This window comes from Chionomys nivalis, chromosome 14 (genome assembly GCF_950005125.1).
Source record: "Chionomys nivalis chromosome 14, mChiNiv1.1, whole genome shotgun sequence".
Classification (NCBI taxonomy): Eukaryota; Metazoa; Chordata; class Mammalia; order Rodentia; family Cricetidae; genus Chionomys; species Chionomys nivalis.
In genome coordinates this window covers 24,632,378-24,747,821 of record NC_080099.1, presented here as the reverse complement: position 1 = coordinate 24,747,821, position 115,444 = coordinate 24,632,378, and the positions used below count along the sequence as shown (strand labels likewise).

Genomic DNA, 115,444 nt, shown 5'->3' with positions numbered 1-115,444 from the left:
GAAAACCCATCAGACTGGCCTACAAGCAAGTCTGTGGCATGCTTTCTTGACTGACGTTGATGTGGAAGGGCCTAGCCTGCTGTCAGTGGTCCTGGGCATATACATAGACTGAGCAAGCAATGGACTATAAGGGGGGTGCTGACATAAACCCTTCCCCCCCCCCCGAGTTGCTTTTGGTCACGGTGTTTATCAAAGTGTAAGAGACTAAACTAGAAGACAACCCTAAGACTTCTGCAAGAAGCTGTGTCCTCCAGGAGCTTGGGCCACTTGGTTAACTGGCTTCCTGAGTGGATGCCTCAGTCAAGAGTAGAGGGCCCTCATAGACCTGCATCACCGAGCTTTTGGTATTGTACAACTACAAACATCCGGAAAAGGTTTTTTAGTTTTGGTTTTTTGTTTTGTTTTTCCTATTTCAAGGAATCTTAGAGTTCCGGAACAGCAGGAGGTGAGGCTGAGCCGAGCTGCTCAGCACAACCTCAGCCTTGCTCGAGCAGAGCACAGCTGTCCTAGCCCCTTCCTGTTCAGTGACTAGGAAGGCCTGTGTCTTCCGGGCACAGGGGTCGCACAGGCACCACACCGCCTGGGTCTGCTCCCAGCACCACAGGACATCGTTCTGGACAGCGGCGTCTCATGATCCACGCTACACTTGCTGCTGACCAACCCGTGAGGTTCCTACAGGTTGGAGTTTGGTGCACCCACCTGGAGCTTGGGCTCCCTTCTCCTCCCAGACAGAACACCTGGCCTCTGTCAAGGTGAGGAGGAGGGTGTTCTCTGGCATACACCTGGGAGCTTGACTCTGTCCCAAAGCTTTCTGAGCCGCAGGGAGTTCCCTGAAAACACGCTGCTTGATCCTACACCCAGAAGTTCTAGGTGAGTGGGTTTGGACAAGGCACCCGGAATGCCCACTTCCCAAGATGATTCTGGGACTGGGCCTAGCCTCCTGCCTTGCAGATATCAGGACAGAGCTTCTGTGCTGGGAAGACTCTGGTCCTCACTAGGGTATTTTCAAGGCTGGCGCGGGGGGGGGGGGGGGGGGACTTGACAATCATTCATTTTACCTAAGGTTTTTTTTGGATAATGAGGAACCTATGGAACCTTCTGTCTGAGCCTGGGTCCCTAGAAGAGTTTGCTCCGAATGCCTTGTCCATACCTGCTGGAGGTCAGTCTCTAGAGCCAGGGCCTAGGAATCTGCATCCCAGGCCCATTTTCTAGGTGAGGCCACTAAGTCCAACTCATTTCACACCCTAAAAGACAAGGGAACTACCAATCAAAAAAGTGGCATGTCCCCAGTCAAGAAAGAAATGAATGACAGAAACATCTCTAGCCTCTGAGGGTCCTTTGGGGACAGTGGCCACACCTAGCACTCTGGAACGAGGGGACATGGTCTGCCTTGACCAAATCAGGATCAAACTGAGCAAATACGGGCCATGATGAAAACCTCCCCAGCTCCACTTTCCCCTGCAGGCAAAGGTGAGACACAAAAACAGGACCAATATGTACAAACAGAATCCCATTTTATTAGCAGTTAGTTCAAGATTGGACATTAATGGAGGAAAGTTCCCACATTTAACACAACCCAAAACGGCTGGTTCAAGAGCCCTCTTCAGGTGAGCTGGGTAGCATGCCCTCTGCGACCCCTTCCCACCCCTGCAGGGAAGGAACCCTCTGCCTGCTTCCCAAACGTGCCCCCCACCCCACTCAGTTGGCCCTCTTCTCTCCCCAGGAAATAACATGAATTTCATGCATGAATTACAAAAAGAGCCCTCTTGCCCATAAGAAAAGCTAGCTCAGTCATAGAAAACCCTTTCCTCTGATAGCCTCCTCCAGGCCAGGGAGAGAAGAGGGAGAAATGAACTTCTTAGGCAGAAACACTGTGGGGAGAGTCCCCTGACCTTCCTGTTGGACCTCAGCAGAGTGGACACACATGGTCATTGCCCGGCCTGCTCAGAGCTGGCAAGGGCATCAAGCCCAGAGCCAGACAACCTCAACCCAGCACTGCATGGAAGGCCTGGGGTGAGGGGTAAGGAACAAATGGCTAACCTCATTTTATACAGAGTACAGCTGATTCTAGCATGGGCATGTGGAGATCCCTGCTGTAGCCTCCATCTCACTGTATGGAAGGAAAGTTGAGGCCTGGGGAGGAAGACTGTCACATGACCGCCCGCTGTACCCAGTGCTCTTCTCACAGGGCACCTAGAGGAGACCTTTCTCCATCTAGCCCTTCCTGTCATAGCCTGAGGTCTTATTTCTGCTCCAGTGCACATGGACCATCTAGAAATTGAAGATCCCTGAACCACAGAACAGAAGCAGGGACACCAAAACAAAGGCAGAGAAGGAAAGAGACGAAGAAACAAGGATGCTGTGTTTGGCATGGGGCAGCCTAGCTCCGTCAAGCTGTATACACTCATTCTGACAACCCAGTGCCCAGCCTGGCCTCCCTGGGGCAGATCCACAGGCCGCCCCACCCCGCAGTGCCCTCAGACCGCCCCCAATGTGATGCTGCCTCATCAGAGAGCCCTTTCCCCTCCTCCAAGCTGTCTGGACCTTCCTGCAGATGGTGGTGGGAGGAGGCACACCTTGGCAGAAGAGAAATGCCACATTAGCACAAACAGAAAAACTACCCTTGAAAACATGTGGGCTAAGGGACGAGGGGGAAACAAGCGATCTGGAATGTGGGGCTTCTATGTGACAATAGACCCTCCGGCCTTAAGAAAATAAAACCTTTTGAGGGCTGGGAGTGATGGCCCACACCTTTAATCCCAGCACTTGGGAAGCAGAGGCAGGTAGGTGGATCTCTGAGTTCGAAACCAGGCTGGTTCATATAGTAATTTCCAGGACAGCCAGAGCTACATGGTGAGACCCTGTCTCAATAAAGCAAACAAAATACCATTTTGGACTGGGCCTGGTAAGTGCACACATTTAATCTCAGCTCTTGAGAGTCAAGTGGATCTCTATGAGTTCCAGGGCTAGCCTGTTCTACACAGCAAATTCCAGGCTAGCCAAGACTACATAATGAGACCTTGTCTCAAACAAAAATCAAACATAAAAAAAAAATCAGATGAGTAGAGGGAAACCTTTTTAGAATTCGAAGAAACTTTTTAATAAAATACAATGTTCTTGCCCTGACTGGATCCAATCTAAAACCAGGTATAATTGCTGGGGGGTGGGGTAGGGGACCTTTGGGCACAGACTAGACAGCAGTTGTTAGGATGGGACTACTATCTCGGCTGTGGCACTGGCTGATCTGGCAGAAGGCCCTTACCTCTTAGGGCTACAACAGGGACGAACAGTCTCTACAACTCACTTTGAAAATACATAGATGTACAGAGAAAGAAAACAAACTGGCAAATGCTAACCTCCTTCAGTCCAGATGAAGGGTGGCTGACACTCAGAACCCAACACTGGGTAAGACGGTTCTGAACTGGCTCTTCTCCTGACATGTCTGTGGGCTCCAGGGTAAGACAGGCCAGTTTCCCTCCACTGAAGTCAGCAGACTCAGAAGCGCCCACTGCTCACACATCAGGGTTTGGAAAGGTCCATTTTAACATCATGCTCTCAGAGGTGCCTGCCCCATAGAAAGCGCTAGAACCTGGAATGGCTGAGGCAGTTGTAGGTGATCTGCACCCATAAGGCAAAGGCTGCTGGCAGAGACTGGAGAGGGGGTGGGGGAATGGCCTGAACAATTGAATTTCCTCAAACATTTTTTTTTTTTTTGATTTTTCCAAATGCCTCCAGTCATTCTAGTTGAGTCCTACGACAAACTTATCTACTTTCCAAGACCCAGTATCTGCAAGCTGGGGCAGAGTCTCGGTCCAGTAGCAAGAAGGGACATAGTAGCAGCAATAATCTACAGACTTAGACAGATGGCAGTCTCCAGGGTCTTAGAAGGGAACAGACCATAGAGAGCATCTCCTCTGTCTGCCAGTCTCCAACCTGCCTGTTTTCACCTGAAGCCAGAGGCGGAGGCTAATAGAGCTGTACGTTATACGAGGGCCACTCCAACCACCCTACCTCAGCTCTCACAGGGTCTCAAACAGAGAGTAACCTTCAGGACACAAGAGCCACCCTCACTGGGGGTGGAGAGCCGGGCTAGCGGCACACACTTTGACCGACTCCGAGTCCGGTTCCAGCTGGCTGGCAGGGTATCTGAGCATGCCCAATCCTGTCCTCAGGTACTGTGTATTGAAGGGACCCACGGGCCCCCAGACCCCAAGGAGAAACGTGATGTACCATGCTTTGCATACCAAAACCACGCAAGCAGATCCCCCTGAGCGTGCAACACTCTCCACAGCAGTGGAGAGCTCAAGGACAGACTAGTTCAGAATGCAGACAGCCCTGTCACCAGGATGAATGGACTCTGGAGGCAAGAGAACACGACAGGAAAGCAGTGTGCAGGTCTTGGAAGGGGAAGGCTCAAAGGCACCTGGCTGGGAAAGAGTGGTTTGTCCCCATGTCCTGGAATGACCACAGTTGTGACTGAGGGAAATACAGGGCCCTGGAACACAGGTGGGCCTGGAGGCAGCGTGGTACTGGAAGAGCACTGGGCTCAGAATCGGGGGCCTGCATTTAGTTCTTGCTACTGCTTCCAACAGCTCTGTGACATTGACCAAGGCCACCTCCCATTCCTGTACCCACTTTGTGCCCATCTCGGAACCCCTTCAAGTCCAGGATGCCCGAATGTCCCGGACGCCTGGTAGACACTGAATTGGCAATTGGGGGTGGGGGGACAAGGAAAGGGAACCCAACCTCAGTGACTTCACATTGTTAAAGGGGGACAGACGCAGAACCCAAACAGAAAACAGTCAGAGACCCTGTGTCTGCAGGGTCTAGAGACAATTCTGTGGGTCTTTGTGGGCACCCCCTCCAAGGCAGCCCCCAACCTAGCACCATGTGGGGGGGAGAGCAGCTCAGGGCCTTAGGTCTCCCACCCCAGCCCAGCTCTTCCCGGTGGCCCAAACACCCCAGGGCCACTAGGCTTGTAAACCCAGACTTCCTGGAGAGAGCTGGTCTTCCTTTCCATCCTACCACCTCTATTCCCTCTGTGGGAGAGGGAAGAAGGACCCTGCTGGTCATCTTCCTGAGGCCTAGACTCTTAGAGAAACATTTGCCTTCCCTTCCAACTCATTCTCTAGCATTAAGATATGACACCCTTTGAGACTAGGGCTTGCCACCATTGTGTATGACTTAATTAAAAACAAACCCAACCAAAAAAAATATAATATATATATACACATTATATATATATATATATATATATAAAACACAGTGCGACCCCAGCACCCAGGGTATAAACTCTGGCACCAAGAAAAAAAACACAAAATATTAAAATACTTTAGCTTCTTAGTATTTGGGAGGTTAGGGGGGGTCTCTGGGGACCCTCGGCCACAGATTGCTGGGCAAAGCAGTGGATAGCAGTCTTGCTAACTCTGCCATGTCTGCTGGGCCGAGGCAGTGACTGTAAAACGATGTATATACACGGACACGAACACTGGCAGACTCCTGACTCGCCTCAGCCTTTACCACAGGAAACACCACAGTCACACCCAGGTGAACAGGGCAGGGCTCAGGCCCATGTCTCTAGGCTCAGTGGCATGGCAGTGGCCCAGGGCCTGTAAGAGACCAAGAGCACTAGGTGGACACTACACGGACCAGAGAGTCTCTCCCCTAAAGGGAAGAAGAGATGCGGTAATATTAACTCAAATATAGATGTCATATGATGGCCACCCTCACATCCAATCCAATGAGTGCATCTGGGCGCCCAGCTAAACCCTGGCAGAGACTGGCTCAAAACCCTCAAGGGCATGCCCAGTCTTTCTCCCTAGTTGGGCGGAAGGCCCAGCTGCATTATTCTCCCTTACTGCCTGGAGGACAGGGAAATATGGCAGCTAATACTGAGGGGACAACCTGCTAGAGCAGGGGGCGGTGTGACCAAGGAAAGGGCAGGGATGGCAGAACACAGTGAGGGACAGGAGAGAGTCTCCAGGACCCCTCCTACCAGGAAATGACCTTCCACCAATAGGAAGTGGTCTCTCCAGGCAGGGCAGCTGCAAATGGAATGGACCTCTGGTACCAGAGAGATCCATAGGCCACACATTCAGCAGTAGATGCTTGGAGACGCTGCAGACCTGCCTGGGCTTCTGGCCCCAGTGGGCTTTAGCAGGGTATTGCTCGTCGCTTTTGGTTGGCCGGGCCCAGCGCCCTTCTCGGCAGGTCAGTCTGGCTCAGTGTGAGGCAGGACATCCCTGCTAACACAAGCGTTCTGTCTGGCTGTGGTGGCCGAGGCTACCTGGTATTCTGGAGGTCCTCACGCAGCCAGGTGGGCAATGTCTGGCCCATCTTATACAGCAGCTTAGAGAGCTCGATGTTGTGGTCCCGGTAGTAATCCTTTAGGAAGGCTCGGGACTGCGATGGAAGGAAGCTCAGGTCAGGAGCGATGGCCAGCACAAGCACAACACCCCCATAACACCACACTCTCTCCCATCCCAGTCCTCTACTAAAAAGCCCCCAGGGAAAGCGCTCACGTAGGAGGAGCACCAAAACATGGTACCCAAGGTCAAACCCTCGAGAGAGGAGAGCATTCATCAAAACTAAAGGCAAAAAGGAAGAAAACAAAACAAGATGCAAGCTGTGACCTGCCCTGAATGTGCTTTCATACAGTGTTCTCCCTTCCACAGGTCCAAATCCTGGGCCCCTCCCCCGTGACCACATCCCTGTGTCGGCACCCCTGCCTTGAACTCTGCTTCCTACTGTGTGGAGGTCATGCACAGTATCTGCTTTATCCATGGAACCCACAGTGCTACCCTTGCTAAAAGGTAATAAACACTCGACTAAAGTGATGCTGACCTCCAGGGCCCTACACCTATGTCCTTCTCTAGAGCAGACTACTGTGCAAGAGGTCCTAAGGTCACTGCCACAGTCAAGAGTAAAGGTTTAAAGGCCTCCCCAAGGGACCCCTCCCACTCAGCCCACTGTCATGGTACTATATCCCCCACTTACATCCAAGTCCATCTCTGGGTATTTCCGTCCCTTGCTTTTGCCCAGACACTTGGTTTTTCCTCCTTCAAGCAGTTGGCACCAAAATCCTTTCTTTGGGTCAAACCTGAAGAGGGTGGAAGCCCATGGGTGAGTGGTCTGGCCTCCCTCCTCAAGGCCATGTCCATGTCCTAGTGTGCAGGAAGTCGCCTTCACTGGCACAGTGTGACTATGCAGGCTGACACCTGCCACCTGTAGCTCAAGTGTTGCCTGGGACATACTGCCTTTCTCCCAGAAAAGGCACCTCCATGTTCTAAGTCACTCTGATCCAGGTTAAGCAGCTCCAGTTCCTCCCATAATTCCTCTGGACTCTTTCTGGTCGCAAAGAATTCTGAGAGACATTTTCTGAGCAACCCCTAATAGTGTAGAATAGGGTTTTCTGATTATTTTTGTGTTGAACTCAAGATTTCTTTAACCCCCACATTTCAAGATGGTAGTAGTCACACAGAAAACACATGCTACAGTCCAAGCGTGGAGCCTAGAGCACCACGCATACTTTCTCATTCAATCCCTCAATCTTGGGAGGCAGGAGTTAACCTCCTTATCCTCATCCCCAGTACAACAAGTGGAGGCTCCAGAACCCAGAGGACTTGTCAAAAGTCACAGAACTCAGAGATGAAAGAAACAAGTCAAGATGGTCCTATTTGGTCCTAACCTCTATCAGTGACGAAGCAGCTTACTCTCAGGAGTGTTGTAGCCTCCAGTACCCTTGACAGCAGAGGGAATACTCCCAAGAAAGCAGCCAATTAGGGTAAGTTTATTCCTCCTACTCTTGGGACTGAACATGCCACCTGGATGTGACACAGCACATGTGACTCAAGCCCCTGGAACCCAGGCTGATGCTTACTGTGGGAGCTACCTCACTGAGACAAAAGAGTCAAGACTGCACTGAAGAAATTCATACAAGCTGAGCTGAGCAGAGGAGATCCATCACTCCCTTTTCCTAAGGCCACAGCGTTACTGATATAACTTAAGCCATCTTAACATTTGCTTTTCTGCTAAGAGTCACCATCAGGGAAGGGCTGCATGTTCTCTTACTAACTTAAAGCAACTCTAGGTCTCTCCCAGTCATTCAAGTCTTTCTTTCCGTGGCCCAGGGTCTGGGCCAGAGAAATTGGCTCATGGCAACATTTTCCTCAAAGCAACACTTACGCCAAGGTTTTGTGGTAGTCAACGGTGCTGGTCACCCCAAGGAATTTCTGCACCGTGTCCATCACTTTGGCAGGTTCTGTTCTCAGCAGTTTGCCATCCAAGACCAGGATCTGGAGACAAGGAAAGGGGAAAAGGCTATCTGGACTTGCTTTCATCTCAGTAGCAAACTGTCCATGCCCATTGCAGCAGGAATGACCTGGCTACAAGCACAGGGTCCTGAACATCCCGAGTTTACCCTACTCATGACATCTCTACCAAAGGTATCCCTGCTCAATCCCTGCTCACTGCCAGCTCTCCATCTCGCTCTTTCCCAGAGTTTAAGCTATTAGCACAGCTGTAATCCCTGCTCCTCACATCCCTACAGAATACCTATTGTAGCCTCCTGCAAAGCCTCCAGCCCACACTGTTCTTCTGCTCCAGTCTTCAAGATAACCTGTGATCTAACCCTGCCAACCCTCCACTCAGGCTTCCCTTCCACCACCACACCATGGCTCCTCCTCCTTCCTAGTCCCCCAAAGGGCTTTCCAGGTCTCCTTAAACTAAGGCCACTCCTTTTCCCAAGAGGCAAGGTAGATAGCTACCTGGTTGGCATGGAAGGCGCTGAGCCAGCGTTCAATATGCGTGGCATACCAGCCAGGGACCAGGCAACGGTTCTGGAGGGCACGCAGCTTTGCAGATGCATCAGGGCCAGCTGTGATCACCTCATGAAAGGTGTACTTTAGGGCCACTGGGTCATCGTGGGCTCGCTGGTGCTGCAGGCAAGGGAAGAAAATGAGTGCACCACAGGCGGAACAGAAGCAAGCTGGTGGCCTAGGCTGATGTCCTGCTTCTGTCTCACTGCTTTAGATTAAAGAGTCATCAACCCCAGAGTCCCAGGTTCCACATCTCTGCAAGGTAGGAAATATAATACACCAACTTCCCAAATGCTCTTAATTGGCATAGTCTCTGAGATTCCTGCCACGCCAGGGACCTGCTAACGAACAAGTATCAACATCAATGTGGCTTTCTTTACTCTGATTCCCATTTCTTGAGACACAGTCTCATATAATCCAGGCTGGTCTAAAATTTACTGCGTATAGCATAGGATGGCCTTGTGACCCTGAACTTCTGATTCTCCTACATTCTGAGCACTAAGATCACAGACACGTGTCACCATATCTAGTTTTGTGCAGTGCAGAGCTCAAACCCAGAGTGTTGTACATACTAGGCAAGCATTCTACCAACTGAGCTAAATCCCTGGCCCTCATTTTTCCTTTTTACAACAATTTACTAAAATCCAAACAACAAGAAAACCCTTGACATATCCTTTATAAAATGGAAAACCAGAATCAGTTGCAACATACAGAAAATGGCTATTGATAAGATAAAATGCAACCATATTCTCAAATGCCAGATAGAAGAAAATACCTTCTCCAAGCCCTGCATTCAAAGCCACCATCCTTGCTGAAACAGAGTGTCACCTACTAGAAAGGACATGAGTCTCTTCCACCAAAAGCAACATTGCCCTTGATAGACACTGGATGGACTGACAGAAATCATAGAAGAAAGAAATGTCAGGTAAAGCCATCAGCAGATCTCAGAAGTCAGAGGCCAGGGCCTTGCCCGTGTTAACTGACCCTGATCATCATTGAGGATCATGCACAGTCCAAGGCAGGAGAGGCAGGGAAGTGACGTATATAAATGTACAGGACAACCTCTGCTCCTCCTCACTTTCTGAAGACAGCCCAGTTCCCTTCCTCTCCTCCCAGTACCTTCTGATATCCTAAAATGAAGCAGCCTCTTTCTCCTTAAAGCACTTACTTCCCAGACCATCGACAGGAGAAAGAATAAGGCCTTAGGTGTATAAGACCTGTATTCAAAACGCAACATGTGATGGTGAACTTAGTTGTCAATATGACATAATCTTTTTTTTTTTTTTTTTTTTTGATTTTCGAGACAGGGTTTCTCCGTAGGTTTTGGTTCCTGTCCTGGAACTAGCTCTTGTAGACCAGGCTGGCCTCGAACTCACAGAGATCTGCCTGCCTCTGCCTCCCGAGTGCTGGGATTAAAGGCGTGCGCCACCACCGCCCAGCTAACATGACATAATCTGAAATCAACTAACAGGCAAGAGGCAAAGAATACCCATGAGGGACTGTCTTGATCAAGTAATCTGAAGTGGAAAGACCCACCCTAAATGAGAGCAGCACTCCCAGTGGCAGCCTTGATAAAAAGAGGAAGAACAAAGTTTGCCTTTTGCATATCTGTTTTCTCTCTCATTGGCAAGTTCATCTACCCTGCTGCTGCTGCTGCTACCATTGTTGCTACATTTCCTCTGGCTTCCAAATGTGAACTGAAGACTAGCAGCTCTCTAGGAATCCTACAGGACTTCAGGGACAGACTGGGAATTCTCAGCCGCTCCAGTGCGTCAGTCACTATTAGACTACTCGGACTCTATCATGTACCAATCCAGTAAACCCTTTATACACATATTCATTCCACAGGTTCTGTTCCTTTAAAGAATTCCATTACACATGGAAGCTGAGTAAAGAAGCCCTGCGCGCTCGCTCGCTCTCTCTCTCTCTCTCTCTCTCTCTCTCTCTCTCTCTCTCACACACACACACACACACACACACACACTCTTGTCAGCTTTCTAGAAAACTGCTGTACAGTTGCAGGGAGGCTGCAAAGTTGTTCTGTCATGCCCACCAGGGCGCATAAGCAGCCTTCTAGCCATCCACGCTGTGCTGAAGCAGATGTACCCACAGAGGAAAGAAATGCTGCCTGCTTCACTCTGGGCTTCCTAAAGACAAAGGCCCTGGAAATGCCAAGACAAGGTATGAACCAGCATCCTAAAGAACAAGAGAAGGAGGGCTCCTTTCTCACGACCACAGGCTCAAGATGAGAGTTCTAAGGAACCAGGAGAAAAGAAAAGCACTGAGGCCCCAGGAAGCAGCCACTACAGCATGAGGTAAGGAGGTTCAGAAGGCGGCAAAGAGTCACTGAAAGTGGCTAGGCAGGAAGAAGCCTCCCCAGCCAGGACAGTGTGCACTTCCCAGGTGACCAGAGGCTGAGGCCCAGCTGCCCCACAGCATGAAGATCAAACCCAGTCTGATGGTTTGATGCAGGTAGCCAGAAACGTAGCCTCAGGCACCAAGGCCACTCAGACATAGTGCCTGCAGTGTGGCATACTCCCAAAAAGGAGCAGGAGGACAGGAGAGGAAACCCCTCCTAGCCCCATGCCAGGGTGAGAAACATTCCCAGGAGCCAGTGGAATACATGCAGAAGTCCAGCCAGGAACAGAAAACTCAGGAAGCCCTGGAGCACACACCTGCAACGGCAACAGGGAGGTCTCTGTCTACAGCTCATACAGCACATGTTGCCTCACAGGTGGGAGCTACCTTCTTAGATCACTCTAGGAGGGTTTTATCCCACCCGAGTCCCTGCTCCCAACTACCCCTCACAGGTAGGAAACCATAGCAAGCATAACCAGATGGCTGCTTTGGGGATCTAGGCTGTCTCTAAGTCCACTCAGCCTCTGCTTTGTATGGCTATCAGAGCCTAAGTAAAGCCTGGAGTGGGCAGGGAGATGGAAGACAACATTCGACATCAATTCTGCCTGTCACCACCACCAGGCCAGACACATCACACAGGCAAGACTATTCTCACCATCACACACCAGGCTATGTGCCCACCAAGTGGTGCTTGTTCAGTGCTGGTTGAGTAAATGTCATATAGATCCAACACCCTTCCTGGGGCCACAGCCCCAGCCCACTCACCTGGTACCAGGAGTAAGCTCGGTCGGCTGGATTGATGAGGATGGTGAGGATCTTGGCCTTGGGCAACAGGGTAGCTGCCCGCCGTGGTGCCACTTCTGAATCAAAGTAGTTGGCACTTTTCTCAAAGTAGAAGTCAGAGGTGGTGTTGGAGGGAATAGGGAAGAACTCCATGTACCTGTAGGAAGTCCAGAGACAGGGCTTAAGGCCAAATCTCGTAAGCCAGGGACCCCAGGAATGCAGTTACAGGGTGGGGATCCCTGAGGTGGAATTTCCTCAAAAACGAAGCAAAGCGCACTGCTCCAAGCAGCAAGGACTTGCCTCTGATAGGGGTTTTGGGAGGAACTGCCACTTGGCAGTGTCCTATTCCAAATTCATTTTTTTCTGGTGGGCATCTTAGAATCAAAGACCTGGAGACTCAGCCGGGCGGTGGTGGCGCACGCCTTTAATCCCAGCACTCGGGAGGCAGAGGCAGGCAGATCTCTGTGAGTTCAAGGCCAGCCTGGTCTACAAGAGCTAGCTCCAGGACAGGCACCAAAAACTACAGAGAAACCCTGTCTCGAAAAATCAAAAAAAAAAAAAAAAAAAAAAAAAAAGACCTGGAGACTCTTAAAAGGGTGTGTGGAAGCCGGGCGGTGGTGGCGCACGCCTTTAATTCTAGCACTCGGGAGGCAGAGGCAGGCAGATCTCTGTGAGTTCGAGGCCAGCCTGGTCTACAGGAGCTAGTTCTAGGACAGGCTCCAAAGCTACAGAGAAACCCTGTCTCAGAGAAATCCTGTCTCGAAAAAAAAAAAAAAAAAAAAAAAAAAACAACTGTGGTGTGGGTTGTGGGGCCTGGGGAGGGGACCATGCAGCTCCACAGATAACCTGCCGGCCCTGACTTCTTTGGGGACAAACTAGGATCAGAGTGACTCACATCCAGGAAGAACAAGTCCAAGGAGATGGATGTCCTCCGTCACCTCTGGGCCTGGGGTAGTGTTCTGCCGTCACCTTTTGCTACTCCTCCTCCTCTCTCTAAACTGCTGCTGTGGGTGAACACAGCTTCCCATCTAACACCTCCCACCCAAACAGAACAGACTCTCTTGGAGATACTGAAAAGGAAATGAAGTACATCCTAATTGAAAGTACACATTTCTTCAATGGTCCCAAGGACCTTTAAACAGAATCTCCTAGGACCTATCAGACCTTCGGCCCCACATGTAAAACCAGTCTTGGGAATGGGGCCAAGAAGTCAGCCTCTCTTGTTTTAGGCCCGACTTTCTCCACCTATAATACCTGACCTCAGAAAACTTGTTTCCTAAGCTTGTAGTGTCCAGCAATCAACCCCTTAACCTTCTTGGCAGAAGCATCCCCACAGTTGCCCACTGGATGCTGTGTGCATGCGAGTGTGCAGTGGCTCACTCACATTTCCTTCTAAAACTCCAAACACACTGGCTTGCACTAAGACATCTGGCCACAAGGGGCTTTAGGTAAGAGTTAGGAATATAGACTGAAAGGTGGATAAACATGGACAGATGATATATGGCAAATGAAAGAAAACAATGTGAAAAAGATATCAAAAGACAAACACAGAGTCCCATAATTTCTGCACCCAGGGAACCCACTAATCAATAACGCATAATGGCAGAATATGCTCACATAGGCTTATAACAGGCAGGAAAGTTACAAATGGAAAGACTGGAGGGTGACAGCAGCCACCTTTACGGTGCCCTCTTGGGAAAGTTCTGGTGGGAAGTGTCAATCTACTGCCCCCAGAGAGCTCCTAGAAACCCATGGGAACCCCTCTCCTTGCAGATGGCCACAGGCATAGGAAAAGCCAGTCAGAATACCCAACTGTCACTGGCAGACAAGTCACATGGGTGCAACCCTTCCTCCTTGAGAATTCTGTTTCTAGGCAGTCAGGGAGGGGCTGGATGCCCACTCAAGCTAGCTCTGACCCTGGGCAAAGGGCTTCCTCATCCAGTGTCCTGTTTGTCACAACACTGGCAACATGACTCAACGGTCACTGAGCCATGTCCCTGTTTACAGGAACTTCAGCTGCGTGTGAGCAAGCACCAGCTGCTTCCTGCTGTGGCCACAATGGCCACTCCAGCTGGCTCCATGATGGCCTTCCTGTCCTGCTGGAGACAGAGGCCACTTACCAGTCGATGCCTTTGTGATAGTTGTGGCCATTAAAAAACTGGATCTCCTCAAAGGTCTCGGAGCTGGGATAGTTGCTGCTGAGGTCCGGGTGCATGCCCAGGAACAGGTAGAGGGCCGTGGTGCCTAGGAGAGGGGACAGCTGAGACCTCAGCCCAGCCCCCAACAAGACAAGAGTGCACCCTGGGCCTGTCTTCCCCTGTCTCCAGGAGGGCTGGGAAAATCCCTTCCCTTCTGGAGTCTTAGTTCCCTCATAAGTATGATAAAAGCTGCACTAAATGTAGACCTTAAACATAAGGTCTAATTATGACTATCGGGTCCTGGAGCCCTCCCGGGTACCATGCATCTATCACAGGATTCTTCACCGCTAAACAAGGACTCGCCCTCAGAGGCTTTCTTGCCACTGCACTCCAGCCTGGTTACTTGCTGTCTCCTCAGAGCCTCAGAACTAGGCGCTTCCTGCTTGTCTTTTCTAGCTCAGGGAACAGCCCAGGGATGCTCTCCTCACTTCTTTTTATTGCTGGTTTTTGTTCACTTGCTTTGCTTTTTGACAGGGTCCTGATATGTAAAGCAGGCAACTTCAAACTCAAGATCTTCCTGCCTCCGCTTTCAGAATGCCAGGATTTACGGGCATGTGGCACGATGCCTAGCTGGTATCGAACTCTCCAGAAGCCAGGAGGTCCAGGCCCACTAACTAGCCCCTCTTGCTGGTGTCTATCCACCATGGTCCCTTATTTGAGAGGACCTTTTGTTCATTCTTGGGGTGCTTTCTGTGTAACAGCACACCCAGAGAGAAACTCTGAAGCTTGGTGACTGTGAAGCCTCAGGGCTGCAGATCAGGTCTCAAGACCTGGAACTATCACTTCCCAACCATGCTACAGAAAGTCAGTGAACTGCTCTTGTCTATAAAAAGAACACCTACCTGTCCTTAAAGAACCGAGTGGAAGGCAAATGCTTAGCCTCCAACAGACATGACTAATGGATCACAGTCCTCTACACTGATCCAGTTTTACCTAGCACTGCTCAAATTTGCAAAGTAGATGAACAAGACATCCTTCCTGTCTTGTCTCAGAGACTCCTAGGGTGTTGGGGTGTTCTCTGAGGCTGTGGTTCGAACTCCCCTGCTCTCCGCTCCCACAAAGACAGACAACTCATATTTGTCCCCATGTTGCTCCCATTTCTGGTAAAAGGAGATAGAATACTCAAGACTGAGACTCGATCAAGATGGTCCCCAGAATTCTATGGCTGAACTAACAGGCACAGGGGAAGCTGGGTCAAGGGTCAAGAGACCTGCCTGTTTTCTGGGGGCCAATGATGAGAAGCTTTGGAAAGCGATCACATGTCTTCTCCTTAGACCAGATGTCTTTGTGGCGTTTGTCCTCACAGGGATCCTAAAACAGCAATGGAAAGGATATGAGGGAGGCCTAAGGACCATGAAGGAACTCCCTCCATATGTGGCTATGTCTTTGTTTATTTGTTTGTTTGAAACCAGGGTCTCACCATGTAACCCTGGCTGGCCTGAAAGTCACTATGTAAACTAGGCTGGCCTTGAACTCACAGAGATCTTCCTGACTCTGTCTCCCAAGTGCTGAGCTAAAGGCAGGCGCCACCACTGTCCAGCAGGTACGTGTCTCCTAACCACCCTGTGCTCTTGCTGCATCCTGACCCCCCAGCACCACTCTGTGACAGATTGGGACCATTTCTGGTTAATGTTATAATCCCATCAAGCCTGGCAAATGGCCAGCTATGTGGTCATCACTAACAGGAACTCACAGCACTTGCTGACTTTAACTGCACAGGCTATGCCTGAATCCAGGGTTCAGCAAACTTGCCCTGCGGGACAGGATAAACCTCTTGGGAAATGTTTAGTAAACACAGTAAGCTTACAGAACTCTTGGGTCTCTGCTGCAGTGATAGGAAAGTGGCACAGACAGACACACAAGAAGCGTGACTGGGTGCCAATGAAGCTTTCTTTACAAAGACACACCACAGCCAGAGCTGGCCCGGGAGTAAGTGTGTGAATCCCTGGCCTGAGTCTAGCTTCTGCCTCCAATTTTTAGTAGTCCCAAGGACGGCCCTAAACCTTCCCTCCACCCATTTACTAGTAGCTGAGAGCCTGCTGCAATTGAAGGAGATGGCATGAATGGCCACTAGGTACGGCAGACACTCTCTATATACTTTGTCTACACTAGTCTTACCCCAAGTTTTTTGTTTTTGTGTTTTTTTTTAAATGTGCATTAGTGTTTTGCCAGCATATGTGTCTGTGTGAGGGTGCCAAGTGCCCTGAAACTGGAGTCACAGACAGTTGTGAGCTGCCATGTGGGCACTGGGAATTGAACCTGGGTCCTCTAGAAGAGTAGCCAGTGCTCTTAACTGCTGAGCCATCTCTCCAGCCCTTACCCACAGTTCCTAAAGGCTCTTTTCCAAGGCTGTGCATGAGTACGCATGCAGAGTTTATGGGAAGGGGTAGGAGCATATACAGTGTGTACACATACTGCACCTATGTGTGCCCAGGAGTGTGCCCACACTGCTGAGGGGAGTGAAGTATGAAGGCTGCGCCTTGGGCCTATGCCTGAGAACAGTGCCGCAAGGCACCTGGCCACTCTGCCCACCTGCCATAGTGGGTCCTTCTCCTCAGAGAAGATCTGGAAGTACTTCTGGGCCAGCTGCACAGGAGGCAGCGTCTGCAGCCTCAGGTTGGTCCAAGAGTGCAGAAAGCGCACCAGGTGCTTGAAGGTGTACAGCCCAAGGCGGTCGTTTCCATAGTTGGACAAGTGCGTCATGAAGATGCTGATCTGTTTAGGGGAAGGAAGAGGGCGGTGAGGCTGGGCCAGCTTCTGAGCCACCCAAAGTCCCCCCTGACCTTTTTTTTTTTTTGGTTTTTCGAGACAGGGTTTCTCTGTGGTTTTGGAGCCTGTCCTGGAACTAGCTCTGTAGACCAGGCTGGTCTCGAACTCACAGAGATCCACCTGCCTCTGCCTCCCAAGTGCTGGGATTAAAGGCGTGCGCCACCACCGCCCGGCTCCCCCCTGACCTTGAGCTGTGTTCAGCCAAGGAAAACCCAGGTCTAAATGACAGGTTGAGGGAAGGAAGCTAGCCTGGGCAGGAGTTATTTGCACTGTTTTATAAATCAGGATGGGGAGTTTACATTGAATATCAAGAACATGCAGTTCACAAGTCTGGGAATAAAACACATTTTATAATGTTAGAATAGTTGTTTCCACTTACAAATAAGAAAAAAAAAAAGGCCCAGAAAGGTCCAACTGAAACAGGTGTGGTGTGCACATGTATGTGTCTGCGCGTGTATACACACACAAAGAATAGAAAGAGAACACAAAGTGCTAACATTTCTATATAGAAGTGCAGAATTACAAAAAGAGAAAATACCTATGCTTTTGTCTGGGCCACACAATGGAAGAGACCAGCACCACAACTGGACAGTGGACCTCCCAGATTCCGGCCCATGTATGCGTTTTTCCCCAGCTCAGGAAGCCTCTAGAGTACAGAAAGGCTGTCAGCAGCCCCCCATACCAGCCCTGGGCTGAAGAGCACTCACAGGATTGAGGAGCACAGTGAGGAAGAGTTCGCCCCCATTGATGATCTTGTCCAGCTCACTGGAGCCCCCAGGGTATTCGTTGTAGAAGATGGTGTGTGTGAAGAGACCACAGGTCTGCCGAGGGAGGACCTAGGAGGGAGTGGTAGATGGGCCATGGTATCTCCAGTCATGGTCCGGAAAATAAGGCTGCTTCCTCAGGACAAGGGCTGGGGCTTCCTTGGAAAGATGCTCCCCTAAGAGGCCACACAGCCCTGACTCCTGGGAGTCCTTTCCAAGGGCTCTGCAGCCTGCAATGTTCCCAGGTGAACCATTATCTTTGCCTTCTACTTCACTGCTATTTTCTACAAAATAAGCAGATCCAAAAGTAGCATAGAAACATGTACCATCTGCAGCGAGAGTCTTTGACCCTCTAACACAGCACTGCGGGAGCTCAGAGCCTCAGCTAGTCTACTAGTCTACTGATGTAACTACATGTTGTCTGTCTTCCTTCTGGAAACCAGGCCCTGAGAACAGGGAATAAACATATCTATGTCTCATAACTACCTCATGCCCAGAGTTAACATGAATCCTAGGGCTAGCCTGGATTATGAGACCCTGTCTCAAAATAAATAAAGGAAGGAAGGATGGAGGACCTGCACGTGATTCCCAGCACCCAAGTCAGGTACCTCACAACCACCTCTAATTCCAGAGCCAGGAAGATCTGATACCTCTGCAGGTACCTGCACTCTTGGGCGTACATGCACAAGCACACACACACACACACACACACACACACACACACAACGAAAATGCACTTTAAAAAAGAAACAAGGAAAGCAAGCTTTCCTGATCCTATCACAGAAGCTAAGGACAGCAATCTGCCCTCCCTATGATGGAATCTCTGAGGCAGGACAGCAGCAGAAACCAGTCCCAAACCCCCAAGTCAGCCAACTGCATAGTGTGCAGCCCCATAATGACAATGCCCACCATGACCCTCCCAGCCACTTGCCATGATGCCATTGTGGATGAAGCCACGGCGGTAGCGGGCAGGCTTCAGATGGGGGTATTCCTCTGTGCTGGTCACACGGATGTTCCACACCTGCTTCCAGGCCTCGTACAGCTGCACATGCACAGGGTACACACCGGAGTGGTGGGGTGCCACTGCATACCCCATGTCTGTGGGAATGCCGTGCTCCTGGGGAGAGGATGACCCAGGCGGGATAAGAATGGGGGTCTTTCCCTTTGGACCTTGTTTCTCTTTTTTTAGAACACAAGACAAAAACCAAAGGCTAAAATGGCAGGGCATGTGGTCTCAGCCCATAGATGCAGATGGGGAAACTGAGGCCTGGAGCAGAAAGGAAGGGTCTCAGATTCTCAAAGCGAGTAACTAGAAAAAATGAGCCTAGAACTTGAGTGTTCTGAAACTATCCTTTTTTGGGGGGTGGGAGTTGAAAACGGGACAGGGTTTTTCTGTCAAACAGTCCTGGCTGTCCTGGAATCATTCTATAAACCAGGCTGGCTTCAAACTCACTGAGAACCGCCTGCCTCTGTCTCGCAAGTGCTGGAATTAAAGGTGTGCGCCACCACCACTCGGCTCGAACTCTCATTCAGTACAAACGCCTGGCACCTAGCTCAGAGCACTCATGTTCCACTGTCTCCTGTTTGGCTGGTGTGTCCAAGCTGATCTTTTGTGTAGATCTCTCTTAAGTAACTCCGCCAGCTCTCCAGAGGTTCCACCCTGGGCCCAGGAAATAAACAGGCCTCAGCATGTGTCCTTAGGTGACAGCCTGAGCCGCAGTTTCTCTGATTTGGGGTTTTGGTTTTGGCTATTTTGAGACAGGGTCTCATGTAGCCCAGACTGGCCACAACTGACCCTCCTACCTCTGCCTCCCAAAGGCTGGAATCCAGGCATGTACCACCAGGCCCGGTGAGCTTTGGTTTCCTGTCTATAAAGAGGGCCTGCCCTCTTGAGGTATCCAGGAGACACTGCTATCAGGGCAGCTCACCCAGGCTCTGGCACAGAAACACACCTATCAAACTGAACTGCACAGCACTGAGAGGCAAGTGAAGCCCAGCCCAGCCCCTAATCCCCCCAGCTGTCCCCTAGGGAATCTTACTCACGACAGCGAACTTCTTGTTCAGGGCCATCTGCTCAGCCAGCACAGACTGGTTGTGGAATAGGTGGGGCTGCATGTGGCTCCACATGTGGGGGAACCACCAGAACTCTTTCACGTAGGACAGCAGAAGATCATCCCCGGCATCCTCGGCGTCGGTACCTACGGCAGGGGCATAGTGTTCAGCACAGCTGGCTTACCATTCAGCCCTCCAACCTGGCCCCTGACCACAGATGGGACATTCATTCAACCAAGGGTCATGTAGGAGCGGTGTGGAAGAGTCAACCGAGCTTTGGCAGAGGAGACACAAGTCTAGTCTGGACTGCCCTTGCCACACTATCTCCTCTGTGGGCTCTTGGTGTTTGAAGTCAACAACCCCAAGTATTTCTTCTGCCTTTCATATGCCTGCTCTTGTCCTGTTCCAAGGATCTAAACTGGGTCATATGTCCTTTTGCCTACTAGCCTGCAGAAGTTCTGGGTGGATGCAGAACATTTAAACCTCTGTGTCAGAAGTACGACTACAGCCACCACAGTCTGCGAAGGGCTAAGAACAGATATGCAGACCATCAGTAGTACTCTCAGGAACCTTTGGGCCATCTTGCACACTCTCGACCGCAATCTATTACTGACTATGGTGGCCCTGCCTACAACTCCAGAAGCCATCCTCACTGAGGACTGTAGACCTGGTTGCCGTTCATTTGCCCAGCATGTGAAGAACCTGGAAGAACCACAACCTCATCCCTGCAACTGCAAACAAAACACGTGATATTGGTGATCATGCTGGGGAGAGACAATCATTTGTGCTTTCACTTTCTATGCTACGTATTTCTGGAACATTCTTAAAACTCAATCCATTTCTGGCTACTATAATAGCTTGGCAGAGCCATGTCAGCAGTGAAATGGCCATGCTTGACAACCTGAGTTTAGTCCCCAGGATCCACAGAGTGGAAGGAGAAAATCAATTCCCAACTTGTCCTCTGACCTCCATACGTTATGGCATAGGAAGACAAACGTATGCATACACAGGTATATATACAGAAAATAAAAATGTAATAAAAGCTTTTTTGTTTGTTTTTGTTTTGTTTGGTTTTCAAGGCAGGGTTTCTCTGGCTGTCCTGGAACTTACTTTGTAGATCAGGCTGGCCTCAACCTCACAGAGATCTGCCTGCCTCTGCCTACCAAGTGCTGGGATTAAGGCATGAGCTGCCACTATCTGGCTAAGCATTTTTTTTTAATTTAACTAATATCTTTTATAAGTGGAAATCATTTTAAAAGGTAAGGGTGATGAGGAAACAGGAGGAAGAAGATACATAGCCCAGAACTGCACAGGCTGTCAGGCGTACGGAAACCTTGTTGCTGCTATTACTGTCCCCAGATGCCCTCTGCTGGGGCATCCCTTGTGGACCATGGACTCTGGAGTCACTCCTCACTCCTACACAGTATATCTGGTGCCCTTTTAACAGCAATCCAGGGGGCAGTTGTGTGGAGAGCAGGGATAAACCACCACATACATACCTGTGTGGAAGAATTTCCCTGAGTAGCCCAGGTTGAAGGTGAAGTTTGGGATGTGTGTACGAAGTTCATTCTGTGTATCAAACAGGGCCTAGGACAGGCAGAGGAGAGGCAGCAGTGAGGGGAGGTCAGGTCAGACTCCTCCCACTGAGCATCCAATTGGTAGCCTGTTAGAACAGGACCAGCTACAAAACTCACAGGACCCAACACAGGGCTGTCAGTAAAGCTCTGTGATGGAGCCTTTGCCTCACATCTGAGGACTGGGTTCCATCTCCAGCACAGACCCCAAGATGCATGTGCTGAGCCCTTGCTCCAATGCTAGGAACATCAAGCAGATGACAGCAGGCCTCAGTTACACAGGGACTACCTCAGCATAATCTCTGTGGAGCAACCCAGGTTGCTCACCTAAGAAGCCGTCCCCCTGCCATCTACGCTGGACTCTGGCTTGAAACGCCTTGAGCTCCAGCTTGGATCAGCAATGCAAGCCTGAGAAGCTTTTGAATTTCTTAGGCCTTAACTGCAAAAAGGACCAGAAGATCTCTGCCCTCATGGGGCTCTTCAGACAAGTGAGAATCGGTCTGTGAAACTGCAGGGCTTGTGGTGGAAAAGTGATGGAGAGAGAGCTATAGTCACGGCTGCAGCCACTGACACCGTGAGCACCAATATCTCCTCAGAAGAATGCAAGACTAGATCAAAGGATCCTGGCCCTTCCAAGGACATCCTCTGTGTTCTGTGTGCAGTGATCCTGTGTGACCACATCTAGCACCTATGGGAGTCCACGGAAGGGCTGACCTCTGGGCCAGGACTGTGCTGCTCACACAGCTTTGAGTAAACAAACCTCCAAGAGCTCACTTTCAGGCAGGACTATTACCTCGGGCGCCTAACCAAGTCTAACCACTGCCTAACAGACACATGATCCAGCCATGTGGCCGCAGGCAAGCTGTCCCATCTCTCTGAGTCACAGTGGCCTCGTCCATAAAAGGGGACTCATACCTCTTCACCAGCTGCTGTGACATCCAATGAGGATCACACACAAACGGCTGAACACCGAGCCTGGCACTCACCAAACCCCAGCTACGCAAACTCTGCTGGGACTACAGAAACTGCACTGTACGGCCAGAAGGACACAAGCTAATGAGGTGACAGTCGTGGTTCTGAAGGAAAGTCAGTGGGTAGCTATGTTCAGTACTAAAGCGGAACTGGCCCTTCAGACTCAGAAAGATGTTAAAGGGGAAGGAGGCCTCACAAAGGAGCACTTGTGTCTTCCCTGAGCTGGGAATGTAGAAGACATTTGTTCTCTACAGGCATGGCTCTTTGCTGCTGCACTACCTCTTCCTCAGAAATGGGGAAACCGAGTCAGGCCTGGAAACATGTTTATAAGCCTGGCATTCAGGAAGAAAAGGATGGAGGATCAAGAGTTCAAGGCTAACCTGGGCTACATGAGACTGGATCCAAAAGAAAAAAGGGGGGTGCTAAAAGCTAGGCAGAGTATTCAGGAGGCTAAAGATAATAAAGTCTAGACTAGCCTGGGCTATAGTAATCAACCCTGGATCAATGGCTCACAGGGTACACGGTGAGCCTATAGCTAGAGGCCTCACTCTGGACCACAGTCTGTCAGACATTCCCCTACTAATGCAGTGAGGACCTAAACTACAACGGATAGATGCTTGGGCCACTGGAAAGAGTGTGCCAAGCAAGCAACAGGGCCATCTGCTTTGCTGGGGTTGGTTCAGCACTGCATGAAGACGTTGGCAGGACGGCTCAACTGGAGTGAGCTTAAATTCTTCAACAGAACACCTGAGAAAAGTATCAGGAGCAGCACTGTGCATAAAAGCAGATCAACACTGCCTAGGTCTGCTGTGGCAAGCAAGGGAGGGAGGAGCCTGGCCATGTGGATATACCCCTCCCAGGCCTCAGCCAGGTGCCACTGTGTAAGCCTAGTGTAGCAAACAGCCTGAGCCCCTCCCGGCACTCCCCCTTATTTTAGACCCAATGATGGTATGAGACTTCCCCAAGTCACCTAGTCAGAGTCACTATTTGCCATGCTCCTGTTTGCAGAGTTCATTTCTGAGCAGGACGAGGCCACAACCTCAGAGGAACCCTCCTTCTAGACCTTCGGCCAGCCCTGCCTGAGGTTTCAGAAAGACAATGCCAATAGGTCTGTGCTGCCCACGGAGAGTGCCTGCCACACTCTCTAAAGCCTCCTTCAGCATCAAAGAGGTCTGTGTCTGGTGCTAATGCATCTCTAGCCCTGTTAATCTCCAGAGAGGACGCCCAGTCGGCAGGCAGAAGCTCTGGGCACTTAATCCTGTTTGCCTCCGCCTGCTTTACTGCTATGCTGGCCCTCTGTGCAGCAGCCACACCAATGCCCTTCCTCTACATCTGTCTCCTCCGCAGGGTCTCCAGGGAGACTGATGGCTAAAGGACAACTGCAGCTTTTGTAAAAAATAATTTCTTTATTTATATTTTATGTGCATTGGTGTTTTGCCTTCATGTATATCTGTGCGAGGCTGTCAGATCTCGGGAGCCACAGACAGTTCTGAGCTGCCATGTAGGAGCTGGGAATTTAACATGGGTCCTCTGGAAGAGCAGTCAGTGCCCTTAACCACTGAGCCATTGCTCCAGCCTAGACAACTGCATCTAAAAGACTGTCCTCTGGCAGACTTCTTTCTTGACAGTTCACATGTATAGATAGCTACCCTGTATAGATAGCTACCCTGTGTTTGCAAGGAGTGCCCACAAACAATATGGTAAATGGTTTCAGAATTTAACATAAGCCCCCACTATCCACATACAGCTGCTGGAACATGCTGTACATGTGACTTTTTATTCTGAAGAATCTTGTGGGAACTCTGATAATGACAAACATTTTAGAAGAGTTAAAATCACATCTGGGATAAAAGGCAGATAACAACCCTAGCCAGATCTTTCTGTTTCTGCCTGTGTCCCTTCCTCCTGAACTCCAGCATACACATGCAAAACATCTCCGTACAGTAAGGCAGCAAATGGTTGAAGTTGGATCAATGGGTCTGCAAACAGCACAGTAGTCACAGATGGGGGTGTGGCCCGATGAGGCATTCCAAGAGTCTCCTTACCTTCACATCCTCCACCTTCATGCGTGTGCCCTCCTTGCCCACAAAAATATCATCGATATCCACCAGGATGTATCGGTCCAAAGGCAGTGAGAGGCGCTTCCCTGTGAGGAAGGCCACAGCATCCACGAAGACAAGCTTATGTAGCCAAAAGTTAAGGTTGTTGCCAAACAGCACACGTTGGATGCCGTCATGGAGGCCCAGGTCCTGAACCACAGTCGCGTGCAAAGCGGCATGCAAGCCAGCATCTGCGCCCAGGTGTGGGATGGACTCGGAGGAGCGCGTCTTGGCCAGCAGTACTGGTTCATAGGTGGAGTGGTTGGACTGGAACACAGTCCAATCCTCACCCGGCAGCACGCCCTTCTCCACCTCGCTGGGCCGTGTCACATAGAGCAGCGGGGACTTGGGGTTGATGCTGCAGTCCTTTAGGCCCAAGTTCGAATGCAGGAAAAGAGGGAAGCCTTTGAGTTGTGCACTTAGCAGGCTGTTCTCATTGGCCTAGAGCAGGAAAGGGTAGGAGAACAGCTGTCAGGCATAGTAGAGAACAGTAATGGCAACAATATTTACAACTTCACAAGAGCTACCATATCCCTCACTGAATACACACACAGACACAGACAAACATGTGTACACACAGACACAGACAAACCCATGCTCACAGACATACATACAGATACACATACAGTCAGACAGATACACAGACAGAAATACAGAGACAGACACACACACAGACGGACACAGGTACATGCACACACAAAGACACAGAGATAGACAGATAGACAGACAGACACACACACACAGAGGCTCCCTTCCACACAGAATGGCTGCTCTCTTGCCCTCTAGCCACCACTGAGAGTGATGTGATCTTTACCTCCTCCTCCCGGGACTTGATGCTGCCCCCATTCCCTGTATTCCATCTCCTCTTCCCTGGCCTCACTGGTGACTCCTTCATGCTCTTCCTCACCCTTCCGGGCATCTGACGCCAGATATATACAGTACATTTGTTCTTGTTCCTATACTGGTTCTATCATCTCTAGGACTCATAAACTCCTGCTCATCCTTCAAAACCAAACACATATACCTGCTTCCTGCAATGGCCTCCCTGGGACCATGATAAAGTCTCAGCTGCTGCACTGGGTTCAGAGCATCCCCCTCCCAGCTACGTCTATTTGAAAACAAGGCTTTAGTTCTTACTTTGGATCCCTGACACCCAGGTGGGACACACATTCATTTGCTGAGTAACTATTTTTAAGAATGAAAGAGGAACAGAGAGCTGGCCGTACCTAGCACCTGATAGCTGTGGGTTCCCGGGTTAATTTATCAGTCTGCAGCTACTTACTGTACCAGACGTTATAATAAGTATTTAATGAGATATAGTGAGAAAAGACAGGAAACTGTGTCAAGTGAGAAAAGCAGATGTGACCCTCCCCCTTGAGTCAAGCAGGGAGGAGAGACAGCCATCAAAGCCATGTAAGAATAAAACACGGTATACCTACAGGGGAACAGTCACAGCTGGGGACCAGCACATGCTGGGCGGTCAGCAGGCTCAGGAGGCTCCTGGAGAAAGGGCCTTTGGAGCTTGTTACAGAACGACTGAGCGACTAGAAGGCAGAAATCAAGTCCTAAGAATAGCCAGTGGAAAGGCCCTGAGGCAGGAGAAAGTACACTGTGACCATGGAGCCAGAAAAAGGACAAGAGGCAGCAAGGTCCCTGGAGTTGTCAGACTCTACCCAAGGATTCTGAATGCTGGAGAAGGAAGGAGGGTCACCCACAGGCCACCTGTGGGGCTAGCCTAGAGAGCACCACGCCTGAGCACATGCTGAACAGAGAGTGGATGGGAGGTGATAGTCTGAGCCTTGAGCCAGGTGCAGAGCTGAGCCTGCCCAGAGGAAGCTCTTTACTAATCTTAACAGTCAGGCCTTTCTCATTCCCACAAAGCTCTGCAGGGGCCTGGCTCTGTAAACTGTGATAAGGAACCACTTTAGATCTCTAAATGCAGGAAGTGCCTGCCAAGTCCACATCCTGAGCCAGCCTCAGTGCTGAAGTGCAAGAGACTGCGACCCATCCTCAGACACACCCTCCTGAGGCTCCCAGCTCCCCATCACAACGCTAGGCATTGGCCGAGAGTATGACCTATGAAGGGACCAAAGACAGACACATCAGGCCTTGTCTACCACTGCTGGGGCCTGGGAACTCACCACAGGCACTGGAGTTCGGGGATCCCATTTCCAAGTCTGGCCCCGAGCTTGCTGTGAGGTGCTGGTGGCTTGCTTACACACAGCACCACTGAAGAAGTCAGCCATGATAGCTACCACAGGCAGCCATGAAAGGATCCAGCCAGGGAAAGGAACAGAGGGTCTAGGGCCAGAGGTGCTAGCCCTGTCACAGGGTCCTTCCTACTCCTCAGCACTGAGACAGGGGTGACCCTGACATAAGGAGAGCCTGAGCAACGCGTGGGATATGGAGGCCTAGCACAGACTTCCTTCTGAACTGGCGAGACACACTGAGAAACACTGTATCCTCCTGGGTCTCTAGTCAGTCTGCTCCTATGCGGTCTTCTGAGGTCATCCACTTAGAAGCAGTAAGCTGGGCTGTCAAATTTTGGCTGGGCGGCATACTAACTATGTCACTCTGGTAAAGCCACTTAATTTTGAGTCACATTATCTGAGAACAAAGTGCCTACTCCATGGGACAGAGCACACAAAGCAACATGCTGGGCACTGAAAGGTCAGGTGGCCTTCGCTGGTCCTCAGGGTGCATTCAGATGCAGGCCATCTACTCCGCAAGGCAGATGCGTGACTTTGTAGGAATGGCACAGGTGAGGACCTGACCCCATCTCAAGGACTTCTCCAGGGCACAGTGTCAGAGCCACAGACCAAGGGCAACCACTACGTTTGCTGAACTGGAGTGGACACACCACCCCAGCAGCCACTGATGGAGTGACCGCTGGCCTAGTCTTCAGGGCTTCTCTCAACTGTCTGACTTCCAGCAGGGTCTAGAGGCAGGACCTGGAACTCGTCTCACTAGCTGAGCACCCTGGCCATGGTCACACAGAGTCTGGACTTTTAAGCTCATGGTTTCACCCCACCTTGACAATCTGGCCTGAAAGAGACGGAACTTGAGCCCTGGCACAGGCCCTAGAGTCTAACAGTAAGGAAGCCAGCCTTAGCAGAAGAGTAGTGGTGTGCCTCGACCACCAGGAGGTGTGCGTTCTAACCCACAGCCACAAGCCTCTGCTCAAAAGCCAGGAGTCTTGACTTATGCAACAGGGCAGGGAGAGCTGCCTTTGCCACTGACCCCAGAGAGACTGTGCGCATGTCCCGGCTCTTCAATGGGCCTCATGTTTTTACCATACACAAGGAGCTGGGGATTACACAGGGTTTGAGTTCTGTTATTTTAACTGTGCTCAATGTCCACGCCCCAGGCCTAAAGAAGCCCAGTACACAACACAGGGCTTCTGGCACAGACCTCCACTAAGAATATTCAGCGCCGAGACTCATCAAACCTTAGAAAGACCAAGCCTATGGCTTCGGTTATTTGGACTTGAATCCTGGACAATTTCTTTTTGTTGTTGTTTTGTTTGTTTTCTCAAGAAAGGGTTTCTCTGTGTGGCCCTGGCTGTTCTTGAACTTGCTTTGTGATCAGGCTGACCTTGAACTCAGAGATTCACCTGTCTCTGCCTCCCAAGTGCTGGCATTAAAGGCGTGGGCCACCACCACCTGGCATTGAATACATTTCTTAACCTCTTTCTGCCTCAGTTTCCCCTCTCTTAAATCACCATACCCTCTGCCTGCCATGGAAAATGGCTTATTAGCGAGAAGTAAGTTAATTTGTGTAAAGCAGGCAGGCTGGCAGCACAGGGCACTGAAGGAGCTCTTAATAAACGTCAGCCGTTCTGATGATTCTCAGGCCTGGGGCTCTGAACCAACCTTAATGAAGTTCATGGCAGGAGAGGGGAGAGAGTATAGGAGGAAAGAAAAAAAGCACAGAGACAATGGAGCCAGCCTAACTTTCTGCTTCTGTGAAGCCATAAACCAGGCCAGTGTTCCCCAGAGGGTGCTCTGTGAAAGAGATCAAGCTGGCTGAGAAACATCGCACTGGGCAGCCCCGCTGCAGGATTTCTAAGGCCTTTGGTGTTTTGACTCACTACCCCTTTTCAGTGCAGAGCCTCCTGCTGTATTAGTGCATGAAAGAACATGCTGTGGGAAGCCTGAGCTAAAGCAGGCCCTCCCAGCACTGAACAAAGGAACAATGTGCAGAGAGGGTTGGAACATGGGCACCTTCTGCCCGATTCTATCCATTGCTCTAGGTACAAACACCATGCAATAGCCCTATGCCCTTCCCAGCCCCTTCAGACCGCTTCAGAGGGGACAACTTTCCTGGCTGAGCACAGAAGCCATTGGCCCCCATAGCCACTCCTGCGTCCCGTTCTCTGCTCCTCCTCATTGCCCATATCACCTCTGCCAGGGCCTCTGTGCTTCAGTCAGCTGCCTACTCCATTGCTACTATGCTAAATGTCAGCTCTGGGAGAGCAGGGCCCTGCCCGTTCCCACTACTCTATGTACTAGTCCTCAGCACAGGGCCCAGGACACTGGAAGCATCCAGTAAACAACGTCCCCTCAAAGCCCCCAAGTCCCCAGCTGGTACCTGCACTCATCTTTCATGACCATACACCATTGTTCCTGCCCCTCCTCAAGGGCAGACCTTTCATGACAAGCTTTAAGCAATAACCCAGTCCCAATCCCAGGGGTGGTCCTGGGAACTCCACAAAATCCAGAGCAGCTCCCCTCCTGCAAACTGGGATTTCCTTCTCCTTTCTCCTAGTGCAAAATGGCTCCGGTTTGAGAGAAATACAAACTTCACCCCCCCACACACTATTGATCTCCAGGAGGAAGGCTGTAGATAGGGAGCCAACCTGCCTCAGGTGGGAGACCACCCTCTTATGTCTGCACCTCAGGTGGGAGACCACCCTCTTATGTCTGCACCTCAGGTGGGAGACCACCCTCTTATGTCTGCACCTCAGGTGGGAGACCACCCTCTTATGTCTGCACCTCAGGTGGGAGACCACCCTCTTATGTCTGCACCTGCTCATCCTGAGACGACTGCCATGCAGGGTTCAGTATCCCTAGCAGACTATGCCTTTCCTGCCTTGCACCCAGCCCCAAGTCTCCTTCAGACAAGCACCTACTGTGCACTGAGTCCCATGTGCAGCAGACAATGCCTCCAAATGTCTTATTGAGCATTCATCAGCAGGAAGCAGGAACCCCTTTAACCTTGATGACAAGCCCAGGCGCTTAGTACTACCACTGCACTCGTTTACAGTGTGAACTGGGAGGTGCTTGGCTAACACGTATAGAGACAGTGCTGGGCACTGCTCAGAAACCTGCTCCCTGAATACCTTGAAGAAGCCAATGATGCCCACGCCATAGGCCACACAGTATTTGTCCAGCAGCTCCCGGTTCCAGGCATCCAGGTTGACATACTTGAGGATGTTCTCATAGATGATGAGGGCAAAGCGGCCACGGCCCTTGTCAGTGAGTGTGGGCATGTCCCCCTTTCCTGGAGCAATCTCTGTTCGGTACTTGAAGCGGCTAGATTCCAGGATTGCCACCACCTCCTGGCCCAGCTGTGAATAGAGGCTTTCCACAAATACCAGCACCAGTGGGTCTGTCCGGGAAGGGGCAACCGCCTGCACAGGCTTGATCGGCAGAAGACGGCTGGGAGCCACAGGTGGTGGGTCCCCACAGTCGGACTCAGAGGCGTCTGCTGAGGGCTCAAGACCCCGGTTCCAACCATACAAGTAGTAGGCAGAGACAAAGACACTGAACAGGCAGAAGACAAACAGCAGAAAAAGGACAGCCTGTGGGGACATGTGCCGACACAGTCTCCGGAGGCACGCCAGAGCAGGCATCCTGGCCCCCAAGATCTCAACCAGCAGAGGCCCAGCCTGGCCTGGCCCCCTCAAGGCCTCACACAGGAGGCCCAAGAGTTGTCCACTGACTGAGAAATTCGGAGACTTAGGAAGTAAGACGTTCAAAGGGCAGTGGAGAGAAGGATCCGGGCCCCTGGCCCTTTCTCCCAGCCAGGGGCACAGTCAACAGGCTGGTCTTGCTCCTTCCTTCCTCTACACCCCTTTATGTCACCATGGCAAACCCCAGCGTGGTCCTGTGCAGAGCAAAAGTGCCCCAGGGCGTCAGGGCCTCCTGGGAGTGGTCAACAGCAGGTCAGAAGACAATGGGCCAGCCAGGGGGTGCAGCATGCCGCTTGCTCTCTTGAGTTGGACCCACAGGGTGAAGGCTGGGGAGCTGAGGAGAGAAGGAGAGAATCAGAGTAGGGCTTTCACAGCTGACCACAGAACCTGAGTCCTGTCAAGGTGGGCTCATGTTTAGGAACTGCCACCCAACCTGACACTCTCACCTCTGTGAGCCTCAGTCTCCCCATGTGGGTGGGAAATGAAAGCCAACAATGGAGAGAAACCACTAGGAGTGCACTTACTGAAGCATCCACCCATGGCAGCTGTAAGTGCTCATCATTATTAGCCAAGGAAACTCCACAAGCAGGGCTGGAGCGACGGCTCAGAGTAACCTCAGTACTCAGATTGAAAGTACTGTTCTTGCAGAGGATTGGATTCAGTTCCCACCACCTACATGGAGGCTCACCAAGATCTGCAGCTCCAGTTCCACGGAACTCAACGTCTTCCATAGGTACCAGGCATGTTCATGGCACACATACATACATGCAGGCAAAACACTCATACACGAAATACAAATGCAGTATCTTAAAGAAAAAATCCAGACGCAAAATGTGACACTGAACAGCTGCCGAGGTCTGGGAGGAAGAGTGTCCCATCAGGACCAAACAGCACAGCCTCCTGTCCACTCGCTCCTGCCTTTCCTTCCCTCTGCTAGCCTTTCCTGGGTGACCCTAACAACCCCAGTCCCTAACAGAAGCAGCCAGAGCAGGGATCCAAGCCAGCTGTGTACAAAAGCGTACGGGATGTCACTGCTGTTGAAACATCAGGAACTCACCCTGTGAGGTTCCTCCACGCTGGGCTGAGGTGAGGACTGAAGGAACAAGAGTACCTAAGGACACACTGTGGCCTGACACAAGGACACTAAGAAACAGAGGTGGTGCCGGGCGATGGTGGCACACGCCTTTAATCCCAGCACTCGGGAGGCAGAGGCAGGCAGATCTCTGTGAGTTCGAGACCAGCCTGGTCTACAGAGCTAGTTCCAGGACAGGCTCCAAAGCCACAGAGAAACCCTGTCTCGAAAAACCAAAAAAAAAAAAAAAAAAAAGGAAACAGAGGTAGTAAGCATTTCCCAGATGCAATCATGAATCTCTTCTTCAGGTACATGTCTGGCAACCTTGGACACCAGGTGACCAAATGCCTGCCTGAGGACCAATGGGACAGGACTTCCTCTACAATGGCTTTCTCCACCCAGACAGCCACAACTCTAGACTCTAGCTCTTTCCCAAGCCTGTGCCCCACTAGGGGGCCCAAGTCAGAACACCCATCTCTCTCTGGAAAGAGTACAGAGACCACACAAGCAGCGCAAAGGCTCCATTCCCATGTTTCCACAGCAACCCTAGACACCACCCTCCAGCTCCTGTTAGAGGAGTGAAAACCACCAAACCTAGAAGCACCTTCCCACAGTGCACCATGCAGACTAGAAAGTGCTCACATGGGCCAGCAATCACGGAAGTGAGACAGACTGGGCTGAGGCACCAGATAGGGAACTGGGAGTCTGGGGTTTGGCTTAGGGGTAAAGGTCGCTAATCTCCTTCTAGGCCCAAGACTCTCTGACGTGCTAAGCATGGGGACCATATGATAGACAGCAAGAGCTGTACTTCTAGGAATTCATCCTGATGGAATCACTACAGAAGCACAGAAAGATTTACCCATGGGAGAAGCAAGACAGGTTGGGCAGTGGGGGAAGGAAAGGGAGGGACAAATAAAGTAAAAGGCCTGGAGAGGTGGCTCAGTGGCTAAAGCACCGGCTGTTCTGCCAGAGGATCAGTGTTCTATTTCCAGCATCCACGCAGCAGTTCACAACCACCTGTAACTTCATTTCAGGAATCTAAGGCCCTCTTCTGGCCTCTCTGTGGGCACCAGGTACACACGTGGTACAAAGACATACATACAGGCAAAATACTCATACGCAAAATAAATAAAATAAATTTAAAAATTAAAAAAAATCATGTATAATTTTTTAAAGAATAAAATATAATGATACAAATATAAGAAAATGCCATAATGAAGTCCATCATTTTGTATGCACACTTAAAAATCCTATGGAGAGGGGCTGGAGAGATGGCCAGAGGTTAGGAGCAATGACTGCTCTTCCAGAGGTCCTGAGTTCAATTCCCAGCAACCACATGGTGTGCACGCAGAACACTGTACACATAACAAATAAACAAATCGTAAAAGAAAAAAATCCTATGGAGGAACTGGGGAAATGGCTCAGTGGATTGAAGTGCTTGATAAACGAGCCTGATCCCAGGACTCCTACAGTGAGAGAGGAGGCTGAGATAGCAGGAACCCCAAGAAGCGTGTACCCGCTAGCCTGGAGTAAGCAGCAAAGCCTCAGCCGCAACCAGACACCTTGCCTCAAGCAAGGAAAGGAAGATGGAAGATGAGAGCCAACTCCAGAAAGCTGCCCTCTGACCTCCACATACATGCCTTGGCAAGCACAAGCCTGCTTTCACACACACGATCATCCAAACACACCGTCAGACAAACACAGAATGAATTTGTTTGTTTGTTTTGTTTTTTCAAGACAGGGTTTCTCTGTGTAACCCTGGATACCCTGTAACTTGCTATGTAAACCAGGCTGCCCTCAAACACACAGAGATCAGTTTGCCTCTACCTCCCAAGTGCGGGGATTAAAGGTGTGAGCCACCACTGCCCAGCTAAATAAATACTTTTTTAAAAAAAAAGTATTTCTCACCAGGCGGTGGTGGTGCACACCTTTAATTCCAGCACCCAGGAGGCAGAGGCAGGCAGATGAGCTTGAGGCTAGTCTGGTCTACAAAGTGAATTCCAGGACTATCAAGGCTACCCAGAGAAACCCTGTCTCAAAAAACAAAACAAAACAAAAAATTTCTCTATAGGAATCCAAATCCCTGTGCTGCTTGTAATGGCAAATGCCCAACATGGAGGTATTGTCTAGAAATCATAATGCAAGTCAGGCATGGTGTCACATGCAGTCTTAGCACCCAAGAGGATGTAGCAGGATGACCACTCCAAGTTTGGGACCAGCCTCCTGTATGTAGAGTTCAAGCCAGCCAGGGCTACACAGCTAGTCCCTGTCTCAAAAACAAGCAAACAACAATTCCTAATGTGATGATGGGATCCTAGATAAACATAGCACATAAAGGATACTGACAGACATCTGTCACAGTGTGCATGTGTGTGCGCATGCATGTAGAAGCCAGTGGCCTCAGGTATCATTTTTCAGATACTGTCTACCTTTTTTCTGTGATAAAGACCTCTTACTGGACTGGAACCCAAGTCTATGCTGCCTGGCCAGTGAACCCTAGGGATGTGCCTGTGTGCCTCCGCAGTGCTGAGATTACAAGCACACCCTTTCTCTTGCTATATCATTAGGTGGGAACTCAGATACTCAGGCATGCAAGGCATATACTGGCTGAGCCCCTTGCCACATGTACTATTGAAACTATCTGTATAAATTTATTTTTGCTAAATAATTTTATATACAGGATAGAAACTGGTACTAAACGTACATACACACACATACCATGTTAACATGGTATCACTGGTGATTTTAATGTTCTGCTTTGTTGTCATGAAATGAGGAGTTGGTCCCATCTGTGCTATGATGCACCCTGACCCTGAGCATATATACACCTTGTCCCTCTCTGGGCTTCCTGCCTATTAGAGGGGGCTTGGGGACCCTTCTATCTCTGACATTCTGCACTGTGTGCAGCTGGGAAAGAGGCTGCCTATTCAAAGCAGACATCTGTGATGGCAGGGAGTAAGCAAGTGTGGCTGGTGGAAAGGAACATGGTATCTGGAAGAAGTTAGCAGCATTTAATCTCTACAAACAGACTGGGAGGACAGAGGAAGGCTTCTGGGGCTAGAGGTACTTGAGCAGGACAGAGCAAGGACTAGCGAAGAATGGAAGAAAGATGGTTTGTGCAGCAGCCTAGAGATAAGGAAACGTGTGATGCCTTCCAGGACTCCCTGCAGGTCCAGAGAGCAAAGCACAAAAGAGCAGGTGTAATGGCAGAGCCAGGAAGGCCAGAGCGACCAGCATCTCACTCACCAGTGATAGGAGCTGTCTACAGCCACAGTCATGGCTAGGCCTGACCTCACACCATGCCACAGGAACACCAAGCTGGGGGGTGGTCCCTGCCCACACCATCCATCCATCCGGCCCTACAGAAGGGGAGGTGCAGAGCTCAAGTGTGTGTCACTGGCCGCTGTCTGCCCTTCTCCTTGTTAGTAATGCAGTTCATGGTCTCAGGCATCTGGGGGTCAAGAATCTGACATCATTTTTCAGATATTAAAGGACTGCACACTTTAAACCAGGGCTCTGGACAGACTCATCAGCTGTAACACTGAACTACTCTAGTGGGGGTCATCAATAATGGGGAGACTGCGTACAGCAGGGAACATTACTTTTCTTTCAGTTTACTGTGAAAGCAAACATGTTCTTCAAATAAAGGAGAGATGGTTCAGTAGTGAAAACCTCTTACAGGAGACCTCAATTCAGTTCCCCCCACCCATATTAGGTAGTTCACAACATCCTGTAACTCCAGTTCCTGCGAATCCAACACTCTCTTCTAGCCCCCATTGGCACTCCCATACATGAAATATAAAATAAAAATAATTTTTAACTTTGAAATATACATACATGTACATATATTGTAACTGTAATAATTCCAGAACTCAGACCAGGAACCCAAGTCCAAGCAAGGACCCAGAGTCCTACATTAAGGAACTTTCTGATTACTCACGCAGGCTGTAGCCAGGTGGCATCATGTCAAATCAAGGTCCATCACCTAGGAGCTGTGTAATCTTTCACAATTAATTACTCGGGGCCTCAGTTATGTCATCCATAAGCCAAGGCACTTACACACTACTTCTCGGGTTGGGGAAAATGAAGTGAGCTCTGACGCAAGCTGGGCTGACTGCACTGAGCTGTCCGCTGCTGCTAGTGCTCGCTCTTGTTGCCTCTTGACCACACTCACAATGATCCCTCACAACATGGACAACAGCTTAGTTCACACAGACTGCAGAGCTCATCTCTCTGGCAGCCCTGGAATCTGGCCGGGGCAAGCCCTGATTTCACAGAGGGAAAACAAGTGTAGAAGTGGGGTGCCTGTTTCACGCAGTAAGAGGCCTGCCTAGCCCAATGCCACCTCCTCATCTTCCTCCTCCTCCAAGAATTCCCATCTTTAAAGTGTGTGGCTTTTCCCACGAGGCGAGGGATATAGGCCTTGGCAAAGTCCAGGCCAGACAGAGCAAATTAACCAGCTCCCTTTACCCAAAACACTGACTTCCCAGCTTCCAGGTAAGGGGCCTCTGCACAGACTACCCATCACCCACCTGTAGTTACTGAAAGCCCTTCTCGCCCTCTGCATTATAGAACACCAGTGGCCCATGGGACAAAGAACTGGGAACATCTACTCTCTCTAGAATCGCCAAGGCTTCAGGACAGTTGAGACAATCCGGGCTCTTTCCCATAAACCACAGTCTTGCCCTGCCAGTCACCATATTAGTCAGGTAGCTCATGATGTTCCCATCCCCAGATATGCCTCCCCTAATCTCTTGAGACACTTAATCATTCTCCACATGCCAATTCCAATGTCACAGTCTCTCTGAAGTCATTTCCAACCATCCCATTCTCACCCCAGGCCTATCCCTGAGCATCCCCACCCCTTGCTGGAGGGTGGGAAATACAACTCTGGAACCAGAGGGTGGATGTGTGTTCTCAAAATGTTTTTCTTTTGTTTAGGAGATTTCCTCCAAAGGTCAGAACCTTTGTAACTTCTCTTTCAAAAGGGTACACCCAGGACTGGGGGGACGGCTCAGTGGGCAAAGCACTTATCACATAAACATGAGGACTGGGGTTTAGATCCTCAGCACGTACACAAATGTCAGGTGAGCATGGCCATCCATCTGTAATCCCAGTGCTCAAGAGGCACTGGTGGAGCCCCCAGAAGTCTTTCTAGTTTGACCCAAATTAGAGAGTTGGGATCAGGTGAGAGACTCTGCCTCAGTATGGAAGGTAGAAAGTTAATTAGGAGAAGGAGAGGGAGAGAGAGAGCATGCTCTAGTAACAATCAGGTGCATATCCCTACATCTGACATCCACAAGACCCTGTCCACCTGGCTGGCTTCTCCCCAAGCCCTGGGAGTCACACAAAGGTGAGAACCACATATTAGTCATTAGGAAGGTTCCCACTTTTCCTCAGATCCTGACGTCTCCAGATAAGATAAATAGCTCCCAGGCAAGGTTCTTTAAACCACTAAATGTTGATTCAAAATTGCTTCTTCCTAACTTTGAGTTAGTCTTTCATTCCTTCAAGAAGCCCAGAGGTCCCTCTAATAAAATTATAGCAACAATTAATCATAATCATTACCATGACTGGTACTGACACTACACGTGAAGCGTTTGCTATAAGCCTCACACTGTGGTTTTTGTTTTTAGCTGGGGTGAGGGGGTGGGAGGTGGGGGGGGAGTTGGTTGAGGGTTTTTTTTTGTTTTGGTTTTGCTTTTTGGAGACAGAGTTTCTCTGTGTAACAGTCCTAACTGTCCTGAAGCTATCTCTGTAGACCAGGCTGGTCTCGAACTCACAGAGATCCACCTGCCTCTGCCTCCCAAATGCTGGGATTAAAGGCATGAGTCACCACTGCCCAGCTAGACCCTGTACTTTTCACATTTTATACCTTATCTCATGTAATCCTTACATTATGTCAATATCCCCATTTACAGTTGAGAAAAATTAGGCTTAGAGACGTCATTTTCCAAAAACCACACAGCTAGTCCATTGCACAGCTGAAATGTGAATCCAGACCCCATGAAAAGGAGTGCTCCGGAGCCACAGGAAACCCTTAGCTGTGCAGCTTGAGAAGGACCACATTCACAGAATCCTCCAGTCCTTACCCTGACTTCCTCTGCACGCTCCCAGTCCCAGCCTTAGCTTTCCCTGCCAAGGTGCTGGAGATAATGAATGAGATGCTCTGGTTGTCATAGAGACACCATGGCAACCCAGCACTTTTGGGAAATACCACAGTAACTGTGGCCACTGCTCTAGAGTCAAAAGTCATTCCCTAACCTACATCCCTACCTCAAAGTGCTGCTCCTCCACAACCCTCGCTGAGACCCATAGGAAATGGAAGATTTCCTATAGAGCAGGCTGTTCAGAGCATGACAACAGGAGAGGGGGTAAGCAACTTGGCTCAGGTGAAAAGGTGGGTTCCAGGATTGAGACTGAGAGACCCCAGAATAGACAAGGATTAAGTGAGCTATAAGTTTGAGGGTGAAGTGTGTTGTCATGTGCCAGCAGGCCCTGGAAAGCACTATGTGCTATTTTCCTTTATCCAAACACCATCAGTAACAGAAGCCAACAAAGTGACTGCTAGCCACAGTCAAAGTTCAGGCTGACAACAGTTTGAAGCTTGGCTTCATTACTTACCAGCCTGTGACCTTTATACAAATCTCCCAACTTCTCTGAACCTCAGTTTTTCTTCCTCTGCTGGGGAAAAGAAAGTGGAGTCACGTGATATTCCTTTCTATGATATGCATGGCTCGGTGCAGTGGCTTTGGCTTATACTTGTAATTTCAGCACACAAGAGGCTGAGGCAGGATTGCTGAGAGTTTGAGGCTAGACTGAGCCACAGAGAGATTTTTTTGTTTTGTTTTTTCAGGGTTTCTCTGTGTAGTTCTGGCTGTCCTGGAATTCATTATGTAGGCCAGGCTGGCCTCAAACTCATAGAGATCTGCCTGCCTTTGCCTCTCAAGTGTACCATTAATATGTGTGTGTGTGTGTGTGTGTACAAGTGTGTGTGTGTGTACAGGTGTGTGTGTGTGTGTACAGGTGTGTGCTGTGCATAGTCTATGAGAATGTGAAGATGTCAATACTCACAATCAAGGTATGGAATGGACAGGAGCACTGGCTACCCTCCTGTATGACTACTATGGCTTCTCCACTATTTCCTTGAGACAGTCACTCATTGAACCTGAAATTTTCCATTTTTTAGCTGGGCTGACAGCCGGTAGGCCCCAGCAATCCTCGTGTTTCCACCCCCACTCTCCAACACATGTAGCTATGCCTGGTTACTGGCCGTGCTACCTTCCGGCATGGGTGCTGGGGCTCCAAATTCAGCACTCTCACCCGCTAAGCCCTCTCTCCACCCCAGACCCCATATTAAAGATAAAGAGGGGAAAAAAGGGGGGAAAAAATTCTCACAAGCAAGATTATGAACCATAATCACAGTTAACATGGCCGGGCGGTGGTGGTGCACGCCTTTAATCCCAGCACTCGGGAGGCAGAGGCAGGCAGATCTTTGTGAGTTCGAGGCCAGTTCCAGGACAGGCTCCGTAGCTACAGAGAAACCCTGTCTCGAAAAAAACCAAAAAAAAAAAAAAAAAAATCACAGTTAACAAAACACATGCTTTAACTTTCCTGGGAACTTTGCAAAGGATTTTTTTTTATCTTTTTACCTGTTTTTAAACTTAGCCTGTAAACCTATACATTTCAAAATGCATCTTACAGGCTGGAGAAATGACTCAACAATTAAGAGTGCTGGCTACTCTTCTAGAGGACAGGGGTTCAGTTCCCAACACCCATCTGGCAGCTCACACCTGTCTGTAACTTCAGTTCCAGAGCCTCTGATGCTCTCGCTGGACTCCACAGACACCAGGCACACACTCAGTTCACCAACATTAGTACAGGCAGAACACCCATTCACATAAATTTAAAAACTAGTAATAGAAATATAAAAAAATTAATTATTTTTAAAAATAACTCCAATTAGCTTTTTTTTTTAAAAAAAAGCCAGACACAATGGCATATACCTCCAATCCTAGCTAGCACTTAGGAGGCAGAAGCAGGTGGATCTCTGTAAATTCTAGGCTAGACTGATCTATTAAACATATTAAGCTAGCAAGGGCAACACACTGATACTTCATCTCAAAACTAAACAAAACAAAACAGGATCTAGAAGACGGGACAAAAGGATGAAGTCAGAAAAAGCAGGGAAAGAGGCTTCAGGAAGCCGTTTGACATCACCCTGGGAGCTGAAGCATGCAGGTGACGTGTCGGTTCCCTCAGTCTGTCTGTCACACAGGACGAGGTGCCAGGCACAGCACCAGACACTGATGAGGCAGTGATGACCCAGAGTTTCAGGGAAGGTCTCTGAGAGCTTCAGATCACGGTTTTAAGTCTCTGGTGTGTCACTTCAGGGTGGGTGAGAGAAGGTCCACACAGTCCAGTACATACTGTATTTCCCATCTGAGCCATTCGAAAACTGGGGCACCACCTTCCAATACACACACCGAGCTCCTGTGTGCCAACACATAGGCACACTCACACTCACAGGCACACTCACACACATAGGCACACTCACAGGCACACTCACACACACAGGCACACTCACACACAAAGGCACACTCACAGGCACACTCACACAGGCACACACACAGGCACACTCACACGCACAGGCACACTCACAGGCACACTCACAGGCAACTCACACACACAGGCACACTCACACACACAGGCACACTCACACACACAGGCACACTCTCACACACAGGCACACTCACACACACAGGCACACTCACACTCATAGGCATGCTGAAAGACACCATGTGGGAATCCAGGCCACACAAACACTGAGGGCTGAGAAAGAACCCTGCAGGCAGTTCCAAAGGATCTCCAAGGGACAACTTGGCCAAGAACTTGGGAGGGCAGCGTGGTGGCAGCTGCAGGCCCAGACACTAGTCCCACATGCGTCTAGAGCCATGCCACACAGCTGGCCCAGCTCCTCCCAGCCATTACACCCTCAACCCAGTCACACAACCACCCACCACCCAGGCACACCCTACAGCTGAGCCACACCCCACAGCCACCCAGCCTGGCCTGCCCCACCCTCCAGAACCAAAGCAGTAAAGAAAATCCCACATTTGCTTCCCAGCTGTGGGGAGAGTTGTTCCGTTCGAAGTTCCCCCAAGAGGCCGAGACTAGGAGCAGTCCCTTCCTGGTGGGATTTGTGGCACCCCATCCCCCACGACCACAGTGCTGACTGGCCTTTGGCCAAGCTGCTGCCTATCAGTCACCCCACCAATACCACAGTCACCACTAGCCAGAGACTGAAAGTGGTTTAGATTGGACTCGGCCACAGGGCATAGTCCACCTGCAGTCAGTACACAGAGCACTGAGGACAAGAAAGAGGAAAAGGAATTCTTTGAATTGTACCAACCAGGAATGCGCTGTTCCCACTGCCTTGACCCCTTTTCTTATCCATTAAAGCCATGCCCACCCTCCTACAAAGTCAGACTCCGCCTGCTGCAGGTTCTGCAAGCACTTGGATGGGTGCTCCGCTACTTCTCCACGGCCTCCCAAGGCACAGGCAGGGCTTCCTCTCTCCCATGGGAGCCCACAGCAAGGAATCCTTGCCTTCCTCTTCTGTCTGTGGCAGGAGTCTCAAACCAGCTACAACAGTCACAGCCACTTCCTTTCCTGGACACTACATGGTAAGATCAGCCCCAGTCCAACAGCACCGTCCAGATGAGGAGCTGGAGCCCAGAGGTTCTTAGCCCGTGGAGTTGGCTAGGAATCTCAACACAAGCCTGGGCTCTTCCCCTGTAGCCTAATTCATCTGGGACAGCTGGTGCTAGCCTAGTGCCCAATACAGAGTGCACCTCTACTCTTTCCGCCGCATTATCCACTGTGCTTCACATGCAGGGATCCCCTCTAGAAGGAGCTCCACAAACCCTCCCCCCATCAGCAAGCAAACCAAACAACACTGCTCACCCTGCTTCTTAGCTTGGGAACTTGTTCTTGGTCCCCTCCTGGCAGGCAAAGGCAGGCACAAGACTGTGGGTGGCTAATGCCTTACTTCCAGCGGGGCCTGAGTTGAAAATTTATCTCTGTACCAGCTCTGAAAAAAAGGTTTACCAAGCAAACAAACAGCAGGTGGAGGATGGGCACTTGTACAAGCCAAGGCAGAATCAGCTATGCAGGACCAGGGGCTGTCTTCCCAAAAACAGGGCTTTCTGCTCACCCCAACATTCCTAATACCATCAAATCCACTGGAGCTATTTTCCTCAGGTTCTGATCACAGACACTTAAAGGAAAAGAACATTTCCTTAAGACTAACAGCCTCTCAAGTCCAAATGTATCAAAGACCTCAACATAAAGTCAGCCACACTGAACCTTATAGAAGAGAAAGTGGGAAGTACACCTGAACGCACTGGCACAGGAGACCACTTCCTAAATATAACCCCAGCAGCACAGACACTGAGAAAAACAATTAATAAATAGGACCTCCTGAAACTGAAAAGCTTCTGTAAAGCAAAAGACACGGTCAACAAGACAAAATGACAGCCTACAGAATGGGAAAAGATCTTCACTAACCCCACATCAGACAGAGGTCTGATCTCCAAAATATACAAAGAACTCAAGAAATTGGACATCAAAAGAACAAATAATCCAATAAAAAAATGGAGTACAGACCTAAGTAGAGAACTCTCAACAGAACAATCTAAAATGGCTGATAGACACTTAAGGAAATGTTCAACATCCTTAGTCATCGGAGAAATACAAATCAAAACAACTCTGAGATTCTATCTTACACCTGAAAGAATGGCCAAGATCAAAAACACTGATGACAACTTATGCTGGAGAGGTTGTGGGGTAAAGGGAACACTCCTGCATTGCTGGTGGGAATGCAAGCTGGTACAACCCCTTTGGATGTCAGTGTGGCAATTTCTCAGAAAATTAGGAAACAACCTCCCTCAAACCCAGTAATACCACTTTTGGGTATATATTCAAAGGATGCTCAATCATGCCACAAGGACACATGCTCAACTATGTTCATAGCAGTTTTGTTTGTCATAGCCAGAACCTGGAAATGACCTAAATGCCCCTCTACTGAAAAATGGATAAGGAAAATGTGGTAGACTTACACAATGGAGTATATTACACAGCAGAAAAAATAACAACTTGAATTTTGAAGGAAAATGGATGGAGCTAGAAAACATTATTTTGAGTGAGGTACCCAGACAATTATCACATGCACTCACTCATAGGTGGCTTTTTAACATAAAGCAAAGAAAGCCAGCCTACAAACCACAATCCCAGAGAATTTAGACAACAATGAGGACACTAAGAGAGACTTACATAGATGTAATCTAAATGGGAAGTAGAAAGTAGAAAGACAAGATCTCCTGAGTAAATTGGGAGCATGGGGACCTTGGGGGAGGGTTGAAGGGGGAGGGGAGAGGCAGGGAGGGGAGCAGAGAAAATGTAGAGCTCAGTAAATATCAAAAAAAAAAAAAAAAAAAAAAAGACTAACAGCCCCCACTGCGGTCCACTAACTCAGAAGGAGCTCCTGAAAGCTCCCTGGAGCTGTGCTGGGATCCCTGCTGTGCCCACCACACTGGGAGGGATGCTTCATAGAAGGAAGAGCAGCCTCGGGAGGCAAGCGGCTGTCTTAGAGGTCACACAGCTGAGTGGACTTGAAGCTAAGATGACCCTTCCCAGCACACTCTGGGGTCCATTCAAGCTCTTTAGAGTTCTCTGCTCAGCACTCTACAGCATGCCTCAGCCAGGCCCACAGCTGGAGGAGGCCTACTAAAAAACAAGGAATGCGCTCAACAGGCGCACACCTTCAATCCCAGAGGAAGCAGAGGCAGGCAGATCTGAGTTTTAGGCCAGCCTGGTCTACAAATCAAGTTTTAGGACAGCCAGGGTCATACAGAGAAACCCTGTCTCAAAAAGCCGAAAGAAAGTGGGTAGGGGGAGTGCACACATACTCTAGTCAGAGGTCTCCTGCTAAAGAACAGAAAGGGAAGGAGTAGTTCAGGTCAAAATAGGCCATTTTGTTATCTATTCCCAGTGGAAATCAACCTATGCCTTGAACTTCTCTGATCTGCCTTCCTTTCGGGAAATAAGGAAGTGCCACCCCCTTCTATATTTTCCCCTATGGTTGTGAGCCACATCAGAACCCAGCCCCCCCTCCCAGGTGTTAAAAGCTTAGGGGCTACGAAGGCAGGGTCCCCTCCACCAGCTAGAAAGTCAGAGAGAGCCGGGTGGTGGTGGCGCACGCCTTTAATCCCAGCACTCGGGAGGCAGAGGCAGGCGGATCTCTGTGAGTTCGAGGCCAGCCTGGTCTACAAGAGCTAGTTCCAGGACAGGAACCAAAAAAACTACAGAGAAACCCTGTCTCGAAAATAAAAAAAAAAAAGAAAAGAAAGTCAGAGAGAAGAACAGCAGCAAAGCAGGAAGGCATCTGGGCAGCCCCTCTGCGGAGCCTGCTTCCCCCGGGGCACAGTGTGACGTGGCATGGTGTGTATGCCAGAGCAGAAGCAGCTTAGGACCTTTCAGTAGCTAACAACAACAGCTGGCAGACCCTCCCCAAACCACAGACTCAGGGTGGTCATGACCAGCCAATCCCCACCAAAAGCCAGGTTAAGAACTTGGATCTCCAGGGCTCTTTGGCCTGCCCTAGTGTAGCAGATGGATAAGAATGTCCCCCATAGGCTCACACACTGAATTACACACTTAGTTACCAGGGCGTGGAACTATTTGGGATTAGAAGGATTATGAGGTATGTCCTTGCTGGAGGAGGTGTGGCCTTGTTGGAGAAAGTGGTGTCACTAGGAATAGGCTTTGAGATTTCAAAAGCCCATGACAGGTTCTCTCTCTCTCTCTCTCTCTCTCTCTCTCTCTCTGTGTGTGTGTGTGTGTGTCTGCTGTCCATGGATCAGGATATAAAGCTCTCCCTACTTCAGAGCCCTGTGTGCCACCATGCTCCCCCCATAATAATAATGGACTAAGCTCTGTAAGCCAACCAATTAAATGATTTCTTTTATAAGAGCTGCTTTGATAATGGTGTCTCTTTTCAGCAATAGAATAATGACTAAGACACTCAGCTCTTTTGGTTTGGCAGAACTGAAGTCACATATGTGACTTAAACTGAGTACCGTCAGAGATCACCATTCCAGGATCCCCACTGCCTTGAAGGAAACCTTCAGTTCCTGAGTTTACCTGCCTCAGGTGTTGCTGTCGACTCCCTAGCTATTCCAGGATGCTGCAGAAAAACTGAACACATCCCTCACCCACCATCTTCTCCCACTCCTCTTTCTCCTCCACCTCAGCAATTCACCAGGACAGCCCCTGCTACGTACCTATGGCAGCCATGTTATCAGGACACCCATGGAACCTGCTTCTTCTCCTGACTATTGACAGACAGAATCCATGCCAGGCTCAGGAGCCTGCTGTACACCCTGGCCCCACATACACGCACACACACTGTACATTAACACACATTCGGATTGGACAGGGCAGGGGACTGATGACAGCAGTCAAAAAGGTCAAGAAGGTCAACATAGACGGGAACCAGAGCAGGAAGGACCGGACGCACCAGAGCTTCGGGAGTTCAGGCAGTGGCTGCTCCGAGGCTCTGCATCTGGCTGTGCCTCTCCAGGGCTCCACACTCACTTCACACAGCTGCACCGAATCCCAGAGCCAGGACAAATGGTACTGCTGTCTGCCTAGTTCCCTTCTGGAAAGGAGGGAGGAAGGGGGGAAGGAGGGAGGGAGGGGGGAAGGAGGGAGGGAGGGAGGGAAATGATCCTAGGGAACCCTGCTCTAGGAAACCTCTGGTTCTCTCACCACCTCCCTTACAGGGTGGCCAGCCTGGACTCCTGGACCTCCCAGGTCCAGCAAGGCCCACGGGCACTCACAGAAAGTAGAAGCTACCAGGAGGTACCCTCCATACAAGAAGAAAAGCATGTCCCCAACCCTAGGAGAGTCTGGCTTCTCTGGTTCCTCTCAGGAAAGGTAGCAGTGAAAACTGGATAGAACTCATGCAAGCAACAAATGTAAACTAGGTTCCAAAGGACCTTGACTTCCCATATGACCTCCCCTGCCAGCCTCAGTTTCCCTACCTGTCCCGAGAAAAGGAGGAAAGCTTGATACTCCCTCTTGGTACCATCTGGAAGTCAAAGTATCCATGACGTTGGCTTTTGGCTCCTGACCCCGCCCTAGCTGAGCTGACAGGCCCTTCCCATTGTCCCGCCCCACACAGGAGGAAGAAAGGTGACTGGAGGAAGCACGAGGGTGTCAGAGTCCCTGTGACTGTCCACATGCTAGAGTTGCAAAGCTTGCACACAGTCACAGCCCGGAGAGAAGCAGCAACTTGGCTCTGGTCACACCGTAAGCTGGGAAAGGTCAGGCCAGCTGGGGATAGCTTCATGACAGCAAACACTCAGAAGTGTCCACCTGGACTTGACTTCTGAAAGGACACCAAAAAAGGTACAAAGCACTTTATAAATGGCAGAGGTTCAGGCTCAAGAGCAACAATGGAAACAAAAAGATGGTGTGCTCATACTTGTGGGGCCCAGGATAACACTGGGCAAACTTTTCAACTTCTCAGTCATAGCACAAAGACAACAGGGGTCCTGGGAACCCCTACAAGGGATGAACAGCCTTAGCCACCTCTTAAGTCACCTGGGGTTTTGGCACTTGGGAGACAGAGGGAAGAAGAGTTCGGAGAGATGGATATCAGCCTAGGTTACAAAAACAAACATATGGGCAGCAATTAGAGAACTGTCAGGAGTGCCCTAAAAGCAGTCAGCCCAAAAGATGTCAAAGCCCTGGGGATGTTAAAAGCCTACAGGCCCTAAAGCCAGTACAGAGGAAAGCCAGTGGCTAAAATGACTCCCTCCAGAAGAGAAAAGAGGGGAGGCTGGAGCCACAGAAGCCCCTAATCTCCTAAAGGCCTGGTGAGCACAACACAGGCCTGCTGAGACAAAGGACGGCTCCTGAAGGCCCACATGAAAGCATTCTGTCCCTTCAGACTTGCTGGAGCTTGTCACCATGACAAGGGCCTGCTGCCAATACACCTGAGGCATGAGGGGGCTCACTGCAGTCACTAGGAGGCACAGCTGGCAGAGAGGGTGAGGAGGGCCTGGTAAAGTAGGACCCGGCTTCTCTAGAGAGCAGAGACCAGAACAAAGGGTACACCCAAACCTACTTCAGTCAGAATCCATTTGAAGGGGAACTGAGGGCACTCTAGACAGGGTCACCAGGTATCCCAAAAGGCTCCTGATAAATACATCATGCACTAGTCCCAAGGCTCTGCTCAGTGAAACAAGCAAGGTGTGGGGACAGCTGACAGATGGCACAGGTGAGGGTTAAGGCGGCTCCTCTGTGCCTCACTGGAGGCCCAGCTTTTAATAACCGGCCTGGGACCTCAGGCAAGCACCTCCTCCTTTTAGGCTTTCTCTTTCATCTGTAAAAGAAACTGTACTAGATGGTTTGTACTCATGGATACTCTTGACCCACGACTGTGAGATTCAAGGGCAGGCACAACCGACATCCACCACACCCCCTAAAGGTACAATGGGCCAGCGCACCACAGCCCACACCTACGCCAACTGCTGAGCTTCTGCATCTTCAGCACTTGGCTTCACAAATGAGGAGACTTTGGTTCATGGGGTTTGAGATAACTGCTCAAACTCCCAGTGGGGAAAATACTTAGCTGACATTCAGACCACAGCCTGTCTTGGCTCTTAATTCCTGACTCTGTGGCACTGGCAAGCCCACCAAGTCCTGGGAAATGCCATGGGATCTTTGCACCTCCCGCGTTCCCTGGTACATAACGCTGAAACTAATGTGCGAGGTGGTTGGGAACAGGCAGCTGGAGAGGGCAATCCCTGAGAACTCTGCAAGTTGGCCACTCAGCCAGCTGTCCACCACTATGGTTAATGTTCTCATGGCCACCAGCCAACACCTGCCATTTTTGAAGCACACACACACACACAGGCAACACTTCCTCACACCATTGCTTTGGTATCACAAGACAGCTTTGGGAAAACATAATAAGATTTCTTCCCCCACCCTCAGAAGGAGGAAACTGGACTCTTACGGACATCCAACTTCCCTAAAGTTACACAGGAGATAGCAAACTCAAAGCCCACTCCTCTGCCTCCTTATGCAGAGTTGAGTTCACCACACACTCAACTTGCCAAGCCCACCAGCCAATTGGCCTTCGTGACAGCCATGAGCACATGTGAGAGCTTATGCCTTGCCAGAACACCACCTGTCATCTGAGCTGCCCATCCCCCAGCAACCCTGCAAGCTAATGCCTGTGCTGATCTCACTGGATGCTGAGGCTTGGGAGGATCATTATGCCCACCACAATGCTACATACGGAGAAAAGAGCCGAATGGCTCAAACCCAGACTGTATGGCTCCAGAGCCTGCAGCCTAGGCCTCTGTACTACATAGCTCTGTCTAGGAGGCTCCATCACAAGCAGACACTAGAACAGGACAAGAGGTCAGACATATCAAGTAGTGCGTGTGCCTGGCAGGGCATGGCAAAATTATGATAAGAGGAGGACAAACAAAGCTTGTGAGGAGCCACAAGAGGGAGGCTGATATAAATGTCTGTCTGGGCATTAGGCCAAGAGTCTGAGCAAGGGACACATGAACAGAAGGAGGTGACAGACATGGCGGGAGGGCATGTGAGATCACGGTCAAATGTCTTGCTTTTTCTACCTCAGTTTACCCAGATGCTAAGGAAAGTTGCTGGACTATCTCCAGATCCTTTCCCACAGACCTAAAGACCCTTGGACCCTGAGAAAAAACAAACACTGCTCAATGTTGCCCCAGGGACTTTGAAATGTCCTTGGCTGTCCTGGTACAACTCAACTGCTGGAAAAGGCTTACAAAGCAAAGGGTTCAACTAGCATGCCTGGGCCAGTGAAGTGTGTGTGGGTTCTTAGGGGGCCACATTCCATTCATTGTCAACCTCTCCATGGCTCCACTGAAGCAGGCACCACCCTGCCTGGACCCAGACCAGGAGCCAAGGCCACATCCAAGTGCACAGAGAAATGCCACTCCAGTCCAGCCTGCCCCACCACACCGCCAGCCCTGTTTACAGTTGGTTGTTTTAGTCAAGGTCTTACTATATAGCCCAGGTGGACCTCAAATGCTGATGCCCACACTGGGACTCCTAGGAACAAGTGATCCTCCTGCCTCAACCTCTAGAGCACTTAGCACTGCAAATATGCACCGTCACACCTAACTCAATGTCTGGAATGTCCCTTAAGTCCCCTCAATGTCACCTACCCCTCAAGTCTCTCACTCAAGTTTCCCCAAGGCTGTCCACTGAACAGCACAAGAAGTCCCTAGGAAAATTCCCACCATCCTCCCAGACACCTGTGCTGCCATGCCAACACAACAAAGACCCTCAGCTAGGGAGGGCACAGAGGTACAGGGGAAGGAACAGAGCCAAGGACCTTTCACCTGGGCCAGCCCTGTTCTTATCTGAGGTAGAAGTTAACAGGGACTTGCTAAGATTCTGAGCAAGACACATGGGAACAAAAGAGGTGACAGCATAAGGTGGCCTTCTGAGACTTTGCTTAAGCATCTTGCCTCCTCATATCTCAATTTACTTAATGACAAAGGGAAATCCCTGGAAGAGTCAGATCCCCACCATCCCAAATCTCAGCAACTACAGCTGCCCCCACCAAACCACAAGTAAATGTGTTCTTGTTTGAAAAACTGCATGGTTCCCATAACCTACTAGCCAAAACCTCTTATCCTGATGGATCACACAGGTCATCGCTAATGCTTCTAATCGAGTGTGGTATCAGATCTTTGCCAAGTGTCTTCTGCACGTCTCTCGCTAACTTCATCAGAGTAACCCTGTGAAGCACGTTAGATCGGCCTGTTTACGCAGATGACAAAGCAGAGGGTCAAAGATGTCATTTCATTTGCCCAGAGTCTCACAGTCAAGCAGCAGAGCAAGGACTCACTGCCCACTTGCCTGACTCTAAGACCAAATTCTTAATCACTGTACTATGCTACCTCCTCAAATGCTCCTGGCTACCCTTGGAACTCCAGGCCAGGACAACACTGCAGTGCAGGGGGGCAAGGGGCGGCTGGCTAGCAGAACCTGAGCCTGAGCCTCCTTCAAACTAGGCCCACCTACCAAAACCAAAACTCCTTCACATGAGGCGTGCCATGCAAAGGATTCTCTACCAAGACCTAGCATCCTCTTTGTCAGGGGGAAAGGGGAAGGCAGGTCTGCAGATAGAACTGAGGGAGCAAAAGTGTTTGTCTCAGGACAGACTCTTGGAACAGGGGAGGACAGGGCATACCTCACATCCCAACAACACTCAGGGTCCCCAAGTACCCTCCATCAGTGTATGCCACACCCCAACACAACTGACCAGAAATCACCATTTCTCTTTCCAAGTCTGCTGTCCTCAGCCTTCCTGGTCCTCCTTCCGGTTCCTCCAGCCAGCAACACTTTCCTCTCCAACCCACAGCTAATCCCTCAGCAAATCTGTCGGCTCATCTACAAGATAAATCCAGAGGCCATTCCCAATGCCCCTACCCTCCCTGCCACTGAGCCACCATCATTCTTCATCTGGGGGCTACGAGCTCCTCCTGGCATCACCCTGTATACCCCCTGACCTTCCTGGCTCCTCTCTGGGAGGTAGCCACGTGATTGCTCTGCATGAAGAGTTAAACAGGTCAGTCCTCCACCCCAAGCCCTTCAGCAGCTTCCCCTTTACTCAGATCTAAACAGCAAAGTCCTCCCTCTTAAGGGACAAGAAAGCCCTTTCCCACCCACCCTCCCACCTTCTACCTGACCAGGTGCCTTGTTGCCCCTCGTATGTGCCCATACCAACCCCCAGACTTGGCTTGGTGCTCCCTCTGCCAGGCATGCTCCTCCCCAATCTTTTTTTTGTTTGTTTGTTTGTTTGTTTTTCGAGACAGGGTTTCTCTGTGGTTTTGGAGCCTGTCCTAGAACTAGCTCTTGTAGACCAGGCTGGTCTCGAACTCACAGAGATCCGCCTGCCTCTGCCTCCCGAGTGCTGGGATTAAAGGCGTGCGCCACCACTGCCCGGCTGTGCTCCTCCCCAATCTTGCAGCAGCGTCCTGCCTCCCTCCTGAGACACTTAGCTGCTGTGGCATAGCCTGGCCCTTCAGGCACACCTGCTATCCTCAGGCCAACTTTACTCCTAGGGACCTCTTGTCACTTGGCACAACGTGTTTGTATTGATTTGCTGATTCTGCCCTACTGGTGGCATGACATGAAAACAGAGTCCTGGGCTATTCTGCACACTGTTGGGTCAGTTCCTAGAAAAAGGCCTAAATGAAGCAGATGCTTCATAAGAATGTGATACTACGCCCCTGAGCCAGACACATCTAGTCTCTGGGTCCTGAAGGGTAGTACCACACCTGGGCCTGAACAAACCTCCAGGGTTTCATGTGACCCCTGACAACAATATTTCATTTCTCTCTGTCTACAGACTTTTGGCCCCTGGGGAAGAGCTCTAGGTCCTGACAGTTGGGCTGCCAGAAGGAGCCTTGACAGGGCTGCCGCTGGCCTTCCCAACAGCCCACAGGTGCTCTCAGCAGGTGGAGGGGGAAGCCAGGGCCTTATCTGCCCTTCTTTGTCAGGAGAAAGACTGTCAGAAATTAGCTTTGTTCTCAGAAGAAAGAGCACAAGGCCAGTGCCAGGCAGAAGTGGGCACACAGACAGCTGGCCCATCGAGACAGTGCAAGGGAAAACCAAGAAACAGGATGCAGGATGTTTGAGGGGTCACTCACATACCTAGCCTATTTCATGCCTCCAGGGTACTGGTGCTCTGCTCAGTCTTCCAGGCCCTAACCTTCTCCTCAGACAATCAGCTGATTGTCCCCACTGAATGATCTGCCACTAACTGTCCAGAGGGCGATGAGGAACAGAAGCAAAACCTAGCTTGGAGAGAGAAGAGTGGAGGTTACAGCCTAACTTTTCATACACTCATGACTAGTATTTGGAGGGACCCTCCCTTTAGAACCTCAATTCACTCAGTTGTAAACGGCTTGTTCGGTCTTGTACTTAATGTCTCAGCCTGTGTGGCACAGGCCCTCAGCAGACCAGCCATTTCGTATAAGGCCTGAGAGCAGAGTCCCAGCACCTACCTGCTAAGAGCCAGACTTCAGCTTCTTCTCGTTCTGGATCAGACAGAGCACACCTCTCAGTGTGCCCTTCTCCTGAGCTGCCAGCCCATGTGAAGTGAAGTCCTCTGGGCCTACCCCACCCCATAAACCTGCCTAATGTGCTATCCTTGAAGAATTGCTCAAGACATATTCAGAACTACAGCAACAGGGAGGAGCCCTGCATGCTGGCCTAGAGGGTGGAAGAGAAGCCAGGGGTGGGGTAGGAGAGATGTCCCTGTTAAAGTCATCCTGGGGTCCTCTACCAGCCCTAGACCCCTATGCCTTAAGACATAGTACTCAAAGTGTGCCTGAAGCTCTCTGTGTCTGAGTATTTTCGGAGGAAAAACCTAAACAGATGCATGGGACAGAAATCTATAGGCAATTTTTGTAAGTTCCCCAGAGTTTTCTTGTCTACAGGATAATTGTGATCTATCAGCAAAGACCACTTTGAAGGGGCATCTTCATTGGCATGGAAGCCTACGCCTTTAATCCCAGCTCTTGGGAGCAAAGACAAGTGGATCTCTGTGAGTTTGAGGCCAACCTGATCTACATAGAAAGTTCCTGGCCATCCAGGGCTAAACAATGAGATTTTTTCTCAAAAGAAACAAAATCAGAAAACAAGTTCAATAAACCTTGAATGCACAGTCCTAAAACTAAGCACATTCCCAGACACAGATATGAACAGTCCATACCCTCACTGCCCACAAAGAGCCACAGGACATAGGCAGGCAGCACCCTGCCAAGTGGGAGAGAAAGCAGACCCTGTCTGAAGGACGGGGTGGCAAACTCAGATTATAAAGCACATGAAATGGCAGGCAGGGCCAGTTTAACGGGCACAGGCCTATCCCTAGCATGAGCCACTGGAGAACGCAGGCTTGAGGTTTGCAGTCTCCTAATGGGGAGCACAGGAAGTTGGAAGACAGAGTCTCATATAACCAAGACTGGCTCAACTCCTGATCCTCCCACCTCTACCTCCCAAATGCTGGGATTAAGAGCATATACCATTACGTCCAGCTTGATGTTCCAGTTTTTGCAGTAAAGCAAGAAGTACTTTTTTTTTTTAATGTAAAATGTCCTATTGACTACTGGCTCAATATCTGGCATGGACCAAATAGAATCTGCCCATAGGGCACGTGTGGCCTGCCAGCTTTTACCTCTGTTCTCTTAAAAAGAGCAGAAAACACAGTATTGAGTTCACCGTAAAGTTCAGCACAGGAGTTGTGACTAGCACTGTGGAGGCCTGTCAGAAATAAGAATTCTCTGGATCAGGAAGGCTGCCTCAGGGAGGTGCTGGGCCGAAAGGTGAGGTGGGCATGTTTAGAAAGGGAATGAATCCAGAACTGGGACCTCTCGGCCTTAGGGGCTGGCAGGTCACACGAGGGACCCATGCCGCTTAGGAGTCAACAAACACAAAAATCCAAGGTGCCTGCCAGTCTCTGAAGCAAGCCCAGTCCCTGGACAGTGCAAGGAGGGGCTGGCTGCCCGCCCCACAAACCTGCAGACGAAATCAATCAGACTAAATCAATTGGTGGAAGAATAGCAGGGGTCCGATTTCAGACCTGCAGCTTGAGGAAACCAGCTAACAACAGCTCCGTGGGGGAAGGGATAAGAAGAGACAATGGAGGGACAAAATGAGGTTGAGAATCATGTCCTGCCTGGCCAGGCCAGGTTGTTACATAAGCCTGCCTCAGGACACAGTGTGGGAGGGCCTGGGCTGGGAGGCCCAGAATGCAGAGAAGGCTACCCTCACTGCCTACCCACTGCAGCTCGACAGCCTTGCTGTGGCCCAGGCACCAGGTGAGCCCAGGGATAGGGAAAAGACCCAGGCATTTAAAAGGCCAAACCAGAAACCCGCAGCAAGGACAGCCACGTACCAAACTCCTCTCAAATGACAGTTCTGTACCAGGCACTGGGGGGATCCTCCCAACGCACATCCTGATTGAACAGATAAGCATCCTTGCTATTGCCATTTTATACACGAGGAACGTGAAACACAGCCATACAAATCTTAATTGGAGGAGCTGGCGTCACACCTATCAGTGACTTCTGTGACCACACTTGAAACATCAGTGTGACATATAGCGCATGTGGTCCTTGCTCATCACAAGAACACCTTATCCTGCCGGGCAGTGGTGGCACACGCCTTTAATCCCAGCACTCAGGAGGCAGAGGCAGGCGGATCTCTGTGAGTTCGAGGCCAGCTTGGTCTACAAGAGCTAGTTCCAGGACAGGAACCAAAAGCTATGGAGAAACCCTGTCTCGAAAATCCAAAAAAAAAAAAACAAAAAAAAAAACAACCCAAAAACAAAAAACCACCTTATCTATCAGTCTGCCAAAACTGACAGGACTCTTACTTGAACACAGTACAAAGGCCTGGAGAGATGACTCTTTCAGAGGTCTTGAGTTCAATTCCCAGCATCCACATGGTGGCTCAAAACCGTCTGTAACTGTAATGTCATGGGATGTACAGACAGACAGATGTACATGCAGACAAAACATCCATATACATAAAATAAATAAATCTTTTTATTTTATTTTTATTTTTTTTTTTTGGTTTTTCGAGACAGGGTTTCTCTGTGGCTTTGGAGCCTGTCCTGGAACTAGCTCTGTAGACCAGGCTGGCCTCAAACTCACAGAGATCCGCCTGCCTCTGCCTCCCGAGTGCTGGGATTAAAGGTGTGCGCCACCATCACCATCGCCAGGCTACAGTAAATAAATCTTTAAAAAAAAAGAAGCCAGGCGGTGGTTGAGCACACCTTTAATCCCAGCACTCGGGAGGCAGAGACAGGTGGATCTCTGAGAGTTCAAGGCCAGCCTAGTCAACAGAGCTAGTTCCAGAACAGGCTCCAAAGCTACAGAGAAATCCTGTCTCAAAAAACCAAAAAAAAAAAAAAAACAAAACAAACAAACAAAAAAAACAGTATGGGGCCGGGCGGAGCTAGTTCCAGGACAGGAACCAAAAGCTACGGAGAAACCCTGTCTCAAAAAAAAAAAAAAAAAAAAAGTCCACATCTCATTTCAGGGGCTCAAAACCCCTGTCCTGGGGAGAACAGGTGGACCATGACCACAGAGCACCTAAAGACAGGAGATCAGGAGTAGCGGGATATCTGTAGGCACTGAGCCCTTCACCCACAATTATGGGCACAACTGGGGCCAGGGCCTAGTCATTCCTGCAGAACTGGGAGAACAGAATGAATCAGGACACACAATGGCCTGTGACTCAGAGTCCCTTGCTGCTGGGTAGGCGGGGTACGGCTAGGTCCAGCATCTGGACAGGGTGGTCTCAGCCAGCTCCACCCAGCACAGCCTTCCCCAACCCAAGCAGCAGTGAGTTTCCAAAGCCCACCCCCACCATGACCCTTGCCATCTCCAACAAATCAGACATCTGAAGGGTGGCAGGACCAAGAAGACACCATTCTAGCCCAACTTCTGGGCTGCCTCCTGCTGGGCGACTTCTGACAGCTGCTCCCACCTCTCAATCTGCTCGTCAGATCGGGAGGCTTCCTAAGAGAAGTCTTGCCCAGCTCCAAAGCCCTGAATCTATAAACAACAGGCCTGACAACTCCACAGAGCTCTGGATCTTGCCTTCGGGAAATTACATAAACATCCTTCAGAGAAACAAAAGTCAAACCTACAGACTCAACTTTTTTTTTTAAGGGTATCAAGAAACCTTTTTCCAGTCCAGCTTCCCCCATCCTACCGCCATTGTTCCAAATATCCTCTCAGGACCTAGAAAATACATTTGGTTTCCGTCTGGAGTTTGGGCTTCTTGGTGATCTTCCTCATGGAAACTGCCCCACCCCTTCTTGGTAGCTGTCTCCCAGGACACCCCCATCTCTCTTCCCAGAATTGCCCTAGGCCACCCTGAGGATATGGCTATACAGCCTGCCAAAGACTAGAGGGATGGGACAGTTTAAAGGAGAAAAGCCATCCCTGGTTAGGAAGGTCAGCAACAATTCTGAGCTCTGGTCCTAATAGTGACTCTGACATCCCATACAGCCTGAGTGAGCACCTGCTCCTGTCTGAGCCTTAGTCCTTCAACTTAAGATGAAATGTTCCTATGCCACCAGGGAAATCCTGGGGTTCCTAGCAAGTATGCTGCAGACACAGGCAGGAAAGAACAAGGTAGATGATAGACAAACTTTTAAATTTTATTTTTATTTATGTGTGCATGCGTGTGTGTGTGTATGTGTGTGTTTGTTTCCTTACACGGAGACCAGAAGCAGACTTCAGATCCCTTGGAGCTGAAGTTACAGGTGTTTCCAAGGGTGCTGAGATCTGGTCCTCTAATAGAACAGCAAGTGCTTAAAAATGGCTTAGTCACCTTCCAGCCCCTAGGAGACTGACTTACCTCTCCCACTTCTCCAACCAAAACCAAAGGAAACCCCTTTCTCTCTCAGCTTTAACCTCTCACCCTGCTCTGGGCTCTTGAGCTCAGGCAGTTCATGGACAGAACAGAGAATAACAATGTTTGTAGTAAAGGGCCCCAATTGGGAGCAGAGGAAGGAAGATCTCTGTGAGTTCCATGCCAGTCAGACATACACAGTGAGACTCTGTCTAAATGAATAAGCAAACAAATATTTCTAAATCTAGTCCTTCTGGCTACGCATGGCCTAGGTACTTCCATCTATAAAACACAAGTGACTACAGTGCCTCCTTAATCTAGAGGGTTATTCTGAAGATTGCTTCTGAGATGACATGTAAATGTCTAGCAAGCATTGATAAACTGTCAACAGATACGAGTAGCCATTACAATCATCATTAGAGTTATTGAGATGCTTAAAATCACTGACTGGTGACAGCTAAGGCTTCTCAGACCCACATGTGGACACTGATTCATACAGATGCATGCCCTTACATCCCTAACACACAGCATTCTCTAATGCAGGACCCACATTCTCTGACCCGATGCCTGGCCCAGGCACAGAACACAGCTGGCTTGCTCCTAACACCCACATTTATTATTTTTTTTTTTTGAGACAGTGTTCCTCTGTGTCATTCTAGTGTTCCTGGAACTCACTATGTAGACCAAGCTGGTCTCAAACTCACAGAGATCCTCCTGCCTCTGCCTCCCAAGTACTAGGATTAAAGGCGTGCCACTCTGCCCAGCCTCTTGGCACCCATTCTAGCCAACACAATCTCTCCCTCACCCTTCCTATTTCCACCTCTGTCCTCTTCAAATTGTCTCAATATTCTTTCTTATACTCACAGGGTTCAGCTACACCCCAGTGCTCTTATAAGACTGTTTCTTGGAATAAGGGTCATTCCTCCAAAATGATAGCTCCTTCGAAACATGGGATAACAAGGGCATTGTAGTACATGCCTTTAATCACAGCACTCGGGAGGCAAAAGGGGTGGATCTTTGTAAATTCGAAATCAGCCTGGCCTACATAGTATCAGACTAGCCAGGGTACATAGCGAGGATAGTGAGACACCCTCCCTCCCCTCTTGAAAGAAAGAAAAGAGAAAGAGAAAGTAGGTTGTCCATGGCCCCCACAGTTGTTCCACGTGAACAACTGAATATGCTGAAAACAGGAGCCCAAGGAAAGACACATTTATTTTTTTTAAATGACCTAGCCCAGTGGTCACTAAAAGGATAAGATAGAAAGGAACTGGGCTTTCCTGGATTCCTCCAGGGGCTGTGAGTCTGAGTAAACCGAAAACAGAAAGAGGCACTGACCTTGTAATGACCTAATCCAGTGGTTCTCATGCATCAGAACCATTTGGAAAGCAACTGAACACAGACTACTGGGCTGCAGCGCCCCAGCGTCTGACTTAGTGGGTCTGGATAGGGAGGCAGCACCTGCACATTTCCTAAGTTCCCAGGTGATACAGATGCAGGAGAAGCAGGGAGAGCGCCTGCTGCTTCCATTCCCATAACACCTCGGGGCAGGGTGCCACAAGTGTCAGGAGGAAGGACATGCAGGCAGAGGACCTGAGTGAAAGACCTGCTATGGCAGCATTCTCTTCTCACTGGCCTTGCCCGGGCAGGCAGCTATGCACAAGCAAAGCAGGGGTACAAACCAGAGGTGAGACTACAATAAGCCTCCACCCTCCACCACCTGGAGACCTGTCCAGACAAGTTAGTCCTTGGCCAGCCTGAGGGTGCTGAGAATCCAGGCTCTGCCTCATGGAACCAAATCTCAGGCCTGAAAGACCAGAATCCCCACCCACGATATTAATTACATGCACTCTGGGAATTTTTTTTAATTTTTACTTATTTTTATTTTATGTGCATGAGAGCTTGCCTGAATGTATATCTGTGTACTACTTGTTTACAATGCCCATGAAGGCTAGAAAATGGTGTCAAATCCCCTGGCACTGAAATTATAGTTGCGAGCCACCCTGCGAATGCTGGAGATTGAACCTGGGTCCTCTGGAAGAGCAGCCAGTGCTCTTTACCTGCTGAGCCTCTCCACCTCTCCAGCCCTGAGCGCATTCCCAGAAATATGGAGCTTTCTCCCTCCAGAAACAATACTGCCATCTTGGCCTGCTGTGATATGCTGTTTTCTTATTACATAGTTGAGTCAGTCCCCTCTGGTATATCTATTCTTCAATCTGTCTATCAGTGCTTCACAGAACAAGGCCAGAGCAGCCGTGAGAATCAGCAAACACTGCCTGTTATTCTGAGTTTAACCTCCAGGTGGAGCCACTGGTCCCTCTAAACCTTGGTTGCCATATCTGTTTAAAGAAGGTGATACTAACTCCATTTCCCACTGCTGTTATAAGAAGGAAGTGAGCACCTCAGTCAAGAATAACTATCAAGCTGGCTTGGTGGTACACATCTTTAATCTAGCATGTGGAAGGCAGAGCTGGAAGCCAGCATGGTCTATATAAAGAGTTATAGGCCAGCCAGGCAACACAGTAAGACCTGGTCTCCAAAATCAATAACTATCACCAGGCAGTGGTGGTGTGTTTGCCTTTAACCCCAGCACACAGAAGCAGATGAATCTATGCCAGCATGGTCTACAGAGTTAGTTCCAAGACAACCAGGACTATTACACAGAGAAACCGTCTTTAAAAACTCAAAAAATAAATGAATTGTAGTGATATTTCATTCGTATTTTAATAAATAAAGCTTGTCTGAAGGTCAGCAAGTAAAACAGCCCCACTGGTGCGCCTTACAGACCAGGCAGAGGTGACACACACCTTTAATCTCAGTAGCCACACTAGTTTGTCATAGAAAGTAGACGGTAGTGGTGCACACCTTTAAACCCAACACTAGAGAGGAATATAAGACAGGAGGAGACAGCTCAGACACAGTCTCATTCTGAGATTCCTGGAGGCAGAATCGCCATTTCAGACTGGGGTAGAGCTAAGAGCCAGGGGCTGACTGTTTTTGCTTTTCTTTTTTTTTGTTTTTTTTTTGGTTTTTTTTTTTGTTTTTCGAGACAGGTTTTCTCTGTAGCATTGGTGCCTGTCCCGGAACTAGCTCTTGTAGACCAGGCTGGCCTCGAACTCCCAAAGATTCCCTGCCTCTGCCTCCCGAGTGCTGGGATTAAAGGCGTGCGCCACCACCGCCCGGCTCTGTTTTTGCTTTTCTTACCTTCAGGTTGAACCCTAATATCTGTCTCTGGGTTTTTATTAATCGTGCTACAATCAATCAATCAATAACAATGCCAGTCTCAATAATCAAAAGTAACCCAAAACTTGCACTGTCTGAATTAAAATGCTTCAAGGCAAGGACAACTGCAGTCCCCTTGCCCAGGCTCCATACAGCGGGGACCCGGCCCCAGCCTCTCTGGTACTCAGTCTTGCTTGTAGCCTTGACTTGATCTGGACCTCACTACTCCCTTAAGGTGAAGTCCTCGCCTTCTTGTTCCCATCGCCTCTCCCTGCCACCACCCATTCCCCTTGCCCTTCTGGAAGTCCCAAGCCCACAGCCTAGCTCATGAGACGGGTCATGAAAGCAGCCATAGGGCCACCCGAACAAGCTTTAGACACTATCCAGTGTGGTCGTCCAGGAGGAGACTGGGCCAATGGGACTTAAGTCCTTTAACTTGGATGACAAGCAGGAAGTCAGAAAGCAGAGGCATCAACAAAGAGAGGAAATCCTGTCGGCTTCCAAGATATAACCACAGCTACTGCAGGCCATGAGGCTGTCCTACCGCTGGAACTCAGTTTCCTCACCTGAACTTTCCAACCTGCTACTTTAAACAGCTCCTGTCTGCTGGTGCTGCATATCAACCATCCTTTCCAAAATAGGAGTCTGGGGGTTGGTTGGCTGGTTTTTACATGTAGACTGTGTGAGAGTGTGGGAATGGGTGTGTTTATGGCATGTATGGAGGTCAGGACTTAGTTTTGGAACTCTGCCGTGAAGACCAGGTTGACCTTGAACTCACAGAGTTACCCAGCCTTACCTACCCCTGCGTGCGGCCGTAGGAGAGAACCAATTCTAGGAGAGAACCAATTCTTGCATTCCTGCGGGCCAAGTTCTGATTTGCTCCAGAAGTAGCTGCCTGCAACTCCCATCCCCTAAGATCCAACAAATACATGGTATATAGACACATATGCAGGCAGAACACTCACACACATAAAATAAAAACAAAGGTTAAAAAATATTTTTTTTAAAAAAGAAAGAAAAGGAAAGGAAATGAAGGAAGGAAAGGAGAAAAGGCAGGAGGGAAAGAGAGAGAGGGAAGGAGGGAGGGAGGGAGGGAATGAGGAAGGGAGGAAAGAGAGGAGGAGAGGGAGGGTGTGAAGGAGACAGGGAGGAAGGGAAAAGAAAATCAATATTATTAGAAGCAGGCAAGGCTGGGTGGGTGTGTCCTCAAAGCACAGGGGCTCAAGGAGCTGTGCAAGCCACTGGGTGTTACAACTTCCTGAGGTGCACAGGAAGGCCACTTCAAGAGCTCTGAGGACAGTGGGGCTAGAGTGGGCTCAGCACTACCCAACTTCTGTGTTCTCAGGCAAAGAGGGAACAGAAAGCTGTCACTCAAACCTGACCCTGGGGGTGCGTTCTCCCACAGCAGTGAGGTCCTCCCCTTGTCCTCAGGCAGTCTCTTCTCAGGTTAGATGCCCTGGGCATGACCTTACTGCTGTCTTTGGCCAGGATCAGCCTACGGTATCTGCCCTAGGGAGCTTTCTAAGGATTCAAAAGCAGAGATTCTGCTGAAGTTCTTCCCTAAACCTGGGCCAACCCCTGAGGCAGCTACAAGATCCTGTAGCCCCTTTCCTGCCTGAGTCTGCCTGAGGCGACCAGGTCGGCTCCACAGGGTGACAGTCAATGAGTTTTCCAGTCTCCGTCACTCTTACCACCGTCCATGGCCAAAAAACGACCCTGAGAACAGGATCTCGGTGCCACATAAACACATCAGTATGGGTTCAAACTCCGGCACTGTTAGTGCCTCTACCCCTCTGAGCCTCCATTTCCCCCACCTAGAAATAGGGCAGGATGGGGTGACCAGCTACTCTGCAGGGCATTGTGAGAAGTCAATGGGTGTCTGTAAAGAGCCTGGCACCATGCCTGGCAGAGTACAGTAGCAGGCACCATCTCAACAAGCTGCTTACAACCTTCTGTCTTCTCGGCTACCACATAAAACCCTAAGTCAGGAGCAGGACGCTGGTAAGCCCCCACAGTGCAGCCTGGTGCCCACCGTCCTGTCTGACGGCCTGATCCCTCAGATGCTTCCTCCTCTGGGAACCCCTGCTGACATGACCAACCAGGAAGCTCTTCCTTGCTGTCCTTCAGGCACCATCTACTGCTGATCACACCCCACTCCACAACCACCCCACCTCTGATCCTCGTCTGCCCTCCCTGGTCTAAATCCAGCAAGTACCCTGCCACCCTGGCCACAGAAATTTTCCATATGAATTTGAAAAATTACCCAATTTCCCATCTCAAGCAAAGAATGTCCTCCAAATAGTCCTGTTATTTCAAGCCATACCCAAAACAAATTCCAACCTAGAAGTCTGCACAAGCCCTAGAGATTTCTAAGTCTGGCTCTGGTTCTAAAGTACAGACACATGGACCCAGAGCACTGGCAAAGCGGGTCCCTGAGGCCAAGAAAGAGAGCTTTGGGCTGCTGAGACCATCTCTCACATTCTCTGTTGGTTCCTGTGCTGCTACTTCCGGTCCACGTCTCTCAGCCTGAAGACTCCCCCTGCACACCCCATGTGATGGAAGGCTCTCCCTCTTCTTTCAGACCACGTCTCTGTGTGAAGACCCCCCTCCCCCCCACACACACCCCTGTGACAGAAGCCTCTCCTCTATCTTTCTCCCTGACTTTCTTCCTTTACCTGTTGACTTTCCCAGAGGCCTCTGCTCCGAGCGACTCTGACCACACAAGAGACAGCCTCCAGCCCCCAGGACCCTTTTCCAGGTCTTTCAGCCCTCTACTTAATCTCCCGCCTTTCAGAGCTAAGGGGTGGAATTTCCACTCTTGTTCCTCCAAGTTGATAGTGATGTCAGCTGGGGAGAGCTGTCTATTCCCAGGGCAAGTCTACAAATCCTTGGGAATCCCACACTCTGAGCTGGAGGGCCTTGGAGCGGCTGGAGCTCTGTGCACAAACCTCCCTCCCCCAGGAACCCACCACACCCACCACACCAGCCCTCAGTCCAATGTTTTAAGATATCATTAATTAGCAATTTGTATTCCATCTCTTAAGTAATTGCTCAAAACCTCCAATCAGAGCTTGATTGGTAATCATGTCCCTCCCCACCCTACCCCCACACACCGCCAAAGATTGAGCCCACTGCTATAGCACATGAAAACCCAGTGAGGATCTGAGCCGCTCTTCACAGTTACTACCAGGGTCTTTCCTCAGGGACTACAAGGTACCAGTACTGGACTAGCTGGACTCTAGAACAAAGACCAGCATCTCTGTGAGGATTCTGCAATCTTGCTGGCTCGAAGTTCACCCTCCATACTAGCTCCAAGGACCTTTAAGGCTAAGGTATCAAAGCCTCCCTTAGTTTGGCCATGAAGACTAAAACATTTGGGACATAAATTCTTGGCCTTAGATCCCTGATCTGCCCAAGGGTTCAACTCTTGAGCCCAACCTCCTACCCCCTGTTGATCTCAAAGTGACAGGTCTAAAGGGAGATAAAAGCCTCTGCAGGTCTCCTGGGTGCTGGGGAAGTCTGTTGACAAAGCCACCAGCTGTCCCCAGTTGGAGCCAGGGAGTCAGACTCCTCCCTGAACCACCACCCACAGTGGGCGAGCGTTCCTCCCAGGACCCAGCCAGCAACGGAACTTGGACCATCATGAAGCTCTCTCTGATCACAGGCTCCAACCGACCTCCCCTCCAGCTCCAGCTGCCACACTAACAAGAGCAAGGGCACAAGACCTCACCCAGGCAAGTGCCAGGTAGAAGGGCGCCTCACCTGGGGAAGGGCGATGGGGTAGGGAGGCAGTTCACATGATTCCACTGAAAATGAAACCATAAACCCAGTCATACCAACAGGCTTAGTAGGGATCTGTAGTTCATATGTAGGACTGAGAGAAGGGGCAAATCCCGCTCCCACTTCCTACTCCCCTTGACGTTTTCCATTCGATGCCTCAGTTTCCCCTCTATAACATCTGCCTAACAGTCACATAGGAGAATTTTGTGAACGACACTGTGTAAAGGAGTGAACTAGCCTAGTGCCTGGCACACAGCAATATGCACCGAACACTTGTTGAATATAAGCATGCCAACATTTTCCGAGGTTCCCACACCCTGGCTTCATCCCCCACTCTGACAGATACACCCATTTTACAGGTGAGGAAACAGAGGCTTAAAAAGGGAAAGAATCTGCTCAAGGTCACACAGCTGGGAAGTGACGAACACCCAGATCTGTCTAACCCTCAGTCCAGAGGGTAATATTGCCCCAGAATGTCCCCCAAGCTCTTCTAGGGGCGGGAGGGAGGACCAGTAGAGGGATGTAGGGTCTGTGGGGATCCTGGCACATAAAAGCCAGGTGATGGATGAGTCCTCAGATTCCTGGCAGCTCCCAGACCCCCGTGTCCTACAGGGTCCCCTCTTCATGCTGGTCAAATGCTAGAGTCCCAGCTCCGCGGGAACCTGAGGGAGGAGGGGAGTTAGGGACCAGGCCGCTCAGGGCCGGGAGAAAACCGGTCCGGCCGCCTCCCCACCCCCCTACCCCCGGCCTCTAGCCCCCTCCCAAGCCAGACAAAAGTTTCCCCTGTTCGGGAGCCGCGGAGGGGGAGGGGGCATTCCTCGTGGGTGACATTATCCGTGACCTACAGCTGCTGCGCTGCCCGGTCCGCACCCCGGCCCGCCCGGCCCCGTGAGGCCCCCACCCCTTTGTCCTCCCCACCGCCCGCCCGGCGCCCGCGCGCACCAAACTTGCACCGGGGCCGCTCGGGCCCCTGCGCGGCCTGCAAGCCGTGCCCGGCTGGCGAACGCTCGGCCCGGGAAGTCGGCCGCCCGGCCCTCCGGCTCCTTACCTGCCTCGGCCGGGGCGCCACGGGGAAGCGGCGCGGGTGGCCGCGCGGCCGCCGGTCCCGGGCGTGCGCGAGGCGGGCTGCGGGCCGGCTTAACCCCTTGCTGGCCGCGCTGCGCCCGCGCCCGCACCCCGCCCGTGGGGAGCGCGCACAGGGCCGCCGGGCCGCCCGCCTCCCTCGGCCCGCGCCTACCTCCCCCGCCGTGGCCGTGCGCGGGGCTCGATCCGGCGGCGCGGGGCGCGCACGCTGCGGGGGCCCGGCAGGCGCCGGGGCGGGACCGGGCGCCGCGAGCCGGGGTGGATTTCTCGCTTCCACCCGGATTCTCCCTCGGCTCTCCCGGCCGATTCGGTGCTGCTCGGCGACCACGTGACGCAGGCTGCCTTTGACCCCGGTCTCGGAGCGGGTAGGGGGCGGGGGCCCGGGCCCGAGGGGTGTCAGACGCGGGACCCGCGAGGGCGGTGCGCCCCGGCCAGTGTCCCGGAGGCGATGACCCCGAGCAAACAAAGCCCTGGGGAAACCAACAAGTTATTTGGGGTCAGAGAGGGACTGGCGCTGGGGGTCGGAGAGGCGGCTGAGGGAAGGAGGGGGGCACAAAGACATGTTCTCGCCGCGACTTACAGGCCTGGAATCGCTGGCTGGGCCCCGGGGCTGTGAGTTCTGCCCCGCTGGCCTGTGACAACCCTCCAGGGTTCCTCAGACAACAGGTACCTGTCAGTGTGACCCCTCCAGGGCAGGACTTCACACCCACACCCACACTCCCCGAGCTCTGCTCCTGAAACATACTTGTATTCCCTTTACTGTGGAGGATCTGATTCACGTACTGATTTCATTGTTTACTAGGATGTCATCTCCCTCAACAAGTTGTTCCCAGCTTAATCAGTGCTCTCTGTGGCACATAGCAGGCAGACAAAGAGGTATACCGTCTTGTGCAAAAGTTTCTCCCACCTGGCCTGTTTTCCATCCTCAGCAATTCCACCTGTCTCAAAGACCGTGCAAACTGGACGAGGTTCCTCCCATTAAGCGGACTGAAACACCGAGTCTCCTGTAGGGTGCTGAGAGTCCTTAACAGTTGGTGCTAGAATTTATTCTCAGCCAGGGAGATCTGCCATCCCTCAGCCAACCAGTAAACCTGCAAGGGAGAGGAAGGTGGGGTCCGGTGGAAGAATAGGTATTGACAACCTTTGAAAGGTCCATGCAGGAAGCCGGGTGGTGGGTCTCTGTGAGTTTGAGACCAGCCTGGTGTACAGAACGAGTCCCAGAACAGGCTCCAAAGCTGCGCAAAGAAACCCAGTCTCGATAAACAAAAGGAACAAAACAAACAAACAAACAAAAAATGGTCCTCACAGATTACAGATTACCAGGCAGACAGACTGAGGCTACTGCAAACACAGGAAACATCCTGGACTCTTAAGCACCATCAGAGGCTCAGGATTAACTGTAGGAACAGAATTGGGAAAAGAAAAAAAAAGAAAAAAAAAAACATGTGAACAATCAGAGCAGAGAGGAGAGTTCAAAGAAGGCAGCTGGCACTGGGAGGCAGAACAGGCCCACAGGATCTCCCCAGTGGGATCAGGTGTCCTTGTTGGTCAGCCTGCTGTGTCTCCCAGGAGAGCAGGGATGCTGAGGCCTAAACACAGATGCTGGTGTGGGAGCTGAGAAGCTCCCAGGCTTCTGCTTCCTATATGTGCCCATTCTACACCTCTGGAAGGAGCCGAGCCACAGGCCACAACTGCAGGCCACATGTGGACAGGATGTGACTTCCAAGCACATACTGCAGCTACCGCCAGTTTGGCCGGAGAAAACAGCATAAATCAGCAAATTCTTAACAATTTGAGTTTCCACACCGGGCAGTGTAAAGTCCTTGAAAAATGGGCTGAGGCTTGAAGCCCCTGGAAAGCAGTTCAGAAGGTCCATTCCGTCAGGATGCATCCCCGTGCACCTGATCTGTATTCTAGACACCGTGTGGGAGGGGCAGATCTGGGAGTTCATGCTCAAGCTATGAGCTGAGAGTGTAGCTCACTTGTTGGAGTGCTTGCCTGGCATGCAGAATGTCCTGGGTTCAATCCCAGCACTGCATACATGGTACATGCCTATAATTCCATGCAGGAGGTTGAGGCAGTAGGAGCAAGGTGTTCAAAGAGTTCAAATGGCCGGGGGATGGTGGCGCACGCCTTTAATCCCAGCACTCGGGAGGCAGAGGCAGGTGGATCTCTGTGAGTTCGAGACCAGCCTGGTCTACAAGAGCTAGTTCCAGGACAGGCTCCAAAGCCACAGAGAAACCCTGTCTCGAAAAACCAAAAAAAAAAAAAAAAGCAAAAACAAAGAGTTCAAATGGGCATGAGCCTTCCCCTCCTCTGCCCCTGAGCCTGGAGGGAGGTAAGGTCCAAGTGCTCTGGCTCTCAAGATGGAAGGAGCAAGGGAGGGAGGGGCTCCAGAGAGTCAGCCTCTCGGAAAGCTGGATCAGAGGAGCAGCTAGGGTGGGTTTGGGAAAGGAAGATAGACTTTTCTGGTACAAGAAACAATCCACCAGGACCACGAGGAAGTGGTTCTGGAAAAGCTGCGTGGAGCATGGCAGAGGAAGCAGGAAGGGAAGGCTGAGTCAGAAGAGACTGAAGGGTATCGGGTGCTGAGTGCAGCCTCTGGGAGCAGCTGGCTCCAGCCTGGACTAAACCTAAAATCCTGAGGGCCTGCTGGCTGGAGAGAGAAACGTCTTCTCGTGGGAGAAGAGATGACAGGGAGCCAGCCAGGTCAACGGCATGTTGAAAGCAGGCTTGGAGGGTTAGCCAGTGAGTTAGGTAACCCCATGTCTCTGACGGTATTTCCTACCTCCAAGTCTTCAAAACTTCATAAGCTGGGCCTTCCAGCTTGCTGGATGTCCTGTGAGGATGTGTGTGGTGGGGAGGCCCAGCCAGGATGGAGATGGGCTGGAAGCATCACCTCATCTGCTCCATCTTAGCAAGGCAGAGGCCGAACTCATCACTCCTCATCAGGCCCACATCCAATCTCTCTGCCCGCCCCACATGTCATCCCATTGCTCCTGCTTCCAAGCTGGGTTTTTTTTTTTCCTCTCTTTCCCAACTCCTTTTCTCCTTCATGGGTGCTACCTGATGCATAGCCTTCTTAGCTTGTGCTTAACACAAGTACAGAGTCATGCATCTCAGCTTGCTTTTTGGGGGGAGCAGGGGAGAGGCTAGTTTCGGGACAGGGTTTCGCTGTGTAACAGCACTGGCTGCCCTGGAACTCACCAGGCTGACTTCGAACTCACAGAGATCCACATGCATCTGCTTCCCAGGTGCTGGGATTACTGCCATCACCACCACATAGCCCCTCTCTTCTTTGTTTGTTTTCAGAGACAAGGTTTCTATATAACAGCCCTGGCTCTCTGTAGACCAGGCTGGCCTCAAACTCACTGAGATCCGCCTGCCTCTGCCTTCTGAGTGCTGGGATCAAAGGTGTGCGCCACCATCACCCAGCCCCTCTCAGCTTTTAATGAAACTTCATAAAGCACATTTCCTATTGAAAGCCTCCAGCAGCTTGGTTTCCCACCCTCCTAGGATCTTTCCTGATGTCTGTCCGTTACCTGGTTGTCCTTAGCGGGCAGAACTTCACCTTCCATTTTGCCTGTCCATTTATTTATTTTGAGACTCAGTCTCACTGCTGTAGCCCTGGCTGGCCTGGAATGTGCTCTGTGCCTCCGGAATGCTCGGATCAAAGGCAGGAGCCGGAAACCTAGCCTCAGGCTGCTGATTTTTTGCTAAAAGAATGTACCAGTCATTCTTTCTGGGCTCTGCTGCATCTAAACTATGTGACCATGGTCATCATTTTCTCAACCTGTCTGTGCTATTATCTCTGCAGTGTGGGCAATAATTGTGTGTGCTGCTGAGAGCTCTGTGGGAATTAGACATGTGGAGCCCTTCATGCAGTATCTGCCATATGATAAGCACTATATATGGGTTAACTAAATGATGGCGATCCTTGTTTCTTGTTTTTTCTCTGTAGCCCTGTCTGTCCTGGAACTCACTCTGTAGACCAGGCTGACCTTGAGTTCAGAGATCCTCCCGCCTCTGCCTCCAGAGTGCTGGGATTAAAGGCATACACCACCACTGCCCAGCTATGACAGCATCCTTTAGGCCTCAATGTTAAAGTTTATTTTCTCTTGGGTTTTTCCTGACCTCCTGACACAGCCTGAACCTTCTGGTGTATACTTCCCATTCCCTTCCCCACTATCCTCCTGGTGCCTGCCAGCTGCCCAGCTCTCTTCTCTAGTCCAAGGTCATTGGGGGTTTTTGCCTGGAACCCTGCTGAGCTCCAGTGCCCTGCATATTACTGGGTACATAGTGGGTACCTTGTCTACCGACAAAGTGCCCACCGCCTGGCACTCCATTCCTTCATTCATCTATGGGTGCTGTCTCTAGAGTTTTCCTCACACTGTCCTGGCAGGGGAGGAAGGATGAGCAAGAGAGGTAAGGCCTCTGGGGAGTATACAGTGTGGCATGGAAGCACACAGGAAGATACAATAGGCTGTCTGCGTGTTTTAGTAGTCTCTAGCGAGGGTGGGTCCTTGAGATGACGTAAATGAAAGAAACTCGCATAAACAAGCAGAGACCTTGGCCTTTTCAGCCAGCTTCCCAGTGCCTAAGCTGGACTTCTTTAAAGCAGAAGAGTGAGTCCTATCCAGAGTAGACCGACCACGCTTCTTGCTGTCTGCAAACCTCCTATTCAGCCATCAAAACCTACTGTCCACAGCACCCATCCAGGAAACCTCACTCTGCCTAGAGGTCTGTGCAGGCCCTGATCACAGTTTTAATGATTTCCTATGAAGATAGTGGGATTTGCCAAGGATAATCCAAATTTTATGTCATTTGCTTTTTAAAAAGAAATTTAAGGTGATTTGATGAATGTATAACTACATGTGATTTCATGTCTGTACAGCAGTGGAGGCAGAAAATAGCCTGTGTTGGACCATGTGACCTGATCTGTGGTTTGGAGAACATGGTCACCATAATTACAGCATTGACCACATGGTGTAACAGTTTCCCCCGCCCCCACCCGACGGGTGGTGGGGAAGGGAGGCAGGTTGTGCAGTGACAAGGACTAGAAAACTTGGTACCTGCTAAGCAAATGGAAAACAGATATAAAACAAACGTTTTGGGAACTGAAGTTTGTTTTGAGATGGAAGATGAGTGGGAGGGAGGGGACGAAAACAAGAGCAGCATCGTGCAAGCAAAAAAAAAAAAAAAAAAGTGGCTTCTGCAAATCCGCTAATTCCCCCTTTAACGGTGCCATTGTTATGCTCCAATTACAATCTGACAAAGACAAAGAAAAACATTCTCAGGGGCCAGACGTTTCTAAGTGAATGTTATCAGCAAGTGGTTTAAGGTTCCCTGAGGACAGTGCCAGGTGGAGGAGCCCAGCCAATAGGCTGTGGACCCTGGGGCAACCAGAAATGACAACTTTTTTCAATTTTTTTTTTTTAAAGGCAGGGCCTCATGAAGTTAAGGCTGGCTTTGAACTAGCTGTGCAGTCTAGATTAACTTTGAACTTTTGATTCTCCTTCTTCTACCTCTTAAGTGGTAACATATAGGCCTATGCCACCACATCCGTTTTCATGTAGTGCTGGGGAACCAAATGCCCTGGAACCCAGGACTCTACACACACTAGGCATGCATGCTACCAGCTGAGTTAGCCTCCCAGCCCTCAGAGCTCATTTCATTTGCTGTACAGTAGATGTGAGCCATGGAACACCAGGCCCCACACACACTCAACCAGCTCGCTGCTGTCCCTAAGCCACACCCCCATTCCACACTTGTCATTTATTTGCATTATTGCCCTTGACTCTATTGGCATCTGAGTTTCTGACTTCTGATCCACTCCAATTCTCCTTAAAGAAATGGAGAGGCCTGGAGAGACGGCTCTGCTGTTAAGAGCACTTGCTGCTCTTTACAGAGATGTAGAGTTCAGTGCCCAGCACCCATGGATCGTACACCCACCCTCTTGTGGTTTCCATGGGCACCAGGCATGCACACTGTGCACATGGATGCATGCAGGAAAAGCATTCATAATATCCATAATGCAAAATAAACATTTTTTTTGTGACAGGTGTCACTGTGCAGCCCTGGTTGTCCTGAACTCGCTCTGTATATCAGGCTGACCTCGAACTCAGAGATCCACCAGCCTCTGCCTCCTGAGTGCTAGGATTAAAGGTGTACGCCACCACTGCTTGGCAACAATTTTTTTAAGCCAAAGAAATAAAGAAACTAAGACCCAGGAAGGATAGGAATCTGTCAGAGCACCGATGGCTTAAAGCAGAGTAGACCAGAGGAGGGTCTAGGTTGCCAGGTTTTCTGATTACCTGTTCTATGTGAGTGGGATGCTGGCACACAGGGGCACAGGGGTTTGAGACCTACTGAACATAGATCCCCCAGGATCAAGACTAGACACTATTCCTGGGTGCCTGGAGAGGTACCATATGGGAAGAGGAGCACTGTGGACCCTGATGGGAAGTTGGTTCTGGAACCAGCAATGTGGTTAGCCCTTTGTTTTAGCCTACTGCTTCAAGGTGAGCGTTCTTCTCATTCCAACAGCCTATATGCCCACCTGTCTGGGTTGGATGTGACCTGGAGTAAGAGCTGGGGACCAGGTAGGGGAAAGTGAAGGACATGACAGGAATGTCCACACAGAGCATTCAAGCATATGCCGTCACACTCGAGCAAACTGCCCTCCAGCTAATGCTCAGCTTTGAAGACCAAATGGTCCTCTTTTGGAATCCAGGATCCGCCCTCACTTACAGTCATTTGCCTTGGTTCCAATTGTTTACTGATAGAACAGCATTGGTGGTTTCCTTCTTAGCCTCGCTGTGGAGATTAAGATATTAGGAAACTTCTCAGCATCCTGTCCAGCAGAGCTATCCGTATTGCTGTTAGTTTTTACATATCACCTGTGTTCCTGGAGCCAGCAACCAGTAGGCTCTGGAGATTCCAAAGGACCAGCTGGTTACCCAGGTGAAGAACTGAGGCAATTGGTGAGGAGGCCTGAAGGACCCCAACCTCTTCCTGCCCTCCCAGGACTGGCTCCATTGAGAAAGAAAAGCAGGGAGGGTCATCAGAAGCAGAAGGTTCCAGTGGGAGGGCTGAATCCCACCATCGGAGCTTGTGTTGAGGGGATGCCCTGTAACTTGGAGACCAGTGGCTTCCCTGGGAGAAACAGGCCGAACTCTGTCCTTCCTGGAGAGGAGGCCACCTGAGCCCATGAGTGACAGGAAAAAAGTGTTTGAGCCTCAGTCTGATGTAAAGATTTGGAAAAACTACCTCTAAAATTCTGTCACCTTAAGTTCTAAAGTACATTGCTTCTTGGCCCTTTGGCTGTGATCACACGAAAAGTTCTGAAATGCCATAACCTTATGAGTCTTGGGTTCTAATATGGGAGCCTCAGGTTCTAAAACTGCCCTGTCATTAGAAACATAAAGCAACCTGGAATAAGAGTGCTCACCTAGCACTTGTAAGGTCCTAGATTCAATTCTCGGTCATGGGTAGTGGTGGTGGGGGGAGGCAGGGGGGAAGGGAATAGAGAAGAAAAGGAGCTGGGTGGGGTGGTTCAGTGGGTAAAGTCCTCACTTTGCAGGCTTGAGAACCTGGTTTCAGATCCCAGCACCCACCTCAAAAGAGGCCTGGCCCTGTAATACCAGTGCAGGTTGGGGTGGGGTTGAGGGGACAGACACAGGAGGCTCCTAGGACCAGCCACTCTTAACCAATAGAAAAGTCATGGGTTTAATGAAAGACCTTATAAAAAAAAAGTTTGATATATGTGTCACACATACACATGTGCATACTCTTAAAAGAATAAATATAGGGGCTGGAGAGATGGCTCAGAGGTTAAGAGCACTGCCTGTTCTTCCAAAGGTCCTGAGTTCAATTCCCAGCAACCACATGATGGCTCACAACCATCTGTAATGGGGTCTGGTGCCCTCTTCTGGCCTTTGGGCATACACACAGACAGAATATTGTATACACAATAAATAAATAAATAAATATTTAAAAAAAAAAAGAATAAATATAGGGCCGGGCAGCGGTGGCGCACGCCTTTAATCCCAGCACTCGGGAGGCAGAGGCAGGCGGATCTCTGTGAGTTCGAGACCAGCCTGGGCTACAAGAGCTAGTTCCAGGACAGGCTCCAAAACCACAGAGAAACCCTGTCTCAAAAAACCAAAAAAAAAAAAAAAAAAGAATAAATATATAGGGCTGGAGAGATGGCTCAGTGGTTAAGAGCAGTGACTGGTGGCCGGGCGGTGGTGGCACACACCTTTAATCCCAGCACTCGGGAGGCAGAGGCAGGTGGATCTCTGAGAGTTCAAGGCCAGCCTGTTCTACAAGAGCTAGTTCTACAACAGGCTCCAAAGCTACAGAGAAACCCTGTCTCGAAAAACAAACAAAACAAAAAAACAATAGGGGAGCTAGAGAGATGCTTAGAGGACCCAGATTCGGTTCCCAGAATACACAGGGTTTCACTGTGTAGCCCTGACTGTCCTGAAACTCTCTGTAGACTAGTTGGCCTCAGACTCAGAAATTTGCCTGCCTCTACTTCCCTAGTGTTGAGATTAAAGACGTGTCACTACGACCACCAGACAAGATACTTTTTCAAACACAGAGAAGAGGAAGAGGGAGGAAAGGAGGGAGGAATGGAGGGAGAGGGGGAGGGAGGGAAGGAGGGAGAGAACAGGGACAGAGAGAGAGAACCAAAGAGCTGTTTCAAAGTCTTTCCTTTATATAAAGTCTTCAGAATCCTATGTGTTCTACACTTTCTAACACATGAGCTAGTCACATTCCAGACGCTCTGAGGCCACATGTGCCTGGAGAGCATGATATCAAAACCGAAAATCCTGTGACTCACTTCTCTAATATTCCAAGATGCTGGGCCTCTGAGATTCTGGACTCTTGCAGCCTGCTCAAGGCTCGCTAATGCTATGGCTGTGGTTCTATTGGACTAAAACATTTCCTGAGCCCCAGGACTGCTTGTGAGAAAGACTTTCCTCCACACATTTCTCCTGTGGAAATAAATCCCCGTTCCCTACAGAGCCAATGGGGAAGGTGGGAGCAAAGAGCCTCCCCTCAGCTGCCTGTACCATCTGGCCCAGCCTGTGGGAGAGAGGGGGAGCGTGCCTCTCCACGTGGGGGACCTTGTTCCTCTGCCAATCCTGGAGTTCTTCATCTCCATCCTTGCGCATCAGTCTGCAAGGGAGACCCTGGCCTTGAGTCTTTGTGGAAGCAGGCCTTCCCCAGCTCCCTCCTTTGGTTTCAGGAGTCAGGACAGCATGTGGGGTCTGTTAAGCCCAGATGGAGTTCCCCAACAGTGAGATAGGCTTCCATTTTCTCAAGGCTGGAGTCTGGGGAAGACAGAAGTCAGGGGTCCATGCCTTGGTGCTTGGAGAGTCAGAAGTCTCTGAGGGTCACAGGATCTGTGTCTTTTACTGTGCAGATGGGGAAACATACCCAAGAGCTGAAGGCACAAGGTGAGTGTTGCACTGTGCCCAAAGGAACATCTGCTTAGCAGCAAGTCTCTTCTGCTCCCCAGCTCCAGTCCCAGTCACCACCTTCCTGTTGGGGAGGACAAGGAGCAAGATGGGCAAGGTTGAATATCAAGGACACTAGGGGAGACCACACACATTGCTGTCTGGTAGTGCCTTGGTGGCTTTGGGATGTTTCTTAGTCTGAGCTGCCAGAACAAATCTCATGGATGGACGAGCTTGTAAACTACAGAAATCTGTCTCCCAATTTTAGAGGCTGGGAAACCTAAGAGCAAGGCTCTGGCGGATTCTGTGTTTCAGCAAGCCACTTCCAGGTCATAGATGACTCTCTGCCATGCCCTTGAATAGTGGAAGAAACAAATGAGTTCTTGGGAGTATTAACTCCCATCATGAGGATTCAGTCTTCAAGACCTACCCATCTCCCACAGGTATTTAGGAGTCACCCAGACATTCAAATGCAGCAGGATGCTCAGGCCAGGTCCAGAAATGTCCTGATGAGAACTGGTTCCACAGGAGGAGAGGAAGTTCAAGGCCAACCTGAACCACATCAAGGCCAAACTGAATAAGTTAGGAAAGTTCTGCCTCAAAAATAAAGTTGTTGGGGCTGGAGAGATGGCTCAGTGATTAAGAGCATTGCCTGCTCTTCCAAAGGTCCTGAGTTCAATTCCCAGCAATCACATGGTGGCTCACAACCATCTGTAATAAGGTCTGGTGCCCTCTTCTGGCCTGTAGGAATACATGTAGACACAATATTGTATACATAATAAATAAATAAATAAATAAATAAATAAATATTTTTTAAAAAAATAAAGTTGTTGGGTTTTTTTTTTCTTTTTCTTTTCTTTTTTTTTTTGGTTTTTCGAGACAGGGTTTCTCTGTAGCTTTGGAGCCTGTCCTGGAACTCCCTTTGTAGACCAGGCTGGCCTCGAACTCACAGAGATCCGCCTGCCTCTGCCTCCCGAGTGCTGGGATTAAAGGCATGCGCCACCACCGCCCGGCTTTTTTTTTTTCTTAAGATTGTTTTAAGCCGGGCGGTGGTGGCGCACGCCTTTAATCCCAGCACTCGCACGCCTTTAATCCCAGCACTCGGGAGGCAGAGGCAGGCGGATCTCTGAGTTCGAGGCCAGCCTGGTCTACAAGAGCTACTTCCGGGACAGGCACCAAAGCTACAGAGAAAACCTGCCTCGAAAAACAAAAACAAAAAAACAAAAAAAAAAAAAAGAGGAGGAAAGAAAGTCCTTACTTAATATTTTGAGGCATGAGGTATGATAATTTAGTACCTAAAGGTACATAAACTGCAAGCCCAAAGACCTGACTTCTATTCCCAAAACCCCTGTAGTAAGAGAGAGCTGACTCCAAGAGTTATCTGTCCTTGGACCTACACGCACATGAACATGCATACACATACACTAAATAAATACATGTTTGTTTTTAAAGTCTTCCCCTCCCCCCCTTTGTTTTGTTTTTTGAGGCAGGGTTTCTCTGTGTAACAGCTTTGCTGTGCTGGAACTAGCTCTGTAGACCAATCTGGCCTCAAACTCACAGAGATCTGCCTGCCTCTGTCTCCTGAGTGCTGACAAAAAAGGCCACCACTGCCCTGTTTTTAAAGTCTTAACTCAGATTCCTGTTGAGTTCAGAGCCCAGTTTCCACATGGCTTGGGCACCAGCCTGGAGGAGGCACAAAACTAGAGCTGACTAGTAAAACAGGAGTGGCCAGCTTCTTCATCTGCTCCCTTATCCAGCTCTGTGGCCCAAGTCCTTTCCTAGCTACTGTCCCATTATATCCATCGATGAGCCCAAGAGGAGAGGCAGGCAGGCCAACTTGTCATCTACAGATAACCTCTCAACCTAAGGACCTGCTCTAGAGTTTTTGTTACTGCCCTGTTCCAGCAGGCAGGGAATCTGAGCCCCACAAAGGGCTTGCCTCAGCCCACAGAACCAGAGGGAGACAGTCTAGACACCTAGAAGACCTAGGCTTGGCACCCATCACAGCGATTGCCTCTCTACCCCCAGGTACCCTGTGCTCTACTGCTAAAGAGACAAATGCTCTGAGTGGCCCATAGCTGCATTCTCCATGGGTTACCTCCAGGCTGGGCCTCTCCACAAGGAAACCCCAGGATGGTTCTTTGTGGTCAGGAGAATCCGGCAGGAAATGACAAAGATCCTGCGGAGGGCAACAGAAAACAGCTCAGCCTGGGGCTTCAGAGGACCTGCTTCTGACCAAGTGGAAGTGAGAGAGAGCTGGGGTCCAGCAGGAAGGAATTCTCTAAATCTAGATTTGGAGCACAAGCCTGCAGGAAGGGAGCCTGTTATCAAGGACTCAGACTTGTGTGGTCTGGGGTACATGCTCGCCTGGCTCCCTCCCCTAACTGCAGTGTTTGTGTCCTGGTAGCAAGATTCAGAGCACTCAGAACTAGGCCTACAGATAGTAGGTAAATGTGAGTGACTTGTTTATGATTATATACACAATTAGGGGCAGACGCTAATGCTTGCCTATGGCTCCAGAAACTGGAGGCTAACAAAAGCTATTGGTTTTTTGTTTGTTTTATTTTGTTTTTGTTTTGAGATGAGGTCTTATATAGCCCAAGCTGGCTTTAAACTCAGTTTGCAGTGAAGAATAACCCTGAGCTTCTGATGCCCTTCCAGGAACCTTTCAGAGACCATCTGCCACGCTATACTACCACATACTGCCTACGTGCATGTTAAATAAACAAATGCATACATGGATGCATGAGTGCTGCAAGACAGGACTATAGGATAGGAAGGAGGTGGGGGAGAAAAGGTCTTGACTTGTTACATAAGATGTGACAGACTCCATCCCAACTTGCTAGACAGCATGGGTTTTGCAAGAACATGATACAAAGTCACCTTCCCACAGCACTCATTCTGCATCAGGCTTTGCTGAGCCTCGGGAACACCCAGTTCTTCCTACAGTACTGTGAGAAGGCATGACGATTATCCCCATGCTTCAGATTGGAAAACAGAGGCACAGAGAGGAACCTTGAGGTCTTGGACAAGCCTGACCCCAAATGTTTCCCACATTGGAATGACTCTGAAGAGCCTGTGAGCCCTGCCCAACGAGGTTCATGGTGGGCACTCCTCAGAATTCAAGAGTTTTCGAGTCTGCTGCAGATCCACCTCTGGGGAGCAGATGTGGGAGACTAAGTAGGTCCTTTGTTAGACTTATTCTCTGCAGCTTTCCACCGCTTCCTGCCCCAAAGCAAAGCAGGAAGAAAGCCATGGGATTTTGGGCTTCAGCTCCTTTGTCCTCTCTCTTTCATCCTCCCACTGCCTCAACTTCGGGACCTTCCTGTCTTGCCCAGCTATGAACTTGGAGCTTGAGGCCCACTCCCAGGCACAGTTTTCAGAGTGAGGGAGTGAGTTCTAGATGCTGACAGGAAATGCAAGACACTTTTCTTGGAGGTTGGGTCATATGTGAAACTCATATATGTTAACCATCTGTAGACTTTTCATAGTGAGGTTGTTGGATCATCCAGCCACCCAGATTAGACATGGGTTAGATTGCGATAACCCTGACTTAACAGAAGAGAAAGCAAGGCTTGAGGATTAAGGAACTTGTTCATAATAATGCAGATGGTTAACAACAAATGTTAATTTCGCCCAGGTCTCCAGAAACTGGAGGCTAACAATAACTGGGTTTTTTTTGTTGTTGTTTCTTTGTTTGTTTGAGGCTTTTGTTTTATTTGTGCTGTTTTATTTTGACCCTGAACTCCTGATCCTCCTGCAGCCTCCTTCCAAGTGCTGGGATTGCAGACCTGTGCCACCACATGCTGGTGTAGCTTTTTTTGGGGGTGGGGTGTGTCCTCTAATCCAGGGCTATTGCATGCTAGGGAAGCTCTCTGTCAACTGAGCCACATTCTGGCAGAATCCTGTTACTATCAAATCTTTGCCAGGCTCTCACTGCAAGCCCTTTCTCTTCTTACTTCCCCATTTCACAGATGAGAAACCAAGGCTTAGAGAAGCGATTCACCTATATATAGTGTCTACCTAAGCATCGAATCATCCACTCAGTCAGATTCAAACTCCAGATTGTTTAAGCTCCAAAGTCTCAGACCTCTTAGACAAGATATGACCACCACCATCATGGTGAGGGTTTACCCTGTTTCTCAGACAAGAACTAAGGCAAACCTGACCCCTAACTAGTTACCCGCTGCACTGCGGGTCCACATAGTCCCAGGAGCCCACAGCAGGCCCTGAGAAATGTAACAAGCGGTGCAGACTGTGGGAGCCACTGAGCAGGGGTACTGTCTGCAGGTGAAGGGTCTTGATGGAGCAGCATCCTCTGGTCCACGTGGCCTCTGACAGCCTCCACAGATCAGCTTCCCATGTATACTCCTAGATTCATACGCCCACTTATTCACTCACTCATTCATCCAACACCAGCCAACTGGCCCACACATTTCTATGCATGGACACCCACTTCTTTTGCCAGCTTTTCTTACTATGGCCAACTATATAATCTGCAGAGCCCAGTTCAAGCCGGGAACTGTGCTCAGGTCTATAATCCCAAGCATGACAAGGCAGGAGGATCACCTCAAGTTCAAGGCTAACCCGGGCTACCTTGAGAGACCCTGACTCAAAATCATCAGTCCTGAAAAATAAATTAAAAAGGTCTTTTCTTAGTTAAAAAAAAATTAATATTTTTAAAACCAACACAACTGCCTATAACTCCATCTCCAGGGTGATCCAATTGTGTGTAACTTCCACAAATGTAATCTTTAAAAAAAACCTTAAAAACATAAAAAGAAAGAATGTATTTTATTTGTGTGTGTGCGTGTTTAGATATGTTCCGGTACCCAATGAGCTGGAAGAGGGCATTACATCCTTGGAGTCAAAGTACAGGTGGCCATGAAATGCCTGGTGTGGGTTCTTGGGAAGCAAACTCTGGTCCTCTGCTAGAAGAGTGTTGTTCTTCCACACCAGTAGCTCCCAATCTATGGGTCACAACCCCTTTGTGCTTGAATGACCCTTTTACAGAGGTCACCTGAAACCATCAGAAAACACAGATATTTACATTATGATTCATAACAGTAGCAAAATTACAGTTATGAAGTAGCAACGAAAATGACCTCATGGGTGGGGTCGACACAACACGAAGAACTGTATTGGGGGTCGCAGTGCTGGGGAGGTTGAGAGCCACTGTTTTACACCTCCTGCTAAGCCCTTGCCAACCTCAGGACTTTTGCAAGGGCTTTTCTTCCTGCCTGGAATGTTCTTCCCAATTTTCCCCCATAACTGATCTTTCTTATCATTCAAGGCTCTGTCTAAATGTCACCGACATGGCTCCCTAATTTAAAGTAGACACCCACATAGCTCTCCTCACAATTTCTATTTAGAGCCTGGAGTTTGGCTCGGTATTAGAGCACTTACCTTACATTCCCTTAAGACTTTGAGTTCAAGTCCCAGCACTGGAAACACACACACACACACACACACAACCTAAATCAAACCAAACCACAAAAGCCCACTCTGTTCCTTTCACAGAGTGCATCCTGATCTATGACATCATTTGTGTCTGCCAGTTACTGTCTCTTGTCCCTCCTCCCCATTGCAATGTAGACTTGTGGCAACAGAGCCTATGTCTGTCCTGCTCAGACTGAGTCCCCAGGTGTCCGTCCTAGGACTTGGCATACTACACGATTAATGACTTTGTTGCTGAGTCTGTTGGCACACACCTGTAATCCCGACACTGAGGAGGCAGAGGCAGGAGGATTGGCCAAGTTCAAGGCACAGTGAGTTGCAACAAGGCTCACACAGCAAGACTCTGTCTCTCATGCACTCTGTATAATAGCGAGAGAAAGAATGCAGCTACTCAGAAACATGCTCCCTTCCGCCCCACGCCTCCTTCCACCTCTTTGTTCTTTCTACCACCCAGACTAGCATAGCGATGCTCTCCGTATGTCCTAGCACACCCCAATACTGATGAGATGGAGAGCCGGAGCCCCAGGTCTTGAAACAGAAACCAAACAAAATGACAAGTGTCGAGAAAAACAAAAGAGGAGGGAGGGAGGGAGGGAAGGGAAGGAGGGAGAGAGGGATGGAGGGAGGGGCAACAGGAAGGAGAGAAAAGGAAAAGAGAGAAGGAATTGAACTTGGTGATAATCCCACTTCTTCGCTTTATTAGTGAAACTAATAATTATTATTAATGCCTGGCCTCTGCTTGGCCCTTTCATCAGGCCTGGTGGGGAGGTTTTGAAGATGAAAGACACTGTGTGGGGACTTTCAGATGCAGGTTCCAACACCTCAACCACTAATTAAACTTGGCAGCCCCCTTCATTATCCCCTAGTCCCTAGGGATGCTGCACCACCTGACTTGATGCCTTTCCAGGTGGGAGTCAGCAGGTGGCACCCGCTGGGCCTGGCCCTCCTTGGAGAGGGGATGAGAAGCTTCTGGGGGGTGGGGGAGTCTCATAGCCCAGATAGTCACATGAGAGATGCTGTTGAGAACACGAAGCATAAGGCTGAAATGCAGGAGCCTTGCCTCCAGCTGAAATTACAGCCCCATCCCGGAGGCTGCCCCGTCTCCATCTCTCCCCAGAAACTGTAAGCAGCTGGGCCCTGCCATATGGCAATGGGGGAAGGGTACCACTGAGAAAGGAGGATCTAACTAGACAAAGAGATGGAGTTAAGTATGGCCAACCCCTCCACATTGTTCAAGAGTCATGGGGTTACTGACATCCTTCTACTTCCAGTCCAGGAACCCTCTTCTCTCCAGCAGCCTTGACCAACATCAGCCAGCCCCTCCTACTTACTTACGGTAATGGCCCTCACTGTCTCCTACCCCTTGGCTATCTAGATTATAGGGTGTTTGAAGAGGTCTCCTACATATTCACACACACACACACAAAGTGTAAAGTGGAGGCTGCCTATAGGATTTCGACTTTCTGATTCCCTCCAACGGCCTGGCCATTGTCTTTCTACTAGGGTGTCACATAGATGACTCCGGGCATGGGCCATCCTAGCTTAGTGCACACCTTCACCCAAGAAGTCCCTCCCCCAGGCCTCCTTGCCTTGGCACATGGTCTCAGCTTCACCCATCACTTAAGCCTGAATCATTCTCAGTCCTGGGCTCAGCTAATCTTAAAAGGTTAGAGTCTGCTTCCAAAATGAATCTCAAATATGGATATTGCCCTGGGGGTGTAGCTTGATGATAGAACACTTGTTTGTGAGGCTCTGGGTTTGCTCCAAGCACTGCATCGCCTCTAACTCCCCCAAAAATCTGTGTGATGTTTCTCTCTCTTCATAGTTGTCATCATGGTCTGAGCCACTGTGATCTCTCATCACACAACCGTCTTCTTTTCCTCTTGTTCCCATTCCTGTCCCATTCAACTGACACTGATTCTCCAAACAAAACCAGGGCTTACTTTATTTTCTATCTTTCTTTCTTTCTCTCTCTCTTTTTTTTTTTTTTTTTTTTTTTTTTTTTTTGGTTTTTCGAGACAGGGTTTCTCTGTAGCTTTGGAGCCTGTCCTGGAACTAGCTCTTGTAGACCAGGCTGGTCTCGAACTCACAGAGATCCGCCTGCCTCTGCCTCCCGAGTGCTGGGATTAAAGGCGTGCGCCACCACCGCCCGGCTTCTTTCTCTCTGTTTTTGAGACAGGGCTTCATGTAGCCCATGCTACCCTCAAATTTACTATGGATGTATGTTGCTAAGGATGACCTTGAACTTTAGCCCCTCCTTCCCAATGCTGGGATACAGTTCTGCACCAACATGGCTAGATTATGTGCCGCTTCAGATTGATCTCAGAGTTTGTATATTCCAGATAGGCACTCTACCGACTGAACTACATATCCAGGCTCCAGAGCAGACTTATAAAGACACCAACTGGGGCTGGAGAGATGCTCAATGGCTAAGAGCACTTGTTTCTCTCGCAGAGGACCTGGGTTTGGTTTCCAGAATTCTCACTGCAGTCCGTCTCACATTCCTGCTCCCCTGATTTACTCTTCCTTCTTGTAGGTTTTCGACAAGGCTTTCCTGGCCATCTTTAGACAGTTCTTTCCCACTTCTAGCAGAGTGGCCTTCTCCTGTAAGTCATCTTTCTTCCCGGCACTTACCACAATCTTTACGGACACGATAATGGCTAGTCTTCTTACACAATGCCCTGTTACTACTCACATTAGATAGCTCTTTCCATGGGGAGAGAGACTTAGGACTTCCTTATCCACTGCTTTGTTACTCATCCCATATTGAGGGTTCCCTGAATGCACGGATTAGATACGTGGCCTAGGTAGGCTATATATTCTAGTACAGACAACCATGCGGGTGTGGTTCTTCCCGTTGAGAGAGCACAGAAGGGTGGGTCCTTGCAAGTTAGCCTGTGACTTGGCAGAGTACACAAAGGCATGGGTGCAGAATTTCTCTACTCACTCAGCTCTGAAGTAGGCAAACAGCATTGGGTACTGTCCTGATGTTCTCCTGCTTCAGCTTCACTATAGCCCTGGTCACGCCGAAGCGATGTCGTGAGACATCCTGGCTGAGTGTGTACCATTCTCTGATGGATAAACAAACGCCAGAGCTCATACCAGCACTGGGTCCTTCAGGCAGCCAGGCAGCATCATGGAGCTAGGCGCCATCTAGCGGGTACTTAGGCAAGGACAGGCATTTCCTACCTCAATTTCCAAACCTGCACAAGCTACTGCCCTCAGTTTCCAGGCTCAGAGCTCAGAGTTGCAGCTCAGCGCCCTGTAAGAAGCCCTGCTCCTGTGTCTTCCAGGCCCAGCGTCCAGTCTTTGGTCTCACCTTTTCAGACACTGAAAGATCTGATCCTGGTGCCCACGTTACAGTTATTTGTATTTTGTTTTACTTTGTTTTATTTTTTAATTTTTTTGGTTTTTTTGAGACAGGGTTTCTCTGTAGCTTTAGAGCCTGTCCTGGAACTCGCTCTTGTAGACCAGGCTGGCTTCGAACTCGCAGAGATCCACCTACCTCTACCACCCAAGTGCTGAGATTAAAAGCGTGCGCCACCACCTGGCTTGCTTTGTTTTTAATGGTGGGTATTTTTAATCATCAACTTGACACAACCTAAAGTCACCTGGATGAAGGGCCTCTGAGAGTATCTCTGGAGGAATATCTTAATTATACTAAATAATATAGGAAGACTCATCTACTATGGGCGGCACCACTCCTTGGGCTTGGGGATTCCGGGTGGTATAGGCACTGAGAAGGGGCTGAACATGAGCATGCGCAGATTCAGCATTCTCTGCTTCCTGCGGTAGAGAGGATCTGGCAGCCCCGCCACAAGGGACTATGCCTTGAAATGTGGGAAGAAACTAAACCCTCCCTCCCTTAAGGTGCTTTTGCCAGAGCAACAATTACAGCAACAAGAAAATAAACTAGGACAGAAATCGGTACTAGGAGTTTTGGGAAGGAATGGGGAGCAGTTTGGAACGTTGGACTAGAAGAGCAATTAATGAGCCACAAGGTGGTGGCACACGCCTTTAATCCCAGCACTCGGGAGGCAGAGGCAGGCGGATCTCTGTAAGGTCGAGGCCAGCCTGGTCTACAAGGGCTTCAGGATAGGTTCCAAAGCTAGAGAAACCCTGTCTCGAAAAACCAAAAAGAAAAAAAAATGAGATAATGAACTACCGGGTGGTAGTGGCACACCCCTTAAATCCTAGCCCATAGGCAGATCTCTGAGTTCAAGGCCAGCCTTGAACAGCTCGAGCTCCAGGACAGCCAGAGAAACCCTGTCTCAAAAAACCAAATAAGTAAATATAATGAACTAATTTGTTCAACAAGAGGAGGGTGTAGGCAAGTTCAAAGTTTCAGACAAGGAAAGTGTAGGCAACAAAACAGCTGTAACTGGTAAGTAAGAAATTAGCCCGAGCCAGGTGGTGGTGGCGCACGCCTTTAATCCCAGCACTTGGGAGGCAGAGGCAGGCGGATCTCTGTGAGTTCGAGACCAGCCTGGTCTACAGAGCTAGTTCCAGGACAGGCTCCAAAACCACAGAGAAACCCTGTCTTGAAAAACCAAAAAAAAAAAAAAAAAAAAAAAAAAAAAACAGAAAGAAATTAGCCCGGCGTGGCAGTGCACGCCTTTAATCCCAGCACTCGGGAGGCAGAGACAGGCAGATCTCTGTGAGCTCGAGGCCAGCATGGTCTACATAGCAAGTTCCAGGACAGCCAGGAGGGATACAGAGTGATACAGAGAGGGCTGAGACAGGGAGATTAGCCCCGTTAAAGAGAAACTAGAGCTGGTAGGACAGCTTAGTGGGGTAAAGCCAAAGCCAGATGATCTTAATTCACTTCCTGGAACCCACATGGTGAAAAGAGAGGACTAACCCAGCACCCACAAGCTGTCCCCTGGTCACCACATACACATAACAGTGTATGCGTACACACATACATACATGCACACATGTACACACACGCATGCACACACACTTATATCAATGTAATTTTTTTTTTGTTTTTTTGAGACAAGATTTTTCTGTAGCCCTGGAGCATGTCCTGGAACTAGTTCTAATAGATCTGCCTGCTTCTGCCTCCTGAGTGCTGAGATTAAAGGGGTGCGCCCCCACCACCCGGTCCACAATGTAATTTTTTTAGATAGGGTCTCTCTAAGTAGCATTGGCTGTCCTTGAGCCTGTTATCAAGACCAGGCTGGCCTCAAACTCACAGAGATCCTTCTGCCTCTTCCTCCCAAGAGCAGGGATTAAAGGTGTGTGTCACCATGCCCAGCCTCTATGCAATTTTTTTTATTATTTTAAGAGAATCCTGGTGTTCTGTACTGGGACAAGAAAGCGTTTCCTTGGGGTCAGCACACATAAGATGATGCAGCTGTGGTCCAAGGGGACAACATCTGTTGTCCAGGTTTTAAAGACACGAAAACTGCAAGATTTGGGGGTGGGTATGGAAACTGGTGAGAAGCCCTGAGAAGCTATTGTGCAAAGCTGTCAAGGTGAAGCCTAGAGCTACAGTGGCAACCCCAGAATATTAGAGATGCCAGGACCACTGATTGGCACGTGCACTGAGGAGCGCTGCACTGGACGGCCCTAACCTTGCAGAGAATCCATGTGTAAAGGCCATGGAGGGGTAGGGTGAGGTAATGGAAGCCTTTCTGGAGACCAGATGATTATATTAGAGCCTCAGATCCAGAAGGCAGAGCTTCAGAACTTGACATCTGCCTTACAGGCTCTGGGTTTGCTCTCGTGTGATTGCTTCCTCCTACATCCTGGTTCTTCCGCTGTGGAGCAGGAATTTGTAGTCTGTGCCATCGCGAGCTGGAAGGCTGTAGCTTGTGTTTTATTTTATAGGAACTCAAGAGACTTTGGACTTTTAAAGTGTTGATACTTTTCATGACTGTGGTATTGAACTTTAAAAGTTTGCCTAGTGTACTTAGTGTTAAAGGTGGCCATGAGCTTATTGGGGACAAGAGGCTACAGTTTAAAGTGATGTGTGTGTGTCAGGTTGATAAGGGGTAGCGTTAAGGTGGTTAGTTTTAATCATCAGTTTGATGCCATCTAGAATAACCTGAGAAGGGCCTCTGAGAGTGTCTGCTAAGAATTTCTTCCTCGGGGGCTGGAGAGATGACTCAGTGGTTAAGAGCACTGACTGCTCTTCCAGAGGTCCTGAGTTCAATTCCCAGCAACCACATGGTGATTCACAACCACCTATAATGAGATCTGGTGCCCTCTTCTGGCTTATAGGCAGGACACTGTATAAATGAATAAATAAATCTTAAAAAAAAAAAAAAAGAAAGAAAGAAAGAAAGAAAGAAAGAAAGAAAGAAAGAAAGAAAGAAAGAAAGAAAGAAAGAAATCCCCATGCAAGGGTTTCTTTAGCCGGGCGGTGGTGGTGCACACCTTTAATCCCAGCACTGGAGAGGCAGAGGCCAGCCTGGTCTACAAGAGCTAGTTTCAGGACAGGCTCCAAAGCTACAGAGAAACCCTGTCTGGAGAAACCAAAATAAACAAACAAACAAACAAAAAGAATGAAAAAGAAATCTGGTCATGCTGGCCTTGAATTTCAGCAGAGAGACCTCCGACAGTTCAAGACCAGCCTGCTCTACTTAACGAGTTTCAGGCTAGCTAGAACTACTTAGTGAGATCCCATCTTTAAAAAGAAATTAGCCACGGGCGGTGGTGGCGCACGCCTTTAATCCCAGCACTCGGGAGGCAGAGGCAGGCGGATCGCTGTGAGTTCGAGACCAGCCTGGTCTACAAGAGCTAGTTCCAGGACAGGCTCCAAAGCCACAGAGAAACCCTGTCTCGAAAAACCAAAAAAAAAAAAAAAAAAAAAAAAAGAAATTAGCCAGGCAGTGGTAGCACACGCCTTTAATCCCAGCACTCAGGGGGCAGAGACAGGCAGATTTGAACTCTGTGAGCTCCAGGACAGCCAGGAAAGATGCCAAAGCTACAGAGAAACCTTGTCTTGAAAAAAACAAAACAAAAAGACAGGGTTTCTCTGTAGCCTGTCCTGGAACTAGCTCTAGACCAGGCTGGCCTTGAACTCACAGAGATCCATCTGCCTCTGCCGCCCAAGTGCTGGGATTAAAGACATGCGCCACCATTGCCCAGCATGAAAGATTTTTTTTTTTTTTGTTTTGTTTTTCGAGACAGGGTTTCTCTGTGGCTTTGGAGCCTGTCCTGGAACTAGCTCTGTAGACCAGGCTGGTCTCGAACTCACAGAGATCCGCCTGCCTCTGCCTCCCGAGTGTTGGGATTAAAGGCGTGCGCCACCATCGCCCGGCCATGAAAGATTCTTAATCACACTAATTAGGAAGATCTTCTCAGGCTAGAGAGATGGCTCAGCCATTAAAGGCTAGGCTCACAACCAAAATAAGATCTTCTCACTGGGTGGCACTGTTCTCTGGGCTTGGGGACCTTGGGCTGGAGAAGTGCAGAGGGCGGCTGAGCAGTAACTTGCACGCTACTGGTTGTGATGAGGGTTCGACAGCCCCCACTGAACACACTCACTAGTCTCATGGTACCTTTACCTTCCCACATACTCCATCTGGTGGGTCACTGGAGGCCCCTCTGCAGTCTTAACCCCCCCACCCCCGCCCCACAATGGCAGATGTTAGTTGCTGTGATTTTTCTCCAGAGGCAACCAGGGAGCAGAAGGTGAGGGTGAAGGAATAGTGACAGTGACTGAGCATGTCCCCAAAGTGGGAAAGCTGGAGGAACATCCAGGGCACGCAGGACAGCATGGAGATGGTGGGAGCAATGGATTAAGTGTTCAAATGGAACACTTTAACCAAGGGATGGTTAAAGTCCACACACTGCCTGTTGGTTTGGATCAGGGGTTAAGGACTGAGACAGAGATGGGGAGGGGGGCGACGGACGGACGGACGGACTTATAAGTAGTGGTAACAACATGTAAGCAAGTGGCCTCAGTAGGGAAGATGGCAAGACAGTCAGGTAAGAAAGGTTAAGGGCCAGGTGGTGGTGGCGCATGCCTTTAATCCCAGCACTCAGGAGGCAGAGGCAGGTGGATTTCAGCGAGTTCAAGTTCAGCCTGGTCTACAAAGTGAGTTCCAGGTTAGCCAGGACTATTCTCCAAAAACAAAACAAAACAAACCACAAAACAACAACAACAACAAAATAGGATAAGGGGGCTGGAGAGATGGCTCAGAGGTTAAGAGCACTGACTGTTCTTCCAGAGGTCCTGAGTTCAATTCCCAGCAACCACATGGTGGCTCACAGCCATTTGTAATGAGATCTAGTGCCCTCTTCTGGCCTGCAGGCAGACATGCAGACAGAACATTGCATACATAATAAATAAATCTTATTTAAAAAAAAAGAGGTTAAGGAGCAAGGGTGGTGGTGCATGCATATAATCCCAGCAGTCAGGAAGCTGAGGCATCTGGACGGAGAGGAGGAGGTCAGCTTGGGTGACCTTCGGCCCTGCTCCCTCCATGGAGAATTCCGTCCCTGAGGTTTACAGCCTTGTTTCACACAGTTTGGACTCAAAGCAGGAACTCACTTCACAGCTTCATCTCTGCTAATAACTCCCTCTATTGAGCAACACACTACCCGAGATCAAGAACCGTAATCTTTAAAGAATATAAACAGTTCACAGAAGAGATGCAGACAGACACACCAACCCTTAAAGAGAGGTCTCAGCTACACAAGGTGGCACATAACTGTAATTACAACTTGGAGCCAGATGAAGGATGAGGAGTTCAGGGCCAGCTTCCCCTACTTAAGATCTTGTCTCAAACAAAGGTACGAACAAGCAAAACAAACGACTGATTCCGGAGAAGCCCCACCCATCCTTGCTGTGTTCTATTTTTCTGAGCCCTTGTTTTCTATTAACTTCATTTACGTCGATGTTCACCATGAGAGATGCTCAATGGTGAAGAGCACTTATTGCGGTTGCTCTTGCACCAGCTCTCGCAGAGGAGGCGGATCAGTTCTCGATGTTCAGATGTTGACTCACAGCCATTCCTAACTCCAGTTTCATGGGCTCTGCCGCCCTCGCCTGACTTTCACAGGCACACCACTAAGCCTTTAGTCCTTCTTATACTATAATACATAGGCACACAAATTTTGAAATTCTTCTTTATATTTTACTTATTTTTTTTAAATATTTATTTATTATTACACAGTGTTCAGTCTGCATGCCAGAAGAGGGGTTGTGAGCCACCATATGGTTGCTGGGAATTGAACTCAGGACCTCTGGAAGAGCAGCCAGTGCTCTTAACCTCTGAGCCATCTCTCCAGCCCCGATTTTACTTATTTTTATTTTATGGGTATTTGTCTACAAGTGTACCTGTGCACCAGTGCATGCAGTACCCGTGGAGGCCTAAAGAGGGCGTCAGATCTCCTGGGAATGCTGTTACAGATGTGAGCTGCCATGTGGGTGCTGGAAATCAAACCAATATCCTCTGGAAGAGAAGTCGGTACCCTTAACCACTAAGCCCTCTCTCCAGCGCCGCCCCCCCCTTTTTATTTTTAAGGCAAGATCTCATTATATATCTCTAGCTGGCCTGGAACTCTGGAACTTGCTGTGTAAACCAGGTTGATCTTGAATTCACAAACCTTCACCTGCCTCAGTCTCCAAACGTTGGGTAAAACTCCCAGCTTCTCTACCTAATTTTGTTTTTAGTGTGAATTGTCCACAATAAACATGGCTTTTTAAAAGTACCCTGCTGGGTGTGGCAACATACAGTTGTAATGCCAGAATCTGAAATTACAGGCAGGAAGATCAGGAGTTCAAGGGCAGTCTGAGCTACACACCAAGTTCCACACCAGTCTAGACTACACGATGTCCTGTCTCAAAAACAAACAAAAGACAAAAACAAGAAAGGAGAAAAAAAGCCTCACGTGATGGTGTGGATCTACAATCCCAACACTCAGAAGGCAGAGGCGGGAGTCAGTTCAAGGTAATCCTCAGGTATTTGCCAGTTCAAGGTTAGCCTGGGCTACAGGAGACCTTGTCGTCCCCCCCCCAAGTTCTTTCCCATATGTAATTCCCTAAATAATACTGGGAAAGACAACATGCTAAATATAAGTTAACAGTAGTGGGTAAGCCTATTTCAAGGTCGGCCTTGAATTCACAGAGATCTGCCTGCCTCTGCCTCTCAAATGCTAGAATTAAAGGAATTGCCATTATATCTGGCTTCTTCTTCTCTTTTTTTCTTTTTGTTCCTTTATCTTAGTCTGTTTTATAGGTGTTCTGCAGCTGCTTTTATAAAGCAGGGAGAGAAAAATATGGTTTGATAAGGTTTGTTTTTGTTTTTGTTTTTTTTAAAGAAAATTTTCCTCCAGGCATGGTGACACACACACCTTTGATCCTAGTGGTCTGGGGGCAGAGGCAGGTGGGATCTTGTGAGCCTCATCTACATAGAAAGTTCCAGGCCAATCACGGTGATACAGTGAGACCCTGTTTGAAAAGAATAAAAATTTCCCTAAGTGGAGCTGAAGTCTTTCAGAGTGGTATCAATTCTAGTACACAAAGAACTATATGCAATATATACATTTTATTATGTTATATGTATATGTGTCTGCGTATATTTGTTCTATTGTTTGCCATGCTCTGTAATACGAGTCTATGGATGCATGTGCATGCCAGTATATGTGTGTGTATTGTGCCCATGCTTTTCAGGTTCTACAAGGTACACGTCTCTGTCTTTCTCCTCATTTCGTCAAGGTCCTGCAATATGGTTAATATAGGGATATATGAAAATGACTATATGAGGCTTTTATGTCATAACCCCAAATCAGCCACACACAGGTCGTCTCAGTTCATACACCTATCTGTACAATGAAAATCAAAACTAATCTTGTTTATGTCGGCAGAATTAGTTGAATATAAGATGCTTAGTGCAGAGTAGCATGTAAGTGTTGAGTGTCTTATTCTCGTACTGTGCAAAATGGGCAAAAGTTGCATTACAATGTTGTTGTTGCTGTTATTTCCCTCCGTACCACGAGATGCGCTGTCGCTTCTAGGCTGCCTGGCCGGAGGTCCTGATGGCGGAAGTTCGTCTAGCTGCGGCCACCGCGCTCAGGATCATAGCCCATTTCGCCTCCCGAGCGCGTCCGCTCCATGCGGTCTCATAGGTCGATCTTGTCACAGCGACACGCAGCACCCGGCGTCCTTAATAAGCCATCTTCCTCGCCGGCAGTTTTAGTTTCCCTGACAACAGTGATAGAGGCTTCTTCCGGGAGCCGGCATCCCTCCGTGACCTCAGAGGTACACTTCCGGGACGCGGAAGTGACCCGTCTGCCCTCCCCTTCCGTCTCTCTCTTTCCGGTGGAGGAGTCTGGAGACGACGTTCAGGTAGGAGGCCCGGCCGCCGAGAATCGTGCGACATCCACTGGTCAGGGACATCTGCGGGGTCGGGGCCGGTGTCTGTGCGCGGTATCCGAGGCAGGTGCGTGGTAGAGGCGGCCGGCCATGCGCTCGGTCTCCCGCCGGCCCCACCGGGACCCAGGCCTGCGCCGTGTCCTGGAGGCGGCCTTCTGGCCTGAGATCGGCAGTGGGTGCGGGTCCTGCTTGGGCCTCGCCGTCCAGCCACAGCCGTCGCGCAGGGCGCTCGGGCCCCAGCCGCGGGTGGGCCGGCACCGGCACCCCTTTAGATTGTTACGGGTGGTCGCAGGCCTGCGCCTGACCTCGTTTTTCATGTGAAAAACGCGAGTAGGCTTCGTACCCGCCGCCTCTGTAAATCGAGGAGTAAAAGGGAGTGGCAGAACCCGGTCCCTGTGCGGAGTGCTTCCACTCCGTGGTGGTTCCCTCCCCCGAGTCGGACACATTGCCTGTCGGGATGCTCCCTAGGAGAGTCGGACTGATGGCCTTGTGTTTACATTTCTCGGCATAATCGTTCTCTCATCTCCACCGAGGACAAAGCTGTATCGAGTAGACGTCATGCCCCAACGATGTGTACCCCACCGAATCGTGTTGGTTAGCCTAATGTGCGGGGAAGAGCAGGTGACTGTACATCCCAGACCTGCCCTTGTTCTTTTTCAAATAGGCCCCAAGTAATGTACGAGGAAGACGTTGGAGAGGTCCCAGCTCTGGTTGAAACCTACTTTTTTTTTTTTTTTTTTAAACCTACTTTTAAGGTCTGGGGTGGTTTTCAGGAGTAGGGGCATCCTATTTGCTTGGATACAGCCTGATTTTTGTGAATGCTGCCAAGCACTTGTTTCTTTCGAAGATGTTGGTAGTTTGTTCTGGAACTTAGCCTCAGGTTGGTCAAAGGCCTGCCTGTGGCTTTTGGCAAAAGAAAAAAAAGCCTCTTTTTTTGTCTTTCCCCAGGTCTTACATTATAGGCTAGGGCAGGGCATGACCCTTTCACGGGTCTTGCACAGGAGATACATTTACAGTTCCTAACAATAGCAAGATTAGAGTCACAAAGTAACAACAAAGTGATTAAAGGGTCACAGCTTTGGGCTGAGAGCCACAGGGCTAGAGTTACTTGATCTCCTGAGCACTGGATTTTACACATGGAGATCTTTCCCATTAGACTTCCTGGAAGGCATACCTGACCATCCTGGAACTTGTTCTGTTGACTAGGCTGGCCTGCATAGCAGCTGGAGAGATCCTCCTGCCTCTGACTCCTGAGTGCTGGGGTTAAAGTTATACACCAGCACACTTTGGTATTGCTAGCTTTTACTGTTTGCTACTAGTAAAAGTTGGAAAGTTGGTTCTACAGGGTGAGAGGCTGTCGTGGGGTGAACTGCTCATGGGTGGGGGCATCTGGTGGGATACTGAGTGTAGAAAGCTTTGAAGGCTGTTGGCAAGGATGAACTGAAAGGGATCTTCCTGCCATTCACCAGTGATCTTGGTCTTGACTTTCTTGTCTTATCTTTTAGGCTTCTTTGAGCTCTAAACTGTGGTCTCTGGGGTCCAGGAAACTTAAAGTATTGTGTGTGGGCAGAGAATCCCTCACCTGGTTGTGGTCTCTGCTCTTCACTGCCTTGTAGTTTACTTCATTTGTGTCGCACTGGACAAATAAACTTCCAGGCTCAAGGAAGGGGAGTTATGAGTGGAACTTGGGCCGGAGACCTGAGCTCTGTGTTTATTTTGGATAGCTGCTTATGAAGGAGATGCATGTGGTAGTTGCTGGGACAGTGGGCTCGTCCAAAATATGCTTTAGTTGAGAAATTGTCTTTTCTCTTGGCACCTCCCTTTTAGTTATGGCTCAGTAACTTCCCCAAGTACAAAGAGATGGGATATTAGGGAGCCAGAGGAGCAAAACCTGGGTTTTCCTTTAGTGCGTAGACAAAGAATGTTCTGGACCCTTTCGTCTGTTAACATTGAGGTTCTCTTCCACTTAGAGATGGCACCTCGCAAGGGGAAGGAAAAGAAAGAAGAACAAGTCATCAGCCTTGGGCCTCAAGTGGCTGAAGGAGAGAATGTATTTGGTGTCTGCCACATTTTTGCGTCCTTCAATGACACCTTTGTCCATGTTACGGATCTTTCTGGCAAGTGAGTGCTTCGGCGAAAAGGCATAAAAATGAGCCTCAAAAGGACTGAGGTGGGAGGATTGTATTAGTAAGGAGTTTGCCTATAGGGTCTTTGGACACCTGTAAATACAAGCAGCCCCTGTCTTGTTCAGAACCGGGATATATGCTGTAAGTGTTCCATGTCTCCTTGTTGGAAAATGAAGGCACGGTTCTGCTTTTGTCTCTAGGGAAACCATCTGCCGGGTGACTGGTGGAATGAAGGTCAAGGCTGACAGAGACGAGTCCTCTCCCTATGCAGCCATGTTGGCTGCCCAGGATGTGGCCCAGAGGTGCAAGGAGCTGGGCATCACTGCCCTGCATATCAAACTCCGCGCCACAGGAGGAAACAGGTATGGAAGGTGGGCTGGGAAATCCACTGGTGGTGGGGTGGGTTTGAGATTTGATCTCTGTTATGTCCAAGAGCAAACTGTTGTGGGCATGTATGTTCCTAGTTAGGCATGGTAGCAGATACCTGTAATCCCAGCATTCAGGAACCCATGTGAGAGGATATAGAGTTTGGGGTTAGCTTCGGTTACAGTGGGCCTCTGCCTTAAAAAAAGATAATTTGTTCCTTTATGCTTATCCTTACTGTAGAGTGCTTTTGTAGCATATATGAGCCCAGCCCTTTGTTCCCCAGCACCGTGTAGACTGGGTATGGTAGTACACACTTGTCTGACAGTGGAAGAGGGGGATAAGGGTTTCAAGTTGGTTATTGGTTGCATAATGAGTTTGAGGCCACCTTGAGCTAAACACTGCTGCTTAAATGATGAGCTGGGGTGCATAGTCCAGATAGAGACAACTGCAAGGGGAGCTTCTTCAGATGAGAAAGAAGTTGGGCATTAAAGGAATGAATGATTAGTGTGAAGCAAGGGATGGAGCCTCGTGTCTTTTTTGTTTGTTTTTCGAGACTGTGGTTTTCGAGGCAGGGTTACTCTGTATAGCTTTGGAGCCTGACCTGAAACTAGCTCTTGTAGACCATGCTGGCCTCAAATTTACGAGATCCTCCTTCCTCTGCCTCCTGGGTGTTGGGATTAAAGGTGTGTGCCACCACCACCTAGCAGGGTTTTTATGTCTTACGGAGCACAGCAAAGCTGGGCATGAAAACTAGACTGGCGGCTACTGAGTGGAAAGATGCTAGACAGGAACCTGTTGGGTTGGTCCTTACGGAAGATGCAGGAGCCGGAGAGTAGGGGGGAGGACAGAGCATGAGGGCGTTTTGACCCCCCCCCCTTTTTTCCTTAAGGATTTGTAGGCATGGTGGTACATATTTTTAATCCCAGAATATCTCTGGCCTGCCACCCACACAGACACAAAAAAAGGTGGAAAATGCCTGGTGGTGGTCGCACACACCTTTAATCCCAGCACTCGGGAGGCAGGGTGGGTCTCTGAGTTGGAGGCCAGCCTGGTCTACAGAACAAGTTCCAGGATAGCTAGGACTGTTACGCATAAGCCCTGTCTTGAAATAACCAAAAAGAAAAAGTGGAAGAAATTACACAAGTGTGTTGTGTGTGTGTATGTGTGCCCTGTGGAGGCCAGAAGAGAACTGTGAATCTCTTGGAACTGGCATTGTAGGTGGTTGTAAGCTACCTTGTAGGTAGCGGGGACAGAACCAAGAACCAGGCCCTCTGCCATCTCCAGCCCTCATTTAGCAATTTTGAAAGTTTTTTTGGGGGGGGGTCATATAACATCAAAATAGTGACCACAAAGTCTAAAATTTTATGTGGCCCTCTCACAGAGTATACATATCTTTAACTATAGATTCTTCCCCACCCCCATTCAGAAATGAATTAAAACCATATGAGTTTTAGGAGCATTCCCACTGATTTGGCCAACAATCCTTCATTTTCTAGGACTAAGACCCCTGGACCTGGAGCCCAGTCAGCCCTCAGAGCTCTTGCTCGCTCAGGGATGAAGATTGGACGGATTGGTAAGTGCCCCATCTAGCTAAGGTTTGGGTTTGTTCTGAAGCATTGACCCCTTCCAAACCATGTGATGTGCATAAATGGTTCGGGCTTGACTGGTGGTGGTTACTTTTGTTAGAGGAACCTGTTAGAGACATTGTAAGAGTTGATCTCCGTAAATGCCGCTCTGTTACATCATGTTTTCCCATCTGTGGTGGGAAAGTCTAAACTAAACCCTTCTGAATCTGATTTCAGCAGCCTTTGTCCCTGATTACTAAATATTAGAGCATGCTCCTTGGGCCAGTCCAAATAAAAAAGCTGCCCATACCTGGTCTAAAGAGCAGACAGCCACAGTTGCTCAGTGTAGGTAGGGGCACTTTCTGTTAGTCAGTAGGCTCTGAGTTAGGGACCTAAAGGTGTCCTTTCCCTTCCAATGTTTATGTGCCTTCTTATAGCCCATATCCCCTTCTAATGTGAGTTGGGATGAGGAAATGGGCAGGTGAGGGGCCTTGTTTGCTGACCACTGGGGATGCATTTGGGCAAAAATGAATTCTGCTAGTTAGTCTCATTGGCTGGGGAGGCCTGAGTCTTCAGGCAATGACATTTTTTTTTCTTCCTTCTCACAGAGGATGTCACCCCCATTCCCTCTGACAGCACCCGAAGGAAGGGGGGTCGTCGTGGTCGCCGTCTGTGAACAGGACTTCTCAAATTATTTTCTGTTAATAAATTGCTTTGTATCAGCTATTTTGGTCCTTTTGTTTTTCTTAATTTGTTTTGAGGCAGGGTCTCCATAGCCCTGGCTTCCTGGTACTCACTATGTAGATGAATCTGGACCCAAACTCAAGAGATCCACCTGTCTCTACCTCCCAAATGCTGGAATTAAAGGTGTAGACTACCAGTCCTGGTATTTGTTGTTACTGTCAATTTGAAACCTGCCTCAAAAACCAGGGCAGTGTGTTTGGGGAGATGTGAAGACAGTGTGCAGAGCACAATCAGGCCTTTTCAGCTTCTCGTGTCTGTTGGGCAGGTCTGGGTTTGCACACTGGTTTTCTGAGTACGGGAACCCGAGAAGGTGCTGAGGCTGTAGCTCTGGCATTTGCCAGCCAGCACTGTTTGAAAGTGGGATTGCTGATAGCCCAGGACTGGGCAACTGCCCTCAGTCGGCCGGGCAAGAAACTCACAGATTGAACGCATAGCCTACATAGGGAGTTCCAGGCCAGCCAGGGAGGGCTACATAGCAAGACTGAAGCCACCACAGAAGTGAAGCTGTTTAGATCGTCTAAACATGGACAGGTTTCGCTGTATCTCAGGCTGGCCTCAAACCTGTGTCAATTCTCTCGCCTTGGCTTCCTTTAGTTCTGGATTGCAAGTGTGAAATAACAGTTTGGTTCTTTGTGTTTGTTGGATTTTCAAGACAGGGTTTCACTATCCTGGAGTTAACTCTCTAAACCAGGCTGACCTCCAACTCAAAAAGATCTGCCTGCCTCTGCCTCCTAGTGCTGGAGTTAAAGGCCCATTTTAATTTACGACCACCTGGCTTCCATTTTGGGTCTTAAAGGGCCAGAGCAGCGGGCAACTGTTGATCCAAGTGTAGCCTGAGCAGAAGAGGAGCCTTCCAGGCCTGAGCCATATATAGACCTGTGTGGGTGTGTTTCTCCCCTACCCCCTCACACCGGCTGTGCAAGATGGGTAACTCGCACTTCTGTTGCTTGCTTTGCTTTCCTTAGCACTTCTTGGAGGTTGTTCCACATTGGTACATAAAGTACCTAAGAACCAGTTACCCCACAAATATACACCAAATCCTATTTTCATCAGCAACAAAAAAGATAACGGGTTTTGCTTTCGGGATGTTTGCATCTAGTTCCAAGGACAGTGGCGTTCAGATGGTACTGAGTGTTCTGGAAGGATTTTTTATTCCTTTGAGACAGGGTCTGTGCCTGGCTGGACTGGTATTCAGCGGAGATTCCCAACTGCCTCTGCCTTCTAAATTCTGGGATTATTAAAGGCATGTACCACCATTCATGGCCACACCCTGCATCTTAAAGATGATTAGTGTTAAGACTTTTAGGTGCTGCTATTCCTGTAACAGCTGAGAAAGTCAGTATGGAGAGTAATTAGAAGGAGCTGCCTTTGGCACCACACTTGTAATCCTAGAGAAGTTAGGGTTACTATGCAATTGGGGCTATCCTGAGTTACAATTTGAAACGTGCCTCAAAAAAGAAAAAAAAGGTATGGGAGCATGTTTTTAACCCCAACACTCGGAGACAGGCAGAGCTATATGTTCAGGCACACATAGTGAGACCTTATTTCAAATAAAAGCCCTTAGAACACTGGCAAAAATGTTCTGTTTTGTTTACTTGTTCTTAGTTTTAAATTCATGTGTATGTGTCTGAACGTCTGCTGTGTGTTGGGATCGGGGAGGTTGCCAGACTCATGGAGCTAGAGCTGTAGGTGGTTATGAGCTAGCTGACCTGGATGCTGGGGACTGAATTCTGGTCCTCTGGAAGACAATAAGCACTTAACTGATGAGTTCTCTCAAGCCCATTGCCTGAGTTGTACTGTTTTGTTTTGATTTGGGGGGACAGGACTCCCTATGTAGCCCAAGCTAGCTTTGATTCTCCTGCTTGGCCCCGAGTGCTAGATGCATAAACTCCTACTAAATGGAGGCTGAAGAGATGACCCAACAGTTAAGAGCACCGACTGCTCTTCCAGAGGTCCCAGATTCAAATCCAACATCCCTATGGTGGCTCACAACTGTAATTTCCAGTTCAAGGGGATCTAATGCCTCTTCTGGCCTCAAAGGGCACTGCACACATGGTGCACAAATTCAGGTAAAACAACTGAGTTTTGTTGTTGTTGTTGTTGTTGTTGGTTTTTTTTTGTGTGTGTGTGTGTGTGTGTGTTTTGTTTTTCGAGATAGGGTTTCTCTGTGGTTTTGGAGCCTGTCCTGGAACTAGCTCTTGTAGACCAGGCTGATCTCGAACTCACAGAGATCCACCTGCCTCTGCCTCCCGAGTGCTGGGATTAAAGGCGTGCGCCACCACCGCCCGAACAACTGAGTTTTTACCTACACATAGGTTCTAAAAATAAAGATTGGGGTGCATGATGTGAGATTCCCAAAGAAACAATAAAGAATTATTTTAAAAAATACGTAAGGTCAAGAAAAACAATCAAGTGGGGTAGAGAAATGGTTCAGATTAAGAATGTGCTGTTCCTGCAGAGGACCAGCATGCATAGTGTCCATGGGGCGTTGGGGACTCAGCTGCCTTTCTGCCTCTAACTCTAGCGCTCGAGTCTGATGCTTTCCTACACATGTGCATGCAGACACACACAAAATAGATAAGCAGGCACATACATGAAAATAAAAATTAATGAATTAAAAGTTTAAAAACGTTAGATTAAGTGCGTGTTGGCAAGATGGCTCAGCAAGTAAAGGCGCTTGCCTCCAAGCCTGAGGACTTGAATTCATCCCTGGAACTCACAAGGTGGAAAGGGTTACCCTCTGACCTCCAGAAAAGTGCTATGTTACACATACACCCCCACAATACATAAACAATGAAATAGCACAGTTAAAAATAACTAATGTGTGGCTAAACCCAGGTCATAAATCCATGCTGAACTTAGTTTTCAAAAGTGGGGGTGGGTGGCCACAAGTCTTCCTTAATTAAAGAATTATAAGTCATTTAAAATCAGCTTATTGAGTCGCCCTCCCTCCCCCTAATAGTAGGTTGTGCTGGGTGACTCATTTCCCAGTGAATAGAATATGGCAGAGGGAAAATAAAAGTAACCAAGAAAGAGCTGGGTGATGGTGGCACATGCCTTTAATCCCAGTACTTGGGAGACAGAGGCAGGAGGATCTCTGTGAGTTCGAGGCCAGCATGGTCTACAAGAGCTAGTTCCAGGACAGCTAGGGCTGTTACACAGAGGAAGCCTGTCTCAATAAAAATCAAAAAGAAAAAAAGAGTAGCTAAGAAAGCCGATAGTACATGTGAAATTCATGTCATACTTGTGTCGTACATGGACACCTCACCAGAGGATTCCTCCAGAAGACTCATAGCCTCAACTTAGACAAGAGGAACCTGTAGCTGAATTAGATCTACAAATACTCCTTACACTGTCACATTCATGCACGTCAAAGACAGACCGGAGGAGACTGAGGATATGCACCAGTGCCATTCCTTCTGACAAATATATTGCAGCAGTAGCAGATGGCAAGGGACACTGGGGATGTAGTGTGAGAACACGTACGTTATCCTTAACTTACTCCCAAATGAAATTACTGAAGGATGTGAGTTCGTTCCGGGGGGCTGGTTTCTAGGTGTATGTGGCACACAGTCAAGAGGTGGCCGTTCCCCAGCTTCCGTCTGCAGTGCTGGGACTAAGTACTTCGGCTCAGCCTTTTCATGAAAACCGCTGCGGTGCTGTGCTTCAGAGGGGATCGCAGGATGAAGTGTTTAGCCAGACAAGCTGCTGCTATTCTTAAGCCCGTTCAGTTCTTGTGCCAAGCATATAAAAGACAGCTGGCTGGAGTCCTGGTGGAAACATTCTGGCTGTTGCTGGAGCATTCTCCTCGTTTCCTGTGATGGAACATTGCAACTTGTCCTGTTCCCTGGTAACTGGGGATGCAGTCAGCTGGGTCACTCAGAGTCCTTTCAGGGTTGATTGGTTTTGGATTGGTATTGGTGGGTTTTGTTGCTGCTGTTGTTGGTTTTTTTGTTTTGTTTTGTTTTGGTTTTGGTTTTTGTTTTGGTTTTGGTTTTGGTTTTGGTTTTTCCAGACAGGGTTTCTCTGTAGCTTTGGTGCCTGTCCTGGAACTAGCTCTTATAGACCAGGCTGGCCTCAAACTCCCAGAGATCCACCTGCCTCTGCCTCCCGAGTGCTGGGATTAAAGGCGTGCGCCACCACCGCCCGGATGTTTTTTGTTTTTTGACAGCTAAGTTGTGGTCAGCTTGGACTCCAGCAGTCTATGGGCCTCTGAGGCAGAGATATAAGCTGTTACCTACCTGACCCCTCCAGAGCTTGGGAACCCAGCCTCAGCAGGTGACAGAGCCTGAAGTTGACAGCCTTATCATCCCTCCGGCGATGGCCGCCACCCAATATTGTGGCTACCTACTCACTGGACTTCATGGGATGACTTTTCTCCTAATTAGTAGACGCATTCTCCCTATAGCCTTTGGAAACGAAATTGAGGGACTGGGGATGCTCAGAGGAGGCTTTGATATCACAGGCCCAGCTCTTCACAATAAACTGTTTTGCCCCATTTAATTATACCCTTTCTCCTTTTCTCCAGGGCAGAATCTAGTCTCTTCAGGGAATTTCTTCAGCCTTTGGGCTAGCATGGTCACACCCTGTGTCCTCTCCTTCTGCCCAAGCCAAGTCTAACACCTTTAGTATCTAATTTTCCACTCCAGCCTTTCACCCATGCTCCCTACTATTCCCCCCTGGGCCTCAACTACCATCTGTTAGAGTGTGGTTTTCCTCACAAAGCTAGCTTCTAGAGAGTTGGTTCTCAACCTGTGGGTCACAGCCCTTTGGGGACCCTTTCACTGTGGTCTCAAATCAGATATCCTGCATATCAGATGTTTGCATCACGATCCATAACAGTAGCAAAATAACAGTTAGGAAGCAGCAACAAAAATAATTTTATGGTTGGGGTCGGCACAACACGAGGAACTGTATTAAAGGGCCATGGTGTTAGGAAGGCTGAGAACCAGTTCTAGCGGCTCCCCATGGTATTTCTCCACTGAATTCCCATTGCCACCTTTTTGTTCCTGAGTGGTAGTGCTGGTCACCTATTTATTGCAGTAGCTCATTTCTCCGCCACTGTGTTGTCTCTGGCAGGAAATAGGCCCTGCTGCACAGCTTCCACCCATGCTTCCAGCACAGCCACCACTGCTTCCGGCCCAGTCTGTAAAAGCAGGGGCTCAACAGAGATTGATAACCAGGGAAAGAAAAGATGAAGGGACTCCTGTGCTCATCCAAGATCCCGAGTAAAGTGAAAAACAAACCAAAACAACAACCAAACGAAAAACAGGCATTCCACAACTCCAGAGAAGTAAAGGAAGTCTTCAAGCATTTTGAAGAAATCTAAGAAAAACAGTATCCAAATAAGCCGGTCATAGTGGTGCACACTTTTAATCCCAGCACTCAGGAGGCAGAGGCAGATGAATCACTGAGTTTGAGGTCAGCCTGGTCTACAGAGTGAGTTCCTGAACAGATAGGGCTACACGGTGAGACCCTGTCTTGAAAAACCAAAGAGAGAGAGACCCCGACCAAATGGATTAGGGAAGAGAAAGTACCAGTCAATAACTGTCTGACAGCAAATTCTGGAGCTAATGGTCAGGGGAGTAAGGCAGGCCATGTCTTCATGTCTTTTCCCAACTCCAAAGTGAGGGAGGTAAACCTGACATTTACATCAAGTCAGAAATAGATTTCTTAGCTAATGTGGCCCAGTTCCCCAGCAGAAGAAAAAGCGAACTTTCACCACTGAAGGCTTTCCGCAACTGGGGCCCTCAGTTTGCCACAGACAACATAAAACCAAATATAGGTTTCTACAAAAATCAGTGTACCTGGAAGTAAGTCACCAGAAGAGCTAGCACAAAGAGGAAACAGATGTAGATACCCATAAAGACTTCAGATATACTAGAATCGGAAATGACTATACATGAAGTGCTTAAGGAAATATATCATGAAGCAGGGCATGGTGGCGCATGACTTTAAACCTAATACTTGTAAGGCTTGTGGGTCTCTGGGAGTCCCAGGACAGCCAGAGTTACACATTGAGACCCTGTCTCAAAGAAAAATAAAAGGAAAGAAAGAAGAAAAGAAAAAAATATAAATGCATAATGGAATAATAATAATAATAAAAAGGGACAGGCAAAAGACATGAATAACATTGGGGTATATTTGAAAAACATCAAAGAAAATTCTCAGAAAAATATACGATTGAAATTAAATATTCAGTGGATGGGTTGAATGGTAGATTAGAGCTGGCTGAAAGAGGAATGTCTTAACTGAAGATAGTCAGCAGAAGTTTGCAGCAGAATTAGAATAGGCTGCATTTCTTCGGGGCTTGCTGGCTGCCTCTGGCTTCCAGGCAGCCTTCCTTCCCAAGGTGGGCGACGTGGAGGCTCCCTGTAATCCAGAAAGTACCATCAGAGCTGCCTGTCTTCCTACATGAGGATGCATGAGGAACTTAAATAAGTAATGCCTTGAAGAAGGAGGTGGCAGCCTTGCAGGATGTGACCCTAAAGTGGTAGCAGTCTGCCAGTAGATAGGAGCTTATAGAAAAACAGACTTGAACACCAAATGCTCTTGGAATCAAATCTCTTCAGGAGATAGTGGTGTTTCCATCATTTGAATGATACAAGGATAGACCAGGCCACCAAAGGCTAGTGACATCAGAAGCGGTGTGGCAGAGACAATCTCTTTAATCTTCTATTGTAAAAAGGACTATTTCTCTCCCTCCCTCTTCCCTCCCTCCCTCCTTCCCTTCCTCTCTCCACTCCTCCCTTCCTTCTTTCCCCCTTTAGTTTTTTGAGACAGGGTCTCATTATGTAGTCCTATCTGGCCTGGAACTCACTATGTAGACCAGACTGGCTTCAACTCATAGAGATCCACCGACCTCTGTCTCTGTCTCTTGCACTAAGGGAACAAGCACCATGCCTTGTTGTAATAAGGCCCCTTGTTTATGTTTCCCAGCTGCTTGGCAGCTTAGACCCAAAATAGTCACACAGAAACTATGTTATTTAAAACAGAGCTTGGCCCGTTAGCTCTAGCTTCTTATTTGCTAACTCTTACATCTTAATTTAATCCATTTCTAGTAATCTGCGTATCGCCATGTAGCTGTGGCTTACCAGCTACAGTTCCGTCTGGTTCCAGCAGGGCTACATGGCTACTCTGACTCTTCCTCCTTTCTCCCAGCATTCAGTTCAGTTTTCCCCACCTAGCTCTGTTCCCCTATAGCTCTGCTATAGGCCCCAAACAGTTATTTTATTAACCAATAATATTCACAGCATACAGAGGGGAGTCCCACATCAATGCCTGACAGAAATCTCAATTTTTTTTTTTTTTGTTTTTTGTTTTTTGTTTTTCGAGACAGGGTTTCTCTGTGGTTTTGGAGCCTGTCCTGGAACTAGCTCTGGTAGACCAGGCTGGTCTCAAACTCACAGAGATCCGCCTGCCTCTGCCTCCCAAGTGCTAGGATTAAAGGCGTGCGCCACCACCGCCCGGCCAGAAATCTCAATTTTAAACCAATCTATGACTAATCCAAAGAGACTGCAGGTTGGGGTGGACCTCAGTGACAATGACACTGGGTTTGATCCCCAGCTTCCCTCCTCCGAAAGCCAGAGTCTAAAAACCACAGTTCTCAATCTCTCCAAGCGGCTAGGTATAGCTCATATGATTTAAGCCATTGTTGGACTAGGGGGATGGAAAACGTGCTTAGTGCACAAGTTTGGAGACTGAAGTTCAATCCCCAGCACCCATGTAAAAAGCTGGGCATGGCCATGAACACCTGTGATCCTAGCATGAGCTGGGCACAGAGAGAAGCACTGAGATTCCTCTGGGTTGATGATCCAGAGACCTCACTTTGAGATCCACTGGCCGTGGTGACTCTGGGACTCCTGTGTTTAGGTCACTGCTATATCCTAACATGTAGACTATCAAATACCTGGTGTGCTATAAATGATCGTCTACCCAGTGTCTCAGGTGTTACATGAAGGTAACCAGTGTCAGAGAGATTAAGCAGCTTCTCCGTGTACACAGCTATTGAAAGTAATATGATCAATAGATGTGGGCTGGACCAGGGCTAGAGAGATGGCTCAGCGGTTAAGAGTATTGGTTGCTCTTTTCAGAGGTCATGAGTTCAATTCCCAGCAACCACCTGGTGCTCATAACCATCTGTAAAGGGATCTGATGCCCTCTTCTGTAATGCAGGTATATATGCAGACAGAGCATTCTTACATAACAACAAACAAACAAATAAATTAACAAATATTGCCAGGCGGTGGTGGCGCATGCCTTTAATCCCAGCACTCAGGAGGCAGAGGCAGGTGGATCTCTGTGAGTTTGAGGCCAGCCTGGTCTATAAGAGCTAGTTCCAAGACAGGTACCAAAGCTACAGAGAAACCTTTTCTTAAAAAAAACAAAAACAAAAAAACCCCCAAATTAACACCAAATTAACAAATATTTAAAAGGGAAGGAAGGAAAGAAGGAAGGAAGAAGGGAAGGAAGGAGGGAAGAAAGGAATGAAGGATGGAGGGAGGGAGGGAGGAAGGGAGGGAGGGAGGAAGGGAGGGAGGGAGGGAGGGAGGGAGGGAGGGAGGGAGGGAGGGAGGGAGGGAGGGAGGGAGGGAGGGAGGGAGGGAGGGAGGAAGGGCAGAATCAGAGTTCAAACCTCTATGTCCATAGTCATATACCCTTCATCACATCACACCAGATCATCTCTAGCAGAATGGAGTTCAATGAAGGGAGCCTGCCATGGAATTCATGGGAGAGGAAGACTTTTGGTGACCTGGCATCTGCAGGGAGGTTGAGAAGTCGATGGTAATGAACGGGTTTGAAGGCACCTCAGTTGCTATGAGCGTGTAGCCGTCTTCTATGGACGACCACCAGGTGGCAGCATTGTCATGACAGGAAGCAGCCTGCCGTGCCGGCTTCGGAGTTAATTCTGTGGCTCACGGCCATTTCTCTGGACATGAATTTTTCCTCTTTTCGGAGAGGAGGTTGGAGCTGTGTAATATCCAAAGAGCTTCAGTTCAGCTCTAAAAGCACTAAGAAAGGTTTGGAGAGAGATGCTTCCGTGGTTTGACGCACTTGCTGCTCTTACACAGGACGGCATTTCCTCTCCTAACACCCACGTGGCAATTCACAGCTGTCCACACTCTAGTTTCAGTGAATCCAACGTCCTCTTCTGACTTCCACAGTCACCAGGGACGCATGTGGCACACCTACAGACAAGCAGGCAAAAAACTCATACACATAATATAAAAATAAAATATTGCCTGGCAGTGGTGGCACATGCCTTTAATGCCAGCACTCGGGAAGCAGATGCAAGCAGATCTCTGTGAATTTGAGGCCAGCCTGGTCTACAGAGGGAGTTATGGGGCAGGCTCCAAAGCCACAGAGAAACTCTGTCTTGAAAAACAAAACAAAAACAAAAACAAAAAAAGAGAAAGAGAAGGAAAAAAGAAAAACAAAAAATAATATTGTATATATTGTAAGTATATGCAATACATCTTTTATTTATTTTAAGGAGGTGCTGGAGAGATGGCGCAATGATCAAGAGCACTTGTTCTTGCAGTGCTTAGTTTGGCTCCCAGCACCCACATGGTGTCTCACAGTCATTTGGGATCCAATCCCATCTCCTGACCTCTGAGGGCACCAGGCACAAGTGTGTACAGACATACATGCAGGCAAGACATTTATACACATAAAATAAAATAAATAAGTCTTTAAAAATTTAAGAGAAAGCTGCAAGGAACAGATGAAGCCAGTGGAATTCAAATCTTACTTCTCTTGGACTGAAAAACAGCAAACCCCAGTAGAATTAGCACCAAAAGAAACATAGTGCAGGGGTAATAAGATGGCTTAGTGGATAAAAACTCTCGCCTCACACCTGACAACCTGGGTTTGGTTTCCAGAACTCACAGGAAAAAACTGACTCCAGCACTTACCATCTGACCCCTTTCTACACATGCACACAGCACATGTGTACCCCTTTCTACACATGCACACACAGTACATATGTACCTTGCACTCATACACATGTAATAAAATAAAATTTAAAAAAACACTCAAAACTGCAAATACAAAAGCAAAAAAGCGTGTGCCTGCAATCCCAGTTCAGTAAGCAGAGGCAAGAGGACAGAAGTCGAGGCTAATCCCAGCTACACAGAATACCCAAGGATAGACCCGGTCTTACAAAGGCCTAAGTAAGGGCTTCAGGGACAGCTTAGTGGGCGAGGGTGTGTCCCACAAGGTCCACAACCCACAGCCTGAGTTCAATCCCAGGGAAGCACATGCTGGAAAGAAAGAACCAGTTCCTGCAAGCTGTCCTCTGACTTCCACGAGTGCACTGTAGCATCCACACATCCACACACCCACACACACAATAAATAAACAAATGTCATGAAACAATTTTTTTTTTTTTCGAGACAGGGTTTCTCCGTAGCTTTGGAGCCTGTCCTGGAACTCCCTTTGTAGACCAGGCTGGCCTCGAACTCACAGAGATCCGCCTGCCTCTGCCTCCCGAGTGCTGGGATTAAAGGCGTGCGCCACCACCGCCCGGCGTCATGAAACAATTTAAAATCCTAAACAAAGTACAAAAGTGCCGTTAATTTTAAAGATATATTTTACGTCACAATATAATTGATATAATTTATTATTGTGAATTTAAATTGCGTGTTTTTGAGATGGAGGCTCTCTATTAAGTCCTAGCTGCCCTGGAACTCTCTATGTAGAACTGGCTGGCCTCAAACTCACAGCTATCTTCCTGCCTCCGCCTTCCAAGTGCTGGGATTCAGTGCGTGCGCTACCATGTGAGGCTGAGTTTTGGATTTTTTTCTTCATCTTCTTTATTGTCATTCTAGCCCTGACAGTAGGTGCTCAGGATATGCAGTCAGGGGGGCCTGCTGGCAGGGATTCCAAGCAGGGACTGCAGGAGCTGGGGACAGGCAGGCTTGTGGGGGCAGGAAGGAGGCCTTGATGCTGTCCTTCTCCCCCTCACATATCTGACAAAGTTGAGCTTGCCTGGCAGAGAACCAGAGACTCAGTAAGGAAGAAATCATGATCTTAGGGAAATCATGTTTGGGCAATAACTAACAGCTTGAGCGCTGGAGGGGAGGGAGAAGAGCTCTCGGTGTGTAAAGTGTTTGCCTTGCAAGCCTGAAGCCGATTTTCATCAGAACAGAGATAAGTAAGCTGTGCCTTTCACCTGGGCAGCCTCTGTCTCCACTGTGTTCCTCAGAAGCTGGGTGTCCTCTGCTGTGGGGAGTCTGTCTCCGTGGAGTGTGCAATGATGGAGGAGCTTGGAACATAGAGACTGAGAGGGAAGATGACCTGCTGGTGAGAGTCATTTCAAAGACACCTGGAACTACTTACTTCATTCTCTTCCCCACGTCTCTCCCCGACCCTAAATGGGCCTCAGAGAGGGCTGGCTGGAGAGATGGCTCAGTGGCTAGTTGCTGACTGATCTCCCAGAGGACCCAGGTTCAGTTCCTAGAAACCACACGGCGGCTCACAACCATCTGTGACTCCAGTCCCAGGGAATCCGAAGCCCTCTGCTGTCCTCCCTGGACGCTAGGCACACAGGCATAAATGCAAGCAAAGCATCCATACACACAAAACAAATCAACTGATCAAAAAATGTCTAAGAAAGACTGCACAGGAGAATAAGGGGCCTAAGCAAGGCAGTGTGCATGGTTGGTGGCACAGTGAGCTCTACAGACAGATCTGGATTCCCGTTATGCTTCTTGTGCTTAGTACCACTGAGAGCCACAGGGCTGTGTTGACAGGAAACCGGGAGTAATTCGCACCCACCAAAGAGGTGGCATGAACTCCCTAGGAGGGAACGACAGCCACAGCTGGCCTGTACTGAGTCCACAGTTCTGCTTGTCCCTCCAACTCTCTGGGCAGCGTGCGGAATGAGGCACGGAGATGTTCTGACTCCTGGAGCCGGAGTGAGGAGGGCGGGCGGCAGACATATTGATTGGCTGCTGGGCCCGAACCCAACTAGAGCTGTTCCTGTGTCCTCCCAGCTGGGTCTGTGCTTCGTCTGTAAGACCCCCCTTTCCGCCCCCATTTCAAGCATGTGACACTTCTGAGTTCCTTATTACACCGCCGCTCCTCTCATCCCTCACCCCTGTCGATGTCACCCATGATTGTGCGGCCAAGCCCAGCAGGCATCCTCTGTGCTTGCTGGCATGTTCTCTGGGTCGTGTTTGACATGGGTGACCATTCTCTCTTTGGGCCTCTATGAGGATTCCTGAGTGTGCCCTGTTCCATCCCTCCTCCCGCTGCTCAAGTCTACTTTTCCATCCAGACTCAAAACAGGGGCTCCTTTCTCATGGTTTCAAAGGCTATCTGCCCGGTGACAGCTCTTTTCAAGTTTCATGGAGGTAACTTTCCTATGTTGTCTACTCCATGTCCCAAGCGTATGCACAGCTGTAACAGCTGGAAGAAAACTCATTGTGCCAGTCCTCCCCATCTCAGGGAATGCCATCACTGTGGACCCCTATCCTTGCCTCCCTTACTCTTCCTCTCTTCCATGACACCCCTCTGGCAGATCTCTCCCTCTCCACCTGAACCCAGCACTGTCTCCAAACCCTGATTCCTTCTCTAGCCCTCCTGGGACCTATAGGTCCCGATACATCTACTCCCAACATGAAGCAGATCCAGCTCCTCTGCCCAGTACCTCCTCTAGCTAGTATTGTTTTGGAAATCATCTGGCCGGGACTCAAGGCTCAGGATTCGGATCTGTAAAGTCCAAAACCTCCCTCTACACCCTCCCCCCCAGGGGAGGGGGCTCGCTGCCCTCAGACACACGGCACTTCTTTCTGTTCCTCAAATGTAGCAAGGACATTCTGCTTTTATAAACAACATCACCCTTCTCCATCACTCAAGCGAGAAAACTCAGTGGAGTGTAGATCCCACTTTCTGCCTGTGACCAGGTATGAACAATGGCACCCACTTGACCTGGTACTCTCTCTCCCTTCCTTATTCCACCTGAGCCTCTCACCACCAAGGCCCTCCCAGTAGCTTCCTAGCTTCGACAAGTCACAGACTTCTGATCTCCACTTCTGGACCCTGGAACCTGGACCACAGTCAAGACCCGATTCTTGCACAGACTCAACTGTTACCCCACAAGGACTCCTGTGATTCCAAGGGCCTGGGGGGCCTCCTGGTCCCTTTCAGTGCTGGAATAGAATTGCTGCTTCACTAGTATTGTTGGATGAATGAATACCAGAGGAGAGATTCGGGAATTGTCCAGAGAATCATGCCTTCTTCCTACCTGCCAGATGGCACCTCCCACTGAGAAAAGTGGGGAGCCCCAGGTTGTAAACTGCCTGTGGAGTATATAGCTCTGGGAACATCCTGACTGGGGCCTGGACTCAGGAACCCATTCAGCTGCGGGGGGAATGGCCAGCTTCTCTCTCCCAGAAACAGTGTGGCTACCGAGATACCTTTTGCTATACAGGGCCTCCATAGTTAGTCTCCCCTTTGACCATAGCTGTCCCATGAGCCCCTGCGGCTGAGACTCTCAATGGGGCAGCCTCCTACAGTACAAGTTTGATGAAAGTCTTCCTCTGCTCAAGACCTCCCCCACTACCTGTAGAGGAAAACCAAAGACATGTGGGTGCCTGGGGTAGCCATGCTGGCCACGTGGCTCTCCTCCAGCCGCATCAGACCCTGTATCACCATGTGGCCTTTGTTCTGACTGCAGCATCTACCTAGAGCTTGCTTTCTGCAGGCAAGTATGTTAGCTGTCTTACCTTCTTCATGCCTGACCTTAATTCTGATCTTGTCAGCCAGGCCCATTCACTTCCCATGAACACAGCAACCTGGCCCAATCCTGCTTCTCCAGCATCCTTCCTTTTTGCTTTGGCATGTAGCTCTCTGTAGCACTTAATATAATTTGCTTGTTTTCCTGCCTCTAAGATATACTTCTACATGGATGGGGACATTATGTCCCTATGCATCCCAAGCACCTGGATCAGTGCCAGGCCCAAAGTAGACACTTTGGTAGGTGAGCAAAGGAAGAGAAGTTCCATTGCCTGGGGCAGACATATCAGATATAGGGCTAGAGTCCAGGCCTGTTCCCTCCTGCAAAAGACCACCTTTCCAGCTGGGCAGTGGTGGAACATGCCTTTAATCCTAGCAGGGGGCAGGCAGAGATGGGCAGATCTCTGTGAGTTCAAGGCTAGCCTGGTTTACAGAGCTAGTTCCAGGACAGCTAAGGCTGTTATACAGAGAAACTCTGTCTCGAGAAACCAAAACAAAAGAAAAAAAAAAAAAAGAACACCTTTCCGGGGTTGGAGAGGTTGCTCCATTAAGAGAACGTGCTGCTTCTTCAGAGGATCTGGGTTTGGTGGCAGCACACATGGAGGGCTCACAAGCACCTGTAACTCCAGCTTCAGCTTCAGGGATTGACACTGTCTTCTGGCCTCCTTGGCCTACATACGTGTGGTACACACAAACAAAAATAAAATCAGATCTTTTTCTTTTAAATTTCACCTTTTCAGATCCCTTATCAGGGCCAGAAATGTACTGGGCTTTGCTGGGGTCTATATACAGTCGCCAGCTTGGGAGGTGGTACATAAGATCTGGGGATGGGGGGGGGGGGTGGATCATCAGAGTGCCCAGACGAGGGAAAAGCAGGCATCTTAGTAAGTCACTCAAACTGTCTCATGGGTGTCAGACAGCACAGGACCAGACAGACTCCAGGAAGGTCCAGAGAAGAAGAGGGCGCGCCTCCCTTACTCTATTGAACAGTGTCAAATATTATGGCAGGTCCCACAGTCAGACTGAACACATTTGCTGGAAAAAAAAAACCGTATCACTCACTGAGCAGACTAAGATTTAGGGCACGTGTGCATTTAACCTGTGCAGCAACTCAGTGAGATAGGCCTTACCATGCCCATCTTATAGGTGGGGAAACCAAGGCATGGAAGGGTTGGCTCATCTGTTCCATATCCCACATCTGTAAGTGGTGGGACCGAGGCTGTTTCTCCAAAAGAAAAACTGACAGTCACTGGGAGTTTCTCGGGGGATTAAAACACGCATGTCATGCTGCGGAAGAGTCCCCATCTCACATATCAACATAACAAGGATGTGGGCGTGGTAACACACCTTAAATTTCAGCACTGAGGAGACAGAGGCTGGCATATTTCCACGAGTCTAAGGCCAATCTGGTCAACATACAGCTCCAGGCCACCCAGGGCTATGTAGGAAGACCTTGCTAATCAAGTCAAATCAAATTGCTATTTAGCTGAGGATGGTTTTGAACTTCTGATCCTCTTGCCTCTCCCTACTGAATGCTGGGATTCCAGGCATGTGCCAGCATGTTGGTTTTATGGGGTGCTGGGGTCAAATATTTCAGAGCTTCATGTATCCTGGGCAAGGGCTTTGCTAGCTGAGCTCCATCCCCATGCTCTCACATGCTACCTTTCCCTCTGCTTCCTTGTCTTCAGAAAGAGCTTTCCCTGGTCAACTGAAATGGAGTTATAGCTGTCTATGGACGCAGGCAAATTATTCTGTTGCGGTATGTCTTTGTTCTGAACGTGTCTGGCAGATGTCCCCTCGGACTGGTCCTGGGTCCTTTTGATGAGTCCCAGGAGCTTGAGTATTTGGGGTTTGTGAGGAAAATAGGTGTCACGGTCACCCACATTTTCTGTTTTCCAGCCAGTTTTTACTGACTCAGGCAATCTGCCGGAACCCCTGTGTTCTTCCCACCAACACACTGTGGGGACCAGTTCCTGCTCTATGGGTCTTGCTGTGTGGAAGGACTCAGTTCCTCTTCCCTTTTTGAGTCAGACTCTTTCCTACAACACTGGAGAACTGGATTCTACCCTCCCCACCCCACCCCCATGAGGGTACAACATCCAAGTCTTCCTGCTTCTGGGAACTGTTTCCCTCCCAGGCAGGCAGGAGCCCTTGAAGCAGGGGACCCTCACTGGGCAGTGGGTCTGCAGGACACCTGCTGGGGCTGTGACCTCTGGTTCTTCTAGGTATCTTACAGGGACTGTTGTCCAGACCACCCTGGGTGTTGGGACTGTACTCAAGGAAAGCATGGCCTTGGGGAGAAGAGTCTGGGTTTCATTTCATCACAATCAGCTCAGCATCTATGGACTTTGAAATATTTTTTCTTTATTTTAAAATTTAGTTTTACTTTGTATCAAAGTTACCAACCAATTCAGCTCGTTTAAAGAATCAAACATTTCAGCTGGGTGGGGTGGTGCACGCCTTTAATTCCAGCACTCAGGAGGCAGAAGCAGGTGGATCTCAGTGGGTTCGAGGCCAGCCTGGTCTACCGAGTGAGTTCCAGGACAGTCAGGGTTGTTACACAGAGAAACCCTGTCTCGAAAGACAAACAAACAAACAAACAAGAACAAAAACAAAGCAAAAGAACAGGTATTTCCATAAACCTAAAGTTTCCTGTGAAGACAGCGGGCCCTCGCTGGCTTTCCGCACAGCCTTCCCGCGCTCAGCACCTCCCTTTGGTTATTTACCCCGTGGCTCTGAGAACTTTCTGGTACTGTTTCATCCTGAATTTTTCACTTCAGGCATTTTCTGGATAGCCTTTTGTTTGTTTGTTTTGTTTTTAGAGACAGGGTTTCTCTGTGTAATCCTGGCTGTCCTAGAACTTAATCTGTAGATCAGGCTGGCCTCCAACTCACAGAGATCCGCCTACCAGTGCTCTTAACCTAGAGCCCTCTCCCCGGCCCTATTAACATTTTCTTCAGTTACTTTTATCAGGTATTTTCATCACTATAATGAGAAACTAATATCATCTCTGTGATGATTTGCCTCAGTGAAGACTTTAGGATGGAAATGAGTTTTCCTATAGCATTGTGAATGCATTACTCCATCATCTGTGGTTTCCAGAGGCATAATTAAGAAGCATAAAAATGTTTTGAGGCCGGGCAGTGGTGGCTCACACCTTTAATCCCAGCTCTTGGGAAGCAGAAGCAGGAGGATCTCTGAGTTCGAGGTCAATCTGGTCTACAGAGCTAGTTCCAGGACAGTCAGAGCTATTACAGAGAAACCTGTCTCAGAAAAAAGGGGGGGGGGCATTTTGATATCAGAATCTTTGAGTATGTCTTATCTTCTCTTTCTGAAAATTTGCAAAATATCCTCAGTGTTTTTACTTTTCTGAAGCTTCATGGTGATATGCCTTGATGTGAAATTACTTTTTTGTTTGTTTGTTTTTCGAGACAGGGTTTCTCTGTAGCTTTGGAGCCTGTCCTGGAACTAGCTCTTGCAGACCAAACTGGCCTTGAACTCACAGAGATCTGCCTGCCCCTGCCTCCCAAGTGCTGAGATTAAAGTGTGTGCCATCACTGCCAAGCTTCTATTTTTAATTTTTTTAGAGTTCTTTTTAGAGTGCTGAGATTAAAGGCATGCACCACCACTGCCCAGCATGAAATTACTTTTTATCTTGTCCTTGGTACTCACTAGGTCATTTAAGTTTGGAAATTCATGTCCTTGACTTCTGGGAATTGTACTAAATTACTTCACTGGTAATTTATTCCCCCTCTATTTTTTTTTTTTTCTGTTCTCTGTTTCTAGAACTCTGGCATTTGGCTATTGGCCTTCCTAGATTAGTCATTAATTTTTTTGTTTGTTTTGTTTTGTTTTTCAAGGCAGGGTTTCTCTGTGTGTTCCTGTCCCTGACTGTTGTGGAACTCACTCTGTAGACCAAGCTGGTCTCAAACTCACAGAGATCCACCTGCCTCTGCCTACCAAGTGCTGGGATTAAAGTGTGTGCCACCACTGCCAAGCTTCTATTTTTAATTTTTTAGAGTTTTTTTTTTTTAAATCTCTCCAGGAGCACTCACACTTCTTAGTAGATGCAGCTCCGTCCTTCACCACATTGGAAGGCTGACGAGTTTCTTTCTTCTTTGTGTTTCCCCCACCTGAGCTTGCTTCTTCTACACTGATGCATTTCTTTCGATGTCTCATGACCCTCGGTTTTCTGAAGCAGTGGCTGTGGCCCATGAGTGGGGCTTGGCTTATTCAGAGAATGGCCTGCATAGAGTTATCTGACTGGGATGCCCTATTGGGGACCATTTCCAAACTCTTCAAACCCTGGGATGGTCGCGGCCCCCAAAGAAGGTTCCTTCAGTCTATGAACTGGAGGAAGAAAGCCTAAATCCTGGCATTCTCGTCACAGGAGAAGACAGATGCTCGGCATGAGGGTGGGCATGTGCCTTGCTGTGTCAGGGGAGGAGACTTTCAGTCTGCTTTATGGGAGGAATGAATTAGTCCCTTTTGGGTCACTGTGACCCAGAAACTATCTGCGGAAGGAAAGATTCATTTTGGTAGATGGTCGAAAAGTTGTAGTTCATCATAACAGGGAAGGTGGAACCCAATGGCTCAGGCATGACAGTCGAGGTCGGGGACAGTGGCTATTCACATTAGATTAGGAAGCAGAGAGAGCAGGCCCAATTAGGAGCATGTAGAACCTTCCAAAGCCACCCTGTAGTGTTCTATTTCCAACAGCTAGGTCCCAAATTCTAAAAGTTCCACAGCCTTCAGAACAGTGTCACAAGCCAGGGACTAAGCACTCAAACAAGAGCCCATGGGGAACAATTTAGTTCAAACTGTGTCTTAATTACTGTTTCATTGCTGTGAAAAACACCTCAAAAGAGGCGACTCTTAAAAAAGAAAGGATTTAATTGGAGGCTAGGTTACAGTTTCAGAGGATTAGTCCGCAATCATCATGGCGGAAAGCAAAGCAGGTAGGCACGGTGCTGGAGCAGTAGCTGAGGGCTTTGTATCCTCATCCGAAGGCAGCAGACAGAGAGACTGAACCTGCTGTGGGCTTTTGAGACCTCGAAGCTCACCCTGAGTGAACACCTACTCCAACAAGGTCACACCTCCTAATCCTTCTCAAACAGTTCCACTCTTGCTGAGCGGTGGTGGCGCAAGCCTTTAATCCCAGCACTCGGGAGGCAGAGGCAGGCAGATCTCTGTGAGTTCGAGACCAGCCTGGTCTACAGAGCTAGTTCCAGGACAGGCTCCAAAACCACAGAGAAACCCTGTCTCGAAAAACCAAAAAAAAAAAAAGTTCCACTCTCTGGTGACTAAGCCTTTCTCTCCCATCACTCATTCAAGCCATCACGGGACAAAAGGGGGGGGGCACTCAGGGAAGCACTCTATTTTCCAGTTTATTCTACTAGAGCCAGATGAAGAGGTAAAAGATACATGGCATCAGGCGGTGGTGGCGCACGCCTTTAATCTCAGCACTTGGGAGGCAGAGGCAGGTGGATCTCTGTGAGTTCAATGCCAGCCTGGTCTACAAGAGCTAGTTCCAGGACAGGCTTTAAAGTTACAGAGAAACACTGTCTTGAAAAACCTAAAGAGAGAGAGAGAGAGAGAGAGAGAGAGAGAGAGATACATCGTGTGAGGTATGTGAGGTGGGTCCCTGGCACAGGACTATCTGTTGTAGTGTTGAATGTGCCACTCTCTTGAAGTATGGAAGCTATTCAGACCCTGTCCACTAGATTTTTATGGACGTTCTGCTTCTGAAGACATGATTGAGTTATTTGTCAATGTGATTATGCTCAATCTTTATCCTTCTCCCCTCTGAACAGATTTCGAGCTCTTGTCCTCTCATCAAACGTTTGGTTCCTCGGGCAGCAAGCCTTCATCCTAATTAACATATAAAATATACCCTGTCTTGAAAAAACAGAATTGGGCTGGGGATGTAGGTCAGAGCGTTTATCTATCGTGCGAGAAGCCCTGGATTTAATTGTTGCGGGAATCATTGCGGCATAAGCACTGAACACGAACGAGAGGAGAGGAGAGGGGACGACGCAGTGGACCAAAGCCAGAAGGGTCAGCTCCTGAAAGCCTTTGATACCGGGTCCTGTTTGTATTCTCGTTTTATACTCTAGAACCACAAGGTGGGTTGGGCAAGCAAGCAAATAAGACTTTACAGAACCGTACGTGACAGTCAGCAGGTTGTTAGGGGCAAAGACCCATGCTTCCAGCTATTTCTCTAAGTCTTTCTGTTTCGGGTAGCAAGGGAAGTCACTTTTGGCAAACAGGCAGAGCAAGCAGTGCTTTACCTAAATCACTGATAAACCGATAAACTCGCATCTGATAATAATAACTGGTCTTTTCTACCCCACTCTGCTCCACAGTCCTCAGCACTGCGCAGATGTGATGTGGCGGTGCAAGTGTGTAACCCCAGTACTCAGGAGGTGGAGGCAGGAGGATCCCAAGTTCATCGTTAGCCACATAGTGAGTTTGATGCCAGCCTGGGCTACATGAGACCCTCTCTAAAACAACAAAAAGTCCTTAGCACTCTCGATCCCAAGGCCTCAGTGGTTCTTTTGACAGAGACCAAGAACAGGGCTAAAGATCTTACTTCCTATGTACTTACAGTATAGGCCCAGATGTGGTTCCTAAACACTTGCCTGTACAGCTAAGTCTCCATGGCACCCCTTTTGAGCCTCCCTTCCC

General features: G+C 49.2%; 2 protein-coding genes across 9 annotated transcripts; one reads left to right on the top strand and one right to left on the bottom strand.

Annotated features, from left to right (window-relative positions):
- Positions 1-1,497: 1,497 nt before the first annotated feature.
- On the bottom strand, positions 1,498-64,280 carry Ndst1 (N-deacetylase and N-sulfotransferase 1). 7 transcript variants are annotated; one of them, XM_057788501.1, is made up of 16 exons: positions 64,115-64,280; positions 37,996-38,055; positions 29,727-30,633; positions 24,332-24,826; positions 21,240-21,327; positions 19,732-19,886; positions 18,620-18,805; positions 17,632-17,760; positions 16,688-16,870; positions 15,370-15,466; positions 14,078-14,201; positions 11,940-12,114; positions 8,766-8,936; positions 8,185-8,294; positions 6,997-7,099; positions 1,498-6,402 (listed from the first exon to the last, which is right to left on the bottom strand). In XM_057788501.1, exons 3-16 carry the CDS (start codon positions 30,237-30,239, stop codon positions 6,283-6,285), a joined length of 2,649 nt encoding a protein of 882 aa, XP_057644484.1. In that variant the 5' UTR covers positions 30,240-30,633; positions 37,996-38,055; positions 64,115-64,280; the 3' UTR covers positions 1,498-6,282. The 7 variants fall into 7 exon arrangements, with proteins under 7 accessions (XP_057644484.1, XP_057644485.1, XP_057644483.1 ...); XM_057788502.1 differs by lacking the exon at positions 64,115-64,280 and adding an exon at positions 45,477-45,493; XM_057788500.1 differs by lacking the exon at positions 37,996-38,055.
- Positions 64,281-90,067: 25,787 nt separating this feature from the next.
- Positions 90,068-95,040, top strand: Rps14 (ribosomal protein S14). 2 transcript variants are annotated; one of them, XM_057788805.1, is made up of 5 exons: positions 90,068-90,189; positions 92,187-92,337; positions 92,543-92,704; positions 94,205-94,281; positions 94,882-95,040. In XM_057788805.1, exons 2-5 carry the CDS (start codon positions 92,189-92,191, stop codon positions 94,947-94,949), a joined length of 456 nt encoding a protein of 151 aa, XP_057644788.1. In that variant the 5' UTR covers positions 90,068-90,189; positions 92,187-92,188; the 3' UTR covers positions 94,950-95,040. The 2 variants fall into 2 exon arrangements, with proteins under 2 accessions (XP_057644788.1, XP_057644789.1); XM_057788806.1 differs by having other exon boundaries at positions 90,186-90,283.
- Positions 95,041-115,444: the final 20,404 nt, after the last annotated feature.

Excerpts from the sequence above, each read along its gene's own strand:
- Ndst1 (XM_057788501.1), bottom strand. The coding sequence starts at position 30,239 with ATGCCTGCTCTGGCGTGCCTCCGGAGACTGTGTCGGCACATGTCCCCA. Across the intron at positions 19,887-21,239 it reads AGGGAAATTCTTCCACACAG|GTACCGACGCCGAGGATGCC; the intron begins GTATGTATGTGG and ends CCCCTGCCGTAG. Across the intron at positions 8,937-11,939 it reads GAGCTTACTCCTGGTACCAG|CACCAGCGAGCCCACGATGA; the intron begins GTGAGTGGGCTG and ends CCTTGCCTGCAG.
- Rps14 (XM_057788805.1), top strand. The coding sequence starts at position 92,189 with ATGGCACCTCGCAAGGGGAAGGAAAAGAAAGAAGAACAAGTCATCAGC. Across the intron at positions 92,338-92,542 it reads GTTACGGATCTTTCTGGCAA|GGAAACCATCTGCCGGGTGA; the intron begins GTGAGTGCTTCG and ends TTTTGTCTCTAG. Across the intron at positions 92,705-94,204 it reads CGCGCCACAGGAGGAAACAG|GACTAAGACCCCTGGACCTG; the intron begins GTATGGAAGGTG and ends TTCATTTTCTAG.